At 45.0% G+C, this 144179-nt stretch overlaps 3 protein-coding genes, 2 long non-coding RNA genes and 5 pseudogenes across 11 annotated transcripts in view; 4 read left to right on the plus strand and 6 right to left on the minus strand.

Moving 5' to 3' along the window:
- LOC136546929 (probable mixed-linked glucan synthase 3) overlaps positions 1 to 2696 on the minus strand; it is a 4695-nt gene extending 1999 nt beyond the window's left edge. Inside the window, exons 1-2 of the mRNA XM_066538886.1 lie at positions 2259 to 2696; positions 1 to 572 (exon numbers count right to left, since the gene is read on the minus strand). The exon at positions 1 to 572 is cut by the window's left edge and continues 185 nt beyond it. Coding sequence (XP_066394983.1) covers positions 1 to 572; positions 2259 to 2569 — 883 coding nt within the window. The 5' untranslated portion in view covers positions 2570 to 2696. The remainder of the gene's footprint in view (positions 573 to 2258) is intronic.
- Positions 2697 to 25607: 22911 nt separating this feature from the next.
- LOC136546930 (probable mixed-linked glucan synthase 3) lies at positions 25608 to 29242 on the minus strand (annotated as a pseudogene).
- A 6823-nt stretch (positions 29243 to 36065) lies between these two features.
- On the minus strand, positions 36066 to 38168 carry LOC136546931 (uncharacterized; annotated as a pseudogene).
- An 8256-nt stretch (positions 38169 to 46424) lies between these two features.
- Positions 46425 to 65613, minus strand: LOC136544441 (uncharacterized; annotated as a pseudogene).
- Positions 65614 to 69753: 4140 nt separating this feature from the next.
- On the plus strand, positions 69754 to 79989 carry LOC136542440 (uncharacterized). The gene is made up of 3 exons (XR_010780686.1): positions 69754 to 70044; positions 77407 to 77503; positions 77711 to 79989. It is a non-coding gene; the product is annotated as an uncharacterized lncRNA (long non-coding RNA).
- On the minus strand, positions 70689 to 77291 carry LOC136542438 (G-type lectin S-receptor-like serine/threonine-protein kinase At2g19130). The gene has a single exon (XM_066534865.1). The coding sequence runs from the start codon at positions 77200 to 77202 to the stop codon at positions 74608 to 74610; it is 2595 nt and encodes an 864-aa protein (XP_066390962.1). The 5' UTR covers positions 77203 to 77291; the 3' UTR covers positions 70689 to 74607.
- A 6-nt stretch (positions 79990 to 79995) lies between the features above and the next one.
- LOC136542439 (uncharacterized) lies at positions 79996 to 83567 on the plus strand. Of its 7 annotated transcripts, none has more exons than XR_010780685.1 (5): positions 79996 to 80098; positions 80205 to 80771; positions 81263 to 81585; positions 81858 to 81929; positions 83458 to 83567. It is a non-coding gene; the product is annotated as an uncharacterized lncRNA (long non-coding RNA). The 7 variants fall into 7 exon arrangements; XR_010780683.1 differs by having other exon boundaries at positions 81295 to 81585; XR_010780681.1 differs by having other exon boundaries at positions 80205 to 80338; positions 80556 to 81585.
- Positions 83568 to 87087: 3520 nt separating this feature from the next.
- On the plus strand, positions 87088 to 88399 carry LOC136544442 (uncharacterized). Its single transcript, XM_066536603.1, has 2 exons — positions 87088 to 87197; positions 87307 to 88399. Exons 1-2 carry the CDS (start codon positions 87088 to 87090, stop codon positions 88100 to 88102), a joined length of 906 nt encoding a protein of 301 aa, XP_066392700.1. The 3' UTR covers positions 88103 to 88399.
- Positions 88400 to 93530: 5131 nt separating this feature from the next.
- On the plus strand, positions 93531 to 94723 carry LOC136546932 (uncharacterized; annotated as a pseudogene).
- Positions 94724 to 130157: 35434 nt separating this feature from the next.
- On the minus strand, positions 130158 to 138025 carry LOC136542441 (uncharacterized; annotated as a pseudogene).
- Positions 138026 to 144179: the final 6154 nt, after the last annotated feature.

A 144179-nucleotide genomic window follows, 5' to 3' on the forward strand; every position in this document is an offset into this window, starting at 1 on the left:
CCTCGTACTCCCTCTGCACATGCCTATAGTCATTCATGAACTCACCCGGCGACCTCCCGTTGTAGATCATCCCCTCCAGCTGGAAGTAGCCCTCCGGCGCTCTCGGCTCGACGGAGTGCTTCCGGCAGAAGGGCACCCACAGGGCGGCGAAGCTCGCGGCCTCGACCAGCGCCTCGTACAGGACCAGCGCGCCACTGTCGTCGGTCAGGTAGCACGTGAGCCGGTCCACGGGGTAGTCGGTGGCCAGGATGGAGAGCACGCAGTTCATGGTGTACAGCACCGGCTCGCTCACGGGGTCGGCGGTGGTGACGAAGACGTCGATGCCCGGGAGGATGGAGCCGCCGCCGCCGCCGTCGGAGAGGAGGTCGTCGTAGTGCTGCCGGAGCGCGGCGAGGTCGGGTGTCCGTTTGATGGGGCTGAACTTTGGGAGTTGGTAGAGCAGCCACGACAGGGCGAACCAGACGTCGCCGACGACGGAGGTCACCCAGAACCACATGACGTCGGAGTTGTTGTGCTTGATGCGCCAGGCGATGAATAGGATGACGGCGACGAGGCGTACCAAAATCAGTACCCTGTTTGTCACAAGTGGAAAGTGCCATGCATAAGGGTACTGGTTCCTGAAAGATGCCGCTTTCGTACAGCTATGGGTTCTTTTAGTAAGATACCATTGTCAGAAAAAAAAAAGAAAATTGTATGGACTACAATCTGCACGTTTTCGTTTAAGATAAGATGAATGCAGAATCAGATTCAACTGTAGTGCTCTGCTTTTCAGTAAAGGGATGAGGCTTTGCATACAGGATTATTTCAGCAAATTTCCATATGCCCCCCGCACCCCCACCCACAAACGACCTTGGTGATCTTGTTTTGGTTTCATTTCTTTGCCTCTGCATTTTTAACTAATGCCCAAGTTCAGTATCATCCAGACCTTTTGGTCAACTTTCACTCCTTCAAACTCTGTTTCAATGCTTTTTTATCTTTCCAAGGCATGGCAAGAGAATTGCCATGACTTTTATTAGATGAGAGAAAAGGGAAACAAAAGGAGAGCAAGATACAACACCACCAAACGGCTCGGCCACGACTACCAACGAACAAAAAGATTCAACCAAAAACAGTCCCAACCACCAACGAAATAAAACACACAACAACAAAAACTAAGAAGAGCTAGCTTCTGATCACATCACAAAGTCAAAGTTGAATTGCTTGATATCATCTTTGATAAGCTAAGACAACTATCTAGGATGGCTGTAAATCCTTATGTTTGGAATGTTCTTTGGTTTCTTTCCTTCTAAATGTTCCACGATACATAAGTTCGAACCCCGTTGACGGAAACATTTTGAGTTCTGTCAAATTTGGCTTATCACTATTTCAACGTTTTGAACATATAATCCACTACGGCAGGAGTGGAGCCTGGATTTGGACATAGAAGGGGCATTCAACTTTTTTTTGAACATAAAGGGCCATTCAAGCCGGCAACAATCATACGTGATGAAGTAGATACATGGCAATGGTAAAAAAACTGAAAATTACAAAGAAAAGGGGGGACACAATTTAATTATCCCTAAGTCTCTAACATCCACCAAATCTATTTAATTTTTAGGCAAAAAAACATGATAATAAAAAGAACAAAGGAGATGAGGAAGATAACAGGAAGACTAATCCTTAATAATATAAATAATGTCTTTGAAGATAAATACGGTGGGAGAACGAACAAGCAAAGCACTAATTACATTTACTAACTATCTGACTAGAATAGAGGACAAAAGGAATAATAAAAAATAGATAATAGAAAGACCAATCCTACGTTATATGGATACCATTAGAGACTATTACCAAGGAAGAACAAACAATGGAAACACTAATAAGCATTATTAACTAGCTAATTAAAAATTAACTAAAGAAGACCAAATAATTAAAACACTAGTTAGCATTATTAACTGGCTAATTACAAATTAACTAAGTAATTGAGGAGGGGGGGGGGGGGGGGGGGGGGGGGCACTGCAACCTTCAGCCCCCCACCCCAAAGTCCCAAAACTGAATTACGGTGCAGAAGTCGCATTATTCATTTATTCATGTTTTGCCTCCCGAACTGAATGCAAGTGAGCAAGTCATTGGTGTAGCTTAAAAACATCTGGTTGTTGTCTAGCGTTTCCCTTCATTTACACTATCATTACGATATTAATATATTACCCATCTACCATATACGTATCATCTAAGAGATCATTCAACTTTTCGTGTGCAACTGTGCAAGCACCACGCACCTGTACGGGTAGAGGAGGGCCGCCATGACCTTCTTGTTAGAGAAGAGAAGCGGACGGTCGCCGCCGCCGCTCTCCACGTCCGCCATGGCCGGTTGGTGGTGGACGTCCACCCAGTACCCGTCCTTGGCCTTCACGGCGTCCTTCTCCTTGGCCCTGCTCCCGCCGCCGTGCGCATAATTGGCCACGACCACCGCGGCCAGAGCTCCGTCGTGAAACCCGCCGTCGTTCGCGAGCAGCGGCTCTCTGAGGCCGGCGGCGGCGTCGTGCTCGCTAGCAGCACCGCCGGCGCCGGGCACCGGCAAGGACGACATGGCGCCACAAAGGTATGAGCCTCGCGATTGATTGGCCAACAAGGCTGTGTCACTAGGCACACACAGATTAATTGCTTACGTGGAGCGTGAGGACTGTGCGGCACGCACAGCCTAGAGGAGGGCCGGGATTTGTACGGTACACTGCAGCTGTGCAACAGCATGCCACGGGGGCATATATATACATACAAATTTCTACAGCTCGGCTGTCACGAGTGCAAAGAGGCAGTGGTACTTATTTAACACATATATATACAAATTTCTACAGCTCGGCTGTCATGACGACGCCTATTTATCAGCTAACCCTGCTTCTCTTTTAAAAAAAAAAAATCAGCAAAGTTAAGAATTAATCTCCAGGCATGCAGTATGAAAGAAGATTGGTGAGGAGAATTATAACACCATATAACTCATTTTTTCTAACAAATGGGCATGTCATTGAACCAATTTCATTGAACGACTAGCGCAGGCTAGCAACAAGAACAACCAATGAACCAAAACATAACTAGAGGCGAAGCAACAACGCCGGCACTGCAAAGTGACCAAAGAGATATGACCAACACTACCGGAAACCGGCGATTTGCCGAGTGCCGAGGCTTTGCCGAGTGTATTTTATCGGGCACTCGGCAAATACCGTGTTTGCCGAGTGCCAAATAAAATACACTCGGCAAACAAAAACACACGGCAAAATACGTCTTTGCCGAGTGTTTTTTTCTGGCACTCGGCAAAGAAGCTTTTTGCCGTGTGCATTTTTTTTTTGCCCTCGGCAAATCATTTTTTCGAAGCAATTTTTGAGGCCCTAAATGAATTCAAATGAAAAACTTTTCAACTACAAAGTTGTATAACTTCTCAAGATCTACAAAGTTTATTTTGGTCATTTCTTCATTTGACAAAGCGACAATAACGTTGTTCATAAAATCTACATATCTCATATCTCTCATATTAATTTCATGAAAGTAGAAGATACATATATAAGATTTGTGAACAATGTTACTACCACTACGTCGGATGAACAAATGACCAAAATAAACTTTATAGATCTTGATAAGTTATGAAATTTTGTAGTTGGCAACATTTTGATTTGAAATCATCTTGTCATGCAAAAACGACGTTTGAATTTGAAAATTTTAAAATTTGAATTTTTCAAACGACCTCGGATGAAAAAACTTCCTAAATGAAAATTGTAGATCTCCAAAAGTTATGAAACTATGTAGTTGACAACTTTTTGATTTGAAATCATCTTATCATGCAAAACTATGTTTGAATCTCTCAAATTTAAAATTCAAATTTTTCAAACGACCTCGGATGGAAAAACTTACTAAATGAAAATTGTAGATCTCAAAAAGTTATGAAACTTTGTAGTTGACCACTTTTTGATTTGAATTCATTTAGGGCCTCAAACAAGCAATTTACTCTCAGTTTGCCGAGTGCCTTTTTTCTAGCACTCGGCAAAGCCGTATTTTGCCGAGTGCCTATATTTTGGCACTCGGCAAAGAGGTATTTTGCCGTGTGCATTTTTTTGGCCCTCGGCAAATCAGTTTTTCGAATCAATTTTTGAGGCCCTAAATGAATTCAAATGAAAAACTTTTCAACTACAAAGTTGTATAACTTCTCAAGATCTACAATGTTTATTTTGGTCATTTCTTCATTTGACAAAGCGACAATAACGTTGTTCATAAAATATACATCTCTCATATTAATTTCTTGAAAATAGAAGAGAGATATATATGATTTGTGAACAATGTTACTACCACTATGTCGGATGAACAAATGACCAAAATAAACTTTGTAGATCTTGAGAAGTTATGAAATTTTGTAGTTGGCAACATTTTGATTTGAAATCATTTTTCATGCAAAAACGACGTTTGAATTTGAAAATTTTAAAATTTGAATTTTTCAAACGACCTCGGATGAAAAAACTTCCTAAATGAAAATTGTAGATCTCCAAAAGTTATGAAACTATGTAGTTGACAACTTTTTGATTTGAAATCATCTTATCATGCAAAACTACGTTTGAATCTCTCAAATTTAAAATTCAAATTTTTCAAACGACCTCGGATGGAAAAACTTACTAAATGAAAATTGTAGATCTCAAAAAGTTATGAAACTTTGTAGTTGACCACTTTTTGATTTGAATTCATTTAGGGTCTCAAATAAGCAATTTACACTTGGTTTAGTATAATATATTGGGAACTAAAACGGAATCTAGACACAAGTGACAGTGTGGTGTAGTGGTAGAGGAGGTTTGTGCGCAGCGGGAGGTCTTGGGTTCGAATCCCGTCGGCCACGTAGCCGTGAAATTTACGCGAAAAAAGCCGGAGATGGATGGGCGCCGACCGGTGGGGGCCTCCACCAATTAAAAAAAAATTTCATTTTTTTTGGGTAAAAATTCCCATTTTTTCGGCTTTTTTTCGGTTCGAACTTTGCCGAGTGTCGGCACTCGGCAAAGGCTTTGCCGAGTGCCCGACAAAAGACACTCGGCAAAGACGTCTTTGCCGACTCTTTTTTTGCCGAGTGCTCTTTGCCGAGTGCAGCACTCGGCAAAGCCTTTGCCGAGTGCAAATTGGGCTTTGCCGAGTGCCCCTGGCACTCGGCAAATTCACTGAGTCCGGTAGTGCAAGTAGCTATCCATTGCCAAAGACAAAATAAATGCACGCGCTGACTCTAGTAGACACGTAGAGAGGTACTCCAGAAAACACGTCTAGGACGACGTCTACACTGTCCGTTCAACAAATCGAACAGGGTTTTCAAATAAGAATATAAGTTATAGGTTACCACGACAATGCCTCCGGTGAGAGGAGTGGCACAAAAAACAAAGGCTTTTACCTACGACCCAAAGATCCATCCTCCACGAAGCCACAACAGAAATTTGGCCACAAAAATTCTTAGAAAGGCCAATGAAAACCAAAGAACTAATCGTGCCACACTAGCTAGGAAGAGACAGTGACAGTGAGCGACATCGCCACAAGACCGAGCCTCAGTGATGGGTTGAGGAAGGCGGAGCAGATACATGACTAGGGGTATAGCCAAAGTGATGACAATGTAGAACCAAAGTGACTACAGTGAATATAATAGAAGCGGTGGCACCAACACAATGCAAGATTGGAAAAGAAAGGCGCAAAAAATGCCACAAGCAAGGGGTGCCCGATGCACAATATTCATCGATGATGCTACAATACCTAGATGTTGGGATATGATATTGATACCAACCAACAGCTAAGATCAACTTGGTGCTTAAGTTTTTGGTCGACTTGTAAGGCACTTATATGAATTGGTTAATTGTTGCAATTGGCAGTCATCCCAAGTTAAGTAGGGTTCAGCCCCGATACCTAGGGCCTATGAATAAAGAGTTAATGCCCTTGGGCAACACCACCACATTAACCAAACCACAACAAATGATCAGTTAGTGATAGCCTCGATTATGACCGCTAGTTCAAAATCAGTGGTGGTAAACTTCATCACTGCCAGATCGGCGTTCAATTCGGTGGTGATGTCATTACCATCACCGTCGTGTCAGAGTTCGATCTAGCAGCAATCAGTTGAATACCACTGCCGTCTGGCAAATGATCCGGTGGTGATGATGGAGACATATCAACGCCAGTCTAGAAAACAATCCGGTAGTGATGATGGAGATATCAACAGCAGTTGGGCGTACCATCTGGCAGGGCAAGAGAAGGGAGCATGGAAGCACCGACCTCCGTTCACCTGGGCGACATCCACTAGAGACAAGGAACACAATCACTAGCAAAGTAACTTGGAACTAAATCAAACATGACGAGCATGAAAATTATAATATAAGTGGATTGGAGCAAAGGAGAAAAAGGTAGCCCACATGGTTTAGGTGTGGAGACCTAAGCGACCCAAGACACTTCTAACCTTGCCAGAGCTCGATCGGGGATAGGAAACCTAGTGTGGTGATCTACGCATGTTACCTACTTCTAGAACAAACCATCATATACCATTACTGAACACCATGGCAAAAACTATGACAAACATCACACCCCATCATCAAGGACCAAATCTACAATGAAATGGCTGGAATCAAGTGTTGTAGCATCGAGCAAGCAACATGTGGCTCAATGTACCAAGATCACTACCACCACACTAAGGGACTAATGTCAAGAAAGACAGAAAGTGATGAACCCAAGCTGGAGCATGTCCAACTACCCAAGGAAGTTCTTTGGTGCATAACATCACCTAGCCAAGGTGTGACGCAGGTGTCCACGATGTCGCGCATGGTGGTGACCATGTCGAACAGTCATTTCTATTGAGGTGACAACAAGGGCGAGACAGGGAGGAACGAGGTGATGTGACAACAACATCACCATCCGTGAGGGGAACCATTCGGTAGCATGCCAAGCTTCGACCTACCACCCAAACATGACCTCCGACCTACCACCCATGGTTGATGGCTCATAGATCCGCCGCCGCTGCCTGATTCAATGAGTAGGGTGCAAAGGTGGCGGAGAGGGCCGGGCTACTCTCATGCTAGAGGGGGGATCCTCACCCATCCACAGTTCTAGTGAGCTCGCCAAAGAGGAGGGAGGGGTGGACAGTGGTGGAGGCTCTCGGTGCACTAAGAGATATGGCATAAGGGGGCAAGCAACATCAACATGATTTGCTCATCAAGTTGAAAAAACCCTTGAGTTCAAATTTTCTAGGATTCAAACATCACAAGGCTTCATGACACTTTCTTGCGGGGATGCCATGCTACAAGCTTCAATAGTTGATATCCCAGTTTCAGCAATAGAAGTCCACAATCTTCTCATGTATATGTGCATCCTTATAGAACCACTTGGATTCTTCTTTACTAGCAAACGTGCCCTTGCTTTGCAACATAATATATATGCAGGGGCAAATTTAGGGGCCTTTATTGGAGTCTGTCGACCTCGATAGAATTTATAAATCTAGCAAAATACCGTTAAAGTTCAAAAAATCATATCATGTAATGAAGCTGGTCCCGATGATGTTCTTAGCTAGATTCCCCACTGCACATGCGGGAACAAGAAATGAAGCTGACCCCGGTGATGTTCTCAGCTAGATTCGTCACTGCACATGCGGGAACAAGAGTGGCGTAAGGTCATTGTAGGAAATTAAAAAAGTAAATTTGAGAGAATATTCTTTCCGTGTAATATTAGGTATATAGATAAAGATTTGACAGCAAGAATCAAATTGCATCTACCTGAGCAGAAATAAAATCGTAATCATTTATGTTGTCTTGAAGCTTCCGGTCGTGACTCATGAGGGGTTTGTGTGCGCGCCATTTGACAAGCGCATGTGGACGTGTGTGTGTCTACCGCAAAAGTTCAAAAAAAGCAGAGGTGGGCTGATGGCGAGTCTCGAACGAGATGCCAAATTTGTTGAGAAATACCATTAGGTGTCGTTTTCTCCATCGTCGAGAAGTGCTAGAATGCGAATCCATGGAGTTTTTGTGCTCGGCTTTTCGTTTGGAGGAAAAGCAGAAAAGCTGGATCCCATTTTCCTAGTGGATGGAGGCCCCTTGCTCCGATTGGGACGACGATCATGAATCACATGTGAGACAGATTGGATGGAGTCCATGTTGTTCACATATATATGAACAATAGATACGGTAAAATTTTTAATTTATAATTTTTTCTATGGGTTTAATTTCACACGTGAGAAACAGTATGTCCTATGGTTTTGCTAATTATGAGACGCTTACAAGATGATAGCCCCAGCCGAAGTGGACAAAAGCTTACTAGATATATATACCATGACCCCAGGCATCTGTGCACCTGTGCCCCTTTTTTGAGTGGATGGAAGGCATCGGTGCATGAGGACGTCCTTGTTGTGTGTTGCATACCAATCAAGCCAGACTGGGGGTTGGGTTAGGGTTGATACTTCTAGCTTGAGCTAGGTTCTTGGGACGTATTCACCCGTAGGTTTTTACTAGTAAATATGTCCATACGTTGCAACGAAGAAAAAACCTATCAATATTAAAGGAAAATGAGAATGTTACATTTCTACTTATTTTTTACACTTCCCATTAGATTAATATAAGCTATAGTTTATTTTATAATAATCATGACATCTATGCTATAAGTTAATATTGGCAATGTATAATAACGTCCTGTTAAGTCCGTTTCAAATTAAAAATATAACCTTAATAGATATTTTTTCTTTCGTCGTAAGGCATAAAAATATTTAGCCATAAATATATCATAACTTCGATTTTCATATGATCATTGTGTTGATAGACTTACATTTCTAGGTACGTGATTTTTATTGAGGACCTATAAAAATATGTAATTCTATTATATGATAAAAGTCGGTAATGGGTTCCGTGTCAAGAATTAGTCTCTCCATTCATGATGATAATAGAGATCTCTCTCAATTTCCACATAGTAGCACATGTCGAGAATTACATTGGTATGTATATACGGCTTAGAGATAGATTTATTTTGATTATATTAGACAATAAACTACATAAAAATTCAGTTCACCGATTGATTAGTTGGATCATCGGCTCTTTCAAATTCTAATAAAAATAAATTTTATTCATTATCAAAACTACATTAACATTTAGTTGTCAAAATATTTATTTATTAAAGAAAAGTTAAGGGCTCAGATATTTATTATTTTTAAAAAAAAATATTAGATACTCTAGTGTATCTAGAAAAGAAAAAAAGTACCAAACCGGAAGGAGAAAAAAGGAAGCAGATGTTTGGACGCTCGGAAAAGCGGACAGGAAATCTGAAAAAATAGGAACATGGGAATTGCAAGGGAACAAAAAAAAAAAACGGACGCGGGAATCGTACGAGAACAGAAACGAAAAAGAAACCTACATGGTTACGGATATGGGGCCCGCGTTTTAGGTTGAACAAAAATCTAATTACAGCAAAATTTTTGCCTCTTTAGTATTAGGCAGGTATAGATTGATTCTAAGCTAATGCACCTGGAGGAGGACTTGGTCTCTTGCCGGGCACTCACGCCAACCCATCGTGATAGGACTGGTCTCTATTTGATTTAGGATTCATATTTCTATTTAGTTTATTCATGCTCGAAGAGATCTATTTATTCTAACTATCTAGGCATATAAGTCTAGACGGAAGAACCTCTCGACTACCGGTAGTTAGGGGGAGATGGACGAAAAAATAGATGGACGAAAAAAATGGCTGAAAATTTTGTCTCTTTATTATTAAGTATAGATTTATTTACTTCGTTTAGCAAAGGGTGAGACGGCATACTGCATACACACTTCTAATGCTAAAAATGAAACTAATAAGTCCTACAGTAATATTTCTTTTATTAGAGCATTTTCAACAGTTTGGTAAACCCACTTAAAATCTTGTTTTTTTGACATAATGGGAAAAACACACTCCAATAACTCTTAGTCGTAACTCCCAATCTATATGTGTGTGGAAAAACGGAGGCATCCACTCTCAAAGATAGACAAACAGCTATCGATGTTGGCGTGCTTGGTGTTTTTTCCTCGACGCCCCCCCCCCCCCCCCCCCCCCCATCCAACAGTCGCCTCTGTCTAAAAGCTTACTGAAATTAGACATCTAGCCACTGTTGACGGTCCTTTCAGCATAGTTTGGATGGTCAAAACGTCAACAAACTGTCATAAATATAAGGAAATGAGCATGTTATGAGCAGATTTTATCAAATAACAAAGTTCCCATGTACATGGAGTTTTTCTATACATGAAGTGAAATGGAGCAAAGGTGGGGGCCAATGGGACCAAACCCTAGAGGGTGTCGGCCGCCCACACCAAGTGGGCTCCACTGCTCCCCACCCCCAAAAGAAAGAAAACTTGGTGAAGCCATGTTTTTGGACTCAAATTTTAGATATTGTTGGAGATGCTCTTACGAGGATTAATGTAAAGCCTCCCTCCAATTAGTAATATCCATTTATTGTTTTATGGGGTGTTTATTTTGTTTAGAGAATCGCCTCATTCTAAATGAGGTTATGCATCATCAATCCATCTCTCAAATTTGGTGAATTATTTCATTTCTCATAGTTGTTCTAATTAATAGCTTGTGATGAACCATGGTTGGTGATAGATCAACTCATTCCATTCTACAAACTAAACAAACAATTGAAGAGTGGGATACCTCATTTCACAGACCAAACATCACAATCACCCTGTTGCGTTGGTAGGTTAGATAGCACGTACTTTCTCCATTCCTTTTTAACTGTCGTTCTCACTTCCCGAGAACTCAAAAGTACTCAACTTTGACAAAATATTTACAAGATTATTAATATTTATGGTACATAATTAGTATCATTAGATGGATCATTGAATCTATTTTCATAATAAACTTATTTACAGATATAAATGTAGCTAACGTTTTTCTACAAACCTAGTCGAACAAAATAAAGTTTAACCAGAATAGATACCGTAGAGATGCTTAAAAAGAGAAAGAGGAATTACATGACTTGTAGTAGAATAGTACTATGCTAGCTAGCTGCATGCCAGCATTATTGGTCATATAAAACCCGGATCCAACTTTATATGCCTAGCAACTTATGAGTTAATAATCAATATATATAGTAGAGTACTACGCTAGCTGCATGTCAACATTATTGCACTACTATAGAAGTTAACTGTAGGGGCGGCTGCGCCAGCCGCCCTTCCCAGAGTGTTCCTACAGAGGGTGCCTCTATAGGGGCGGTTTTCTGACCACCCCTGCAGTGCCCTCTGTAGGGGCGGCTGATGTTTTAAGCCACCCCTATAGTGCCATCTGTAGGGGTGGCTGATAATATCAACCGCCCCCTGTAGTGGACTTCTGCAAGGGTGGCTGTATCACCAGCCGCCCCTGCTGTATGTATTTGTAAGGGCGGTTCAATCAAGAACCGCCCCTACAGTGGATTTTTCAGCAAAAAAATAATTCAAATTCAAATCTGACCACATATATATATTCGTGCGCCTCGGTTAATCAAATTTTAGCCGTGGTTGGCCACCCGCCTCGGTTAATCAAATAAAAAAAGAAAAAAGAAAAAAAAATCCATCCACGGGCCCACCGAGCCCATCCACGGCTACAGGATCCGCACATGCGCACCGCCGCTCGTCAGGACAACCCTCCACTAGATCCACCGCCAGGAGGGGGCGTAGATCCACCGAAGGGAGAGGGCCCGCCACCGGATCTGGGCCTCAGAACCTGCCGCCGTCGGATCTGGCCCAACGGAGGAGGTGGTGCCGCCTTCAGGGTGGTAGAGGTGGCGCCGGATCTAGGACCGCCGCTGCTGCTCCTCCACCTGCGCGAGGCCGCGCCGCCCTGTGCTTCTCGTCACCGGATCCGGGCTCCACCTCACCGGATCGAGCTCCTCCTCGCCGGATCTGGTGGTGGCCGTCGCTTGTGCTTCCTGCGGCCACCAGCAGCGCGCGGGAGGAGAGAGCTAGCATGCCCCTCTGAGCCCTGACGGGAGGCCGCGCCACCGAGCCCCGCCGCCGCAGGAGCCCACCAACTAGAGGCCACGCCACCGCGCCCTCGACGCCGCACGAGAGGAGAGCGGGTGAGGGAGAGATGGAGCCGCACACGCCGCCGCTGACGTGTGAGAGAGAGATGAGAGAGGGAGGTGAGCGGCTGAGGGAGGCTATGGAGAGAGCGGAGGTAGCGAAGGTTGGGAGGGAGCGCTCGCTCGCTCGGTCGGGAGGGAAACAGAGGAGCGAGGCGGCTAGGGAGGGAGAGGAGTGAAGGGGCCTGCTCGCTCGCTGCTAGAATGAAACCCTAACTTGTGTTTATATACTTGGTCGCACATATTGGGCCTGGTCTGGGCCTCTTGGGCCGCGGCCTTTTTTCCCCGAGGCAGGCCACTTAGGAAGTCCGCCATCAGTAGGGGCGGCTGGTGATTCAGCCGCCCCTACAGTCAAATAGCAGGGGCGGCTGGTGGCAGCCGCCCCTACAAATGAGCACTGCAGGGGCAGCTGGTGATTGAGCCGCTTCTACAGATCAACTCCAACTGTAGGGGCGGCTGGGGTCCGAAGACGCCCACTGTAGGGGCGCCCTCAACCCCAGCCGCCCCTACAGTAAAAATGCCTCTGTTCCTAGTGTGAGAATCTAGCGTAGTGTTGGCCATATAAGAACCAGGGGCTAACTGTATATATATGTGATATGTCTAGCGCGTGGCAGCTAGTGTTTTCACTCTCAACCAGATGCTCAGGGAGTGTTGCTGTTCAATCTGACTCTTGATAAGAGTACACGTCAGCTGGCTAGATGTTGGCTGATATCATCCCCAGCACGTCATTCAAAGGGACTTCATTCGGTCGACAGCAACTGGGGGCGGTAAAACCAATCCAAAGTCAATAATGATTGTTTCGGGCTGCACACAGTTCTCTGTGCTTAATGATATGTGGTTTGTTATAAAAAAAACTCATTTCACAGACAAAACACCCCATCAACTTGTTAGGACGGTAAGTAGCATATTCTCTCGGTCCCAAAATAAATACATATACCACATCTTGAAAAGTCAATCAATCTCAAGTTTAACTAGGACTTACAGAAAATAATATGAACATTTAAATCTCTAATTAGGTTTACTATAAAAATATATGACGTGAATATAATAATATTAATATTTATTTGATATCATAAATATTGATATTTTTATATATATTTAAATTTAAGATTAGTTGTCTCTAAAATATGAGATATATACTTATTTTGGGATATATATAGAGCACATGACTTATATATAGGCCTGGTTTAGTTCCTAAAAATTTTCAACCCAAACTATCACATCGAATCTTGCGGCACATACATGAAGTATTAAATATAGACGAAAAAACTAATTACACAGTTTGGTTGGAAATCGCGAGACGAATGTTTTAAGACTAATTAGTCCATGATTAGCCATAAGTGCTACAGTAACTAACACGCGCTAATGCTGGATTAATTATGCTTAATAAATTCGTCTCGCAGTTTTCAGGCGAGCTATGTAATTAGTTTTTTTTATTAGTATCCAAAAACCCCTTTCGACGTTCCCCGAAACATCCGACGTGACATCAAAAAATTTCATTTCGTGAACTAAACGTAGTAGAGTAGTATGCAGTTAGCTGCATGCCAACATTATTGGCCATATAGGTCGCGATTGGTTGCCTGCTCCTACCCTCAGCCAGACCCTCGGCATGCGAGAAAAGGTGATTGTTTGGTTCGTGCAGCTGTCAGACCTGGCTCACGTGGTGCAAAAGGAGGGCACCACAGCCTGTTTGGTTGGCTGGTTCGTATCGTTGCTGGTTTGTGAAAAAATACTGCTGGCTGGTTTGTGTGAGAGAAAAATACTATTTTGACTGGAAATTTACGATCATTTACGAAAGCCACAGCCAAACGAACACCCGGGATACGATTTCTTTCTTCGTTTTCCACGGACCAGGATCGTTGCATGCATCAGCGCGCATGCGCTGCACCAACCAAAGAGGAGCGGTGCGGAATAGGAGCAAACCAAACGATTTCTTTCTCGGTCCTGGCTCCATGCATACAACAACGTAACCAAACAGAAGGTCATTGCATCTGCGAAACCTCACCACCGTGGGCCTGCATGGTGGGCACGAGACAGGCTGCGGTTGGGGAGGAAACCAATCACGCCCATAAGAATCAGTGGTAACTATATATGTTTAGAAACTTCTGATGGGATAGATAGAGCACATGACTTATAGTAGAGTAGTACTATGCTAGCTAGCTGCATGCCAACATTATTGGCATATAAGAACTAGAGGTAACTGTATATGTTTAGAAACTTCTGAGTAATGACCAATGGGTCTGTTTAGGACTGTCCCTGTCCATGTTTTTCAGCTCTGCTTCGTGTTTTTTAGTTAAACAATTGTAGCTCTGCAAACTCCGTTTAAAAAAAAAGTGAGTTGAGAGAACATCTAAAGAGGTGTTCCAGAAACTCCATATTTTATATGAAGCTGCTTCACAGTGGAGTTTGTAGAATAGAATTAGTGGAACAACTCCAAACTTATGCTAGCTACGTGTCAGCATCCATGGCCATATAAGAACTGTATACATCTAGCAACTTTTTTTGAACGAACTAGGAGCATGTATATATCTAGCAACTTTGTGAGTAGATAATCGGTCGGTGCGGCATCACCTCACAGTGTAAGACGTACGACCCTCATGCTAGTCCAAACGTGCATGGCACCTAGTGTTTTCACTTTCAACTAGGAGTACTCCTAGATGCTCAGTGAGTGTTGCAGTGTTGTTGCTCTTCGATTTGACTCTTGATAAAAGTACGTACACGCCGGCTGGCCGGATCTTGGCTGATATCATCCCCAGCACGTCATCCAAAGGGACATCATTCGGGTGACAGCAACAGGGGACGTAAAACCAATCCAAGCAAGTCCACTCATCATTTTGAGCTCCAGATCGCAATGAACACATGCATGCGACACACACTTACGGTTACGTACTGAAGACAAACAGTGAACGAGACAGCGAAGGAAAAAGCGAAAGCCATTGGCTGCATCATTTGCGACCTGCAAGACACGGATCGGAGCTCTGTATAGTGCTAGCTCATCGGATCGGATGCTCGAATCCACTCTCCTGGCTGGACCACGATTGCGTGCATGCAGTATAAGAGCCCACGGTGGCACGGTCACGGGACCAAGACAGGGTGTCTCTGTCGTCTTTGTCCTTCAGTGCTGAGATATGTGCACTGTAGCCATGCATGAAGCGCCACATGAAAGCAGCGTATGTTCTCTCCGCCCCTCGCGATGCGCTGCGGTTCACGTCCTTCTATTCATAGCTACGGCTCTGGTTTATAAGCCGCTTGTGCTGGTTTATTGGGAGAAAAAAAATATTATACCAGATAAGTCGGCTTATAATGACAGTCGAACAGAGCCCGTTTGCCGGCTAGCTAAGCTTTTGTCTTTTAGGTCGCGACGGTGTAAAAAACATGGAGCAGCACGCTCGTTTGGCACCGCTTGGCGTATATAGTGATATAGGCCTTTGGAATCGCACCTTCCCGACTGTGGGGAAAACAATTGGCAAATGAACTATACCACCGATTTCTAGTATCGCGGCCACGGAGCTGCGGATGCATGGGAAACCGCACCGCGCGGCCACAGATCGTAGTTCCAAACAGGACCGTAGTTGTTTAGATTAGTTGACTTGGCAGGGGGGAAATCGCAAATAGTTTTGCACTGTTGGGCTGGAAGATTGTGCTACTAATTAGAAGCTTCGATAATTTGTACTGTCAACATAACGAGATTGCATGGCTCTGAAACAGAAAGCTAGGGCCTGGAGACATATATAGCTGTTTGTAAGGAAAAAAATAGACCCTAGCCCTATTTACTTTGGATTTTGGTGTTTGATGACCAACACAACTAAATTGAACTAATGAATTTGCAAGTGATTGTTTTGTAGTTCAATAGGGTGCAAGACGTGATTTGGACGAAGGCGACGTAATGATCCGATGATCAACACTTTAAGCAAGACCTTAGGAGCACAAGAGAAGACCCAATATATCAAGCAAAGTCCAAGCACGAAGATAGAAACCAACCCGCACGCAAGATCGCAAAGAAACGAGCTCACAGAGGTGACCGGACGCTGAAAGGAAGTGACCGGACGCTCCGATCAGTGGCTCGGCAACAGCAGGCGTCAGCAGCAGCGACCGGACGCTGAACAAGCAAAACAACCGGACGCACCGATGGCATTGTTCATCAGTCCGGCAACTCATTCAGCATTGACCGGACGCTGGCGGCAAATCGACCAAACGTAGGACAGCAGCGTCCGATTGAGTACAGAGAGGTTCCAGAGCAGCGAAATTGCGACCAGACGCGTCCGGTGGCAAGTGACCGAACGCTGGCAGTGTCCGATCAGTTGATCGCGGCTCTAACGGTCGGGACGACCGGACGCGTCCGGTCAGGACGTGATCAGCGTCCGGTCAGTAATAGAAAAGTGGGATTTCATCCCCAACGACTACTTTCTCAGTGGGACTTATAAATACAACCCCCAACCGGCCAAATGAGGATAGTGGAGCTGAGGAAACATACCAAGGGTGTTGATACACCATTTTAGTGATCTTCACTTGCATAGTGCTCAGTGTTTTATTAGGTGATTAGCGTAGGTGCTTTGCGAAGTTCTTAGGTTGATTAGACCATCACTTATACGTTTGCTCTAGGTTTATGTCTAGTGTTTAGTGAGGTTTGCATACCTCTTACCACTCGGTGCTTGCGAGCACCATTGGTGTACATTGGAGGAGCTTGTAGTCTTGCGAGATCACACCAACCGAGTTTATGGTGTGGCCACCACTGTGTACCGGAGGGAACAAGGCCTGCGGCATTTTGGCCGGAAGCTTGATAGTGAAGACGGCAGGGAGCATCCGGGAGAGGCTTGTCGGAAGGCACGTCGGAGACCCACTTGCGCGTGGGGAAGGCCTGATGCTATCCACGGAGTTACCCGACCGAGAGCTTGGCCCTTGCGAGGGATTCCTTACGATGAGCTCCAACAAGGACTAGGGAGAAGCTTGCGAACTTCTTGATACCTCGGTAAAAATACCAAAGTCATCGACGGGAGTTTGCATATCTCTACCTTGCTCTTTAGCTTCCGTATTTACATTGATTATATTACTCCTTTTGCGGTAGAGATAGCAACACACTAGCAAAACTATTGTTGCATATTTAGATAGTTTATCTTTTGCATATGTTTTGCTAGGGTTAGAAAAAGAGGCCATAGTTTAGAGTTAGATTTTTAAGTTGCCTAATTCACCCCGCCCCCTTCTTAGGCGTCACGGTCCCCTTTAATTGGTATCAAAGCCGGTTGGCTCATTTCGAACCTTTGGCTTAACCGTCATTGAGCCGACGCTATTTAGAGTGGTTGTGATGGATATCTCTAGGCCTCTACACTTTGACAGCACTAACTTTCCCTACTATAAAGCTAGAATGGCTTGCTACCTTGAGGCGGTCGATTTGGGTGTTTGGAGAGTCACTCGTGATGGGATGAAACCCATTAAGAATCCCGATAAACCCACAAAGAGTGAAGAAAAAGAAATACATTTCAATGCTAGAGCTAAGAATTGCTTGTTTGAATCTTTTAGCATGGATGTGTTTAACCAAGTGTTCACTTTAAATACGGCACATGAAATTTGGTTAAAACTTCAAGAGCTCCATGACGGCACAAGTAATATCCGTGAGCAAAAATATTGTCTAGCTAAACAAAATTATGATTCCTTCGAAATGAATAATGATGAGCTTGTTCGTGATATATATTCTCGTTTGAATCTAATTATCAATGAGCTCCATTCTATAGGATTAATAAAGCTAAATGATACGAACATCGTGAGGAAGATAATCTTTGTGCTACCACAAAAGAAATATGCAAGCATCATCACCATCCTTCACAACATGGAGTACTTGAGCACCATGACCCTAGCCATAGTCATTGGCAAGATAGTGGCATTTAAAATATCACGCAAGATGGGTCAAGAAGAAGCATCTTCATCAAGCAAAGGCAAAGCTCTCGCATGTGGCGAGAAAAAGAAGATGAAGGGCATGCAAGTTGAGACAAGCTCAAGCTCAAGTTCCTCAAGCGAAGATGAAGAAGAAGATGAGGATGAGGATGATGATGATTCAAGTGATGATGATCAATCTTCCTCCTCCACCTCTGATCTTGATGAAGAATCAATCAAACTAATCAACAAGGTGGAGAAGATGATCCAAAAGCTCAATGTCAAGGGTGTGCCCATCCAAATTCAAGATCTCATTTTCACAAATCAAAGAAATGAGCAAAGAAAGAGAGGATGCTATGGATGCGACGAGTTAGGGCACTTTGTGGAAGTTTGTCTAAATAAGCCCACACCCAAGATAAAGAAGAAGACATGCAAGAAACAAGCCCTTACATCAATAAGGACATGGGATGATTCTTCAAGTAAAGAAGAAGATCATCACAAGAGGCAAGGGCATAAGTATTCATCATCAAGCTCTTCTCGTATGTGCCTTATGGCACGAGGTAACAAAAGCTCATCCTCTAGTGAGAGTGATAGTGATGATGAAATGCCTTCTTATGAAGAAATTGTGCAACAAAATCTTAATTATGCTAAAGTTTGCACTAGTCAACAAAAGAAGCTCAAAAAAATAAAAGATAAGCTAGATAGTTCATAAGAAGCATATAAAACTTTGCTTGAACAATATAAAAACTTTGCTAATCTAAATGTTGAACTATCTACTAAAATTAAGCGACTTGAGGCTACTGCAACAACAAATGCATGCACAATCAATGATGAGCAACTTGCAAAGAAAAATGAAAAATTAAAAGAAAAGTTAGCTAGCTCACAAGATGCTTATAAAGTTTGCTTGCTAAAATAAAAACCATGTGCAAACATTGTGATGAGCTAACTAATAAAGTTGCTAGTCTTAAAGCCGTTAGTACAACCCCCACCAAGGCATATAAAAAGAAAAGTTCTACCTTTAACATGTCTAAAAAGGATGCCTCTACTTCTTGTAATGATTTATATTTAGACTCATCTTTGTGCAACCAAGTTTATGTTGAGAAAGTTGTTGTAGATACATACACATAGGAGGTTGCAAAGGAGAATAAGCAACTAAAGCAGAGAAGTAGCTCGCCTCACTAAGAACTTGACTCAAGTGAAAGGCAAGGTGAATCAAGCTCAACTTCATCAAGATAACACCGTCAAGAGAGTAAAGAAGCTTGATGAAGGACAAACCGTGGTTTGCTACATATGCCACAAGGAAAGTCACAAGTTCTATGAGTGCAAGGTGAAGAATATGGGAGAAGCAAAGAAGAAAGAGAAAAAGCAAACAAGCAAGCTCTCCAACACCTACACCAATAAGGTGGACAAGAAGGCCTCCATACCTTATCTCTTAAAGAAGAAGAAAAATGACAAGGTGGTGCCATCAAGGTGAACAAGCAAGCCAACAATGAGGTCAAACACTTTTGGATGCCAAAGAAAATCATCTCCAACATGAAGAGCACCAAGAAGGTTTGGATCCCGAAAGAAAAGTAACAAGTCTGATGGACTTTGGGGATTTTGGAGACTTGGCAAAGTATGGGTGTATTACATGGGGTGCATCATGATACATAAAATCATTGCCAAGTGGGTTAGTGAATACTATGGACCCAAATTCTCTTCTCCATGTTAAGTAACTAGATTTAATTTCCTTCATGTAGTATCAATTTGCAATTTCCTACAAGTTGTATTTGTTATAAATTGGTATCTTTAAGCATCTAGTTATTTTTCATGCCTAGGTTTACATTTGCATACTTACATATTTTGTTATGCATACACTAGGTATATCTTATGGTAGGCTTACTCGGTTTCATTCTTATTCCTTAGAGCAACTCTACATGGTTTAAAATTGTTTAGGAGCATGGCACATAGCTTGTTTTTTGATTGTTCATCTAATATGTGCCAAAGTACAAATTGTAGATAATTTCTCCCAAATATCATGTTCGAAAATGATTTTCACATTCATGAGATGTCATCTTTCAAGTGGTATTATTGATTCTAAAATCAGTGTGTATATCTTCAATAAGTATTCCATACTTGTGTGCACAAATTTAGGGGAAGGTTACTCTACAAGTTGGATGCCTTGAGACTAATACCTTTTCAAGCTTATCATGTGTAGTAGTCTCATTACAAGGAAAATGGAGTCCCCGGAGTTAAGCATCATACTTCAAATATCCACCACCGATTGCAAGTGGTAGAAATCAAATTGGTTTCCACATGTGGTATTTCTAAACCGATATCATCATGTTGATTTCATTTTGATATTTATATGCTTTCTCCATGCATTATATAGATTAAATTCCCTTGTGCAATACTTTGCCAATTATGCATATGCTTTTTCTTCTACCATATGTATGCATATATTTAGGGGCAGCTTAGTCTATATAATGTGAGAGTCAAATTTTGTGATCTATTCCACTTTACACACAAAGGATCATAAAGTTTGACCCTCCCTTGTGCTACTAATGTCTTTCTTTTTCGGTGTTTGATTCTAAAGGGGGAGAATTTAGAGGACCAAAAGCAAGCATTAATTTGTAATGACCAAAAGCTATATCATTTACAAGTGGTAATGGTCTACAAGTGGTGTCTACTAGTGGTAATGGTCCGAGAAAATGGAGAATAGTGGATTATGGATTAGTCTATGTAATAGGGAAAAATTTATAGGAAATAAGGCTTAAATCCATAAATAATGCCATAAGGGGACATTTGTAAGGGCAAGATAAGCTTTTATGAAGTATCTTTTAGTCTTACAAGTACTATCTTTTAGCATCATATAATCTTGCCCCTTGCATTACATCCTAACAAGTAGGTAGTTTTTAAATTTCAAAATTCTATTATTTACTTTCTTTGATCGTGTTGTCATCAATCACCAAAAAGGGGGAGATTGTAAGGAAAATAGACCATAGGCCCATTTACTTTGGATTTTGGTGTTTGATGACCAACACAACCAAATTGGACTAATAAATTCGTAAGTGATTGTTTTGTAGTGCAATAGGGTGTAAGACGTGACTTGAACGAAGGCGACGTGATGATCCGATGATTAACACTTTAAGCAAGACATTAGGAGCACAAGAGAAGACCCAAGATATCAAGTAAAATCCAAGCACGAAGATAGGAACCAAGTCACACGTAAGATCGTGAAGAAACGAGCTCACAGAGGTGACTGGATGCTGGAGGAAAGTGACCGGACGCTCCGATCAGTGGCTCGGCAATAGCAGGCGTCAGCAGCAGCGACCGGACGCTGAACAAGGCAAGCGGCCGGACGCACTGATGGCACTGTTCATCAGTTCGGCAACAAGTTCAGCATTGACCAGACGCTGGCGGCAAATCGACCAGATGCAGGACAGCAGCGTCCGATCGAGTACAGAGAGGTTCTAGAGCAGCGAAATTACGATCGGACGCATCCGGTGGCAAGTGACCAGACGCTGGTAGCGTCCGATCAGTTGATCGTGGCTCTAACGGTCGGGACGACCAGACACGTCTGGTCAGTAGCAGCTCCCCAATGGCTACTTTCTCAGTGGGGCTTATAAATACAACCCCCAACCGGCCAAATGAGGATAGTGGAGCTGAGAAAACATACCAAGGGTGTTGATACACCATTTTAGTGATCTCCACTTACATAGTGCTTAGTGTTTTATTAGGTGATTAGCGTAGGTGCTTTGCGAAGTTCTTAGGTTGATTAGACCACCGCTTATGCGCTTGCTCTAGGTTTAGGCCTAGTGTTTAGTGAGGTTTGCATACCTCTTACCACTCGGTGCTTCCGAGCACCATTGTTGTACATCGGAGGGACTTGTAGTCTTGCGAGATCACACCAACCGAGTTTGTGGTGTGGCCGCCACCGTGTTCCAGAGGGAACAAGGCTCGCGGCGTTTCGGCCGGAAGCTTGATAGTGAAGACGGCGGGGAGCATTCGGGAGAGGCTTGTCGGAAGGCACGTCGGAGACCCACTTGCGCGTGGGGAAAGCCCGAAGCTATCCACGGAGTTACCCGACCGGGAGCTTGATCCTTGTGAGGGGCTCCAACAAGGACTAGGGAGAAGCTTGCGTGCTTCTCGAAGCCTCCGTAAAAATACTGGAGTCATCGATGAAAGTTTGCATATCTCTACCTTGCTCTTTAGCTTCCGTATTTACATTGATTATATTACTCCTTTTGCGGTAGATATAGCAACACACTAGTAAAATCGTTGTTGCACATTTAGATAGTTTATCTTTATCATAGGTTTTGCTAGGGTTAGAAAAAGAGGCCATAATTTAGAGTTAGATTTTTAAATTGTCTAATTCAACCCCTTCCTTAGATGTCATGGTCTTCTTCACTGTTGACCGTTGTGGCTACTAATAGCTGGATATAATATAACCATGCAGAGAATAAGCTGTCCAGTTTCAGAATTGCACGTCCGATAGCCACATAAAAACAGAGCCAAGCGCCCAGGCCAACAAAATTGAGATCGGTTGAGTTGTCAATTCTTGTATGTAGTGGCTGGATTGCTCGAAACGTGTATGTATGACCACGAGACCAGATACCCATAAGTGTTTGCATAATTGACCCCCAACCCCATCTCCCCAAGTGGTATATGTTTCCTCCTTCGATAGTTGTAGGGCCGTGCCGATACAATCTGGGACCTTGTCCTAAACCCTAAAATAGGCACTACCGCCCTAGAAAAATAGAACGATAATAACATGTACATCATTGCGATAAATCAAGAATCTTACATATTCAACCCTTGGTTGCATAATCTTTGTTTGAACAGCAGCATTGTCTTAGTGTCTTTGAAATAAAATCATTAATGAAAACAACAATTCCAATTCATTGCGATAAATTATTAAGTCTTTCTTATATCATTGGAGAACACTAATACAATAATTCTAGTTCATATGGATTATTTAACAAAACCGACATTAATGAAAAATAAATTATTTTGTTGGCCGGTACAACAGTCCTAGATAGGCAGCGCTGAGCACTTTGCACAGCTAGCGGTTCTGCACCAACATATAGCAACTAAGTAGTAATTGTTAATCAATACAAGAAATATTTCCATCAAATAAAAGACAATTAGTCTATTAGACAATTGGTTGGTACAATTGGTAATTTTTGGGGCCCCTAAGAATCGGAGGCCCCATACGTGTTCCATTCTCTCTTGATTTCAACAATCATCACAGGGTACTCACGCTGGAGAAGAATGATAGTGAATCGTAGTCTTTCTTCCATTTTTCCTTCTCATCACAAACAATTGTTATGTTTCTGTTATATGAGTAATAGAAATGTGGTTGGCCTTGGTTCGAAAAAGAAAAAGGCGGAATAGTCAGTTTGGCAATAAAGCCCATATAAAGGTGCATTCCTAATCCATGCAAAGTTTCAAATTTTAGCAATAGAGCACATATAAAGGTGCATCTATCCATAAAATATCAAATTGTGTTTCTACCCAAGAGATGCAAAATACCGTATAAAGGTGCATACCCAGGATATGCAAACTAACATATAAGAGCATCTCCAAGAGTATTCTATTTTTTTCTCCCAAAAAACATATAGTTTTGCAACTCTTAAAAAGGTATTGAGAGGAAAAAAGAAGGTCATCTCCAAGAGTTTCCAATAATCCACTCCTAAAATATACTCCATCCGTTCCTTAATATAAGCCATATAGTTTTTAGCACCAATATTAATGCACGGCTTGGGGAAAGATGTGAGACCGAGAAAAAAAAAGGAAAATCAGGCCATCTTCTCTCTCCCAATCAGATTGCTTCCTAAATCTAAGGGATTGATTGGGGCATGTGTTATGTACGGTGGGAAGGTTTCCAAACTAATCGGCGTGGAAGCTGATATGTACCTATATTTTGGAATTTTCTTTAGAAAACTATATGGCTTATATTAAGGAACGGAGGGAGTAGTATACAATTTTACATCAGGAATCCTATACTATTCCTAAAATATCGTAACCACTTTTATATATTCCTTCTCTCTCGTATATTTGCATCATTAACCCTTTCCTACTCCTTATTTTTTTCCCACACTCTTCCACCTTTAGATTGACCGACTGATACGCACGTGAAAGTAGTATCTGCGCGACCGCGACTACGCGCAAAGTTACGCGCGACCAAGGAGGATTTTCTAAGTGCGTAAATTTTAGGAGAATGGATTAGAAGTTGTTGAAGAGTGGGTTTTTCTCATCTTGCTAAAAACCACGAATTAGGAAGAGAAATATGATACTTTTGGAGATGTTGTGCCTTCCTAATCCATGCTACTATATGTAGTGCAAACTCATTTCTCGGGACAAAAAAATTTAGGAAGCCAGTGTCAAACGTTAATATCCGGCTTAAAAATATTGATCTTAATGTTGGCTTAACAACCTATAAATCATTTTTAGTCCTCTTTCTTATTCTTTATCTCGGATAAGTGCTAATTGTCTAAACTGAAGATAAAAAAGGACATTGTTTATAAAATCAATGGTTCACGTCATATTTATTTTATCTACGCACATAGAATTATATAATTATGAGATATAACTTGAGAAAAACACAATAGAGAGATTATTTTATTCTAATTGGACCTTTATTACCTTAGTTGAAGAGATTTTTTTACCTACAATCTCTAGAATTAGGAAAACTAGTGATGAGTACTAACATATACTAAATTCGTTCTAAATTATAAGATGTTTTGGACTTTTCTAGATATATTGCTTTTACCTATGTATCTAGACATAGTGTATATCTATATGCATAGCAAATGCAACGTATCTAGAAAAGTCAAAACGTCTTATAATTTGGAACAGAGGGATTACTAAGCAAGTTTAGGGGGCTAGGCCCCTGCCTGACCCCCCTTGTCTCCACCCCTGCTCTAAGTGGAAACATGGAAACTAATTCAAAATAGGTATTCTGATCACTCGAAAAATTTGAAACGATGCACACCCATAATGCATCTATAGATGTGTTTTGCTGCAAAAAGCTGAGATGCATTCTCTATAAGAGCGTCTCCATGAGTCTCTCTTAAACTCACTTTCTAAATCATCATTTGGAGAAGCATTTAAATAAAAATCACTCTATATCTTTGCACCCTGCAACAGATTCTCTATATCTTGTGCACACTCTAGAGAACCAGCATCACTCTCTATCTTTAGCTAGCGAGAATATAATTCTGGAATAGAGGATAATAATTGTATTTGAAAAATATGATTAAATAAGCTATTGGAGGGGGTTTTTCATCAAAATCTATATTTCTATTAATTAGGAAAAATATAAAGAGGCTCTTCGAGATGCTATAGTAACCACATTCTTTTGTGAGGGCCCTTTTGCCAAAGAGACACAGATAAGCTACTGATTCAAAATCAGTACCACGTTGAATACAAGGTATAATTAAGTAACAGAGTTTCAGATGCTAACAGCAACACAATAGTAAAAAAATGTGATGAATGGACTCATTTTCATAGCAGAAGTGGCGGGACCTACCATTTATAGGTTTTATTTTAATCAAATTATCTCTTGTGAGAAGCTCGTTGTTGTTACAAAAAGATTTCGACTCTGAGTGGAATGCACAACTTCCAGATAGCGGGGGTATAAAAGAATTGAAACCTTCTAAAAAGGATACCACAGAGTATATATAAAGATTGGACGAGCAAATGTCTTTAGAATTATATTCCGAAATCACAGCGTCACAATCATCAACAAAAGTAATGGATTCTGCATTACATTTAATCTCGAACCACGAGTTCATCATTTCGTTTTCCCCTTCATATGTACATATTCCATTCTTATTATTCTTCCTTTTAGGGAGTGCAGGCGAGAACTGAAGCCTACTACAATCATGGATGCTCTATCTCTCACATCCAAACTCCGAACCTTTACATGCATCGACTAGCTAGAACGGGATGAAATTCATAAGCAGGCTATGAAGAATGATATACGCGAGGGCCACAGCTAGGAAGGCAACCGGCAACAGGACCAACAGGACAGCGGGTCTCTTCCCTCGCCGTCCCAGCACGGCCAGCGCAAACGGGTAGAGGAGGGCGACGATCCACACGTTGAACAGCAAGCCCAGCGCCGCGTGCCTCACCTGATACGACCTCCAGACTCCACTGAACACGATTACCTTGCCCAGCGCGACGCCGATGGCCCCGACGTTGGCGGCGAAGACCACGGTGGTCGGGATCAGCAGCGGCACCCACCGGAAGACGTACAGGTCGGCGAACTTGTCGCCGTCGCCGTCCGCCGCCACCGCCTGCTTGGAGGTGATCCTGAACCGTATCCCTTTCCCGGTGACGAGCTTGATCACTATGTACAGCACCGCAGTCGGGTACGCGCTGGTGGCACCGACCATGAAGAACTGCTCGTTCCGCCACCAGTCCGTCCACGTGATCCCCGCCCATTTTATCTCGAACGCTCCGATGACGTGGATCATCAGGATCACCAGCACGAGGTAGACGACGTACCTCGTGAACGGCCTCTGGATGTAGAACTCCTCGGGGAAGAGCCACATGACCGGGCACAGGCCGTAGACCACGGTGAAGACGGAGGTGACGGGGTAGATGGTCATGTTGAGGTACGCCACGCGCTGCAGCGGGTGCAGCCAGCCGCCGGCGAGGAGGGGGTTGTTGTGGGAGAAGAACATCTCCAGGGACCCGCCCGACCACCGCATGATCTGGAGGAGGCGCTCGGCGAGGTTGATCGGCGCGGTGCCGCGGAAGGCGGCAGGCTCAATGGTGCAGTGCCTGGAGAACCATCCCTGCCGGTGCACGCGGAAGCCGGTGGCCACATCCTCGGTTGCGATGTTGTAGACCCACCCGATGCCCCTGCCCCAGCTAGTCCCAGCTTCGTACGCGCACGCCATGACGTTCAGCAGCTCGGTGGTGATCGACTCATCATCCAGTGTGCACACGGCAGCAGCAGGACCGACGATCTTGTTCGCCGGCTACGGCGAGCCGTATTGATTCTAGGAAGGGTGTCGAGTTGCCGAAAGCACTAGCATCGACTGCGATGCCGCTGCCATCGTGGTTGCCGGCGGTTCTTCGCCGGCCCGGAGGTTTCCCGCCGTAGAGCGCGGAGCGACGGAACATGCACCCGGTGCCCAGGTACGACGGGCCTTGGAGGCCGTTGAGAGCGAGCATGGTGCCGTCGAAGAAGACGCGGTTGTGGTTGCAGTACCTGTCCTCCGGGTCGACGTCGTCGAACCGCTGCGGGAACTGCACGAACGCCGTGTCCTCCCCTTCCCTGGGGTCGAGCATGAAGCACATGGCGGCGCGGAACGCCCCCGAGTTGTTGATGTAGTGGTCGCAGTCGAAGTTGATGATGAAGGGCGCGTTGGAGAGCAGCGCCGACACGCGCAGCTGCACGTTCATGGCGCCAGCCTTCTTCTGGTGGTCGTAGCTGGTCGGGTGCTTCTCGCGTGCCACGTAGACAAGCATGGGCAGACGCGAGTCAGTGGCACTCAGGTCAATTGGACAGCTGTTGACGACGCCATTGGGCTGCCCAAGCTGAGGCGTATGGCCTGGCTGCTCCAACATCACCTGTCAATGTCCATGAGTGCCAAATTGATTCTAAGTAGTGTAATCTTTCGTCAGCAATGAAATTTGGTACTAACTACTCCACTTTCATCAACAAATGTATAACAATGCATAGGCATGATGATGACAGGGAAATAACAAAAGAAGTACCTTAATAATCGGTGCGTAGTGGCCTTTCATATGGTTCTCTGTTGGATCAATCCATGCACCGGGCCATTGTGTCCCATCAGCCATCCAAGTAGGCTTCACGCCTCCTCCAGATTTCCCGGCGGCGTTGTACGCGTCAGACCGCCGGCGAACCGTGTCGAAGAGCATGCCGATCCGCGCCCTGAACTCCTCGTACTCCCGGCGCACGCACCGGTGGTCCTCCGCGAAATCCTCCGGCGACCCACCGGCGTACGTCGGCGCTCTCAGCAGCTCATCATAAAAGCACCTCTCAGGCGCCCTCGGCTCGACGCAGTGCTTCCGGCAGAATGGCACCCACAGCGCGGCGAACCTCGCCGTCTCTTCCAGCGCCTCGTAGTGGACCAGCGCCCCGCCGTCGTCGGAGAGGTAGCAGGCGTGCTTCTCCACCGGGTAGTCGGTGGCGAGGATGGAGAGGACGGAGTTCATCGTGCACAGGATCGGCTCGTCCACGGGGTTCGCCGTGTTGATGAAGACGTCGACCCCCGGGAGGCTGGAGCTGCCGTCCGGGCGCGGGCGGTCGTGCTGCCGCTTGAGCGCGGCGAGGTTGGGGATGCTCTTGATGGGGTTCATCCTCGGGAGCATGTTGAGGAGCCATGAGAAGCCGAACCAGACGTCGCCGGCGACGGAGAGCGCCCACAGCCACTCGATGTCGGCGATGTTGTTCTTCACCCGCCATATGAAGAAGATGATGATTGCGATCAAACGAGCGAAGATCAAGAACCTGTGGTGTGTGAAAATGTTCTTCAGATTATCTGTTCTTGTGCGTTAATTAGTCAATTTTGTTGCTTATTAGTTATTACTAAGGATCGAAGTGACTAGACAGTGAACAAAATAAATAATATGTTTATTATTGACCGTTGGATTTATTCTTGATACTATAGCACTTCTATTTATCCAAAAAAAATGAAAAGTTCAATTTCGCAGTAGTTTCAGGGAAATGAGTAAAAGTTGAATTCCAGACAGTTAAAAGTTAAAAACATACGAAAACCTCTATACTGTAGCAAAGTAAACCCGAATGTACGTGCAGCAGTACACGCACCTGTATGGGTACAGTATGCTCCGCTTGACCTTCTTGTTCCGAAACAGCAGGGGCCGGCGGCCACCGCGGCCACTCTCCACGTCGGCCGGCTCCAGCGCCTCCGGCTGGTCGATGTCCACCCAGTACCTGTCCTCGGCGCTTCGCTTCTTCTCAGCCGCCGGTTCCGCGCCACCGTTGGCCACGGTCACCGCCGCCCCGGCGTGGACGCCGCCGCCGCCGTTCCGGAGCAGCGGCTCGCCGAGGCCGGAGTTAGCGTGACCATCGCGAGCACCACCGGCGCCGCCGGTCGCCGCCGGCGGGGACATGGCTTGCGCGAGCGCGCGTCTTGCAAGTTGCGAGTAGGTCAGGTCCGGTCTGTGCGTGTGAATATATCAATATATACGCTTGCAGCGGAGCGGAGCAGATGCGTATGACGACGCGACGATGTCGTCGGCTCGTCGCCGGTGACAAATGGGAGGGACGGGAGTCATATTTACAGACGCAGCGCAGTACGTGTGCCACGCCGACGCCGAGCGCACGGACTCCGACGCGTCCGAACAAACCCAACGGGAGACCGTACGTCGCCGTTGCTGTGCCTGCGCGCGTACAAAAGCGGCATCGAGGACTCGTGATCGCGGGGGACGACGACGATGGTTCTTGTCTCGGCCTGTTGAGTAACGTGTGCGTGCCACCTGCCACGGCCCACGGTGAGAAGGCCTCACGTCGTTGTCTGATGGAACAACCAGCATTTTGTATTGCCATGTAGGAGTACTACTGGTACTCCGCCACATTGGCACACAAGCATTGCACGTTTCACTGTCTAGTGCATGCATGGTGATGAGCCAAGCAACCCTGTCTGTCCCTGCTGGCAGTAGATGTCGTGGAGAACGTGGGCGCTGTGGGTCGTTCGTTCCTCATCTGCAAACCGGAGATTCTGATTCTCCTTCCAAAAACACCACCATTCGGGGACCAAAGTGTGGACAACCAGAAATGCTAAAGTTTCCAGAGACGAAGACGTTATAGCTAGCTCCAAGGGACACTGTCTGCTGCGGCATCAAAGAATGGCTGTGGCTTATCGTAAACGATCATAAATTTTTAGCCGAAACAGTATTTTTCTCTCACACAAACCAGCTAGCAGTACTTCTTCACGAATCAGCAACGATACGAACCAGCCAACCGAACAGGCTGTATATATCCAGTATCCCACTGCAAGTTTTTTTTCCCCAAGTAATTACACAGTACATACAACTAAGACACTCACAAGTCACAACACACAATGTCAATCTTTATTTATTTCTTAGGGTTTGTTAGGATCCACCAGCTGCTATATGTTGAATTAGTCTAACTAGTGAGATATAGTTATTAGCTACATAAGTATCCAGCTAACAATTAGCTACTTTATTAGTTGTACCTATTTTGGTCTAATACAAGTAATTGTCATAGAAGGTAACTATTACTACCTCTGTCCAAAAACAAATGTAATTCTAGGTGCATTCTCAGTTAAAGTGTCTAAAGTTTAACCAAGTATATAGGTAAAAAATATTAATGCTTATAATGTCAAAAAAGTACATTATGAAAATATATTTCATGACTAATGTGATGGTACCCATTTAGTATGATAAATATTAGTATTTTAAAATTTTTTTATCAAACTTGACATATCTAAACATTGCATCATTGTAGAATTGCATTCTTTTTGGGACGTAAGGAGTAGCTTCATGGGTCCAAACATGCCTTTACCATCATCACCTTGTGCAAACTTGCAAAAGGTAACTGAATCTGTTCTTTGAACCCCCAAGTCCCAATTAACAAAAGATGTTTAATTATACTCGACCTATTTGGTAGTTGGATGATTTTTTTTCTCGATAGTTAGTCAAACTCAAGATACATGTGCCAAGTTAAAGTATCTTGAGTTTGGCTAACTATGAATAAAAATATCGATATTTATAATATCAAATAAGTACCATTAGATTCATCATGAGATAGATTTTTATACTGTGTTAAATTGGTTAAACTCTTTTTTTAAAAGAGGTAGTAGTATTTTCACATGCTGCTGCGGGCAACACAGATCCAATGTACAGTAAGTATACTGTGACGCCCGACGTCGCAGGAGCATGCCAACAGAAACGAGATCGCTGCCAAGATTGGGATCATCTGGCAGCAGCTGGCAGTCTGGCACTAGCGCGGAACTCCGCACCAAGGGAATCGGGATCGGAATCCTGTGAGCCAGCTAGGCCATGTTTAGTTCCACTGAATTCTCAACTTTAACATTATGCAAAAAGAAAATTCTCTATCACATCAAATTTGCGATACATGTATAGAGTACTAAATGTTGACGAAATCAAAAACTAATTGCACAATTTGGTTGTACTTTGCGAGACGAACGTTTTGACCCTAATTAGTTAACGATTGGACAATTATTCCCAAATAAAAACAAAACGTCACTGTAACGCTACCATGTCCGAGAAATCCGGCGGCGCCAAATCGGTGGGCAACTAAACATGGCCAGTAGATCATCCCTTGGACCTCATGTGACTCACTTGCCGTGTGTAACACGCCCAAGAACAGGAAGCGTCGCCTTCGACGATGTGTGGTGTGGTCCGTACGCACTTCTGCGTACAGACGAGTACAGGTACAGACAGCTGCCCCACGCTCGCTGGAAAACACTTCCATTCGATGGGTGGGCCTGTGGCCTGTGCCCTGTCTGGTGCAGTATTTTAAGTGAATGAGTAGTGTTTTACTCTTATAATAAATCAGTATAAGTAGCGACATAAGCTAAATTTTAGCGAAATGAACAGAAATATATCTATTACTCCGCGCTTCTAAAATGTGTAGTATGCTCGTTTTGGTTTTGTGCCTCACTCTCATAATCAAGTTTATAGAAAATACATCAACATAATTAATCAGGAGAGGGGCAGTTGTGTTGAAAAAAAACAGCACATTACGCTACACATTCAACTTTTTCATACTCTATTCATTCTAAATTATAAGTTATTTTAGTTTTTTAATAGTTATAAAAAAATAGAACGACTTATAATTTAACAGGAGGAATACACAGCCGAGATAGCCAAATGTGTGTCGTCATCCCCAGTTTTACTGTGATTAATTGTTTTATTTACACTCCAAAACGCGATGTTCGGACTTCAGAGGGCTCACCAACTCACGATTTCGTTTTTGAAAAGGACACGGATAACGCGCGACCGGTCGCGCTGTAGGCCGAGCGCGCGACCTGCCACACGCGCGATGGCACAGGGTGCGTTCCGACCAGCAACGCTACCGCCTGCCACTTTTCCACTTCCAGCCCGCAGTCCAAGGCGTAACATGCAAATCTCCTTTACTATGTGATATCATGATGACGCAAACAAAAAAAAAGTAGATTTTTTTAAATTGCTATAACTTTTCAATGGGTAACCTTTTTCAATTCCGTCTACACTACCCTGTTCTATGGTGATGAGACGAACCTCACTTGCATATGTTTCAAAGAACTTAATTTTAGTAGCAATTTATGTGTAAATATGTACTAGGAAATTTATTAAAGGAGTTACTACCACGTAATACTAAAGATGCTAACGAAAATATACTAAAGTTGTTCCATAGTATGCACATTGATTGTTACCATGGGAATATAATAAAAATGTTATATAATACTTACATAGGAGAATAGCGGCTCAAAACAAGACAAGATCCAACTTAGAGGGGCAAATTATTAAAACAAGCATTGCATAAGTTGCCAACTAGGCGGCAAGTTATTATACAACACATTACAAAAGTAAGAAAACATGACTTGCTGCCAACTGGAGGATTTATTAAAAAACGAGGGTAGCGGAACAAAACAAGATAAGCTGCAACCTGGTGGCAAATTATTAGAACAAGCATTGCATGAGTTGTCAATTAGAGGGGCAAGTTATTATATAACCCACGAGTCGGGAAACATGACTAGTTGACAATTGAAGGGACATTTGTTGAAAATACAATCAGAAAATTGAAATGAAATTGACAAAAAGGAACTGAAAACTAAAGTAGACACAATGAAAAAAAGAACTAAAACATAAAACTGAAAACTAAAGTAGGCATAGGCATGAAAAGGAAACTAAACCACTAAAATAGCTACTGTAAACTAAAACTGAAATTGACAACCAGAAAATTGAAATAAAATTGATAAATAGAAACTGAAAACTAAAGTAGGCACAATGAAAAAAAGAACTAAAACATAAAACTGAAAACTAAAGTAGGCATTTGAAACCTAAAACAAAAACTAAAACAATGAAATAGCTACCAGAAACTAAAAATGAAATTGACAACCAGAAAATTGAACTGAAATTGACAAATAGAAACTAAAAAATAAAGTAGACACAATGAAAAACAAAGTACCGAAACATAAAAATGAAAACTAAAGGAGGCATTCGAACCTGAAGAGAAAACTAAACCACTAAAATAGCTACCAGAAACTAAAATTGAAATTGACAACTAGAAAAATTGAACTAAAATTGATAAATAGAAATTGAAAACTAAAGTAGACACAATGAAAAAATGCTGAAACATATTACTGAAACTGAAATTACCGGATACTGAACCTGAAATTGACAACCAGAAAATTTAAGTAAAATTGACAAAACTGAAAACTAAAATAGACATAATGAAAAACAAACAAGAGAAATTAAAACTACTAGAAACCGAAACTGAAAAAACTAAAGTAGACAACCAATCATAGCTACCAATAAAATCCACAAGATGCCAACTTGGAAAATATGGACAAAAAATTGTTTATATTTTCACAATCTACCTAAATTGTTATATATTAATATATAAGTAGGACCATACATACAACATAAGTTGCCACTATATATAAATATAATGTAAAATATATGCATCATAGATCTAGTTTTGTAGATTTACTGTATAAGCAGATCGGTGTACTCAACTGAAAACGAACACCTCAGTAGAAAACTATGGTATTTTTAAAATTCTGTAGAAATCTTAAATTTCACAAACGCTGCGGATCCACGTACACCACCAGCTCATAGAAGCTTTTTCTTTCATTGATCGTACTAAACGAACACCTCATTATATAGTACAGTATTTTCCATTGATCGTACTAAACCAAGGTTAAGAATCCTAGTTTTGCTCCAAGTAGCTTTGCCAAGTCCCAACCAAGCCTGACCTGCTTAGTCGCATATCATAATCTTCCTCGCATTCAAAATCAGGTAGCCCATGTGCACACAGCCGTTGAGCTTTACCAGCTTCTCACATTACTTATCCACAATATTTCCCTCTCTGATATACCACATTGCATCCACGTTCACAGCACATTCATATTTGACGTAGGAAAAGGACGATAAAATCACAAGACCCTTGCGTACACACGGGCGTCATTGGTAGTGGAGTTCGAATTATATAAAAGCAGACAAAGCACCAAGTTTCTACAAATACCTAACCAAAGGGCAACCAGACATGAGTTCAGGTGCAGGATAACTGGTTCAACTACCCAGATTACATGCCATAGTTCAACAAGTCTGTGGCATCACATCATCTAAAAACTAATCAAACTACTAGCTTGATACATATTATCAGTACAAGACTGAAGGATAACAAGCAACTAGTCGATGCAGTGTCTAGCACGACATCCAACTGGCCCGTGCACAGAAGCTAGTGTGACATCCATTTGGCAGCGGACGCAAGTAGTAGCATGACACAAAAGGAGCCAAAGCATGCAGATTAACCCCTGCGGAAGTTGAAGAGTATATGAGAAAATGTCGTTGTTCGACGCAATATGAATATTGACTTTCGTGGAGTTGCTAGATCAGTATTCAGTATGGTTTAAGTAGGGAATACAATACACATCCAATGATTAAAGCTATAATGTGCGACACTATGAAAACTGTTTCTCATCCTTAGCCCTTTAGGCATCTAACGACATCTTAAGATTGCAGAGCACAACACTGTTGATCAAGGCTGCAAACCAACCAGTATTATGCACTGTAGATTACTACTCGTACTTCCCAGCACTAGAGCAATAACTAATTAACCACAAGAACGTCCGTTAAACAAGAACTATCTATAACTCTTGTTTAAGTGCCAAGCAGTAGATCCGTGAACTTCACACTGTGAAGCAACTAATAGCGGATAGGAAGAAAAAAAAACAGTAGTGTTAACCTGCCGATAGGCGATAATGCTTAGCTCCTTGGTGAGCTTCAGCGCTAATCAGTCATTTGGTTTGTTGTTTGCTTCACAAATTGTGCCCTGGGTACTTACTTGTGATAGCATCTTTTGAGTGTGACAGGTGGTCAGATCTGACTCTTTAAAACTCTTTGAAGTGCCATTGCTAAATGGTAATGAAATTCCGGTTTCTCTTCTGTGGTGGGAAAAAAAAGGAAGAAAAAACTGCCTTTGGGTAGAAGTTCACAAGTTCAGTATAAAATCAGCACTTAAACAGCATGACAGACTTGCGAATGCGGTACAGAGGCAAGCAAAGAAGCTCAACACTTGTTTGGCAGGCTTCGGCTCCTACACTGTTCACGACTGTAGCGTGGCAGAACCGGAGCCGGGAATTGGAGCTTCACTGGCTCCATGAACAGTGACCGCGCTACAGTGAGAGGGAAAAAAAAGGTGGCGAGTGAAAAACAACTCCGTTGCTAAGTGATGCTACAGTGTTCGCCGTAGGGTGTCAACTGGAGCCGGAGCTGCCGGGGGCCCGGCCAAACAAGTCCTTAAACCACTACTCCCAAACAGGAAATAGAAAACCTTGCTTTTCTACTACACAAAGATCATCCGCAAAAAATAAAAAACCAGAATTATACCTACTTATTATGCAGCCGGTTGGAGAGCGAATCACTTACGGTAACCTATATGTGGAAACATGCCCCGACACTAAAACTTATATATAGTACTCTCTACGCTTCAAATTGTAAGACGGTTTGGCTTTTCTAAATACATAGCTTTTGCTATGCACTTAGATATGTACTATGTCTAGATATATAGTAAAAATAATGTATCTAGAAAAGGTAAAACGTCTTACAATTTAGAGGGAGTAACAAACCACAGAACACTAGAGCACAATGTTGTTGAACATTTCAAAGAAAAAAGGTACACAGTTTAAGAGGGAGGGGGATTCACGGGCTTTCCAACACCACCATCCACCAAGCAAAAACACATAAACAAACTATCTAAACAAGAATTACGTGTCAGACCACCAACAGTCAAGCAAAAGAAAGGATATATAAAAAGTCAACCATAAAGGACACAATGTTCGCATAACTACAATAAGATATCTAATAAATAGGAAATCAAAGACACGTTACAAATCTCAAATGCCTTCACATTAAGGGCCCCGATGCCTCTAAATAGCGGTGCATAAGCAAATAAAATGTGAGCAAGCTTACCGCTTCATATAGTAGGTAATGATAGTGATGGTGGGTAACCAATATATTAGGCTACCATAGGACAGCGGCCATTGTGAATAATCCCTCGAACCCTCTGAATCTGCCTAGTCTTGAAGTCCAGCGAAATACAACCATACACTTCTTCAGAATTATGTTCACGTGCTCCTTGCAATAGTAATTTCCCATCAGCAACACCTAGCATGCTGAAGCTACTCGAGCGAGACAGTAAAACTGTATTCTCTAGCACCCACTCAGTGGCACCTTCACCATTAATTTGATTGCTTGCACTAAATAGTCGGACTATACAGTCTTCATGGTGGGGATTACTTCCATTACCAATCATGAACATCCCACGTCTGCTTTCCCCTAACTCCACAATAGCAAATTGCTCAAGCTTGTGGTTGGATGGATGATTGACAGCATAGAACTCCATCCTGCCCATGTCTAGCACAATCAGCTTGCTACGGAAGGGGAATCCTGACAAATACCAGTAGAAACATCCATATGCGTAGCTGCGCCACGACAAGTGGGAGCGCTCAACGACAGGAGACATGGCAGGTTCAGATCATACCAAGTGCTAGATGCAATGGCTCGCCACTGCCCGCAAGCCGAGGAGAATATGAATGCGACTAACTTAGTTGGGCACTGGGCCATCAAAAGGATAAAGTCTACTCCACTCCCTCAATTATGGGAGGTGGTCTACATAACCCCCTCAACTATGAAACCGTCTATTTTACCCCCTGAACTTTCCAAAACCGTCTATTCTACCCCTGGGCGGTTTTCAGCGGCGGGTTTGTTACAGTAACAGCGGGTCTGCTACAGTAACAGCGGGTTTGCTACAGTACCATTGTTTTGAATTTCCTTTCTTTTTATTTATTTTCGGTGAATTTTTGAAAAATCATAGTAAATCATAGAAAAATCATAAAATGAAAAATCTAATTTTATTGGACTCCATATGAGTAGATCTACACAGTGAATATATAATACGGTATGCTTTAGTACAAATTTTTTTTTGTAGCCTTAGATTAATTGAAAAATATAATTTTGTCTGTAATTAATTAGAATTTATCTATAACTAAGTTATACATAGTCCAATGAGTACGAAATTTTTACTATAGTTCAAGCATACAATAATTAGCGTACCATAAACATTTCACCACAATTGGACCATAGAAGCTGTAGCTATGAATTATTCCAATTAATTACAGATAAAATTAGATTTACTATGATTTTTCAAAAATTCACCGAAAATAATGATTTACTATAGTTCAAGCATACAATGATTTTTCTATGATTTTTCAAAAATGCACCGAAAATAAATAAAAAAAAAGGAAATTCAGAACACAGGTACCGTAGCGAACCCGTTGTTACTGTAGCAGGCACGTTGTTACTGTAGCAAACCCGCCGCTGAAAACCGCCCAGGGGGTAGAATAGACGGTTTTGAAAAGTTTAGGGGGTAAAACAGACGATTTCATAGTTGAGGGGGTTATGTAGACCACTCCTAGTTTGGGGGTGGAGTAGACTTTTTCCGCCATCAAAATCACACTGAATGCTCCCGGCGCTCTCTCTGAGACTCTGACTCCTCGCTGCAGGGGGCAAGGAAAACATCGCACCTACGCTCACCATTCACTTGGAGCGGCTGCTCGACTGCCGCGGCCAAGTCTTCCGGGAGTGGCGGAAGAAGTTCGTAGCGGCGGAACAAGGGGTCGCAGACCGCTATGGTGGTGAATGTAGGATGAGTACCCTCGTGGCAGTCGAGGGCGAAGCGGCCGCCGCGGGCGTCCCGGACCTTCCAGAAACCCCTGGTGGGGAGGAACGAGAACTCAAAGTCAGCGGCTTCAGCGACGGGGCGGGCGGCGGACGTGGAGGGGTGTGGCGACTCCCCGGGGTGGAACAATGCGGAGAAGGAGTGGAAGCCGAGCAAGGACGGCGGCTGGAGCGCGTGCAAGCGGCGGAGGAAGGAGTGGCCGGTGATGACGCGGTGGAACGCGGGGTAGGACACGCAGGCGCGGCCCAAGTCCTCGAGGGTGGGGAGCCGGATGAAGATCTCTGCGAGGATGTCGTCGCTGAACAGCATCACCTCACCCGTCGCCGCCAGCGATGCCATCGGGAGCCGGGACCTACGCCGGTGAGGCTTTAGGGAAATGGGGTTAGGGTTTTGGCGAGAGGGGGAGGCAATTGGGGGGATTGGAGGGAATGGGGATTTGGGGGGTTTGGCGAGAGACGAGAGAGAGTGAGACAGTGAGTTCGATTTGTGTAATTGAGATTAAGAACTGTAACGGTGATTACATATTTATACCCATGAGTCCATAACCATGAAGAGATGCTTTACATATCCGTTCGTAGGAGAAACTGTCCACTTCGAGCTATCTCTGAAAGCCGAAGGATCATCGGTCTGTTCGCTGGTCGGTTTCTGGGCTGATAAGCCTTATTGGTGCTGGTTTGTTGTGAGAGAAAAATACTGTTGACTGGCTGATAAGCCCTGACTGAAACCAACGAGCGAACAGACTGCATGACGATTGATGCTCATCACATATGTTTAGCAACCAGAAATATCTAAAACATTTTAGAAATCATTTGGACCGATTTTCATTTTTTATAGTCTAGATAAACATCCGAAACCTGATTCCTCTTTATCATAGTTCTACTCTCTCCATCCCAATTTATAAGTTGTTTTGGGTTCTCAATTCTAAATTATACGACGTTTTGGATTTTATAGATATATAGTTTTTTCTATACACTTCGTTCGCGTGCCCTTAAATTCGGCTTGATCCGCTTCTTTTTTTTTCATCCGGAACAGTGTTTTTTTCTCACAAATTCCTCCAACATTCCTCAAAACCATCCAAATTCCTCCAAAATTCCTCCAAGCGAACAGGCCCTTATAGGTATATACTTAGAACTGAAGGCTATGGGACATGGACACGATCGTGTGCAGTGTGCTCCAGCAAAACTTTTCTACCGGACACTCTGGGCTCGCCGTGGGAGTGTGCAATAAGGATGAGTCACTATACAGTATTTTCCATTATATTGAAAATCATGAAAACAAGATTAAGAATCCTAGTTTTGCTGCAACAAAAAGCCCGAGTAGCTTTCCCAAGTTGAGCCTGAGCTGCTTATTCGCATATTCACAAATCACAATCTTCCTCGCATTCAAAATCAGGTAGCCCCATGTGCACAACATCCGTTGAGCTTTACCAGCTTCTCACATTTACTTACCACATTTGCATCCACAACCACAACACATTCATATTTGACGTAGGAAAAGGACGATAGCATCACAAGACCCTTTGCGTACACACAGGCGTCATCGCTAGTGGAGTTCAAATTATATGAAAGCACCAAGTTTATGCAAATACTTAACCAAATTAAAGGGTAACCAGACATCAGTTCAGGTGCGGATAACTTGTTTAACTACCCAGATTACATGCCATAGTTACTGAAGGATATTATCAGTACAAGACTGAAGGATAACCAGCTGCTAGTCGATGCAGTGTCTAGCACGACATCCATTCTGCCTGTGCACTGAACTCAGTGTGGCATCCATCTGGCAGCACACACAAGTAGTAGCATGACACAAAAGGAGCCGAAACATGCCGATTAACCCCTGCAGAAGTTGAAGAGAATATGAGAAAAGGTGGTTGTTTGATGAAATATGAACTTTCGTTGACTTGCTAGATCAGTATTCGGTATGGTTTAAGTAGGGAATAGAATACACATCCAATGATTAAAGCTATATTCGTGCGACACTATGCAAACTGTTTCTCACCCATAGCCCTTTCGGCATCTAACGGCATCTTAAGATTGCAGGGGACAGCATTGTTTATCAAGGCTGCAAACCAACCAGTATTGTGCACTCTAGGTTACTAGTTGTCAAGGGCCTCAAACCCCTGATTGGCCGGACCTCGGCTACATAGCTCGTAGCCACCGTCCGTCACGCCGGCGAGGTTATGCCCCTCGGCCGTCGGCTTAAGAGAGAAAGAGAGATTAGGGATAACTTCTTCGTTAATCTCAATTGTCCCAGCGTACATGCATATATGGCCCGTGGCCTAACAGATGGAGAAGGCTCTCCTTGATTGTAGGACTAATCCAACAAGGAAGCAACTAATCAGCTAGCTAACTTTCCTCCTAGCCACTCGCCTGCCCTTCCTGCGCCCTAGCTGCTCGCTCGGCCGTTGCTCGCTCGGCCGCCCGGCGCACGTCGCGGGCTCTCCTGCGCCTGGCGTATGTGCGACCGCACATGACATCTCTCCCGCCGTCAAAGACCAGCTCGTCCTCGAGCTGAAAAGCGGGAAAGCGAGCACGGAAGTCGTCGAAGTCCTCCCAGCTCGCAGATGCCGCCGGCTCGTCTTTCCACTGGACCAGCACCTGTCGCACTCCGCGTGCCAGCCGGGCAGCGGTGATCTTGTCAGGCGCCAGCACCACGGCGCCGTTGTGGGTTGGTGGCAGTGCCGGGGGCGTGGCTGGGGGCGTGCCGACGAACTTCTTGAGCACCCCAACGTGGAACACATCATGGAGGCGGGCCCCCTGGGGAAGCTGCAGCCGGACAGCCACGTCGTTGATGACCTCCTCGACGCGGTATGGCCCGACGAAACGTGGCTTCAGCTTGCCGGCGGTGGTACGTGGCAGGGACGCCGCTGGGCGCTGCCGGAGACGAAGGAGTACCCAGTCACCTACTTGGTACACCACCGGGCGATGATGCTGGTCGTAGACACGCTTCTGGACCGCCTGTGCCGATTCGAGGCGATAGCGGACGTCGTCGAGGAAGGCTGCGCGGTCCTCCATCTCCTGGGCAACAGCAGCCATGCGCGTCTCGCTGGGCTCATACGAGCGGATGGTCGGCGGGTCACGGCCATAGACCACGCGGAACGGTGTCTCCCGGAGCGACGATTGGAAGGCGGTGTTGTAGGTGTACTTGGCCCACGGGAGCCAACGGAGCCACTGCTGAGGACGGTCGCCGGTGAAGCAGCGGAGGTACATGACGATCACCCAGTTGGCGGCCTCCGTCTGGCCATCCGTTTGCGGATGAAATGCCGACGACATGAAGAGCTTGGTGCCGGTGAGGCGCATGAGCTCGGTCCAGAACGCGGACGTGAACACCGGGTCACGGTCCGAGACGATGGACTGCAAAACGCCATGAAGGCGAACGATGTCGGCAAAGAAAGCTTGGGCGACGGTCTCGGCGGTGTAGGGGTGCGCCAGCGGGATGAAGTGGCAGTACTTGCTGAAGCGGTCGACGACGGAGAGGATGACCGTCTTGCCCTGCACCCGTGGCAGCGCCTCAATGAAGTCGATGCCGATGTCGGCCCAAACGCTGGAAGGGATTGGCAGCGGCTGGAGCAGACCGGCCGGCCTCAAGTGGTCTGACTTGTACTTCTGGCATGTGGCGCACGCCTTCACAAATTCCTGCACCAAACGACGCATGTTGGGGAAATGAAAGTCACGCCGTAGACGGTGCAGCGTGCGGTGGACGCCTTCATGGCCGTCGTCGTGGACCACGGCCAGGATCTCCTGAAGGAGTGGTGATGTAGCTGGGATGTAGAGGCGGCCCTCCAGGGCGACCATGCCGTCGGTGATGGTCCACGGTGCGGTGCGGGTTTCCGCACGGAGCTCGTCGTGGATGGCGACCAGCGCTGGATCAGTTGCCTGGGCATGGCGGAGGCACTCGATGAAGTCAAATTGGGGCGCCGAGATGGCCAGCAGGTCACCCTCCTCGTTGTCGCGGTGGGAGAGAGCGTCGGCGACGGTGTTCATGGCGCCCGAGCGGTACTCCACCGTGAAGTCGAAGCCCAGGAGCTTGCCGACCCAGTGGTGCTGCGGTATTGTGGCGAGGCGCTGGTCGAGGAGGTATTTTAGACTGTAGTGGTCCATCTTGATGAGAAAGCGGTGCCCCCACAGGTAGGGCCTCCAGTGCCGAACCGCCTGAACGAGGCCAATGAGCTCACGCTCATAGGCGGCCAGGACGCGGTGACGTGGTGCCACTGGCCGGCTGAAGTAGGCCACCGGGTGTCCCTCCTGGACGAGAACGGCCCCAAAGCCGAACATCGACGCGTTGCACTCCACGACGAACAGCTTGGCGAAGTCGGGCATGGCGAGGACGGGGGCCGACGTGACCGCCGCCTTGAGTGCCGAGAACGCCGCGGCAGCTGCGTCGTCCCACGAGAAGCCATCCTTCTTGAGAAGCGCAGTTAGGGGCACAGCCACCGTGCCATAGTTATGCACGAACTTGCGGTAGTACCCCGCGAGCCCAAGGAAGCCACGAACAGCACGGGCGGAGCGAGGAGCCGGCCAGTCACGAATGGCCTGCACCTTGGCCGGATCCATGGCGACGCCCGCTGCGGAGATGATGTGGCCGAGGTAGGCGACGGCGGGGGCACCAAAGGAGCATTTGGTGCGCTTGACAAAGAGCTAGTGGCGGCGGAGCTCGTCGAGGACAGCACGAAGGTGGCACAGATGATCCGCCCATGTCATGCTGTAAATCAAAATATCGTCAAAAAATACCAAGACGAAGCGGCGGAGGAACGGCCGGAGTACGTCGTTCATCAAGGCTTGGAATGTGGCCGGCGCGTTGCAGAGTCCGAATGCCATGATCAAGAACTCGTACAGGCCGTCATGCGTGCGGAACGCCGTTTTGTGGACGTCCTCGGACCGCATGCGGACCTGGTGGTACCCCGACCGCAGATCCAACTTGGAGAAGAATTTGGCGCCGTTGAGCTCGTCCAGCAACTCATCCACCACCGGTATCGGGAAGGCGTCCTTGACCATCATCGCGTTTAGGGCCCGGTAGTCGACGCAGAAGCACCATGAACCATCGGGCTTCTTGACAAGGAGGACCGGCGACGAGAACGGCGAGTCACTGCGGCGGACGATCCCATGTTCAATCATGGCGGCACATTGCCGCTCCAATTCGTCCTTATGGGCAGCCGGGTACCGGTAGGGGCGTACGGCTACCGGCTGCGCGTCAGGCTTTAGCAAGATGCGGTGGTCGTGGGCGCGCTTGGGGGGCAGGCCAGTCGGTGTGGTGAAGACCCCCGCAAACGTGTCTAGGAGGGCCTCCAGAAGGGGCTCGCCAGCTGCTAGGGCGCTCAAGGCAGGGCCCGCCGCGGTGGGCACGCCAGCCCAAGAGATGGTGCGGCCCTCGCGCTGGAATGACATGCGCCGGTTGGCCAGGTCCCAGACAATGGGCCCTAGCGCTCCGAGCCACTTGGTGCCGAGGACGATGTCATACCCGGCCAGGGGCATGACGAAGAGGTTCGCCGGGAACGGGTCACCGGCGATGAGCAGTGGCGCGTCGCGGATGACGTCGACGCAGGTGATCCTCTCACCATTGGCGACCATGGCCGTGAGGTAGGGCCGCTGATGGAGAGGCAGTCTGGACCGCCGCGCTGCCTCCTCGGAGATGAAATTGTGGGTGCTGCCGGAGTCGAGGAGGGCGACGAGCGAGGCAGCCCCCAGCGCCACCGCGAGCTGCATGGTGTCTGCCATGGACACGCCGGCCACGGCCTGCAGCGAGAAGCAGGGAGCCTCCTTGTCCCCCGCTTCAGCGGCGTCGTCGGTGTCATCGATCTCCACACTGTCGACGAAGAAGATCCGCTTGCAAAACCTGTTATGGCCACGAGAGTACTTTTCATCACAGTTAAAACATAGGCCAAGGCGACGATGTTCCGCCTGCTCCGCCGTGGAGAGGCGCCGCTGGTTGCCCTTGCGGCGTCCCTGGTCGGCACCCGCCGGTGGCGCGAGCAGCGCCAGCTGCTGGGGCAGCGCGGGAAGAGCCGGGCGAGGCGGCAGCAACGGCAGCAGACCGCGCGCGGCGGGCCGAGCCGGGGCCTAGGCCTGCCTGTCGATCTCCATGAGCTCCACCTGGCGCGCCAAACTCATCGCGTTGGTGAGTGTCTCGGGGTTGTGGATGCGCACCGCGTGACTCAGAGGCGGAAGGAGGCCATCGGTGTAGAGCTGGACCCGTTGGATCTCGTCAAGCCGGCCGGCGCGGGGAAGGAGTGCTTGGAACCGATTGGAGTACTCCTCCACCGTCCCGGTACGCCGGCACTCCGAGAGCTCGAACAGGGGGGCCGATCGGAGAGGAGGGCCAAACCGCAAATGGAGGAGTTCCTTGAATCGACCCCAGCGCGGCGTGCCTTCATCCTCCTGGAGCTGGATGTACCACAGCTGGGCCACGTCTTCGAGATTGAACGAGGCCATCCAGACCTTCTCTTCTGGCATGGTTCTCTGTTGGTGAAAGTAGGACTCACATCGGTTGATGAAGATCAGCGGATCGGATTTGCCGTCGAAGCGTGGGAAGTCCATCTTCTGGAACTGCGGCGGTCGGTCGTTGTGATGGCTGCCGTCGGTGGGCCCGGCACCCGCCGAGGAAGAGCTCGACTTGTCCTTTAGGGACGCCAGGTCGGCCTTCATGGTCGCCATATCCGCGGATAGGTCCTGGAGCATCTTGGTGAGGTCGGCGATGGCTTGTTCCCCCATGATCGGCTGGGCAGCGGTGGATGCGGTGGAGGAAGACAGGGATGGCGGTGGTGAGGATGGTGGTGCGGCGGCGGTGGATAGGCTGGTGGAGCGGGAGCGAGGCGGCGAAGTTCCCCGGACTCGTGATACCAGGTTGTCAAGGGCCTCAAACCCCTGACTGGCCGGACCTCAGCTACGTAGCTCGTAGCCGCCGTCCGTCACGCCGGCGAGGTTATGCCCCTCGGCCGTCGGCTTAAGAGAGAAAGAGAGATTAGGGATAACTTCTTCGTTAATCTCAATTGTCCCAGCGTACATGCATATATGGCCCGTGGCCTAACAGATGGAGAAGGCTCTCCTTGATTGTAGGACTAATCCAACAAGGAAGCAACTAATCAGCTAGCTAACTTTCCTCCTAGCCACTCGCCTGCCCTTCCTGCGCCCTGGCTGCTCGCTCGGCCGTTGCTCGCTCGGCCGCCCGGCGCACGTCGCGGGCTCTCCTGCGCCTGGCGTATGTGCGACCGCACATGACACTAGTACTTCCCAGCACCAGAGCAATAACTAATTAACTACAAGAACGCCCGTTAAACAAGAACTACCTATAACTCTAGTTTAAGTGCCAAGCAGTAGATCCATTAACTTCACAGTGTTAAACAACCAATAGTAGAATAGGAAGAAAAAAACGCACTATTAACCTGCCGATAGTGCTTAGCTCCTTGGTGAGCTTCAGCTCTAATCATAGTCATTTGGTTTGTTGTTTGCTTCACAAATTGAGCCATGCATGGATGCTTAGTTGTGATAGCATCGTTTGTGTGTGATAGGTGGTTGGATCTGACTCTTTAAAACTCTTTGTAATGCCATTGCTAAATGGTAATGAAATTCAGGTTTCTCTTCAGTGGTGGAAAGAAAAGGGAAAAAAAACTGTCTTTGGGTAGAAGTTCACAAGTTCAGTATAAAATCAGCACTTAAACAGCATGACGGACTTGTGAATGCGATAAATGCAAGATAGAAGCTCATCACTACTTAAACCATTGCTCCAAATGGAAAATAGAAAACCTTGTTGTTCTACTACACAAAATCCGTACAATTTTTTTTTTAAAAAAAAATCAGAACTGTACCTACTTATGCAGTCGGTTGGAGAGTGAATCACTTACAGTAACCTATAGGTGGAAACATGCGTCAACACTAAAACTTATATATACTCCCTCAGTTTGTTTTTACACGTCACATTAGCTTTGTTCTAAGTCAAACATTACTATCTTTGACCATCTATTTCAAAAAAAATCATTAATAGTTTCACAACATATAAATTATTATATATTATGGAAGTATTTCTCATGGTGAATCTAAAAATATAAATTTTATGTCATGAACCTATATAATTTTTTTGAAATCGATAGTCCAAGATACATTATTTGATTTAGGACAAAACTAATTTGACATCTAAAAAACAGAGGGAGTAGTACTCTCTTTGTTCCAAATTGTAAGATGTTTTGCCAAAGCATTCTATCTAGAAAAGGCAAAACATCTAACAATTTAGAACGGATGGAGTAACAAACCGCATAACCCTAGAGCACAATGCTGTTGAACAACATTTTATAGAAAAAAAGGTACACAGTTCAAGAGAGGGGGGATTCACAGGCTTTCCAACACCACCATCCACCAAGCAAAATACAAGTAAAGAAACTATCTAAACAAGAATTACCTGTCAGACCACCTAACAATCAAGCAAAAGAAAGGATATATAAAAAGTCAATCATAAAGGACACATTGTTGACGTAACTACAATAAGATATATCTAATAAATGGGAAAGCAAGACACATTACAAATCTAAAATGCCTTCATTAAGGGCCCCAATGCCTCTAAACAGCAGTGCATCCAAGGAAATAAAATGTGAGCAAGCTTACCATTTCATATAGTAGGTAGTGATAGTGATGGTGGGTAACCAATATATTGGACTACCATAGGACAGAAGCCACTGTGAATAATCCCTCTAACCCTCTGAACCTGCCTAGTCTTGAAGTCCAGCGAAATACAAACAGACCCTTCCTCAGAATTATGTTCACGTGCTCCTTGCAATAGTAATTACCCATCAGCAACACCTAGCATGTTGAAGCTACACGAGCGATACAGTGAGACTGTATTCTCCAGCACCCACTCGCTGGCACCTTTACCATGAATTTGGTTGCTTGCACTAAATAGTCGGACTATAGGTATTCATCGCAGGTATTATCACCAAGCATGAACATCCCCAGTCTGATTTCCCCTAACTCCACAACAGCAAATTCCCCAAGCCTGTGGCTGGATGGATGAGTGACAGGATACAACTCCATCCTACCCACGTCTAGCACAATCAGCTGGCTGCGGAAGGGGAATTCTGACAAACTCCAGTAGAAACAGCCATATGCATAGCTGCGACACAGCAAGAGGGAGTGCTTAAGCTTAATGACGAGGCATGTGTTGATCCTGGCTGCCCTGTACAGGTAAGCAACTAGCTTACCAGTACACACTCACTCACTATGGCTAGAGATAAAACAAGAGATTGAGAACAACGCGCATACACTTAACACAAGCACCAGCATTGGTCGAAACCGTTGCCTTTTGGTTTGTGGCTATTCCATTGCCCTTTGGATGGAATATATACAACTTTAGTTGTACCTTTATCAGGTACATAGTTGTTGACCAACCACCTACTCCCGAGTACAAGAGTACACCAACTCCCTACTCTTAAGGTACAGGGTACACCAACTACCTACTCCTAAAGTACAGAGTATACCAACTATTCCTAGCAGTACAAAGCTTACCTCAGCCCACTACCAAGTCATGGTTGATGTAATAGTTACCAACTATTGTACTAGAGGTGGCCTATTGTAATACTGCTACAGCTACAGGAACTGGTCGACAGAGCCGATCAGTCCCCAACTCCCAATAGGGAGTGGTCGGCCGAGCCGACCAGTCTCCAACCAAGGAGAAATGGGGAGCAGCAAATTATGTCTAACAATTCTTCCACTAATCCTGTTGCTAGCCCGATGCCCTGATCTCATCCATGTCAATCATCTTCCTCAGCTCCATGAACCGTAGGCGTCCGAGTGACTTAGTGAGGATGTTAGCGAGCTGTCTGCCGACCTCGACAAACTCGATGACGATCTGTCCTCCATCGATGCAGTCCCGGAGGAAGTGGAACTTGCTATCGATGTGCTTGCTCCGGTCATGGAGGACAGGGTTCTTGGCGAGGGCGATGACGGGCTGGTTGTCCACCATCAGAGCTAGCGGGTGAGCTTCCTCGCCGGTCAGCTCACCCAGCAGCCGGCGTAGCCAGACAGCCTAGCACGCTATCGTGGCCGCTGCGACGTACTCCACCTCACACATTGATAGCGTCATGATCTTTTGCTTCAGCGACTGCCAAGTAATGGGGGCAGCTCCAAAAAAGACGAGCACGTCGGAGGTGCTCCGTCGCCCATCAATGTCACCCGCTATGTCCGCATCGCTGAAAACAGTGAGCTCCGGCTCACCTTTCTTTGCCTTGGGGTGCCTCACTGAACACCGTGAGCCGCAACCCTCCCTTGCTGCCACTCTTGGGGAAGATGGTCGCTTGATCGAGTGTCCCCTTGATGTAGAGCATCAGCCTTTTCATTGCCGACCAGTGATCTTCACGCGGGTCCTCCATGAAACGACTAACGTACCCAACCGCGAACATAATGTCCGGTCAGGTATGAGTGAGGTAGCGCAGCCCACCGACGATACTCCGATAGCGTGTCGCGTCCACCTTTGTAGCAGTGCTATGCTTGCTCAGCTTCAGTCACTCCTCTATCGGAGTCACGCACGGCTTGCACTCCGCCATGCCACCGCGCTCCAGCAGCTTCTCCGCATAGGCGCGCTGACCTAGGGAGATGCTCTGCTTTCCCTGCCTCACCTCGATGCTGAGGTAGTAGAAGAGCGCGCCAAAATCGTTCATCTTGAAACGCGCCATCTCATGCTTGAAACCATCGATGTCCTCTGCTCGCGCTCCGATGACGATTAAGTCATCCACGTACACGCCGACGATGAGCTCCTCCTTCCCCCATCATCGCGTGTAGAGCGCGTGCTCTGTAATGCAGCGAGTGAACCTAAGCTCACCCAAGGTGGCATCGAGCTTGGCGTTCCACGCCCGAGGGGCCTGCCGTAGCTTGAGCACCATGTGCTCAGTGCCCTTGACGGCGAAGCCCAGAGCTTGCTTGACGAAGACTGTCTCCGTGAGCTCATCGTTGAGGAACGTAGACTTTGATGTCGAGGTGGTGGACATGCCAATCCTTCACTGCTGCCATGGTCAACATCAAGTGAACAGACTCCATTCGTGCCACCAGAGCAAATACTTCCTCGAAGTCGATGCCCTCACGCTGTATGAAGCCACGGGTGATGAGCCGAGCCTTGTACTTGACAATGGCGCCGCGCTCGTCCCGTTTCACCTTGTAGACCCACTTCAAGCCGATCGGCCTACAGCCCATCGATGGATCTACTAGCTCCCATATGCCATTGTCCTCGATGGCCTTCATCTCTTCCAACATCACCCGTCGCCAATTAGCGTCGCGTTCAGCCACTGCGAACGTCGGTGGCTCCTCAACACTAACAAGGAGCAGCTTTGGATCGTTGAGCAGCCAACTCGCTAGGCCTGTGGCCCCTGCATTGCTGACGATGTTGTCCAGCCTGCGGAACCGGACCACCTTGCCATCGTGGAAGGCATCCACGAACTTGCTGATGTCGCTCAGAGGGGAGGTGAACTCAATCGGTGGTCCCTGGCTTCCTTGTTCTGTCAGAGTGGTCGGCATCGCTGCTAGACCGCTCGGCACCACTGCCGGAGTGGTCGGATCCACTGCTGGAGCGGTTGGCACCACTCCTAGAGTGGTCGACTCTACTGCTGGAGCACTTTGCACTGCTGCTAAAGTGCTTGGCACCCCCTCTGCAGTGCTTGGCACTGCCCTAGGAGTGCTCAGCTCTGTTGTTGGAGTGGTCGACACCTCCTCTCCAGCGTCTCCACCACCGTAAATAACCATGCGCTCGACGACGAAGGTGCTGGTGAAGCCGCTAGCTTCCCCTGTGCCCAGACTATCCTAGTCCCAGGCCACCTTCTCATCAAACACCACATCCCTAGAGATCACCACCTTGCCTCTCTTGAGATCATAAAGCCGATAGGCCTTGCTGCCCTCCTCATAGCCCAGGAGCACCATCAGCGTGCTCCTGTCTTCCAGCTTGCCGAGGTGAGGCTTGATGTTCTTCACATGGCCGACACAGCCAAATGTCCTGAGGAAGGACACATTTAGCTTGCGTCCATACCAAGCCTTGAATAGCGTCTTGCCCTTTAGGGCCTTGGTGGGTGCGCAGTTGAGGATAAACACCGTCGTGGTCACCGCCTCTCCCCAGAACTCTGTCGGCATCTTTTTAGCCTTCATCATGGATCGAGCCATGCTGACCACCGTCTAGTTTTGATGCTCCACCACGCCATTCTGCTATGGCGAGTATGACGTGGTGTGGTGTCACACCATGCCTTGATCCGCGTAGTACGCAGCGAATTCCACCAAAGTGAATTTGTCGCCGCGATCAGCCCGCAGCACGTGCAACTTCTTACCGCTCTCTGCCTCCACGCGTGCCTTGAACTTTTTGACCACTTCGGCCACCTCAGTCTTGCTAGTCAGAAGTTGTAGCCACATGTACCGGCTATAGTCATCCACCAGCAAGATGAAGTACTTGCGCCTGCTAGGTGTCGCCGGCGTGATTGGCTCGTACAGGTCACCATGGACTAGCTCAAGGGTCTCTGTCGTGCGGTACTTTGCCATCTTTGAGAATGGTAGCCTTCTTTGCTTTCTGGCCAGGTAGTGTGGCAGAACCTCCTAAGTTATAGGGCCCACATGCACCTGTCACTGTCCGACGACCTTTGACATTTATGCATATGTTTCCAATAACTTAAAAAGACTGTCGGGTGTCCTCGGGGAACCCCGAATCATCCATGATTTCCGAGCAGGATCACGTTATAGAGTCATTGCAGTATTACAACATTTATTCAAATATTAAAACCAGAGTAAAAACAGCGGAAGTCTTACGATAACATAGTTTACAAACCAGTTATTTCAAACCTTACAAACTAAGTTCTTTAATTATTACAAACCATAGTAGTAGTGGAGTGGCATAATTAACATATACTTAACATACAAAATAAACATCCTGCCCAAGGATCACACATTTACTTCTTGTCGTCAGAACGAACGATAGTCATGCAGCATGATCCAAAACAGATCTGCTCATGAGGCTCACCTACAATCAAGGGGTCAACGAACCCTGAGTACAAAAGTACTCAACAAGACTTATCCGAAATAATAACTGATAAACTCAGTAATGCAGGCTCAGAGATTCAAGGTATAGCTTTAACAATGATCAAAGTTCTTTTGCGTAAAAGCTCTTTTAACAACATTCTTTATATAGAAAACTTCTCAAGAATTATATACAAAGCTGACACAATCCGCACTGAGATCATGAAACTTCATATCCAACACCTTCACAAGCCTTATTCAAGTTCTGGTTATTAATTCTACGATGATGAACAGTGAGTTGAGTCTCCTTAACCGAGGAGCAATGATGATTCGAACCGATTAAGCCTAGCTGGGGATTCCAGACCACACGACATATGTAGGTCCCTGACCTCCATATACCAACCTACCCTCGGATCCTCTAAAACAAGAACGGGTCCACGCCACCCGAGAACACAGTACACCTCAAATCCGGCCACATTCCAGCCACGAGGGTACACGCTATTCCCGCCATCTCTCCACTCCCAGTGCGCGAGTAGCCATTTTCGTAATAGAATTGCCAAGTTCAGGCTTACCGGAGTATGTGGTTAGTACTACAAATTCTCACCTCATGCAATTCAACAACGGACGTGCCTTAATCGACACAGGCGGAAAGAACCCGCTCACAAGACCTCCATGTCTTGTGGCTCACACACACCGAGTCCGCCCGGTCTAGATTTATTACTCCACATTCCCATATCACATGCTAACAAAATTGACCAATGTTCCATTTAAAACTTGCAGGTGGCAGGTAGTCACTCGACTTTCATCGTTCTACGCATAGCTAAGCAAAACTAGGCATATACGAGTTTAAAACTGATAAAATGGTAAATATGGAATAACAAGGGTGGTAATGCACCAATTAGGCTTTTACTTAACCCTTAATCACTTAATGCAGTAACGGAAAGCAAAAGCGAAATTAATTTGTAAAACACAAGGTAGGGTTGTATGCATCCGGGGCTTGCCTTCGTTGACGGAAAAGTCCGGTTCCTGCGATGTTTCACAAGTATTCGATCCGACCTCAACAGACGGATAAACTTCTTCCACGACTTGATTAACTACCACGTTTACACCTTCGTTCACTACACGTAATAACAATGCCATGTTTAACATGATGTGGAATATGAAACATGATGCTCGATGATGGATACAAAATTAACAATTTGAATACAACTTTCCTTCACGGTACAGTTGCAAGTCAAACAAACTAAATCTTTTTCATAACACATATATCAACTACCAAGGATCATCATCAACTAATGACCCGAGGTCATCACTCAATCCAAAATTACAAACAAAACCTAAATCACTAAAGGTTACTATTTGCTTTTATGAATTAATTATTTAATTCAAAATTATGAAATAAATCAACTTATTCTAATTGAGCTCAAAATTTTAGTACATGTTCATTACATGTTAACTAAGTGACAAAACAAATTTCATAATTTTTGGATAAATAAATAAGCCTGGAAAAATCATGGAAATCCATTTATTAATAAATTGAGCAATTTTTATCACATTCAAAAAGTACTGAAAACATTATTTCATATTTTTATTAAATACTATACATCACAGAGAGGTCACACAAAAAATTTTATAATTTTTGGAGCTCTAAATAAATCTACACAAAAATAACAAAAACAGACACTATTCATTCAAACCTGAAAATAGAAAAATCCATTTTTGAACTACACAGTCACTGACATGGTGACCCCACCTGTCATCTTCTACCTCACGCTTTGACTACGGCGACGATGGCGCTGACCGGCGATATCTCGCCGTCGGTGAGTCCAACGACGACGGCCAAGGTACCTACTCCCTCCCCGAGACTAGGCGCATCCATTTTGAGCACAAACCTGACTTACTACGGACTGGACCGAGCACTACGTCGGTCATGGCGGCCACGACGGCGCGGCTACGCTATGCCGGTGAAATGGAGCCAAAAACGGTGAAACAGAGGGCATGGGAAGGTCCAGTAGCTCACCACGAACACGTTGGAGCAAAGAACGGGACCGGACAAGCTTCGGTGACACGGGTCGACGTTGACAGCGGTCACGGCGGAGTGATCTTCGACGACGGCGATGCTCCGGTAGCTGTGGTGGTCAAAATGAGAATTCAAAGGTTCACAAAGCACTACATCATTGAGGCGAAGCCGAAGCAAGACTCAGTAAGGGCAGAGGCTCACCGTAGCGCGCTAGCCACGGAGACGCGCACTCCACGGTGGTGTTGCCGGCCGTGAGGAAGAAAAGCGCCGAACGGCATTTCCCAATGATGGCAAGCATCTAGGGCTAGTTATTTAGGTGCGCAAGGATGATACGAAGCTGGGACAAGCTTATCAGCGACGGTGAGGAACTACGGCATCAACACGGGCTCGCCGGAGTTTTGGCCGTGGCGTCGGAAAAACAGAGCAAGAGAGCGAAGGCAAACGGCGACGGCCAAGGCTAAGTAGAGCGGCTCAGAAGCTCAAGGAAGACACGCAGGAGACGTCTCCGCGCCAGCGCGAAGCCGAGGACATCCACGCGCGCGCCTGGAACGCCGAAGAAGGTCGCCGGCGGTGTAGCCTCGGCGGTGGACACTGTTCATAGTATTTACAAGTTTGCCATTTGCCAAAATTCTCAAATTACTCCCAAATTTTCATAACAACTCAAAAATCTCCAAAAATAAAAGTTGTTCAAAATCAAGAGTTCTACAACTTTGCTTTTATAACCATCTCCTAATTCGGTCTAGATTTTGAAATGAACTTTTGAATTTGAATAGAGAAATTTAACGAATTACGCCTTTTTGAATTACTCAAAATTTTCCTAAATAACTTGAAAAACTCCAAAAACAAACTTTGTATAACTTGCCAAGCTCTACACTTTTGCTTTTGGGCCCAACCCCAAAATATGCTTAGATTTTGAAATGAATTTTCAGGGTAGGATTTAAATGTGGAAAAGCAAGGTTTTCTCGAAAAATTCAAAATCCAAACAAACATTGAACTTGAGTCAAACAATACATTGCAACACATACCACATAAATATAAACTTGTATTAGTGTATGCATATCAAAGTTTTCACCAAATGCCAAATGCTTTGCAATGCATATGATGACATGTCAGATTTTAATATTTAAACACCCGAGGTGTTACAATCCTTCCCCCTAAAAGAAATCTCGCCCCGAGATTCAAAGCCATAGGGTAAGTAATGGAAAAGGAAATGTGTCGCGAGAACACATACAAACTCTGTCCATAAAACAGCCGAGGTCCCTTTACAAAACACAATTTGTACTACCGAACTCAACTAACATTACTCTATTCTATATTGACGCTAGAAATTCTGGAAACTTTTCTAACAAGTAGTCTTCTGATTCCCAAGTAGCTTCCTCTTCTGAATGTTGATTCCATTGTATTTTATAGAACTTGATTGTCCGTCTTCGAGTAACACGATCTTTCTGATCTAACACTCGGATAGGATATTCGGAATAGGTTAAATCCGATTCTAGTTCCACTCCTTCAACTTCAACATTTTGTTCAGGCACTCGGAGACACTTCTTCAATTGAGAAACATGGAATACATCATGCACAGTTGCGAGATGTTCAGGTAATTGCAAGAGATATGCCACTTTTCCATACCTCTCCAAAATTTGATATGGTCCAATATATCGAGGCGCCAACTTTTCTTTAACACCAAAACGGGTAACTCCCTTCATTGGTGATACTTTCAGATATACAAAATCTCCTTTGGTAAATACCAATGGTCTCCGTCGTCTATCCGCATAACTCTTTTGTCGGGATTGAGCTATCTTCAAATTTCTCTGTATTTGCTTAACCTTGTCTTCTGTTTCTTTCATAAGGTCAACTCCAAAGAATCTTCTTTCTCCAGGTTCAGACCAACTCAACGATGTTCTGCACCTACGACCATAGAGTGCTTTAAATGGAGCCATTCTAATGCTTTCCTGATAACTATTATTGTATGAGAACTCGGCCAAAGGTAAGCATTCATCCCATTTATTGGAATAGTTAAGGACACAACACCTTAATATATCTTCAAGTACTTGATTAACCCTTTCAGTCTGTCCATCAGTCTGCGGATGATAAGTTGTACTATACAGAAGTTTAGTACCCAATGAAGAATGCAATTGTTTCCAAAAGTTGGAGACAAACTGGGTACCTCTATCTAACACAATAGTCTTGGGTACTCCATGCAAACTCATGATTCTTGCTAAGTACATTTTGGCATATTGGATCATAGGATATATTGTCTTGATCGGAAGGAAATGTGCCGACTTAGTGAGTCGATCAACAATAACCCATACTGAGTCAAATCCCTTTGATGTCTTGGGTAGACCAACAATAAAGTCCATACTTATGTCCTCCCACTTCCAAGATGGAATAGGTAATGGTTGTAATTCACCAGCAGACCTCAAATGTATAGCTTTCACCTTTTGACAAGTATCACACTTTGCTATGTATCTAGCAATCTCTATTTTCATTTTAGTCCACCAGAATCTTTGCTTCAAATCATGGTACATCTTGTTGCTTCCTGGATGGATTGATAACCTAGTAGCATGTGCCTCATCTAGAATTGACTGCCGCAACTCAGGAACTTTTGGTACCACCAGGCGATCCTTGAACCACAACACATCTTCATTGTCAATACTAAAGCATTCCGCTTTTCCATTCTTGACTCTTTCCTTGATATGGGCTATACCCTTGTTTTCCTTCTGAGCAGCAATAACTTGATCTCGAATAGTGGCTTTAATAATTATGTTGGTCAAACTTCCTTGTTGAATTACTTCTACATTCAACTTTTCCATTTCTTGACATAAATTCAAATCCATTGTCCTCACTGTCAGACAATTGCAATAACCTTTGCGACTGAGGGCATCTACAACTACATTTGCTTTACCAGGGTGATAATGTACTTCCAAGTCATAATCCTTAATCAGTTCTAACCATCTTCTCTGTCGCATGTTCAACTCTGACTGAGTAAAGATGTACTTTAAGCTTTTGTGGTCTGTATACATATGACACGTATTACTAAGTAGGTAATGCCGCCAAATCTTCAGAGCATGAACCACAGCTGCTAACTCCAAGTCATGGGTCGGATAGTGTTCTTCATGTTGCTTAAGTTGCCTAGATGCATAGGCAATGACTCGGCCTTCTTGCATCAACACACATCCAATACCAATACCTGAAGCATCACAATAAACATCAAACGGTTTCTCGATGTCAGGTTGGGCTAATACTGGTGCAGTGGTTAACAGTCTCTTCAAAGTCTGGAAAGCCTCCTCACAATCTGATGACCAGACAAACTTAACTTGGTTCTTCAACAATTCAGTTATGGACTTTGATATTTTTGAGAAATCTAGAATAAACCGACGGTAATACCCTGCCAGACCCAGAAAACTCCGAACTTGATGAACTGTGGCTGGCGGTTTCCAATCAAGCACATCTTTCACTTTGCTTGGATCAACTGCAACTCCTTCGGCTGACAAGACATGTCCAAGAAATTGCACTTCCTTAAGCCAAAAATCACACTTGCTGAACTTGGCATATAGTTGATGTTCTCTCAAATGGGTCAGAACAATTCTGAGATGTTCCGCATGTTCTTTCTTATTCTTGGAATATACTAAAATGTCGTCAATAAACACCACTACAAACTTGTCTAGCTCAGGCATGAATACTGAGTTCATTAGATACATGAAATGAGCTGGAGCATTTGTCAAACCAAAAGACATTACCAAGTATTCATATAATCCATATCTTGTGGTAAATGCCATTTTGGGAATATCTTCAGGCTTTATCTTGATTTGGTGATATCCTGATCTCAAATCTATCTTGGAGAAAACTTTGGCTCCGGCCAATTGATCAAAAAGCAGATCTATCCGAGGTAATGGATATTTATTCTTGATGGTCACTTCATTCAACGGACGATAGTCGACACATAACCTCAAAGTCTCATCTTTCTTTTTCACAAAAATTGCCGGACATCCCCAAGGTGAAGAACTAGGTTGGATAAACCCTTTCTCAATCAATTCTTATAACTGAGTTTTCAGCTCGGCCAATTCCTTAGGTGGCATCCTATAAGCTCTCTTAGAAATCGGAGCTGTTCCAGGTTGTAACTCTATATTGAACTGTACATCCCTATCAGGTGGTAGACCGGGTAAATCTTTAGGAAACACATCCGAAAATTCACACACTACCAGAATATCTCTAATCTCTTTGACAGCAGTTGCACAAATCTTGCCCACTGATCTTCTTAGGGTTGGAAGTTGGATAAGAAGTTGAGAATTACTATCAGGCAAACTCACTCTTAAGGTCCTATTCAAAGCATCTATAACAGCCTTATGCTGATACATCCAATTCATTGCCAAGATTACATCTATATCCTGATCCTTAAGGATAATCATGGTAGTGGGAAAAATATGCCCACCCAGGTTTATGGGTACCTGGTATACCATTTCCTTAGTACACAAACATCCCCCGGGCGACTGTATAAAGAAACTTTCCTTTGTTGCCCCAATTGAAATTTCATGCTTCACGACAAATGTTCTATTGATGAATGAATGCGATGCGCCGGAATCAAAAAGTATAACTGCAGGGTGATTGGCAACAGGAAACATACCCATCATCACTGGCTCCCCTTCCAGAATTTCTTCAGCTTGAATATAGAACACCCATCCTGTCTTCCTCTCATCTTTGCCCTTCTGAGCATTCTGACTGGGGTTCTTGTTTGGTGCCTAACCCTGTTGTTGATTGGCAGGAGCCTTCTGATAATTTTGATTAGCCTGCCTAGGATATGAACATTCCCTAGAGAAATGACCAGTCCTTCCACAATTGTAGCATGGATAGTTATGACCCTGGGATGTTGGAGCATTGCCACCAGAAGCATTGGTTGACTGTGAACTCGGATAGTTATAGCAGGACGGACATTTGACTGTTGCCCGGCTTGGAACTGCGGCGGACAATAAGGAGGACGATTATGATGTACTGGATGATAAATCACCCTCTGCCTCTTCTAGTTTCCCCCAAAAGATCCAGACGACACACTCTTTTTCTTTTTGAGCTCCTTATGCTGCCGATACTTTGATTCTGAAGCAATTGCAATATTTACTACCTCATGATAAGTAACATTGGTGCAAGTGGTCATCATAGTCTGTAACTTGGTATTCAGGCCTCTCATAAACCACTTCTTCTTCTTGGCATCAGTATTGACATGTTCGGATGCATATTGGGACAGATGATTAAATCTTCCCACATACTGCATCACGCTTTGATCTCCTTGATTCAAAGCAAGGAATTCCTCTAGCTTCATAGCCATCACTCCTTCAGGGATATAGTGGGCTCTGAAGGCTGTACGGAACTCAGCCCAAGTTATCGGAATGCCAACTGGTTGCATAGCCACTAAGTTTGCCCACCAAGCACTTGCTGTTCCTCTAAGTTGTTGGGCGGTAAACGTAGGTTTTTGATACTCCGTGCATGGGATAAGGTCAAATTTCTGCTCCATGGTTCGAAGCCAGTCATCAGCCTCCAATGGTTCATCTACCTTGGTGAACACCGGGGGTCTTGTGTCTGTAAAATCAACATATGTAGCCTCCTGTCGATTATGATGGCGTCCACGGTTTCCATACATCTGATTCTGATTACTCTGGGCCATCTCATGAAGCAAACGAGAATTTTCAGTCGTCACATTGACAAGTGCAGTTATAGCATCAGCTAAATTGGTTGGAACTGGTGGCGGATCTGGAATACCGTCCTCATCTTGTGAAGTTCCCGAAATAAACGAACCCCGTGTACGACGCATCTGCTCATAACAAACCAAACTTTATTCACATGTCTTTATTGAATTGTACCAAAGCTTACTCTAGACACCTTACATAGAGTTTACTAATGTACAAACAACCTACGAGTACGAAAATAGAACTACATAACTTAAACTAGAGCTACTATTATACAACTCTACTCTTTTCCTCAATTTCTTCAAACTTCAGGTTCGGTATCCATTCCGGAATTATTACCGCCTTCATCATCACTTTCATCGATCATTACTAATTCTTCAGGATCTTCTTCTTCTTCCTCTCCCGATTCATCATCATCGGCAAGGATGACACCAGGGTCCATGACATCAGCTTGAGGCTCATGATTTGGATTTAGTAGATTGCTAAGCCTATGAACTTCCTCATGTAGATAAGTATTATGTTCTTCTAAATCTTCTACATAGAATTCTAGCTCATGAGTTCTAGCTCTAGCTACATTTTCCCTGTGCCAAGCTTCATTTCTTCCTTCCGCCGTACGAACTAGCATACTTTCACAGTTCCTGTGTGCGGTGGTGAGACGCCTCAATTGATCCTGTAATTCTCCCACCTGTATAGCATCCAAAGCCCTATCTCTAGTAGCTTGTGCTAACTCTGCGGAAATCCTCTGTATCTCTGCCTTAGGATCAGGCCTAGAACTGCTACTACTAGCACCATCGTTTCTAGGGGCAAGTTGGTGACGAGGAACTCCTTTGGGTCCGGTGGACTTACGGGGCGTCATCTTGGCACGAGCCATACTGTAGGTAGCCAATTTAATCCAAGTAAGACCATTGATCAAAATCCAGAAAGTAGCTAAGATGGTTTACATTCCTCAAACCAGACTCACTACTTAACTCCAGACTAAGAGGTGAAGGAAGTAACGAGTGAATTATTCATGATGCATGCATCATTCTTACGAACAAAAACATCAAAGTTTATAATGCACATAAACAACATTTATTTTTATATAGGGTATAGTATAATTACTACTCCACCACACAAAAACCTTTTTATTTAAATAGAGAATGGTGAGAAAGAAATAAGATAAGTCAGAAGCAATTTGGACCAAATTATCAAGTTAAATTTAGTCATCCAAATCATTTTGTAGTTTTTGTAAAACAACACAACAAAAACCTTGTAACGATCGCTCTGATACCATTCTGTGGCAGAACCTCCTAAGTTATAGGGCCCACATGCACCTGTCACTGTCCGACGACCTTTGATATTTATGCATATGTTTCCAATAACTTAAAAAGACTGTCGGGTGTCCTCGGGGAACCCCGAATCATCCACGATTTCCGAGCAGGATCACATTACAGAGTCATTGCAGTATTACAACATATTCAAATATCAAAACTAGAGTAAAAACAGCGAAAGTCTTACGATAACATAGTTTACAAACCAGTTATTTCAAACCTTACAAACTAAGTTCTTTAATTATTACAAACCATAGTAGTAGTGGAGTGGCATAATTAACATATACTTAACACACAAAATAAACATCCTGCCCAAGGATCACACATTTACTTCTCGTTGTCAGAACGAACGATAGTCATGCAGCACGATCCAAAACAGATCTGCTCATGAGGCTCACCTGCAATCAAGGGGTCAATGAACCCTGAGTACAAAAGTACTCAACAAGACTTATCCGAAATAATAACTGATAAACTCAGTAATGCAGGCTCAGGGATTCAAGGTATAGCTTTAACAATGATCAAAGTTCTTTTGCGTAAAAGCTTTTTTAACAACATTCTTTATATAGAAAACTTCTCAAGAATTATATACAAAGCTGACACGATCCGCACTGAGATCATGAAACTTCATATCCAACACCTTCATAAGCCTTATTCAAGTTCTGGTTATTAATTCTACGATGATGAACAGTGAGTTGAGTCTCCTTAACCGAGGAGCAACGACGATTCGAACCGATTAAGCCTAGCTGGGGATTCCAGACCACACGACATATGTAGGTCCCTGACCTCCATATACCAACCTACCCTCGGATCCTCTAAAACAAGAACGGGTCCGCGCCACCCGAGAACACAGTACACCTCAAATCCGGCCACATTCCAGCCACGAGGGTACACGCTATTCCTGCCATCTCTCCACTCCCAGTGCGCGAGTAGCCATTCTTGTAATAGAATTGCCAAGTTCAGGCTTACCGGAGTATGTGGTTAGTACTACAAATTCTCACCTCATGCAATTCAACAACGGACGTGCCTTAATCGACACAGGCGGAAAGAACCCGCTCACAAGACCTCCATGTCTTGTGGCTCACACACACCGAGTCCGCCCGGTCTAGATTTATTACTCCACATTCCCATATCACATGCTAACAAAATTGACCAATGTTCCATTTAAAACTTGCAGGTGGCAGGTAGTCACTCGACTTTCATCGTTCTACGCATAGCTAAGCAAAACTAGGCATATACGAGTTTAAAACTGATAAAATGGTAAATATGGAATAACAAGGGTGGTAATGCACCAATTAGGCTTTTACTTAACCCTTAATCACTTAATGCAGTAACGGAAAGCAAAAGCGAAATTAATTTGTAAAACACAAGGTAGGGTTGTATGCATCCGGGGCTTGCCTTCGTTGACGGAAAAGTCCGGTTCCTGCGATGTTTCACAAGTATTCGATCCGACCTCAACAGATGGATAAACTTCTTCCACGACTTGATTAACTACCACGTTTACACCTTCGTTCACTACACGTAATAACAATGCCATGTTTAACATAATGTGGAATATGAAACATGATGCTCGATGATGGATACAAAATTAACAATTTGAATACAACTTTCCTTCGCGGTACAGTTGCAAGTCAAACAAACTAAATCTTTTTTGTAACACATATATCAACTACCAAGGATCATCATCAACTAATGACCCGAGGTCATCACTCAATCCAAAATTACAAACAAAACCTAAATCACTAAAGGTTACTATTTGCTTTTATGAATTAATTATTTAATTCAAAATTATGAAATAAATCAACTTATTCTAATTGAGCTCAAAATTTTAGTACATGTTCATTACATGTTAACTAAGTGACAAAACAAATTTCATAATTTTTGGATAAATAAATAAGCCTGGAAAAATCATGGAAATCCATTTATTAATAAATTGAGCAATTTTTATCACATTCAAAAAGTACTGAAAACATTATTTCATATTTTTATTAAATACTATACATCACAGAGAGGTCACACAAAAATTTTTATAATTTTTGGAGCTCTAAATAAATCTACACAAAAATAACAAAAACAGACACTATTCATTCAAACCTAAAAATAGAAAAATCCATTTTTGAACTACACAGTCACTGACATGGTGACCCCACCTATCATCTTCTACCTCACGCTTTGACTACGGCGACGATGGCGCTGACCGGCGATATCTCGCCGCCGGTGAGTCCAACGACGATGGCCAAGGTACCTACTCCCTCCCCGAGACTAGGCGCATCCATTTTGAGCACAAACCTGACTTACTACGGACTAGACCGAGCACTACGTCGGTCATGGCGGCCACGACGGCGCGGCTACGCTACGCCAGCGAAATGGAGCCAAAAATGGTGAAACAGAGGGCATGGGAAGGTCCAGTAGCTCACCACGAACACGTTGGAGCAAAGAACGGGACCGGACAAGCTTCGGTGACACGGGTCGACGTTGACAGCGGTCACGGCGGAGCGATCTTCGACGACGGCGATGCTCCGGTAGCTGTGGTGGTCAAAATGAGAATTCAAAGGTTCACAGAGCACTACATCATTGAGGCAAAGCCGAAGCAAGACTCAGTAAGGGCAGAGGCTCACCGTAGCGCGCTAGCCACAGAGAGCGGAGGCAAACGGCGACGGCCAAGGCTAAGTAGAGCGGCTCAGAAGCTCAAGGAAGACACGCAGGAGACGTCTCCGCGCCAGCGCGAAGCCGAGGACGTCCACGCGCGCGCCTGGAACGCCGAAGAAGGTCGCCGGCGGTGTAGCCTCGGCGGTGGACACTGTTCACAGTATTTACAAGTTTGCCATTTGCCAAAATTCTCAAATTACTCCCAAATTTTCATAACAACTCAAAAATATCCAAATATAAAAGTTGTTCAAAATCAAGAGTTCTACAACTTTGCTTTTATAACCATCTCCTAATTCGGTCTAGATTTTGAAATGAACTTTTGAATTTGAATAGGGAAATTTAACGAATTACGCCTTTTTGAATTACTCAAAATTTTCCTAAATAACTTGAAAAACTCCAAAAACAAACTTTATATAACTTGCCAAGCTCTACACTTTTGCTTTTGGGCCCAACCCCAAAATATGCTTAGATTTTGAAATGAATTTTCAGGGTAGGATTTAAATGTGGAAAAGCAGGGTTTTCTCGAAAAATTCAAAATCCAAACAAACATTGAACTTGAGTCAAACAATATATTGCAACACATACCACATAAATATAAACTTGTATTAGTGTATGCATATCAAAGTTTCACCAAATGCCAAATGCTTTGCAATGCATATGATGACATGTCAGATTTTAATATTTAAACACCCGAGGTGTTACAGGTAGCTGTCACACAGCTCGCCTACGTGCTCAATGTGTGGCAGCCCAGTCACCATCTTCTCTAGCCGACCAAGAGCGTCGAAGCTGAGATGTCCATACCGGGCATGTCACAGTCGTGGCTCCTCCGTGCGCCGTGTAGCCAAGCAGATGGGCTACTCCACCTTGAGGTCGAGCAGGTACAGCCGATTCTGGGACCTCTTCACCTTGGCAAGAAGCCACTGCTCCCGGTCCCTGATCCTGAGGACGCCTCCTTGATTAGTACCTCGCTGCCACGCTCATCTAGCTGGCCAATATTGATGATGCTTGAACGCAGCTGCAGGATGTAATATACATCCGTTAGTGCATGGTGCTCACCGTTCTGGCACTTAAAGATGATGGTGCCGTGCCCTTGGATCGCCACCCTTGAGCCGTCATCGAACTTCACCATGCCGATCACGTCGTCGTCGAGCTCGGAGAAGGTTGCCTTAGAGCCCGTCATATGATTGCTGGTGCCGGAGTCTAGGTACCATTGCTACTCCTGCTCGCTGCCCACACGTCCGAGGTTGACAGCCTTTAGAGCCTTCCTGGGCCCTTCCATCGCCATCCCCTCTTCCTTCTCCTTAGCCTCAATGTCGTGCAGTGCACAGAACATTGCCATCAGGAGAGTGGCCTCATCATCATCATCAGTCTGCGCTAGATGAGCCTTAGCCTTCTTCTTCTACTTGCTATTTGGGCACTCCTTTACCCAATAGCCTATCTTCCTGCAGCGCCGATAGGCGTTGGGGTTGACCTTCTTCTTCTTCTTCTCTAAAGAAGCCTTGCCACGACGCTTGCCATCGCCACCGTGGCTAGAGGAGGCTTCCCCGGACTTCTTCTCCTTCATCCAGGTAGCCCACTCCTCTTCTGTCAGAAGTAGCTTATCGTTGTCCGTCGTTGCTATGGCCTGCTCCATGCGCTCATCCATCGCCCGTAGACAACCTATCACATCCTCAATGGTGAGGATGGACAAGTCCAGCATCGTCTCTATGGAGAGAGCAATTTGGATGTACTTCATCGGCATGGAGTGGAGGTACTTGGAGATTGCCTCTTCTTCGTCAATGGTGATGCCATGGCTCCTCAGCTTGCTGATGAGCATCTACAAGCGGAGGGAGAAGTCCTCTGCCGATTCACCATCCTTAAACTTGAGGTTGGTGTACTCCTGCTTCAGCAGTTGGGCCGTTGCCTTCTTTGCATGGTCGAAACCAATGTGCATCGCCGCAATGGCCTCCCACGCCTCCTTAGCAGAGCTCTTTGCCCCCAACGGCTCCCTATACTCCACTACCACAGCAGCGAGGATGGCTTCCAACACTGACATATCGTCCTTTTCATTGCCAGTGCCCTTGCCAATGGCATTCTAGAGCCGTCGGGCTCTAAACTTGACCTTCATGGTCACCGCCCATTCACCATAGTTGGTGCGAGTCAGCGTCGGCCAACTGGTGCCACTGATCTCCCACACTGTGTGCACAACGACCTCCTGTTGTGGCTAGGCAGCCATAGCAGCGCTACTGCTGTCACCCATCTCTAAACCGTCCGTCATCGCTAGTGGTTAGTACGGCGACGGTGCTTGTACAGATCTGATACCACTTATTGATCCCTGGCTGCCCTGCATAGGTAAGCAACTAGCTTACCAGCACACACACTCACTCAATATGGCTAGAGGTAGAAGAAGAGATTAAGAACAGCGCACGCACACTCAGCACAAGCACCAGCGTTGGCCGAAGCCCTGCCCTTTGGTTTGTGGTAACTGAATTGAGCATTCCATTGCCTTTTGGATGGAATATATACAACTCTAGCTGTACCTTTATCAGGTACATAGTTGTTGGCCAACCACCTACTCCTAAGTATAAGAGTACACCAACTACCTACTCCTAAGGTACAGGGTACACCAACTACCTACTCCTAAGGTACAGAGTATACCAACTACTCCTAGTTGTACAAAGCTTACCTCAGCCAACTACCAAGTCATGACTGATGTAATAGCTACTAACTATTATACTATAGATGGCCTATTGTAACACTGCTACAGCTACAGAAACTGGTCGGCAGAGTCGATCAGTCCCCAACTCCCAATAGAGAGTGGTCATCCAAGCCGACCAGTCTCCAACCAAGGAGAAATGGGGAGCAACAGATTATGTCTAACAGCATGGCAGGGTTTAGATTAGGCCAACTACTAGATGCAAGGGCTCGCCACTGCCAACTAGCCGAGGAGAACATGAATGCCACTAACTTAGTCAGGCACAGGGCCATCCAAATCACACTGAACGCTTCCAGCTGTGCCTCTGCCTCTTCCTCACTGCAGGAAGCAAGGAAACCATCGCACCTATGCTCACCATTCACTTCGAGCGACTGCTCGACTACCGTGACCAAGTCTTGGGGGAGTGGCGAAAGAAGTACGTGGCTACAGAACAGGGGGTCGCACACCGCTATGGTGGTGAATGTAGCACCCATACCGCCGGCGTGATTGGCCCGCAGAGGTCACCATGGACCAGCTCGAGGGTCTCTAAATTTTTTGCCTATGCTTGTTAGGGATAAATGCATATATGTTGTTATGTTGATCCTTTTGCTATGAAATTTTTATAGTAAGTTGCTCTCAATGTGTGTGTGCTCTGGTAAAAATTTCAGGTCCAGTGCATGCATATTTACTGAGCTATTAAATTATCCTGTGCCACATGCTTTTATTACCATTAAGTCTTAATTAAATGCTAGTAAATAATCTGCTTATCCAGAAACTATGAAATTTATGCAGTAGTTATATTTCTTTAAGATGTATCACCCATAAATTTTTCATGTCCAAAAGAGATGTTTGGTACGCCACCTTTTTATTCCTTAGTTATAATTATTTAAGCTTTTATATATGTTAGGTGTTTAGATTAGGATTAATATACGTTTGTCTATACTACTTGTTTTACATGATGACTAGGCAAAGTGTGTTTAGTAAGTAGAAGTGTGATTGGCATGTTATGATAAGCTTTCACTTGTATGTTTAAAAATGCAAATGGTTGTTTTGCTCACTTGTGTTAGGTTGATAATAGTAACTCGCAAGTAAATCGCTAGGAGAGGATGAGAGTCGAACCTCCAACGTTTAGTTACCCTTCACCGTGATGATGTGTTGCTTGTTCTTTAAGCTTTGTAATGCTTGTATGGATGCTTGTTTAACTTAAGCATGTGTTGCATTTATGCATATCATTTTGGAACGATGATGGATTGATGGGTCAACACAAGAATGTTGGCGTCAAGCGGGGAGATGATGAATGATGACTCAAGTCTTGAAGATGATGGTTGAATCATGTCCTGAAGATGGAGCCAACTAACTTAGTGTTAATAAGTTATCCAGGCAAGCCCTAGTGCATAACCCCTATTTTTCAAGCACTTATTATTATGTTGTTTGTGCATTAAGTTTCAGGAGTGCTTGAAACCCACCTGCATAAAAATATTCTATCCTGAGTCCTACTAGTATGACATGAATCGTGTAGTATGCCATGCTATAGGGCTATGATAGAAGTCGAGTGATGGACGGTCACTCGCGAGAAATAGGTGATGATTATAATATTACTACTATCACATGGATTCAGTGATGGATAATAATTGGAGACCGGACAAGAAGTGGGAAAATGGATTTTTTATTGGAGGATTGGTGGGTGCAACAGGGCATGGCTTTGGATGCGCGTTTCCCGCCTGTGTCGGTTAAGGACCGCACCGTTAGTAGCGATGTGGCAAGTTTGAAGGTACCGAACACATAATAGGGGCCTCAGTTATAGTTGACCATGAAGCTAAGTAATTTCCTATGACTCAGGGTCTCTAAAAAGTTTTTTGGAGTGTTACACTAACTATTCGAGGAGTTGTTAGGAGGCGAGGAATGTCCATGGACCAAACTTATGAGGGGGCTCGTCGCCGCTCGGCGGGACAGGCCTCATAGGGTGGGTTCCCCGGGATGGTCTGGTCGCTTTCAGACCTGGGTCGTACGAGAGGAAAGGTAGCCTTGTACTTGCTCCTTCGAGAAGTACGGGCGTGTGTTTAGGATTGTCCAGCTGGATATACATCGATTGCAATCGCCGCCCTCCTCGGATATGGATACCACTTGTCGCACTACTACTATCGTAGTTAATGTAACTGGAACATGGAGATGATGAGGATACTGTTGGATCAAAAAATATAATCTGATTGCTTACCACATGTTTGAAAGTAGATCATGTGCTTATCTAGAATGGTTAAGTAATGAACTTGATGTGACTGCTAAAACTTTGAATATAAGGGTGCACTATTAGTAATGCTTCTCTACAAAAACAAAGAAACAACTAGCTAAATAGCCCCCTATATATCCTTGAGAGTCGGGAGACTACTCCTACCTAGTTGGATAAGTCTTGTGGAGTACATTGTGTACTTAGGGTTTTATTTCCCCTGTTGTAGATAACAAGTGGATGCTGGAGCTAACAGTTGTTGTGTGTGGATACCTCCTGATGGGCTCAGCGAGGCTTCCTTTATCGTCGCGATTGTAGAAGTTTTATTCTTATATTCCTACTTCTGCATCAGCACTCAAAATTGTTAACTTTTGCTGCTTTTGTAAAATGATCTTTCTTCCGCTGTTTTTACAAAATCTATTTTAACTCTGATTTTATGTAATCTTGTGATGTATGAAATGGTTAATAAATGATGTAAGCTTTATTCACTTGTTTATGATCCTGATGAAAACATGGATTTTGAGTTCTCCCATGGGGTGTGCTCGACAGACTACTGGGTTTAACTTGGTCTCTTGTGTACTTAGTGTCAAATGGCTGACAAGTACACTCAGGATTAGGTTAAATTGGACGGTTCTGCCATAATCCTAGTGATTGGGAGTCAACTAAATCATGAGAAAAAGAGATAATATCCATAAGCTTGGACATGGCGACTTAACTTTGAGATTTGGATGACCCTTGGGCCACCAAGGTCATGTTTGGGCCTTGATCTTCCTTGCTTCTTAGTGAAAAAGATGGATTTGGCCTTCTCATGATTTTTCTTGCAAAAATCAAAATCATAGAAACTCCATGAGAGAGAAATTGAAGAGATGCATGAGATGATTGAACAAGAGATGGCTTTAGAGTTACACTTGAGATGATGGAGCATCTAGGAATCTTCATAAAAAATGTAGATGTGGATGAAGATCTCCACCTTCATCTTGAGATGGTGATGCATGAGCACTTCTTGATCTTCTTCCTCTTCTTTTTCTTTTTCTTTCTCTCCCTTCTCTTTTTCATTTCCTTTCTCTCTAGATCATCTTGTTCTTTCACTTTGAGAAGAGAGAGGGAGAGTGGGGAATGAATGGGTGTGTGAGAGAGTGAGTGGGAGTGAGCTAGTTATGCTGGTTTTACTCTCTAGCTTGTGCTGACAAGTGGGGCCAAGAAGGACGAGAGGAAGACAACTCATCCAAACTGAATCGATCTGCTGAATAAGTGATCCTGCAGACGGTCCGTCGGATCACCGGATGGTTCGAGAGATTAGTGAATTTGAGAAATTCAATTTACAGAGAAGGGTTTGATCTTCGAATGGTGATGAGAGTTCCTTGGCTAAGAGGGCCTGTGCAAGGTCATCAAGCAACTTGAGATAAATTGGGTCAAAGCTATGGGCCGAGATTCAGAGAGAGGCCGGTGAGAGTCTCAGGGTATTAAGGATGGTTTTTGAAAAAGTTTTATTTGGAATGGTTGTTGGGTCGTGACACGGTAGGCCTGACAGGATGTGCTTGGGCACGACGACAACCTCAGTAGACTCACGCGCGAGCAACACTACGCCAGGCCTAGGAGAAGATGAGGCACCATGCATGGACCGCCCGATAAGTGCCCAGGTGCTAGAGGTAGTATTGGAGGATGGATTAGGTAGATGATGCTCAAGGTCCATAGGACCGTGATAGTACATTGTGAGAAAGGAAAACAAGCAAGGGCAATTGAGTCTTTTCACATGTCTCTTCGACCGCATTTGGTAGACCTCCCATGCTAGCAGCCTGACATGATGTTCTAACTCAACAAAAATAATTATAAGGTCAGTCTCAATGGGAGTTTTATCAAAGTTTTATAGTCATTAAGGGTTTGTTTGGATGGTGCCTCCCCGGCAACCATTTGGACTGCAGGCAAATAAAATCCTACGCATGGGACTGCACGCATGTGGCAGGCAAGTTTCCAGGGTACTAAGCAAATATATGCCCTAAATATGTTGATGCGACACCATATTGATGAAAAAAGAGATAATAAAAGTTTTATGGGAGCTGAAAGAGTTTCATGGAAACGAAACCCTTCTGCACTATTTCCAAAATGTGTTGGAAACTGGGACAGAAAATTCCCGCTGAGACTAGCCTAAAAAAAGTGGTAATATATAAATTAAAATATCTTGTTAGTTTCTTCTCCCTCTCTCCCATTGTATAATTATGCAAAGGACGTGTTCTAGTAGTGTTTTTTTCAGCTAATTAATTGCAGTTAAATGTTATTTTAATTTATTCTCTCTTTATTTAAATTACGTGAAATGTCATTGTAGCTTCTCTGAGCAAATTTGATTCAGCAAATTTTTGGATCCGAGCCCAAAGTAATTGGAACTTGGCAGCCTGGGCCCGGGCTGCGGCATGCGGCCCTGCGGGGGATCATCTCGCCAGAGTCATCTCCGACTCGCCTCCCGCCGGCCGGACGCTCGAACCCCATGCCGTCCGCCGGCCTGCGGAGTTTACGCCTCCCACGGGGCACGGACGCTCTCTCGGTGCGTCCGATGCGCCGTTCTCTCTCTCGTGCCTGCTCACCCGTCGCCTGGAACTTGCAGCAATGAGTCAGTGACTGCATCCGCCGCCACTCGCGCCAGCATCCGCCGCCGTCTTATCAATCACCCCGCTCGAGTAGTCGAGTTGGCTCCCTCCAATCCCAGGTTTGCCTCTCATATCCATATCCCCCACTATTTCCAATATGCGCTTCCAATCCTTCCAGACTGCTGGTAAATTTGGCGTCCAACAGGTGGCGCATTGTTTGTTGCGCTGCCATAGAAACCAGGGATAATTTCGTTGCAAAGAGGTATTTGGACAGTTACGGTAGCGCTACACACTTAATCCACCCCTTTTGCGAGTCTATATGGCTTCACACATTGGAGCTAGGATGGATCTCCACCGGATGTATCCTGTTCGTCTGAAATATGTTCCATGTTCCGCTGCTATTCTCATGGCACTTTTCTGTGCTGAAATAATGAAATTGCAGTGGCTTAACTGTTATAGGATTATAATTTCTATTGGTAAAATTGTAAAAGTCAAATAATAGAAGTTTGTAGTTAGGCCCCGTTTAGATCCAAAAATTTTTGGGTTTTGGGTATTGTAGCACTTTCGTTTTTATTTGGTAATTAGTGTATAATTATAGACTAATTAGGTTTAAAAGTTTCGTCTCGCGATTTCTCGTCCAATTGTGCAATTAGTTTTTTTTTCGTCTACATTTAGTACTACATGCATGTGCCGCAAGATTCGATGTGACGGGTACTGCGCAAAAATTTTTGGTTTTTGGGGTGAACTAAACGGGGCCTTAATTACACTGTGGTAGATGAGCAATCGAGCATAATGATTGCTGAGCATTGCTCTGTAGACTGTACTCACCCAGCCTGAACTCTGAAACATTGTAATGGAGTTTTACTATGAATGCTATAGCTAATTTGCAGGACTATGAGTTAATGAATTCTCCCTCCAGAAGTTGTTTTAGAAATACCAGTTCTAGGGCTACGCTGGCATCTTGAATGCCCTGCAAGATTTGAAGTATTTGCCGCATGGTTGGCCTGTGAGCCTCATTGTTCTGAATGCACCAGCATGCAACCTTGCATGTTCTCTCTAGCTCTTGAAAATTCACGTCATTTAGTTTGTGATCCAAAATTTCAGAAATGTCACCGTCACATATCCTTTTGTGGCTCACACTGGAAAGTACCTTATGGTTCCATTCTCCATCAAGTCTGAATTCCTTCTGCCTGGAATTATCTCAAATAGCATCATTCCATAGCTGTAGACATCTGCTTTTGGCGTTACGGGAAGACCTCCAATCCATTCTGGTGCAAGATACCATATTGTTCTCTCTCTCTCTCTCTCTCACACACACACATGCAGGAGAGCTGTCTATTGTTATATTAAGAAGAAAAAATGGGCAAGAACCCTTACAAAACACACCCACACCCACACAACCAAGAAACTAGGTAGACATACGCACCTGTTACCTCTCATAGTTGTCAAGGCCCTGCTAAATTGTCGATCCATAAGCTTTGCCAAACCAAAGTCAGCCAGTTTTGGACTGAAGTCTGCATCAAGAAGTACAGTTTCAGGCTTTATGCCACAAATGTATAATGTACTCCTGGCATTCATCATGTTGATAAGTAATCCCTTTGCAACACCTAGACTAGGAATCTTGTGTTCCAATACAATATCTTCTGATCGTTGAAATGATGAGCATCTAGAGATTCATTCACCATAAAAGTCATACACCAACAGAGAACAGACTTTCGTCTCCTCTCAAGCAGAACCCACTGAGGAGGACTAGATTATTATGGTAAATTATCCCTAAAGCCCTCATCTCAGTGTGAATATTGTTTTCTCCTTTTTTCATGCTTTGAAGCTTCTTAACAGCTATTAGTTTGTAGTCTGGGAGCAATCCTTTGAATACTGAACCAAAGCTATGTTGCCCCAGATTATCTGTGCAGCGCTGTAAAAAAAGAATAATCATAGACGATGAGAGAGTCATTATCTGAGAAAGTCTTTTTAGATGAAGTATTTTGAAACATCTTAACTGTTATGCTGAGACCACATAGTGCCGTAAAAATACTACCCAGCACTGCAATCAACACAATAAGCCTCACACGGTGTGCCTTCTTTTCACTATCTTGAATTAGAGGATCAGATGCTGCAAGACATATATAAATATCTAAACCATCAGTATTACCATTGTATAATTGTTTGAAATCACATAGTTCACTATTCCAGATATTGCACTCTTGTTTGTGCGCATATGCAATGCAAGGCTCAGGCATATATATCTGCATATTCCATGCTTTGGACTTTTAGTTTTACTGGGTTCCGTGAAAATTTGATGTTGGTGATCTTGAAAAATGAATCACTCTCTTTCATGTCAGTTGATTTATTTGAGTCAGCACATTGGTATTTGTTTGCGTGAAACATACTTGACTCCATGCTCGAAGATCCAAACTTCTTGAGGAAGCGGGTCTAAAACCTGGCAAGCAGAAGCATTGTTTATCAGAACCTGTCCTGCAGACTCCACAAGGCCCACATACATAATATACATCACATAGAGCTGCAGGAAAACACCATTCTAATACCCATTCCTCTGAATCATTGGACCATGTTTGACGTTGTAGTTGACCATCAATGCTTAGAATTATTCTTGTGATTATTGACACATTCTTCATGGCCCACCTAAACTTAAGCTCGCGACTGTTGTTAATGAAATCATATCTGTAGTCACTCTTACTGGCATTCCAGGGATGGATGCCTGTCCAGTTCCCAGATTGCCAGTAAACTTCTGAGTGATTCCATATTGAGACATATTGGTTCATTGTGATTAGATCTGCATGAAAGGAGAAAGGGCCTCTCCGCTCACTACCGTGTCTACTGGATGATCAAAGCTTTGCCAGAAAATATCAGAAGAGTTGTATTGATCTCTCAGGATAAGATTTCCAGTATCAAGGAAACTGCAATGGTAGATCTGCTGAGCTTCCTTGTGCTATTTCATGACCATATGGGTGCTCCTAGAGAGCTGAGGACTAGATTTCCATCCATAGATATTGTAAGTTCTGGAAATGAAGCATTTGAGACAGCTATATCCCAATTGGCCACCCAAACAATAGTCATCTTTGAAATAGTTCTGAACCAGATACCAGCATAAAAGTTTCCATTATTACCTGGAGAGAAGAATCCCAGCTCAAAACTCTCTTATTTTGACACTACAGTTATATCATGCTAAAGAGGTTGGGTCCTGGAGATTGTATCAGTCGCACCAAATGTAATTGCGCAAAGATGGAGAAGAAAATGGGAAAAAGCAAAGGAAGGATGTGTCCTTCTGGGGAAAGCCATCACTTTGTACGAAAGTGGTGGATGTCTGGTGTTCAGGTTTATGCACCAGGAAGTTATATGCTGGAGAAGCAAAGTGTGCTTTGATGTCACTCGCAGCGTAGTTATTTTATTTTGGTGAAAATAGCATTTCCTTTCCAACTATGATGTCTTATGCACATTGGTAAAAGTGACATGAGTTCACCTTTTTTTAATAAGAAAAGCATGTTTTTGTAATCTGACTATTCTAAGGTGTGACTGCCATACCTGATCAGATAGTAGTATATCTTCCTTTAAGTTGCAATATTGTCTATGCCTCCAATAAGCTAGAAGATGTTAATAGTACCAACGTGATTAGTATAAACAAGAAGCCTGTTAATGTTATAGATACATGGGACTAGATTCCTGTCATTTCAGTGATGGTCTTTCACTTATTATGCTACTACGACTTTATTGGATGGAGTCACATGGGATTCTTAATGCATTAAACTTCTAATTACTGTATCATATCTTTGGGTACTCCATCTAATTAGTTAGTGGAAAAGCTAAAAATCTGAAGTGTGCATAACCATAATCATGGATAAGATAATTAATCAGTAACTAGTTCCTTGTTTATTTAGTTGAGTAGAAACTGCTTTGTACCGTGCTCTGGTTTAGACTGCATTTTTTTTCCATATCTCCTAATATTTTGTCCTGGTCCCCATGGTATCGATAGTTAGAGACAGTCGGAAACCATTGTCTGTCAAACTCAAGGAAGTTTTCTTTGAGCATGTTCTTTACCAATGTCTAAGAGATCTTGGAAGCAGTGGTTTGTTGTGTCCACCGCTGTATTCAGAAAAGGGTTTTGGGTGTTTCTCTCATTGTTCCATGCCTGCAACCTACTAGCTCTTGATCTGAAGTCCAGAATAACTTGACCAAATCTTCGTCTCTCTCTGAATGATCCCATGACTCTACATACATCTTGAAACTACTCGATATGCAATACTTTAAAGCATTAGCATAGTAACACCGGAACCATTGTGAGTAGTGCAAGAGTGATTTTGTCATTTATGGACACCACCCTTATAATGATGACAGGCTATGACTATTCAGCCCCTGTTGGAAATAGAAAATCTTCAGTTAACAGATACATGTCCAAGTTACAGATGTAGTCTTTTTTTTTTTTGCCCTCACTTAGCTGGCTATCAACTTGATATTTTACATTTAGTAAGAGAAAATGGGGAATCTTGCATGTGTAATGTAAATGCAACAATAGTACCTTTCTTGTATTGGTTATGACATTCTGCACTAAATTTACAGTACTGAAGCATAGCGCGATACAAAAGCTGAGCATATTAGGTTCTAATCATGTACAGCTTTACTCGTACTCTTCAAGTATTGCCCTAACAAATTCCTGGTCACTTGATTTATGGACTTTGGAGATGTGAACTGCCTGAAGTAGCACTGCGCGTCTGGGAAGTTGTCATGCTGTTCTGTGTCTGGGAAGTCTGACTTGAAGATATATCTGAAAAGAAGTTTATAGCATCAGGGCTTTCGCCAAGAACTCTCAATGACCTTGGAACAGGAGGCATGTTAACGTCAAGGAATCCCTCGAGGATTTGAACAATCTGACCAGTCGTAGGTCTAGCAGTTTCGTCATCTTGGATGCACCAACAGGCAACCTTACAAGCTCTTGTGAGTTCATCAACATTTGCTTCTCCATTCAGCTTGGGGTCCAACAAGGTCCGCACATCTCCTTCATGAAGCTTGCTTGCAGCCAAGGTTGGGAAAAAGGTGGATCCATGCTGTTCTCCGTGACCAGCATTTCTCCTGCCTGATATGAGTTCGAAGAGCATCATGCCATAGCTAAAGACATCTGCCTTTGCTGTTATTGCCACACCACTGATCCATTCAGGTGCAAGGTAACCCCTTGTTCCTCTCATTGTTGTCAATACACGGCTGAAGTCTCTGCCTAAGAGCTTTGCTAGACCAAAATCAGCCACTTTAGGCACAAAGGACTCATCCAAGAGTATGTTTTCTGGCTTGACATCACAGTGTATAATGCAATCCCTACATTTTTCATGCAGGTAATTTAAGCCCCTTGCTGTTCCAAGTGCTATTTGGTACCTGGTAGCCCAGCTCAGTGCTGTTGTCTCACCAGAGAATAGCTGCAGGTCCAGGGAGCCCTTTGGCATGAACTCATACACAAGCAGCCTCCGCGATCCTTCTGAGCAAAATCCAAGGAGGCGGACCAAATTAACATGCTGTATTGTGCCAATGGTGCTCACCTCAGCACGAAATTGCTTCTCCCCTTGCTGAACTCCATCGAGCCTCTTCACAGCAATGGCTGTTGAATCTGGGAGCTTCCCTTTGAACACTGAGCCAAAGGCACCTCCACCCAGCCTCTCTGAGAAGTTGTTAGTGACATGCTGCAGATCACTATACCTAAAGGCAATCATTGTGCCCCCAGCAGTCTTGGATATCCTGAGAGTCCTTTCTCGGCGGTATTTCTGAAATAGAAAGTATGACACAATAGAAAGGACTATTAAAACTGCAGCAACTCCACCAACTACTGCACCAATGATCACTGTCTTGCTCTTTTTGGCGTCTGGCAGCTCAGAAGCTGCAAGCCTGAGGAAGAGTGTGCCTCCTCCATTTCCGCTGTATTGATCCTGAAGGTTAATCAGATCCCCATGCCAAACAAAGCAGCCACTACTGTTATAAGTATATGCATTACAAGAGCAATTGTTCAGACAAGCCACTTGACAGTCTTGAGAGCTCGCCGCCACAGCAGTCTGAGCATTATCAGGTAGCCTCACACTTTCCATGGTATAGAACTTATCAGGCCGAGCCTGTGCAGAGCTTGAATTGGTCTGGCACTGCAGTGGTACTCTCCTTTTGCACCCGCCACTGTAATCCTGGAGGTCCCAATCACTCTGAACCTTCTGGCCGAACCCTCTGATGCAGTTGCAGAATGGCAGTGCATTGAGGTTGCAGCTACCATAGGCCCCACAAAGCGCGTACACCTCACACTGTGTCCTTGGCTGGGACCAGAACAAGATCCATGACTGGGAGGCAGCCACCCATGTCAGCTGCTTTATCTGCCCATCCACATCGATGATGAACCTCGAGATGATGTTGTTGTCCTTCATTGAGTAGATGAAGTAGCTCTCGGTGGCATTGTTGATGAACTGGAAGTCATAGTTGTAACCAGAGGTCATCTCTGGCACAAGGCTAAAGATGTTTCCATTCCATGGACCACTGGTCCAGTATGTTATGGAATCATTCCACTGAATGAAGTATTGCGTTGTGCCTCTTGGATCCAACTCCAGTGAGAACGGCCCAGGAAAGGGGTTGGCAGTGTTACTCCATGGAACAAGCCGCTGGCTCACACCAGTGGTCTTGTTCAGTCCAAGCTTGCCCCCAGGAAGCCAGGTGTTTGTGGGATGATCTATGCTTCGCCAGTAAACCATGGATGAATTGGTGGCATCTGTGAGGTCGAGGCTACCGCTGTCCTGGAGGACAGCGATGGTGGAATTGGAGCTAATACTTATGTTCGTCGACCACAGCTGCTGATTCTTGGATTGGAGGACGAGGTTGCCGTCGCTGCCGATGGTCAAGGCAGCAGTGGTTGGGTCAGCCACCGGCACATCGGGGTTGACCATCCACACTGTCGTCTGCAGTGGTATGTTGCTGTACCATATGGCGATGTAGTAGTTGCTGGGATTGGAGGAGGTGGTGGTACCTTGGGGTGGGGTGTAGAAGCCCAAGGTGAACTTGTTGCCCTTGGACACAATCTTCTGCGCGCCGGACAAGGGTGTGGAGGAGTCGATGGTGTCGATGGCTGCACAGAGAAGGATCTGGCCGAGTAGGAGCGGTAGAAGGAAGAAGACAGGAGCCATGGATGGGAGCTCGGTGGAGCAGCCAGGGCTGGGACTCGGGGGAGAGGAGTCTGGACTTCTGGAGTAATTGGTTGCGGTGGTAGTTGGATACAGAGGTTTTGATAAACAGCAAGGCGCCATGTTGCGGTGGTAGTTGGATACAGAGGTTTTAATAAACAGCAAGGCGCCATGTTCGCTTGGCTTATAAGCCGTACTTTTTCAGCCAACAAACAGTATTTTTCTCTCACAACAAATCTGCCAACAGTACTTTCATCCATGGCTTATCAGCCAAGTGAACAGGGCAAAAAGGTGCCGTATTTGACCTGGTGCTATGCTTTTTGACAGGTACACTCCCAATGCCCTTCTGGTGTGGGGAATATAGATCGATTAACATAATTCCAATCTCGCGCTGAAAATGATTACACAAGAAGATGAATTCTAGGTAAGAAAGGTGTTCTTCGATTTTTATGTCTGCTGAAAACTCGCCGGTCATTTTAATTGATTTTTGCAGCCTATTCAGCTGGTTTGTTGTGCAGTGGAACACGGCACACATTATTCTCATGATAGTATTTTTCTTGATTCATACCTGTGAACAGAAACGCTAGTATCTGTTATGTGATGCTGACCGTTGGTTGAAATTATTTTTTAGGAAAGAAAAGAGCAAATGGTGTAAAGGCAGAGGAGAACGTGTTGCTGATTTGTTGTGGCGGCTGGCGGCTAAAGAGCCAGAGCGCAGGGTTGACTTGGACTAGTTTAACAGGACGGTCGTTCGCGGCCAATCATTCAGGACTTCGTCATCGTGTCCTGCTAATACTTTGCTAAGGTCAGGTGTTCACTGCTGATTATTCAATCTTTGATCTGGTCACCTCCTTACTGTTGAACAATCTTGGTGTAAGGGTTTTCCTGCTTTCTCTGATGAGGTCTTCTAGAATGGCACGGTCGGACAAGCCCAGAGAACACGTTGAGTACCAGTACCAGGGCTTTGGCCTTTGGGTGCCTGTCTCTGTGCAATGCTAATGCTGTCATTTGTCACATGATACCGGTGTCGTTCATTGCCATCGATTAAGAGATGCTGTTTGTGAGACTGAGGCACTGACGAATGTGTTACGTTCTAGTTTTTGGCCGTGGTCTGGGCTCTTTTGTCCTTCAACCGAGGAGATATTTTGGTGGTGTATATATATAGGAATACATGTACAGAGATGAGATGGTTTCGCGGGCCCAAACGAGTTTGGCGATTATTGACAGTCTGGTCGCAATTAACCCCTAGAATACCCGTAGGGCTCCTCCAGAGAACCACCGTCCACGTCACTCCCATTTCCATCCTTCGTGAAGCCGGTTCCGCCGGGAGCGGCTTCTCAAACTTCTCGTGTGATTCTCCGGCTACTCTGCTGCATCTCCCGCTTCTCATCTGAATCCAGAGAAAGAAATATATATGCCGGCTTCTGCTTCTCTTCCCCACGCTTCTGCTTCTGAATCCTCATCCTCTTCTCTCTCCCTCTCCCTCTCTCCTGCGACACAGGCGGCCGCGACGGCGCCGTTGCCCCCCCCCCCCCCCTGCGGCGCACGGCACGGCGGCCACCCTCATTCTCCTCCACGCCCCTTCCTCCTCGTGCCGCAAGGGCGGGGTGACGGCAGGCCTCCTCGGGTGTTGCGCTGGTGCAGCGGCTCGTCGTCCCCAGCCACGACGAGCCCCCACGGCGACAGTCCTTGGGCACGACGCCGCGGCCAGGCCCTGCCGATGCTCTCCAGCGTGGCTCCCCCCTGATGTGGCATCGTCTCGCCAGGCGCCGCGTCTTCTTCTGTGCTCCATGAAACCCTAGGTGCCTGTCTCTTCCTCTCTCTCCCTCTCCCTCGCCCTGCAGTGATTTTGGCTGATAGTTTCACTGAGTTACTGTCTGAATCCATCAATTGCATGCTATTCTGGTCATCTGCAATTTAGACGCTATTCTGAGTTATAGGCAACACTGAATTTCTGTTAGTAAATACTAACCATGTACCAATTGGCACTGACTGTGTGTTTGCTTCATTGATTTGTGATATTGAGGTGCCTGATGTAGGACGATAGTTGAAGTGTTAATGGATCCAGAGATCAGGCTCTACACGTAATCACATTTACAAGGAATTGCAATATGTTAATCGGCTTGCTCAAACGAGTTACAAATTACACGTCATGTGCTGCTGCTTGCTTCCTTACTATGAAAAGTAAAACAGGAAGTGTTCGTAGCATTCTTAATTTCTTGCTCCACAAACCTGGTGTTACTACTTCACACTCTATTTATTGTGCCTTCAATTGAGCGCTTATGGTACTGATTCTAAAATTTTCAACCAACTTTGAGCTTGTGTGTCTCTGAAACATTGTTTTATTAATTGCCAACTGTTGCCATAACTGCAAACACATACATTTTTACATCCATAGTAGTTCAAATGAATTCTCCAGAAGCCTAGAGAGAAAATAATCATTATTTTGCGGTTGTTTATCATCTCTTAACACTCCCTTTGCAATCATAGATTTTAGCAGCTTGGTTTAGCTGCCCCTCTTGGTTTTCAGCTGGAGCCAAAAACCTGATTAGCAGAATTCTTAATCCCAATCGTACAGCTGTAGGTCTTTTAATCTATTTCCCTAATACTTTCTTTGTCCGGTCACTTCACCTAACAACAAGTGTACATGAAAGATAAGTTGCAGATTTATTGATATAATCTGTGGCGTAAGAGGAACCGCAATTCCTCATAGTATTTTTCTTTTTAAAAAATCAAACATAGATAATGGCTGTATGAATCTTACATCTTGTACTGTTACTTTTTCTGCCATTTCAGATCGTGTGTTGTTCTTAATTATTTTTCAACCTATAAATTAAACTTGCGTTCTCTGATGATGAAACCTATATTATGTTTAATCTATATATATTTGCCTATCGTTCTTTGTTTTAATTTTGCAAGGTGGGAGCTAATAACTAGATGAATTTTCTTCCTCTATTGAACTGAAGGTATGGATCTACAGCCTATAAAGATAGATTTACAGATTATTATTGAACTCAAGGTATTGGCATCATTCCTTTCTAAGCATCTCTTGTTGCTTTGTCTTTGCCTAAATTTCAAATATATATCAATACCAGAACTGCTTCTTAGTGTGTTAGTGCTTGCAGTTATAGGCTTCTGAACAAAACTAGGAGTACCCTGCCATGGTGAGCTACTGCCTTCACAACTCTTCCATTGACAATCAAAAAATATAGTCCTTTCACATGGGTGCAGGCTAGGAAGACACGAATACGCAAATAAGGTAAATGCCATTTCCTTACTTCTTTCAGTTTGTAATTCGTATACGACTTTAGAGAAAAAACATTAATACTCAAGGTTGACAATCTGGTTGGCACGAAGAAAACAAAGAAACTTTACAGCATTGCTCATGTACTGTCCAAACCTGAAATAGTTTTTTACATTGGCTATTTGGCTTCTTTGTTTTTTTGCTAAGAAACATGATATATCATATTAAGCAGTACATTGGTGAAAGAGCTACAAGCCTTGGGGTTCGGCCAAAAGGTCGACACTTGCGTGAAAAAACTACTTACACCATCCGATCTAAGTTTATGATCAGTGTTCACCAACATTTCGTCCAGTCATTACGACTATGATGTTTCTGGGTCTGACTACTCTGAAATGATCGGTGCTGACCAACATTTCGTCCAGTCATTATGACTCTACGATGTTTCTGGGTATGACTATGATTTTTCAATGAACCGAGCTCTCTTTCTATTTCTGAATGAAGTTGGACATGTTGTTCTTTCTATTTCTATCTGATCATATTTGGTCTTACCACTAATTTTGAATAGTTATGTCACTATTTTGAAAAAGATGCCCATTGTTAGTTATTGGCTTCCTGATTAGTCTAATCAGCATCAGCATAGACCTGGAAACATGGGTTCTGATTATTTTGATAGTTCCTCTTTTTTCTGCAAGATTTGTTGTTTCATATTTCTCTCATATAATCCGTTTCACGGTCCTCATCATTACTAAGAATATGTTGCTCTTTGATATAAGTAGTAAGACCTAATGGTGAAAAATATCTTAAATGTACATATGCTGTAATCCAATGTTTCTTGACCTATGACATTAATTCCCCAGCCATGTTGCTTTAGCACAGTTGTTGCATAGTATAATGCTTCGGATCTATGGCTACTTTCTGCTGAAAGCACACTGATGACAGCTTTGGTGTTTGAATTCCCCGAGGGCATCTAGGCTTGGTATGTGACTTGATTGCCGGCAGCCCTGGCACCTGCGCCGCACGGCCGCGGTAACTCAGGCGCAGCGGCACCTGCACGGGCGCACCCCGACGCGGCTGACTGGGCAGGTCCCGGCGGTCACAGTGGTTCCACTGCTGCCCGCTGGCGGCTATCCCCTCCCCCTCCGTGAAACAGTGGAGACAGACACGCGTGCACGCAGGGGATATAGGCAACCAAGGACCAGCGACCCAAATGCAGGCCGACAGCAAGGTATGGGAGCAACGCTCCGATCCAGGTCGATAGCAAGGTATGGGGTTTCCCCTTTGGACTATTTGTCATAGGTATTGTTTGTTGATGAAATAATCTAGCTACGAAATCTAATCTATCACATTAGTATCAGTTCCTATCTTTCACAGTGCGCTAGGTGTGCTAAGACATGTGCTGCCACTTTGTTGGTTTTTGTAATACTAAATTCTGCAACATTGTCTTACAGTCCATCAAATGATATCTTCTAGCACTAAAGTTTTACAACCATGAACATTCCTCGCATTTAAATATCTTTTTCCTTTTGCTTTATAGGCACGTAGATTTATTGCGGTCATCAAGGAATTGTTGAGGGACGACAACCAGCTACGCCCAAAAGGATAAATGGTGAGACCGTACTAAACTCTGGCACTTCCATTGTGTGATTCAATTGTGCCCCTAATGCTCAAACGTGATGTGGCAGGTTCTAATATTTTTGTAATTCAGTGTGCCATGCCGGAACAAAATTGAGCGATAAGTTCTCGGATTTGTTCTAAAACTAGAGACAAATTGTAGTGCCACAGTATCATGTCGAGGCTGGGTTTAGTTCTTCTCTAAGGAATACTCAGCCTCCAGCAATCGGCATGTAGCTTTTTGTGATATCATTGCCATCACACTCGCTTACCAAAGCACTCATAATTTTTTGGGTTAAGTCCAATTTACACCCTCCAACTTACAACAAAGTTCGGATTTCAATCTCGAACTTCAAAACCGGACAACTTTGGCCCTCCAACTCTCGAAAAAGTTCAACTTTCAACCTTCTGGGCGGTTTTGTGGCTGAACAGTAACTTTTGATATTTTCGGGAGCGTCGAAATTTTATATTATTTTTTCGAGCATTTAACGTCCTCAAATGAAAAAACTCAAAACTACAAAGTTGTAGATCTCATCGAGGTCTACAATTTACATATAAAAATTATCTTCATCCGATATCGTATTGAAGGGTTTTCTATTTTTTGAAATTTGAGTCTCATCACGCGATAAAATATGGTGCTGAAATTTTATATTATTTTTTGAGCATCTTACTGTCCTCAAATGAAAAAACTCAAAACTACAAAGTTGTAGATCTCATCGACGTCTACAATTTACATATAAAAATTATCTTTATCTGACATCGTATTGAAGAGTTTTCTATTTTTTGAAATTTGAGTCTCATCACGCGTGAAACAATTTTGTCGCGTGATGAGACTCAAATTTCAAAAAATAGAAAACCCTTCAATACGATGTCGGATGAAGATAATTTTTATATATAAATTGTAGACCTCGATGAGATCTACAACTTTGTAGTTTTGAGTTTTTTCATTTGAGGACAGTAAGATGCTCGAAAAAATAATATAAAATTTCAGCATCATATTTTATCGCGTGATGAGACTCAAATTTCAAAAAATAGAAAACCCTTCAATACGATGTCGGATGAAGATAATTTTTATATGTAAATTGTAGACCTCGATGAGATCTACAACTTTGTAGTTTTGAGTTTTTTTATTTGATGACGTTAAGATGCTCGAAAAAATAATATAAAATTTCGGTGCTCCCGAAAATATCAAAAGTTACTGTTCACCCGCAAAACCGCTCGGAAGGTTGAAAGTTGAACTTTTTCGAGAGTTGGAGGGCCAAAGTTGTCCGGTTTTGAAGTTCGAGGTTGAAATCCGAACTTTGCTGCAAGTTGGAGGGTGTAAATTAGACTTAACCCAGGCCTTACAAAATCACAGTTAATCTTTGTGTATTTGTCTCCTTATTGGTGGGGTGGGGTTGGGGGGGGGGGGGGGGGGGGGGGGGTGGGGGGGGTGTTCTTTTTGTGCATTCAATTCAAGAACCATTAGTTATGGGGAGACCCGGCATTAGTTAGCATTAACTGGAGGTTGATGAAATCCACAGGGGGTGAGGACTGCTGGACAGGTCTGCCCTGACCCTTTGCAATCAGGCATTCATGAAGGCTTGGAAGAGGTAACCAAGTCTACGTGGATTCCACAAGGAAGGGAACCTGAATTGATAAGGACCGGCTTGGTTGTGGTCCGTCGTCTCCTCCAGATGGAACGAGATACGCTAGTTACTGAGAGCTGAAGCCACGTATACGTAGGGTCCCTTCGAAAGGGTTTCTGTTGACTTAGCTCGAGTATCACTGAACTTTGGTTCGACGTTGGTTCAATGGTCCACGCTACAGAATCCAGAAGAGCCCGAGCTCTTCATTTTTTTGAAAAGGAAGAAAAAAGCTGCTATTCATTCTAGAAAGAAAAAGAAAAGCGAATTCCTACAACGGTCTACAATATTTTTAAGAAGGATTTTTCTATGTTTAAGAAAAAAAAAAGAATTACTCGAATGAGTCGCCTGATGGTTTGCAAATCCATCAGGCGATTGCCTCCCCTGTCCGATTCATTGGAGCTCGATCCCGCACCCACGTCCACCGTAGACAGAGAAGAAGAGGTCGCCGCCGTAGACAGAGAAGAAGAGGCGGCGGCCATAGCTAGGGTTAGTAAATCTCCAACTTCGATGGACTTAGAAGAAGGGGCTTGGGAGGAGGCAGGGCGGCCAGTGGTGAGGATGATAGCCGAGCGGTTAGGGCCCCTGGCGGTGGTGGAGGCGCCCCGGCCATGGACGGGCGAGGGTGTCGCGACAAGCTCATCGGCGCGCTTCCCTAGGGTTAGGGTGGGTGGGGTCTAGGGGCGGGGGCAAGTTGTGGGTGACGCGACGAGGCGGTTCGTCGCCGGTGGCCGGGGCGGGGACGAGGAAGATGGTGGAGCTTCAGCGAACCTCCTTCTCTTTAGGAGAGAGCGGGGTCGCGGAGGTGGGGGCGGACAATGGGTGAGCCGACTGGTGGCGAGGCAGCGTGTAACATCCCAAAATTTTAAATCCTTAAAATCACCGGCTCAAAAATATTTTCAAAATCTAATTTTAAAAACTATAAATCAGTTGAGCGCTATTACCTCTTTTCAACTCTTATCCACTACTCTATATATTTCCCAAACTTATATCCTATACCCCGTAACACCAACATCAGCCGCTCCTCCCCACCTCTCTCTCTCTTGCTTCGCTCGCCCTCGCCCGACAACGGCGCATGAGCCGGCCCCACCACGCGCGCGACATCATCTGCATTGTGCGTGCCCGGACCCCCCCCCCTCGCCGACCGCGGTGCTCGCGCACCACCGCGACACGTGGGCCCCACCACCTCGCCTCGCCGTTTGTGCTGTGGGGCCCATCCTCCACTCCCTCTCCTCTTCCTTCTGTTGAATCAGCAGAAGCACCAACACACAACGCAAATACACATGCATTCAAGCAGGCACCATGCACCATGCAGCGTGCGAATTCATTGCACTCGCACAGGCAGCTGAGTTCTCCACCGCGTGCTCACGACCAGTCTCACCTCCCCCCGCTACGCGCCGCACAGCCCTGCTCGCCTCGTCCCGTCGCCCTGTGCCACGCCAGAGCTAGTTGGCTACACCATCGCCGCCACCAGCTGCAGCACCTCCAAAGAATGCCGCCCTGCTCTACTCACCTCTGCCGCACCATCACTCCGCCTGCACGCTCAGTCGCCTCAGCGCCACCGTCGTCGCGAGCAAGCGACGCTTGCAAGTTGACACTCGCCTGCAGTGCCGCCATTGAAGGCGAGTTGCTGTGCTCACCGGCCAACCACCCTCCTCTGGCCTATAAAAGCCGACGCCGAGCAGCACTCCATCACCACTCGAGCTCGCCGAGCCATCCCGTGACGTTGCTCACCTTCCACCCCCTCAAATCGAGCTCCCTCTGTTTTCCTGAGCTTCAGCTCGCTCCATCGATCTCCCTCTCTGATAAGGATGGCAACGGGGATGTACCCGTCGGGTATCGCCGGAACGTTCTCTTCCCCACTACGGAGAATTCATCCCGTCCCCGTCCCCGTTAACTATCTCGGGTATAGATTCTTGCCCATCCCCGTACCCGTCGGGCATCGGTCGGGTAACAGATACCCGATGGGTACTGCATACTCGATAAATAAGGACACTTGGGGTCGCAGCTTTGCAATCGGAGACGTTTCTTCTTCACCTGGGTATAAGTGTCGGAGTCTCGGAGATGCCGAGGAGAAGGAGCGAGGTTGCGAGGAGGACGAGCAAAGGTGGCAGAGAGACCGAACTGAGGAAGCGAGGGGCACGAGCGCTCGTGAGGCAGATGTGCTTGTGCTGCTGACGGAGATGGTGAGGAAAAATTTAGGGCCATTTAAGTACATCTCTGTTGCACTAGTGGAGTAGTTTTTTCATGGATTCCTTTTCCTTGAGTAGCTTCACTGGTTAAGTTAAAAGCTATTTTGGTGGAACGTTTGGTAAAATAGCTCCCCTAGTAGATAAAAAATAAAAAATCCATAACACCCTTATCTTTATCTTTTTTTTTCATTTTCCACCCCCATCTTTTTTCTTCTCTCTTATTTATTCGCTAGTGTTGCCTCTCCGTGCGGGTGCGGCTTCTTACGCTCGTGACACCTCTCTATATGGCTTCCTCCGACCACCCTAGTGTGCCTCGACAGCCTTGCGCGTCCGCGCCCTTTGGCCTCGCCTCGGCTCCCCGGCAGCCTTGTGCATCCATGCCCTGGCGCCCCGGCTCCTCGGCAACTCCGCGCTCGCTCCCATGGCTCGGCCCCAGGCCCCAACTGTTCGACAGTCTCATGCCCTAACGAGTCCACGTTGAGTGATGGCGTCGCTCTGACCCGACGACACGCTAGCCTTCGCCTGTCCCTAATTGCTGACGACGCCAAGGTAATTTCGCCATAGGCCCATCGATGTGAGGATGAAGCGGGAGGAAGCCACAATTTTTAGCTCCTCATCCCACCTGCGTCTCCTCTAAGTGTGATTCACAGGGATTCACAAGTGGAGCTAGAGCCTCCTGACCTATTTGGTTGGCGAAGAGGTGAAGGTATCCATGAAATTGCTAAGAGCATTACCAAATGCACCCTTAAAACTTAAAAGCAACTGCTGGGAGAGTGATGTCTTAATTTTTGAGGTCGAATCTAGAATAAACAGAAAAGCCATAAGCGGAACTTGGAAGCCACGGACCAATAGGGATCAAGTATCTAGCTAAGTAGCTATACAAAGTCCCTATTTGTTTGAACTTATCAGTCTGGCTTATCAGACATGGTACAATAACTTTGTCTCACAACAAAAACAACTTCAATCGGTTTACCAGCCGCAAAATCCATTAGTCGAACAGCTTTACTAGTGTTGTTTGTTCTTTCGAATCAAATCGTCACGCGCAGTGGCAACCGTAAAACACGAAACGACCGTGCTAGGTCGTTCCTCTCGTCCTTTGTCCTGTAAGTATCTTTCTTTTTTTTTTTAAAAAAAAAAGACCTTTCGAATCCTAGCTTCGTGTAGTCTCTAGCATGTTAAATTTTGACCACAAGTCATCCCACAACGTTGTTTAGATGCTGAAGGCGCCCCTCCCCCTCTCTCTCTCGCAAATCATATACTCTCTGCCGCGTCTTTTGAATTTAGAACAAGTGGTCTCCCACGCAAGTCTAAAAGCTTACCCAGATGCTGTACATATATGATTTTTGGAAAGAAAGAAAATAAGGGAGCCTGCGTCCCCTTCCCCTTCCCCGTCCCCGTCCCCTTCCCCGTCCTCGTCCCCTGTGGAATCTCGGACAGGGACGTGAGGTAGCCGTACCGGAAACCGAGTAACGAAAGCGAGAGTGCGAGTCCACAAGCACACAGTGCCCGAGCCGAGCCCGTAGCGACAGGGGCAACACAGGGTCCGAATTCGCAGGTGTGGTTTTGCCGCGGCCGAGTCAAATAAAGCCAGTCAACCCGACGAGCACCCGCCGAGCCACACGACTCTCCTTAAAACTGCAGCCCACGCCACAGCAGCAGGGCCGCATCACTCCGATCCGGTCCCAACACGGGGCCATGAAGCTCTTCATGTGCTTCGGCGGCGCGGCGCCCGTGGCCGACGACTAAGCGGCTGCGGAGCAGGCGTCTCGCCGCCGGGCAAGCGTGCCGGCCGGAGGAGGCTGCCGTCGTTCCGGTGGAAGTGCTTCTTTCCCGGGAAGCTGTTTGGCAAGAAGAAGGGGCCGTCATCGCCACCACTGCCGGAGCCGCCGGCGGCGGCCGAGGCCAAGACGAAGCGGGGGACGATGGACATGGACGACTCGGGCGGCGGCGTGTTCGGCGCGTTCACGGCGTCGTCGTCGTCCTCATCGCGGCTGACCTCCGCGTCGTCCTTGTATTTGTATTCGTACTCGTACTCTTCCTCCCCCTCCACGCCCGCTCGCTCCTCCGCCGTCTCGTGCTCGCTGTCGCTGACGGCCTCGGGGGCGCTATCTCCGGCGCCGCCGCCGGTGAGGCGGCACGCGAAGGGGTCGTCGTCGACGACGTCGCCGGCGGCCGGTGCGGCGGCCGTGGTGATGTGCCTTCTCTTGGTGGTGTTGTGCGGCCGGGTCGGGGCCACGCTGTTCACGCCCACGGCGCTCTACCTCTTCCCGCGGCGGTGGCCGGCGAAAGCTCATAGGGACGACAACCTGGACTCTCGCTCGAGTGCGACGCGGAGGAGGAGACGGCCATGAGGACACCGCAACCGCGACTGATCGCCTTCGTTTTTTTTTTTTCTTCCCATCCTTTTTTTCGTTCGGAGGATGATGGAGGGAAGTTTGCACTACTTGATTTTTTTTGTCGACAAGAGTTATGTAATTATTATATATTTCGCGGATGTACATAGTGTAATTAAAATGATATAAAAAGAGAGATGACAAGATATATAGTTTTGTAGCATGCTAGCTATTTTGTTTACTTATAAAACAAATCGTAGAGTTCGATCAGTGTAAGCAAATTTAAGCAAAGATGCTACTACTAGTTTGTGCTGACATTTTTTGCAAGGTGGTCAAAGGCTAAAGCCATGTGTGTTGTAAATTAAACGTGGAACTTTATTTCCACCTAATTGCGATAGAATGTGTTTGAGGAAAGACAAGGTTGAACAGTGATGGCCCTAACAAATTCCAAAATGTTTACGTGTTGCATCCACGCGAATAGGTAGAGGAAATGGAAACTTGGCGACCTTTGCCAATATGAAAGTATACCTGCACTCTATAACCATAACTTTGCACTCTATGGCCATTACTTTTGACAAACTCTGGAATGATTGACACTTTGCGCTCCTGTTTCTTATGCGTCTTTCTTTTACATGTGCGCTAATTATAATAAAATACTCTTTCCTTTGCAAAAAATAAAATAAAATAAAATACTCTTATACTTCATAAATATCAGATCGCCAATGTTTATAGGGAGAAAAAGGTTATCACGTGACCTCTCCTTTGCATCTAGTGGCATCGCCCCTTCTCCTCCGTCACCCTCCTGGCCTCCCACACCCCATCGACCACCATCAGCTTGCCATAGTGCCTGTCGTGGTAGCAGTCCCTCTCAACCTCGGTGCCATGAGGATGAAGTCTCTCCCAACTCCACCCGTTGCCACACCCTCGACACTAATTAGGGTCGTGAAGCCATAACTCATAATAACCATAATCGGGTGACATATCTCATCTGGTAATGACACAGTGGGATCATGCAATATGACACGACGAATCACCCAACGGTGTTCCTTCTTATAAGCCCATCATGTAGATTGTAGACCGGATAATAACACTTGTGCGTGCTAATTAGAACTAACGAATTATCGAAATATGTTAAGTTGGTGTTGTTATTAAGAATGTAGGTAGAATTTAATTATAAACCCATTTGTAAGTGCAACATTACTCAACTAAGTGAGTTTTCTTCCTACATTTTGAATTTTGGAAGTATGTTATGTGCTACGGAAAGAACTTTTTAAGCTCGTTGTCATATCTCCAATAGAATAAGTCCGGGAAGCACTAAAAGAGTACACTTTTAGATCTATAGCCAAAGTAAAAAAAATTGTTTTAAATTTGACTAAATTTATTTAAAAATGATATCAACATTTAGTATTCTAAATAAACATACTATGAAAATACATTTCATGATGAATCTAATGATATTTATTCGATATCATAAATATTAGTCTTTTTTTTTTGTAAAATTTGGTTAAATTGAAGATAGTTTAACTTAGAACTCTAGCTGGAATTGTGTATTCTTTTAAGACAGAGGGAGTAGTTAGCAGTTGTTGTCTAGCCATTATTATTGCTGTATGATAAATTAGTATATTGCGCTCAGGGAAAGTAGTAAAACGACAGGCTGATAAAAGCATTGCTCATTATCTCAATCTCAGGCTTTTATGTTAATTAATGGGGCGTCCACTGTCCTAATGTGATGTAAACAGCCTCATGGAGACATGATTTGGCTTAGCTTCATCCTTCAGGTGTGCATTGATCCTATCTGCATGCAACACGTCTGCAGAAGAGGTTCTTGACAGTCCTACACGTACCTAGCCACCTAGCCCAAAGAAAGTGCGGTACTACAAGCCTAGCTAAGGCCGTCGTTCCTACTGGCAGCCTGGCATGCCTTGAATCTGTGGGGATTCAGAGAGACAGTGAGCATCGCTATCCAGCACTTGTAAAGAAAAGGCGCTTTAGATGAAGCTCGGGTAATGATGCCAAGAGGCAAGAGGCCTAACCATGCATAGCTTCGGTACTAAGAAATGGAGCTGCTGGGGCCCATCTTGACACACTATAATTAAAAGCATTATATAAGAGCAAGTATAATAAGAGGCTCCAAACAGACTTAATGGTAAGGTGGAGAAGGGAGGGAAGAAGAAAAAGAAGAAGCGGGCTATAAGCTTAGAGCAAGTATAACAAGGGGCTGCATATAAATTAAACGCTGAGGTGCAAGAGAGAGAGAAGAAGAGAGAGGAGAAGCGGGCTGTAAATTTACAACTGGCTGGACACAAGAACAAAGAAACTCTGTGACACAGAGACAAGTGGGCCACGTATTAATAGTGAAGATGCAACTATTAGTGAGTGTTTGGATCCAGGTACTAAAATTTAAGATGTGTGTTTGGGAGGATGTTGCATGGGATGTTCGGATACTAATAAAAAAACAAATTACATAATCCGTCAGTACTCCACGAGACGAATTTTTTAAGCCTAATTAATCCATCATTAGCACATGTTTACTGTAACAAAACATTGTCAAATCATGGACTAATTAGGCTAAAAAGGATTCGTCTCGCAAATTAATTGCAAACTATGTAATTAGTTTCGTAATTGGTCTATATTTAATACTCCATTCATGTGTCCAAACATCTGATGGGACAACGACTAAAATTTAGGAGGGGCAACCAAACACCCCCTTATATGGGTGGGCTGAGAGGTAGGCTGCAAGGATTCATACAGCCAGCAGCCGGCTGTATTATTAGCCTTGCTCTTACAGCCGGCTTGGACACATGAACAAAAAAAACTCTGTGAAAGAGGCAAGTGTATCATGTATTAATAGTGAAGATGTAACTAAGATATGGATGGACTGAGAGGTAGGCTGTAAGAATTCGTACAATCAGCAACCGGCTGTATTATTAACCTTGCTCTAAGAAGAAAAAAACGTGTTAAAGCCCTGGGCATTATCTCCTTTAGTGAGTACTAACTACTAAGCTATGAGCCTGTTCGCTGGTTGGTTTCTGGGTTGATAAGTCCAACTAATAATGGTTTGTTGTGAGAGAAAAATACTATTAACTGATTGAAACCAACGATCGACCAGCGTGTATATTGAAAAAGACGCCTCACATTAGGTTTCTAAGCTAGCTTTAATGTAGCTATTCGTCCGTCTCGTGGTCTACCGTATATGATTGATTACATAATTTATGTATAAAAATTATTCTAAAAATAATAATTTATACATAGCATCGTTCATGAACTTATTATTGTTATTATTTTTCTGACACAACCGTTTCTCAGTGCGCATTTTTTATCAAGAAGAGAGAAGTATAGAGTACGACTACTCGACGGACCGAGCGGCAGCCGGGAACAAATTAAAGCAGGAAGTTAAAGAAAAAAGATGGTCTTTTTTGTCCAATCGAAAGATTAGAGTTTGGTCCTAAAACTCTATTTATATATGGTTGTTATTATTGTTGTGGGCTTGTGAGTGCATCATGCACGACGCGCTAAACACGATCGACGTAGCTTATAGAAATAGAAAAACACACGGACGCGGCTTTAAGTCACGAGCGTCAATACTAATAATCGAGTTTCAAAAAAAAAAAATACTACTCATCGGGTGATCCTTGCCTTGTGTATGATTGTGTCGTCGTTGCTCGATCGTTTTTCCTAGCTAACCTAATACTAATAACCTGTGCAGGTAGAGTAAAGCGGCTGCATGCATGATGCACGTCGCTAATCACAATAATTGGGCGCCATGACCATGAGGTCTCAAAGCCGCCTCTCTATACATGCGAAGCGAGCTAGTGTAATTACGTAGAGATTTCAAAGGCGTCGGACTCTTAGACGAAACATAAAAGCCATGGACGGGAACTTGGAACGCACAGACTCAGATCTCTGTATGAGTTCTTCTGAATATAATAGTCGTGGAGTCGTCGTACCCGTCAAACACGAAACTGCTACACGACCGTTCCGATCCATTCCATACCAATGCAAATCTTGAGGTACAATTCGACCTCATAATCTTCACCTCAAGGTTTTCTCAAAGAAAAGATGCATTTATAAATTGTCATTATCGCGGCGCGTGCCGGACACGTTGCGCGGCAGCAGCAGCTGCTTTATTAGAATTGAATAAGTAAACGAAGTCTGAAAAGCTTGGCCTTCAGATGCTGTATGCTGCTTTTGAATTATTATTAGAGAGTTGAGAGTAGTGAGCCTGTCACTGTCCCCAAAGGGCGAAGGTCCAGACCCAGTGGATTCCACCACGTGATATTGGTGATACTGACAAAGACCTCAGTCGCGACTCACGAGCTAAAACGAAACCGAGCAGCGGAGCGAAGCGAATAAGCGATCATGGGAGAGTGAGCCTGCGATACCATGTGTGGCCGTGTGGGACGTGCAGTTTGACCGGCCGGGTTAATTGTATTGCTTTTTGTAATATAATTCTCGTTCAAGGAACGGCTTAAATATTAATCAATCTATATAAATATTGATAAGATCCGAATAAGTATTATTAGACTAATTATAAAATATATTTTCACTGTAACTTAATTTGGAGATATAAATATAATAATTATTTTTTATAAATTTAGTTAAATTTAATAAATTGATTTTTTTAGGACAGAGGGGTAGCTCATATAGACTTCGATTACCTCTGTTGCTCTACAACCTGCTGCAGGCTCTCACTCACATGACACATTCGGTAGAGCTTTGGTGGCTTCATGTCTTCCGCTCTGACTTAAACGTTTTATCTTCTTTTTTCTTAGAATGAACTATGAGCTCCACTGGCTGGTAGCGCCAGTTTTTCCCCCCTTCGTGCACCGTAGCAAAGAGCCAGATGAAACCGTACTAAACCGTCCAAGACTTTTACTCCCTCCGGTGTAACAAAAAAAGTTTTTCAGATGGTTATCATTTGGCAGTACATAAGTGCAGTTGGATACTGTCCTTCTCAAATAATTGTACATATCTCTTTTGGAAGAGTTAAATATTTTAAAATAATATATGTAAAAATACTAATATTTACGATACATACTAAGAGTCATTAGACTAATATTCGAATATATTTTTACAACAAATATATTTGGAAATACAAATGTTATAATATTTTTCACGTTTCCTCAGCTTCAGTCGCCTGAGCTCTCGGGCGACGTGTAGAGAGCACCGTCTGCTGCTTTGCTGCCTGAGCTGATGGAAGGAGGCACAGAGCGGATGACCACTGCTCACCACATGTCGCCTAATTTTTTTTTTTTTTGGAAAAAACAGGCGCCTGTGCAATAGCAACTCCCAATATTTTTATAAATCTAGTCAAATTTGACAAAAGCAACTCCTCGAAAAATAGAGATCAGCAGCTATTTTGTGATTGTGTACAAGACCGGAGTCAAAGTCAGTCAGTTACCGTGTGGCCCCCCTCTCGCATCAAACACAAACAGTGTCCACACACGCTGACGCGCGCCTATATATTCAGCGGCGCGCGGCTTTCGCTCCGATCTGAAGCAGACACGGCCGGGCGGACGCTCGAGTCTCGACACGCCGCGACCGCGATCCTGCTATATATCCGTCGATCCATATCATCCACCCACTGCACACGAGCGGAAACCCCTGCAGCGAGTTACTACACCAATCCGACCGATCGAGACCTTCCGATCCATTCGTCTCCTCTCCCGTGAGCGCGCTATGAAGCTCTTCATGTGCTTCGGCGGTGCGGCGGCGGCAGCGGCCGTGATCGACGACGAAGCGGCCGAGGTGGCATCCAGACACCTGCAGGGCCAGCGTCGTGGCCGCCAGAGCCTGTCGTTCCGGAGGAAGTTCCTGCCCGGTTACAAGGGCGGCAACGAGAAGAAACCGTCGGCGGCGCAACCGCTGGCCGAGTCAAAGAAGCGGGGGATGGACGCAGACGCCGACGTCGTCTACGGCGTGTCCAGGGCGTCGTCGGTGGCGTCCTCGGCGCTGCTGAGCTCCGCGTCGTCGCTGGACTCGGACACATCATCGGCATCGTCGGCGTCGTCTCGCTCCTCCACCGCCTCGTCCTCGCCGTCGGTCTCGGGGGTGCTTTATCCGCCGCCGGTCAAGCGGCAGGCGGATATTAATAAGATGCCCGCGTCGTCGTCCCCGGCGGCGGGCGCGGCGGCCGTGGTGCTGTGCCTCCTCATGGTGGTGTTCTGCGGCCGGGTCGGGGCCACGCTGCTCACGTCCACGGCGCTCTACCTCTTCCCCCGGCGGTGGCCCGCCAGGACGACGCGTAAGGAGAAGAGAGGAGAAGAGGGGTGCCGTCGACTCGCTGGAGTGTGACGCCGCCGCTTCGGCAAGCGAGGACGAGGGAGTGGAGACGGCGAAGAGGAAGGTGGTTATGGAGGGGTCCTTGGTGAGGAACCGCAACAAGTGAAGTGACGATGGTACCGTCGTTTCGTTTTTTGTTTGAGGAATCGCTAATCCTTTTTGTTTGGATGAGAAGGAATAGTTTTGCAGTACTCAGTAATTATTTTTTTCCCAAGGGTTTATGTAATTGTAAATCAGTCACAAATGTGACCAAACTTATTGTACACAAAGATGCTAAGATAGTATGTATAGTATAGTATAGTATCTTGTTGTCTATGGAACAACTGAATGATCAAAGGCCAATTATCGCTTGATTTTCTAACCCTTAGATTTGTAATGAAGGACTTTGATCAAATCTCTGTCTTATCTTATTTTCCTTTTTTCCTCTATCCACACCTGCCCAACCCCCCTTATCGTCGTACCGCGCGCCCTTGCCACCCTGCCTCCTCAGCACCGCCACCTACGGCCGCTCTCACCGTTAATCCGGCTCTATTGGAGTTTCATGGTGACGCCTCTACCCAACCGCCACCCTCCTCCACCCGGTTGGCGGTGCCACCCGCCTCGCCTTCGACCCTGCGCCTGCCACCAGCACTGGGTCGGTGACCTTCTCGGTATGGTGATCCCTCTAAACCCAACCTAACGGACTCAACTAAGACCTCCTAACCCCACACCTTAATCTTGGCGGCGTGAGGGGATTGAGCAGAAAAATTCTGAGTGTTAGATTGCTCCAAAATAACCAAGTCTCAGTTAGTAGTTTTCTTTGTTTATATAATTATAGAGATGCAAAGATAGTTTATAATAACATGATATTTGTGCTAATGCCAAACAAAGTTGAAAAAGTAAAAGTCACGTGTTAACTTTATTTACTGCCATCCAATTACTGCAATGAAACTTGGCTTTCAGAAAAGAAAGTAAGCTTCAAAAGGCTCAGCGATTATAATATGTAACATCAAAATTGCGGGCGCCAACAAATCCCATGATGCATAATTACGTACTCGAGTATACGTGTAGCATCCAGCCACCCAGCATGAAAAGCTAGTGGCGGCAATGAAACTTTGGTGAGCTTTGCACAATATGAAAGTATATCTGCCCTTGAGAACGAGCTACTTTCGAGGAACTCATGAATGGTTATTGGTGCTTTGCACTCCTATATTTTCCCTATTGCGTGGTCTGCTTTATATACTTCACATGGAAATGTTGAGTGAAAGTATATGTGATGTTGAACGAAGGAAATCGCCCTGAAATTGGGTTGAAAGTCCATCGACCACACTCAATACAAACCAGATAAAAAACCCGGAACGCCAAAACTTTGTAATCTCACAATAACCTACGTACCAATCTATTTTCTACGACGTTAAGTGTACATATATATGTAACATTTGTGATTTTTTTGCGTTGCCATTTTTCCACATACCGAGACATGGTACACATACATGGTTCTGGCTAGTTGTGTCACATAGTAGGGACCATTTTTTGATTTAAGATTCCCAGGCAACAGCAGCTCCAAATAGATATCAGTCCCAGGCGTCTACAATCAGACGTTAGGAGAGCTCAAGCCTTGTTTGATGCACATCAATCCACATATCTTAGTGGATTTGAGTGGAAATTAGTTTAAATTCCACTCCAATTCACTTCAACACATGTGGATTGAGACAATACCTTATGCAATTTTGCCTGGAATGTAAGCAAACAAACCCTTTGTGTTTCATATTTGGGGAGCAATTTCCATTCAATAATTAAAACAGGTTAATACATCTGTCCCAAAATAAATGTCGCTATCGTATTCGTGCCAGTCAAACTTCTTTTAAGTTTGACTAGATTTGTAGAAAATTTTAGCAACATTTGTATCTCCAAATAAGTTTATGATATAAATAGATTCAACGATCTATCCAATGATACTAATTATGTACCGTAAACATTAATATTTTCTTATATATATTTAACCAATTAAAAGTGTTTGACTCCTCGGAAGTGAGAACGACCTTACGTTCTCTAGTTTAATTTACTATGCTTTTTTATAAGGGTTTTTTTTGATAATTTTATAAGGTAATTTACTATGTTGAACTTGGGAAATGCAGTCCGTGCCAGAAATATATCACTACAATTATTGCTTGGAAAGCCTCTTAATTATGATAACGCCTGTATAAATCATAGCCAGGAACTTAGGACATGGTGTCCAACCATCATTGGTGCATAGAGTAGAAGTGATATGTGTGTGATGTGCTGTAAACAGCTTCATCACATATTCACATGAGTTGCTTTTCGTGCTTGTTTCGGCACACTAAGATAGAACGGAGTGGCTGAGTGACACACAGACCTGTCCAAATTGAAGTTGAAGGTCGATGGGAGCCTGCTCCTACACGTAGCAGCTAGCTAGAAGCCTAATAATGAAAGTTTTGGAGGCCTACGTACAGATTTCTGCTGCTAGGTATGATGCAGCTAACTAGTATATGTATTCTTAATATTCTCCGTATGTGCCAAATTTTACATATACTCCGAATTAAGGTTCACTTGATGTTCTCAAAAAAGATAATGATGCAGATTTGTTAACTTCACCTACATCACAAATCAAAACTTAAAAACTGAAGTCCAAACAAAGAGCTCCATAGCTAGAAACATTACTGAATTGTTTAATGTGATGCAGATGAATAACAATCCACGATGCACTAGAAGATAACAAAAAGAATTGCAAAATTAAATATGGATCTTGACCTCCTAAACCACAACCCAGGGTTACAGGTTAGAGAAAAGGAGGTGGATGAAAGCATCTAGGCCCCTAGTTGGGTTTCGGTGATTAATGACAATACAAGATTACTATGACTAACGTGTGTTTTGCAGATGCAATTAAGTTAGGTCATGGTAATGGCAATTGATTAGGCAATCATGGTTGTCATGCCCCTACGATGGAAATCATTTCGGTTTTCAAATGATGGACGGCAAAGTTAAGGATAGACTAGTTCTAAGTGTCATTTGGTGTTGAAGAGACACTTATAGTAGTTTAGGACTTTGTTTTTTCTTTGGCCATACTATTAAGGGGGTATAGACGGGTAGCTTGACCTAGGTGAGTCTAGTGGGTTAGGTGTGGTGCACACTTGTTAAATCTAGCACTAGGTAGCTTCTAAGTAGCTCTAAGATCAATTGGAGCGAACTTCATTCACATATGATTTCGAGTTGGAAGTGAATGGAGGGTCAAATATTGATCGGACGCTGGCGCAGAGTCCGGCTAGTTCATTTGATCAAGGTGAAGTCGTCTGGATGCGACCGGACGCTGAGTGAAATGTGACCGGACGTTGGGTGCCAGAGTCCGGTCAACTCCAGTAAGGTTTGAGAGAGGGAGAATCCTGATCGGACGCGTCCGGTCAATGCTGGTCGGACGCTGGTCAGGTTCCGGCTACTGACCGGACGCTGAGCAGCAAAGTGACTGGACGCTGGCTGCCAGATTCCGGTCAACATCAGTAAGGTTCTAGAGAGCAGTTTTCGTGACCGGACGTGTCCGGTCAGTGCTGATCGGACGCTGGTCAGTGTCCGGTCACAACTTAACTGCTCGGTGGCAGGGAGAACTGACTGGAGCGTCTGGTCACCCTGCAGAGGCACATAACGATTCGTTTTGAATGAGGGGTTATAAATACTTCCTCTATTCACTCAAGAGATCACTTTTGCTCATTTCAACAGCTGAGAAACACCCTTGAGAGTGCCAAGGAGACCAAGATCCTAGTAAGGTGATTGAGATTTGAGAATCCAAGAGAGAGGCCTCATTAGTGAAAAGAGAGTAGCAAGTGTATATCCACCCTTCTCATTAGGCTTGTTATGATCAAGTTAGAGTTCTTGCTTGTTACTCTTGGTGATCGCCATCACCTAGATGGCTTGGTGGTGATTAAGAGTTTGTTGATCATCCGGTGGAGCTTGTGGATGACCCAACTCAAGTTGTGAGTGGTTGTGGGTGATTCACCGCGATGGAGTGTCGAAGAATCAACCCGTAGAGAGCACTTGATCCTTGCGCAGATCAAGGGGGAGCTACACCCTTGCACGGGTGCTCCAACGGGGACTAGTGGGAAGTGGCGACTCTCCGATACCTCGATAAAACATCACCGCGTTCCTCCTTCTCTCTTTACTTCAAGCATTTACTTTGAGCAATTCAATTCTTGTCTTTACATTCATAGAATTGCCATTCTAGAGTAGGATTGGAACTTAGTTTACAAAACTTTTATGTGGTAGAACATTAGAAACAGTTTCTAGGTACAAGGGGTGAAGTGGGCTAAGTGTAGGGTTTAATTATTGCAAAGAATTTTAGAATTAGCCCAATTCACCCTCCTCTTGGGCATCTTGATACTTTCAATTAGTATCAGAGCCTCGTGCTCACGTATTTAGGCTTAATTGCCTAGAGAAAGATGTCTCACGGGGATGGACCTCCTCCTATCTTTGAGGGAGATGATTTTCCTTATTGAAAAATCTGCATGGAGGCATATTTAGAAGCTCTAGATATTGGAATACTTAGAGCCGCCTCACAAGGATTCCCAAAACCTCAGGGTCCCACGCACCTTCAAGGCGATAAAGTGAACTATGAAAAATGGAATGCAAAGGCTAGAAACACCATCTTTAGAGGCATTTGCAAAAATGTGTTTAACTGGGTGAGGAACCACAAGGACGCCCATGCACTATGGTCGGATATTTGTACGCTCCATGAGGGAACAAAGAGCGAGTGTGAGGAACGCTATCATCTTGTGATGAAAAAGCTTAATTCTTTTGAGATGCTTTCGAAAGAAAGCGCTAATGAAATATACTCACGTTTGAATGTTCTTGTAGAGGAAGTCAATGGGCTTGGACTTACTCAAATGCAACCATCCAATGTTGTAAGAAAAATCTTGAGTGTCCTCCCCATTGACAAATATGGGCACATTGTGACAGTGCTTTATCAAGGTGATCTTTCCACCGTTACACCAACTCAAATCTTGGGAAAGATCAACGCCCATGAGATGTACATGCACATCACACCACAAGATGGCTCATCCTCTAACAAGAAGAAAGACAAAGACTTAGCATTCAAGGTTAGCCAAGAGAAGGGCAAAGCAAGAATTAAGTATGAGAGCTCAAGTGATGATGAAGTTGATGATGCAAGTCTTACTCTCATGGTGAGAAGAACCGTCAAGATGCTAAAGAAGCCCAACAAGAATGGCATCATGTTTGATGGCAAGAAAAAGAAGTTCTTCACTAGCACTAGAAGGAAGCCAATCTCTGAGATGGATTGCTATAATTGTGGAGAACTTGGTCATCTAGCACATCAATGCACTAAGCCTAAGAAAGACAAGTACAAGAAGAAGAACAAGGGCAAGAAAGATGACTCAAGTGATGAAGATGAAGATGAGAAGAAGAAAAACAAGTCATACAAGAAGAAGGATGGCAAGGACTTTCACAAGAAGAAGAAAAATGGTAAGGCATACATCGTCAGTGATTGGCTCACGGATATTGATTCATCTAGTTGCTCATCCGATAATGATAGTGACAATGAGAAGGTGGCCGCCATTGTGATTGACTCTTCATCACCTTCACTGACACCACCACCACCATCCTCTACACACCTATGCCTTATGGCCAAGGGTGAATGAAAGGTATCAAATGATGATGATAGTAGTGGTGATGATCATCCTAATAATGATGATAGTGATAGTGATGATGATAAATATGAATCACCTTCATATGATGATCTTGTTAAATTGCTAAATCAATATACTAAGATCATTAGAAAGTCAAGAGGTAAGAATGAAAATCTTGAAATTAAGAATGACTCTCTTTTATCTAAATATGACATAGCGGAAAATGCTAGTGTTGAGCTTAGAGAAGCAAATGATGCTATGTCATCCAAACTCAAGGAGCTCAAATCTTCTAAGAAAGAGTTTAAAGATAAACATGATAAACTTGAGGGGATGCATAAAGAGCTCATCACTAGCTACAACATGCTAAAAGAAGAATATACAAACCTCAATGTTAATCATGATAATCTTGTTATCTCTCATGAGTTTTTATCCAATGAGCCACATGATGCTACTAACAATGTTGTTAAGATTAATATAGCTACATCGTGTGATGATTTGATCATTGAGAGCATTGAGCAAGGTTCTAGTAGCAAAGGCAAGCAAGTGGTTGGGTCCGATGACTATGATGAGTATGTCAAGATCAAAAATGAGAATGAGAAGCTAAAGAAAGATCTTGAGAAGCTATCAACCACCAACACCATTGTGTTAGAGAACCTTGATCATGATTATGATGTAGAGCTCAAGGAAGAAAATGAGAAACTCAAAGAAGAAAACAAGAAACTAAAGATGGAGAAAAATCATGATGAGCTAAAAGAAGAGAACAAGAAGCTCAAGTTGGAGAAAGAACATCTCAAGATTAGCTTGAGCAAGTTTACAAGAGGCAAGCATCTTCAAAGTGAGTTACTCATGAACACCGTCATGAAGATGGATAGAAGTGGAATTGGATATTTGGCAAATCAAGAGAAGAAGGCTCAAGCTCAACAATAACAACACAAGTCAAAGCCAAAGCTAAAGAGGTGTTTTGAGTGTGGACAAGAAGGCCACTTTGCCCATGAGTGTCAAACTCCACCACCACAACCCTTGCCCAAGCATGCTAGACCCTTTGCTTTCAATGCTCATTACATGCTTAGAAAGAATTCTAATGGAAAGATGAAAGATATGTTCTTAGGACCTCCCAACAAGAATAGGCCTAAGAAAATTTAGGTTGCAAAGTCACTTGTTGAGAAAGTCAAGGGCCCTCAACAAGTTTGGGTTCCTAAAGCTTGATCTCTTATGTGTAGGTGAACTACAAGACCGATGGAAGTCATTGGGTAATTGATAGTGGTTGCACACAACATATGACCGATGATTCTCGTATGTTCACCTCACTAGATGAAGAAGTTGATGGCCAAGAAAGAATTACATTTGGAGATAATTCAAAGGGCAAAGTCAAAGGATTAGGTAAAGTAGCAATATCAAATGATCATTCTATCTCAAATGTGCTATATGTTGCTTCTTTGAGTTTCTACTTGCTATCCGTTGGACAATTATGTGATCTTGGCTTCCAATACTTGTTTACCAAGAAGGAAGTTGTTGTATCTAAGAAGGATGATGATCAAGTGATATTCAAGGGATTTAGATACAATAACCTATATCTAGTGGATTTCACCTTCGAAGATGCTAACTTGAAGACATGTCTATTCACCAAAACATCACTTGGGTGGCTATGGCATAGAAGACTTGCTCATGTTGGGATGAGCTCACTCAAAAAGCTTATGAAGAATGAATTGGTGAGAGGGTTGAAGGATGTGAAATTTAAGAAGGACAAGCTTTGTAGTGCATGTCAAGCCGGTAAGCAAGTTGTAAACACTCATCCTACAAAAGTTTTCATGTCAATCACAAGAGTGCTAGAGCTTCTTCACATAGACTTATTTGGACCAACAATATATAAGAGTTTGGGAGGAAATCTTTATTGTCTTATGATTGTTGATGACTACTCTAGATATATATGGGTGTTCTTCCTTCAGGACAAATCCAAAGTTGCATCATGCTTCAAGAAGTTTGCCAAGAGAACATAAAATGAGTTTGAAGTGAAGCTCAAGAAGATTAGGAGTGATAATGGAAAAGAGTTTGACAACACAAATATTGAAGCCTATTGTGATGAAGTTGGAATCAAGCAAAAGGTCTCCGCAACATACACTCAACAAAATAGTGTAGTAGAGAGAAAGAACCGAACACTCATTACACTTGCAAGAACAATGCTTGATGAGTACAACACACCCAAAGCTCTATGGACGGAAGCTATCAACACCGCATGCTATGCATCAAACTGCCTATTCCTTCAAAAGTTTCTTGACAAGGCACCTTATGAGTTGTTTAATGGGAACAAGCCAGATGTCTCCTTCTTTAGGGTGTTTGGTTATAAATGCTACATCTACAAGAAGCGGCAACACCTAGGGATGTTTTAAAGATATTGTGATATTAGTTTTCTTGTTAGTTACTCATCAAAGTCCAAAGCATATAGAGTATTTAATCATGCTACTGGCTTGGTTGAAGAAACATATGATGTGGAATTTGATGAATCTAATAGCTCCCAAGGAGCACATGAGAATCTTGATGATGTAGGTGATGAACCATTGAGGGAGGCCATGAAGAATATTCTAGTTGGAGACATGAAGCCACAAGATGATGAAGATGATGTACAAGTGATTAATCTATCTTCTTTATCAAATGTGCCACAAGATGGTAATAAAGATGAGAGAGTAGAAAATGAAGACAATCATGTCTCCCATGATCAAATGGTGGCACAAGCACAAGATGTTGATGCTCCACAACCTCCCCCTCAAGTGGTTGATAGAAGAAATTCACCTCTACTATAAGCTCATCCATAAGATCTCATCATAGGGAGTCCATCAAAGGGTGTATTAACTCGATCTCAAAAACTTGCTTCTTTTATTAAACATCACTCTTTTGACTCTTGTGTTGAACCTAAGAATGTAGAAGAAGCTCTTCAAGATTCTGATTGGATAAATGCCATGCATGAAGAGTTGAACAACTTCGCCCACAATGAAGTTTGGACTCTTGAAGAGCGACCACAAGATGCAAGAGTCATTGGAACAAAGTGGGTGTTCCGCAACAAACAAGATGATCAAGGCGTTGTTGTGAGGAACAAGGCAAGACTAGTTGCAAAGGGGTTCTCTTAAGTTGAAGGATTAGATTTTGGAGAGACCTTTGCACCGGTTGCAAGACTTGAAGCCATTCGTATTCTCCTTGCATATGCATCGCATCATGAAATGAAATTATATCAAATAGATGTAAAAAGTGCATTTTTAAATGGCTTTATTAATGAACTAGTCTATGTTGATCAACTTCCCAGGTTTGAAGACCCTAGATATCCTAATCATGTTTATATGTTGTCTAAGGCGATATATGGGCATAAGCAAGCCCCAAGAGCATGGTATGAACGCCTTCAGGATTTCCTTATTGAGAAGGGCTTCACCATTGGAAAGGTCGACACCACACTATTCACCAAGAAGCTTGATGGAGAGATCTTCATTTGTCAAGTATATGTTGATGATATCATCTTTGGATCATCAAATGAAGATTCTTGCAAAGAGTTTGGTGAATTGATGTTGAAGGAGTTCGAGATATCAATAATTGGAGAGCTTACATTATTTCTTGGTTTTCAAGTCAAGCAAATAAGAGAAGGGATTTTTATCTCTCAAGAAAAGTACACCAAGGATCTTCTCAAGAGGTTCAATATGGATGAATGTAAGCCAATCAAGACACCAATGCCATCTAATGGACATCTCGACCTAGATGAGGGAGGTAAAATGGTTGATCAAACTCTCTACCGCTCTATGATTGGTAGCTTGTTATATTTAACCGTATCTAGGCCCGACATCATGTTTAGTATGTGTATGTGTGCTAGATTTCAAGCTAATCCTAAGGAAGCTCATTTGATTACCATTAAAAGAATTCTTAGGTATCCTAAGCACACACCAAGCATTGCCCTTTGGTATCCCAAAGGAGCTAGATTTAAATTAGTTGGCTATTCTGATTTGGATTATGCTGGTTGCAAAGTTGATAGAAAAAGCACATCCAGAGGGTGACATTTATTTGGTAGATCACTTATGTCTTAGTCCTCCAAGAAGCAAAATAGTGTGGCTTTGTCCATCGCCGAAGCGGAATACATTGCCGCGGGTGCTTGTTGTGCACAAATACTTTACATGAAGCAAACTTTGCTAGACTATGGTGTAGTTCTAGAAAAGGTATCACTTTTATGTGACAATGAGAGTGTGGTAAAGCTTGCTAATAATCTGGTTCAACACTCTCGCACCAAGCACATAGATATCCGCCATCACTTTCTTAGAGATCATGTTGCTAAGAATGATATTTCACTAGAAGGTGTAAGGACCAAAGGTCAATTGGCGGATATCTTCACTAAACCGCTAGATGAGTTAACTTTTTGTCGATTCAGGAATGAGCTCAATGTGCTTGATTTTAGCAACTTCATTAGAAAATGAGCTTGTGTTATCCTTTGCATTGCATTGTAATATATAACATGTTTACTTCTTGGTAATGTATTTAGGGCTTGTCTAACATGGTTAAGATAACCGCCGAAAAGCATGTGAAGAAGCTTAACATTGGATCAAACTTAGCAAGCAACTAGAATTACTTACAAGTATTGTATTGCATATGCATGAATATTGTTTTGTCGTTTCTCTTCAATCACCCTTTTATTGCCTATTTTCTTAAAAAGAATTATAGTCTAAGGCAAAATACTTTGAAAATTTTGAGGGTTTGAGAGAGGTCACTCATATCAATCCTAATTGGTGTTTATTTGGATCTTATTAAAGTTGAGACTTGATTGGGAATAGGCAGCGTGAAGGAACTTTGAAGATTTGCTAAAAAAGAGTGACCGAACACTGCACCGGACTCTGAAGTCTAGCGTCCCGTCAGTTCACAGGAGGTGAACCATTGCTATGAAGGGTGACCGGACGCTGAAACAGTTCTTTCCCTGCGTCTGGTAAGATGGCATTTCTGTGTTTGGTCAAGCGAAGAAGAAGATCTAAGGATTGACTGGACTCTGGATACGTCTGGTCGCTGGTGATCGGACGTGTCTGGTCGTGACACAAGGGGATTTAGACCTCTCTGGAGTCAACCAGACTCTAGGTGGCAGCGTCCGATCATTGCCACTGGAGCATCCAGTCAGTAGAAGTCATGCGGTTTTAGGTATCTTCCCCATATAACCATAGCACCGCCTTGACCTAATCCCCATCTCAAAATCAGCTGCACTGACTTCGCTGTTTCCCATGCCACCGCGCGTGCACCCTGCTTCCACACAGCATTGCTCTGCCACATCTTGCCAGCGCCGCCAGCCATAATTACGCCACAGTGCCACGTCGACCTGGCTAGTGCCCACCTCGTGCCTCGCACCAGAGCCGCCACGCCCACACTATAGCAGCGCCACGCGCCGCCCTTCACCGCGTGCCGTGCCCTAGCACCAGAGCCGCCGTCGCACCAGCAACAGCACCGCTGGTGCCCTAGCCACCTACAACAGCACCTTCATTAATGCGCCAGCATCTCCAGGCCCCATCCAGCGTCGCATTGCATTGCCAAAATCCTAACCCTAATTGTCGATTCGGTGGTGCCCGTGATCCGTTCCTTTTCTCTTCAGATGTCGATTCATCAGGTAGCATGCCCTTGATTCCAATTTCGTATCTAATGCTTGTTTCTTAGGATTTCGTATCTCTAGATGTATATTGAAATTATTCATATATCGAATCTATTCTATCATGCAGTGAGTCAGTGTTGTTAAGGTCACTTTGGTAGTTATCAGTCAACTCGGGGCCAAGCTTGCGAGTACGAATCAAGGCCAAGCCTCTAAAGTGTCAGTGATAGTTGGTTCTTATCTGTGATTGTAGTTTGTTTTAGCTTTAGCAATGGCTCATGTCAAGAACGCCGAAGGTGGTCTAGGTGATGAGGATCTGAGGCCTCTACCTCGCTTGCCTGCTAATGTGAAAGCCAAGGCAATGAAGAAGATCACATTGAAGAAGTGAAAGTATGCAGATGCTAATATAGTGAGAGCAGCAGCAGTGGCAGCCGCCACAGAGCGTGCAGAGAGAGGAGGTGCTTGGAGTGGAGTTCAGATTACAGATCAGCTTTCACCAGCATAGAGGAAAGTCATTGAGTAGGTTGAGTGTCGTCAAGGTAGTCCAGCTAGGACTGTCATCCTTGAGGGACAATGTGTTGCTTTGGAGGAGACTCAGCATTAAGGGGAGCCACAACAGCAGACAAAGTAGACACAGGAGATAGAGCAGACCATGGAGATAGAGCAGACACCTTAGCTACAGTTATGTTGCTCTGGTTGTACTCGTACCCAGGTGACATCGAGGGCAGAGACTTAGCGAAGGGGTTCTTGTCCACCTCCCAGACCACAGGGTCTGCCTCCAGTGACTCATCTGGACTTGAGGGCCACCATGGCCAAATAGGTATAGCAGCTCAGGTTCGTACAGTTCGTGGACTAGTTCCCACCATGGAGGGATGAGCCTACTTCAGAGGGGTTCTATACACTACTACAGGAGGACTTCTATAATGCATATCTTAATAGTGGGGTGGCCTTCAAATCTTAGCGAGTTTGTTCTATTAAGGCCATTGTAGCAGCAGTTGGAGAGCAGATCCGCCCTCATCTCTCTTACTTGCTAGGGTAGACAGATCTACTTGGACGAATAGGTAGATATGTTCCATCATGGGTCCATGAGTTCTATGCTTCACTCTATATTGACCTAGGCCATAGGTTTATTCACTTTGCATTCAGAGGCCAAGACTACAGACTGATGAGCTTTAGGGTCAGAGAGATCCTTAGATTATAGGAGTCACCCATCCACATTCATGAGGTTTGCTATGGACACATAGAGCCTCCTAGACACCCTCATAGCGGTCTTGTGCCTCCCACAGATCTCATCTGACCTTGCTTCATAGAGCCATTTGGCGAGGGGTTGAGCAGGACACCTAGGGATCTTACTCCTACTGCCAGACTGCTTGATGTTATTATGAGGAGGACCCTACTACCGAGGATGGGATATCGCGAGGGATTGACTTGCATTTAGTTGTCTACTGAATGCCCTAATGCAGCAGACAGTCTTTGATGTATGGGATGTCATTCTTTCTGAGATGGAGGATACCCTTGTAGAGGGATTCAAAGGTCACAGGCAGCTACCGTATGCTCACTAGATTACATTTCTGATTCACAGGGCAGTCACAGTGTGGCCTCCTGAGATGGTGGCAGAGTATTCAGGAGCTACTATAGAGTTTCCAGCTTATAACATGACTCAGATGCTCTACCATAGTGCAGTGATGACACCTAGCCAGCCGAGCCATCACCTAGAGGTGCCAGAGTCTGTAGTCTAGTAGGATGAGACTATCAAGGGCATTGCAGCGATAGAGGAGGAGCAGCTAGATGCTCAGTAGGAGGGTATGGTCGAGAGTGACCCCAGCGATAGTACATATGATGATTATCAGGATATTCCTCGGATGCCTCCTTGATGACATGATGGTGAGGCCAGTGGTTCTAGCTCAGCTCCACTGACATAGCAGACAGACCCCGCACTACTTGCTATACTTGAGCGAATAAGGTAGGATTAGGCTCGCCAGAGCTAGGAGACCATAGCTACATTTGTACAGTTCCAGGCTAGACAGGACGAGTTCCAGTGATAGGAGCAGGCTATCCAGTAGCAGCAGCAGACCATGCAGCAGCAGTAGCTCCTCATGCAGCAACAGTTACTTGGATTCATGCAGCATGTTGTGACTGCTATTGGGGCTCCACCGCCACAGCTTACACCTCAGCTCGGCTAGCCTGCTACCACTTCATAGACTCTAGTTGTATAGCCCAGTGGGCTTCAGAGTCAGGGACAGACTGCTACTTAGTTTGCTTCACCTACAGAGCAGGTGTCCCAGTAGTTTGCTTCACCAGTGATAGCCTAGGGTCCGCAGTTCACATCGTTTTGCACAGGCTTCATATCGGCTCAGACTTCCTCGCTGCTTGTGCTAGATACCCTAGTTTTATGGAGCCTTGGTGCTACTTTTAGTGAGTTGATAGAGCAGCCTACACCGCTAGATCTACATGCCCCTAGTCCTTCCATAGTTGCTCCTATTACTGGGACTATAGAGATGTTCCCTTCATCAGTTGCATCATCAGAGCCGCCTGCTTCAGTGATACCTACAAAGTCATAGGCCGCACCAGTACTAGATGTGACCCAGACCACTTTAGCATCACTTCTAGTGATAGAGGGTCATACAGCTCAGAGCTCATGATCAAATGATGATGCTACCTAGTTCTAGATCGCTCATCGCACCTCAGCGCCTGACTCGTCCGCTGCAGCCCCACCGACTGACCCTTAGGTTTTGGTGTTTGACGCCAAAGGGGGAGAGGGATTGAGTATAATAGACTTAGGGGGAGCGATACATCTAGGGGGAGCTTATCTATTACATTTGGCTTTTTATGTGTGATACTCTATTATGCATTCATGTTTACTTTCATGCATTGAACTGCATAAGTGTGATCGTGATATTTATGTGATATGTGACATGTGTGCTCTCTAGTTTGAATTATTTATATGTCATGTCACTTGGTTATGCTCATTTGCTTTGCTTCCGCATTTTACTCTGATGCAAATGAGCTTTATTTCTTATACTCATGCTTATTTCATATCTATTGAGTACATCATGTTGACTTGGGTCATACAAGTTTGCCTAACTCTTTTGTTCTTATGATCAAAAGCTTATATGAACCAAGCATGTTGAAAACCTCATCTCTTTTACATACTCGAGGTTGTATTGTCATCAATCACCAAAAATGGGGAGATTAAAACCATCTAGGCCCTAGTTGGGTTTTCATGACTAATGACAATACGAGATTACAGTGACTAACGTGTGTTTTGCAGATGCAATTAAGTTAGGTCATGGTAATGGCAATTGATTGGGCAATCATGGTTGTCATGCCCCTATGATGGAAATCGTTTCAGTTTTCAAAGGATGGACGGCAAGGTTAAGGATGGACTAGTTCTAAGTGTCGTTTGGTGTTGAAGAGACACTTAGAGTAGTTTAGGACTTTGTTTTTTCTTTGGCCGTACTATTAAGGGGGGTATGGATGGGTAGCTTGACCTAGGTGAGTCTAGTGGGTTAGGTGTGGTGCACACTTATCAAATCTAGCACTAGGTAGCTCCTAAGTAGCCCTAAGATCAATTGGAGCGAACTTCATTCACATATGATTTCGAGTTGGAAGTGAATGGAGGGTCAAATGTTGACTGAATGCTGGCGTAGAGTCCATTTAGTTCATTTGATCAAGGTGAAGTCATCTGGATGCGACCGGACGCTGAGTGAAATGTGACCGGACGCTGGGTGCCAGAGTCCAGTCAACTCTAGTAAGGTTCCAGAGAGGGAGAATACTGATTGGACATGTTCGATCAATGCTGATCGGACGCTGGTCAGGTTCCGGCTACTGACCAGACGCTGAGCAGCAAAGTGACCAGACGCTGGCTGTCAGATTTCGGTCAACATCAGTAAGGTTCTAGAGAGTAGTTTTTGTGACCAGACGCGTCCGGTCAGTGCTGATCAGACGCTGGTCAGTGTCTAGTCACAACTTAACTGCTCGGTGGTGGGGAGAACTGATTGGAGCGTCCGGTCACCCCGCAGAGACACATAACGATTCATTTTGAATGAGGGGTTATAAATACTTCCTCTATTTACTCAAGGGATCACTTTTGCTCATTTTAATAGCTGAGAAACACCCTTGAGAGTGCCAAGGAGAGCAAGGTCCTAGTGAGGTGATTGAGATTTGAAAATCCAAGAGAGGGCTCATTAGTGAAAAGAGAGTAGCAAGTGTGCATCCACCCTTCTCATTAGGCTTGTTATGGTCAAGTGAGAGTTCTTGCTTGTTACTCTTGGTGATCGCCATCACCTAGATAGCTTGGTGGTGATTGAGAGTTTGGTGATCATCCGGTGGAGCTTATGGATGACCCAACTCAAGTTGTGAGCAGTTGTGGGTGATTCACCGCGACAGAGTATCGAAGAATCAACCCATAGAGAGCACTTGATCCTTGCACGGATCAAGGGGGAGCTACACCCTTGCACGGGTGCTTCAACAAGTGGGGAGTGGCGACTCTTTGATACCTCGGTAAAATATCATCGTGTTCCTCCTTCTCTCTTTACTTCAAGCATTTACTTTGAGCAATTCAATTCTTGTCTTTACATTCATAGAATTGCCATGCTAGAGTAGGATTGGAACTTAGGTTGCAAAACTTTTGTGCGGTACAACATTAGAAACCCTTTCTAGGCACAAGGGGTGAAGTGGGCTAAGTGTAGGGTTTAATTATTGCAAAGAATTTTAGAATTAGCCTAATTCACCCCCCCCCCACTCTTGGGCATCTTGATCCTTTCAGTGGACAAGTTAACAAAACATCTAGACGAGCATTCTGAAAACAAGATATATGTACAAATTAAGTAACAACTAACAAACCAGATGCTAGATAGACCAATTCACATATTATAAGCTATCAAAACAAGATACATAGAAAGGAAGGAGACTGCCACTATGGCAAAAGTATTACCTTTGCCAGCATCTCCTTGCTGCAGTATGTAGTACGGTGGAAGCATAAATTCCAAAATATTTCTGCCGCGATGACTTTGTGTGTTGTCTTGTTATGCAGACAGAATTCTTGATGAAGTTGAGGAGAAAGATTTTCTTCCACTAACAACATAGCCTGACAAATGTCTTGGCTTTTGTCGATGCAGGACCCACAGGATACACTGCAAGGAAGAGAGGAGATCTAGTTTGATTAGGATTCCTCCCATGTAATCCTAGTAGTAATACTACCTTGTAATTCTACTATGACTCTACATTGTAAATCAACTAGGACTATGGCCTCTTGACTATATAAAGGAGGGCAGGGCTCCTTAGATGGGAGGTCCAAGGGACTTTTGACAACACAACACTTTACAATCAATCCAACGCAAAGGCTAATGCCTACTAGACATAGGGCTATTACTCGATCATCGATCGAGGGTTTGAACTAGGATAAATCGACTATCTCTTGCATTAACCATCGAGTTCCGCATACACCAAAGCCCGAACATACTACCTCGGGGACCCCCATGGCAGGCCATCGATGGTGAAACATCGATAGCTGGCGCGCTAGGTAGGGGACTTTCGGCGACCTTGCATCCGAGAGCTCGATGGACCTTGACAACATGATCTTCTCGATGGGATCAACCTTCATCTTTGGTTCATGGATCTACGAGGCAAGCGATGATGGCAAGCTCCAAAGCCATCTCCTCGAAGATTCGGATCACCATGAAGACCTTTCTATTTCGGTGACTATGACAGATCAACTCACTAGAAGATTTGCGTGGCTCATAATATCCGATCCAACTCAGATTTCGTGGCTTTGCGCATCTGACTCAAACTCAGGCTCTGCATCCAAGATGGAGTCTTACCTGAGTTCTTTCGAGAAACCAAGTTCTTTTCCGATGGGGCTCCAGAACATGGCCTCGGCCTATCAAGAATACAACTCAGAGTATACTCAAAGTTCTTTCAAGAAGTCAGATCCTTTTTCGTTTGGACTCCACAACATGGCAAAATCTTATCAAGCACAGCCCGAAGGATCCCTCGATCCGGTGCTTAGAATGCCACTAAAAGGAGCTCAGGAAGGTCTCGTACTAACTATAATATCTCAAGACTGCATCGTCCATTGGCTAGGTTTTGTTCCTGAGGACAGCGGTACCCAACTAGTCAGCACGACGACGACAGCAATGCTACCCTACCAAGAAGGAGACTCGATCTGCGACCTTGAAGCCTCTACTAAAGTTATCAACAACTCTGACAGTATGGAAACCAACGCCGATGGCAGAACAACTCATGCTCAAGAAGTATTCATGATTCGCCGTCCTCGATCACCATTGGTCCCCCTAGAAGCGCTCGATGTTAGGTCTTTAGATGAATCTGAGTCCAACATATCACTATTTACCTAGGGGCATGATGGTGAGACCGAGGGTTAGAGGCAAGCCAGAGAGAGAAAGAACAAATTGAAACAAGGACACCAATGCCATGCTAGGTAGTGCAAGGAAGCTTGGATCAAATATGAGTCAGATCTGGCTGAGTACAATAGAAGAAAATCAGAACAAGAAGTCAAAGAAAGACGCGCGGTGAATACACCCTACAATAGGATCTGAGAAGCGCTAGAAGAACTTGGAGCAACCTCACTTCTCGATGAGAAACAGGAATGGCTCTAGGACCTTCTCTGGTCAATAGCCCTAAGGGTACACGACGGAGAGACCCGCTCAAGACTACCTGTCAGGTCAACGTCTCATAGACAGGAAGATCAAAACCAAAGAAAGTCTGCTTTCAAGAAACTCTGACCAAGTGAAAGTCACAACAGAGAAAGTAGAAGGGCCATAGTCAAAACTACCGAGTCGAACAACCCAGAATAACCAAAAGCAAAGTACCAATTCAGACAGCCCCGTAGAACTACTGTCACCAAGACGATAGTTGGCTAGAGGAGGAGCTGAATCAGAATACACAGAAGCCGAAACACATGATAGATTCCCCTGTTTTGTTAACAGACTTGCTTTAATATGGCTACCTCACAAGTTCAAACCATCCAACCACTCTAAATATGATGGCAAGACCGAACCAAGGCAGTGGCTCAGGATCTACTCGCAGTCGATTGAATTAGCCGAAGGAAACGATGATATCAAGACTTTATTTTTTCCCATGGCACTGGAGACCATGCCCCTCCAATGGTTCGACAAATTAAATCCAGGGTCAATCAGGAATTGGGAGGACTTGCAAAGAGTTTTCTGTGAAAATTTCGCAGGTATCATTACGCACCCCATCACCCATGTAGAATTAAAAGGACTCAAGCAGAAAGGGGGCGAAAGTCTCAGAGATTACTATCGATGATTTGGCGAACTACATGCTCAAGTATATGACATCACCAAACGAGAAGTAATCGAAGCTTTCTCTCATGGAATCATGGCTAGGTGGCAATTTCAGGACTTCTGCAAAGAAAATCCGAGAAACAATGAAGAATTTAGACGCACAGTAGAAAAGATGATTACTACAGAGGAGAAGACATGAGAAAGGTTCTCGGATAGAAACAACCGAGATAACCCGGACAAGCAAAATCATCGAAACATCGACAGCTAGCGCGTACAAGTTGATAACTGAAGATGGAAAAGAAGTCAACAATACATGGCACATCAGCCAACTAAGAAGATTCTACGCATGAAAACAACTCAAGGAAGAATATATATACAAGCCACAAGAGATCAACGTTCATGATCAGTAAAGATGGTGTTCCTCGACAACATATGTCTTATTGTGGCTTTCCCCCAGTTGTTTTTACTGAGCATACCGGCCGAGAGCAAAAGAGTTGAAAACATGCTTGAGCCCACCGATGAGGGTAGCTAATAAGCTAACATGCGAACTAAAAAACAAAATGGCTAAAAATACGCCTGAGCATACCGGCCAAGAGCAAAAGAGCCGAAAAGATGCTTGAGCCCGCCGATGAGGGTAGCTAATAAGCTAACACCCGAACCAAAAAAGCAAAATGGCTAAAAAGACGCCTGAGCATACCGATCGAGAGCAAAAGAGCTGAAAACATGCTTGAGCTCACCGATGAGGGTAGCTAATAAGCTAACACCCGAACAAAAAAGCAAAATGGCTGAAAAGACGCCTGAGCATACCGGCCGAGAGCAAAAGAGCTAAAAACATGCTTGAGCCCGCCGATGAGGGTAGCTAATAAGCTAACACCCGAACCAAAAAGCAAAATAGCTGAAAAGACGCCTGAGCATACCGGCCGATAGCAAAAGAGCTAAAAACATGCTTGAGCCTACCGATGAGGGTAGCTAATAAGCTAACACCCGAACAAAAAAGCAAAATGGCTGAAAATATGCCTGAGCATACCGGCCGAGAGCAAAAGAGCTGAAAACATGCTTGAGCCCGCCGATGAGGGTAGCTAATAAGCTAACACCCGAACCAAAAAGCAAAATGGCTGAAAATACGCCTGAGCATACCGACCGAGAGCAAAAGAGCTAAAAAGATGCTTGAGCCTACCGATGAGGGTAGCTAATAAGCTAACACCCGAACCAAAAAGCAAAACAACTGAAACTAAGCCTGAGCATAAATCAGAGCAATTTCAAGACAAGACCCTCCAGCTCCTTGTTCCAAATAGCAAGAGGCTCAAGGGCTACACTTAGAAGATCCCAAGAAGCACTACACGGTTTCACTTAGGAAAGCACTCAGACGATGCTTGTACCTACTCGGCAGGACATGAAGGAACAAGACAAGGCTTCCAGAACTCAACCATGAAGTACTCGGGGGCTTGTCGATCCTAGGATGTTTTTGAAACCAGGGAAAGGACCATATGCTGACCACATTCCGAGTTTAGCCAAAAAGAAGAAGCTGAAGATGTCCTAAGTCTTTTTAGTACTAACAAGAACACAAAGTTTGTTGAGACAACGACATATACTAAGTTGTTTACACAGCACAAACGAAAGCTAGAAAAGCACTCGACAGATCAAGAAAGTTTGTCAAGACAACAATCTACCTAAACCGAGTTGTTTATAAGACAAAGACATCCAGGCAAGGAAGACATCAACAAAAAATAAAGGATCTTTACCAGAGAATATGCCAAGACCCTGCATCTAAGTTCTTTTTTAGTAAAAGAACCTGGATATAGGCTCGGGGGCTGCAACAGGAGAGGTTTTCAGTTCTTTGAACAACTTAGATTCAAGACCCACCAACTCCTTGTTCCAAATAGCAAGAGGCTCTCGGCCATGGTGATCGACTACTCAGTTGGGGTGATCAACTACTCGATAGCTAAAGTCGACCTTGTTGCGGTGATTTGGAAATTCTAAGGTGGGGGTGATACGGGGTCTCCGGTGAGGGGACTGCCCACCCGAAGCCTTTTAATGGATTATCTAGGTTGCCTTACTTGGATCGGATCATGGTTGAACGAAAAGATTTTGCGTCAGCAAGATGAGCATGAATATGAGGATGCATGTGCATATTTATATGTACTTTCATTACTCAAGCGAAACAAAGGAAGAGGCATGACATGCAGCAGCATGCAAGAAGACATCAAGCACGCAAGCTAATTATGGAAAGTACTTGGTGGCGCAGCTGTGTTGACTTGCAACGGTATATGGATAGCCTGCTGCTATTCGTGGGTTACTTAGATACACCCTTGAGAATATCTACAAGATCCTACATATCCTTAGAAGAGGTTTTCAGTTTCTCAAACAACATAAGATTCAAGACCCTCCAACTTTTTATTCCAAATAGCAAGAGGCTCGGGGGCTACACTCAGTGAGTGCACTTTTTTCTTCGAAAAAGCGCATGTCACCAAGAAGACTTCTTCAAGATAGACCACTTCAAGGCCTCACGACAAAAAGAACTCAGACCGATCTATATCCGAGTTCTTTTTGATAAAGAACCCGGGTATATGCCCGGGAGCCCTTCGATGAAGAATCAGAGTAATTTCAAGACAAGACCCTCTAGCTCCTTATTCCAAACAGCAAGAGGCTCGGGGCCTACATGATGGGAGTACTTTTTCTTCCAAAAAGCACACACCACTTGAAGATCCCAAGAAGCGCTACATGGTTTCACTCAAGAAAGCACTCTGGCAACGCTTGTTCTTGCTCGGCAAGACCTGGAGGAACAAAACAAGGCTTTTGGAGTTCAACCATGAAGTGATTAGGGGCTTGTCGATGCGGGACTCATGGGATACACCACAAGAAAGAGAGGAGATCTAGTTTTATTAGGATTCCTCCCATGTAATCCTAGTAGTAATACTACCTTTTAATCCTACTAGGACTCTACATTGTAAATCAACTAGGACTCTAGCCTCCTGACTATATAAAAGAGGGCAGGGCTCCTTAGATGGGAGGTCCAAGGGACTTTTGACAACACAACACTTTACAATCAATCCAACGCAAAGGCTAACACCGACTGGACATAGGGCTATTACTCGATCATCGATCGAGGGTCCGAACTAGGATAAATCGACTATCTCTTGCGTTAACCATCGAATTCTGCATACACCGAAGACCGAACATACTGCCATGGGGACCCCCGTGGCAGGCTATCGGTGGTGAAACATCGACAGCTTTCCATGGACATCATTGCAAGTGCCTTTCTGGCTTTTACCTGGAACTCCGGCTTTACCACCAAGGAGCTTGTTTTTGCATCTTGGCTTAACTCTTTACATGAGAGAAAGAGAGGCAGAGTTGCCATGGCATGTATTGTACTTGGATCCACCTTTGTGCCCAATAGGAACACCTATGTAAAATTTACTGCTACCAACTACATCTCTAGGAAATAAGAATAGCTCGTTATCATTGTAGCATCCAATTTAGAAGTGATTTTTTGACACAGTTGTACAGAAGACTCTCCAAGAAAACCAATGATCCATAGCACTAGCGGAACCAAGGGGGCCCATGCCCCCCCTTACAATACAAATTATTTTTATATATAATAATATATAGTAAATAGTATATGTTTATATTAAAAGAGTGTAATAAAGAAAATCTTGTTATAATGTTTATTGATATCTTCTAGACAACAAAATCACATAGAATATAATTAGAATAAATAATTTAATTTATCTAAATTTGTTTGCCTATCATATTAGGATATACTCTCTCTGTCCCCAAATAAATCAATTCCTAGAATCCATGTCAGTTAAATTTTTCTAAGTTTGACTAACTTTATAGAAAAAAGTAACAACATCTATAACAAAAAATAAGCATATTATGAAAATATATTCTATGGTACATGTAATGATACTAGTTTGATATCATAAATCTTGATGTTTTTTCTACAAATTCGGTCAAAGTTTAATTTTTTTACTTAAGACAACTCCAGGAATCTATTTATTTAGGGACAGATGGAGTATCTATTAATTTTTTTGGTTTACTAAAATACTTATGCTTCATTATACTCCATAGTTTACTGAACGTGTATTTTTTATTGGAATTGAACATGTATTTAACTAGCAATAACAATTTGGTGACCCATCCCTTTTTTATTGTGAATCACGGTCTAAATGTAGACGCTCACATACATGCACATACGCACACACTTCTATGATCAAACACACATCCTACTCCGTTATGAACACTTTTGAAATACTAAGCTATTAGATTTTAATATTCATTAGTAATCACATGTGCCCCGTTGTGACAGACACGGTAACCTACCATGGGAATGGGCACTTTCGAAATACTAAACTGGTAGATTTCAATATTCATGAGTAATCACATTGTCGGTGTTTTCGGACCACCGACGAGTAAATTTGTATTTGCGCGTCTGGCTCGGATGGTGTGCTCGGAGGACACAAGGGTTTATACTAGTTCGGGCAGAACGTCCCTACGTCTAGTTCGCTGCTGCTCGTGTTACCGGTACTTGGTTTGCAGTAGGGGTTACAAACAAGAGAGAGAGTTAGAGGATCCCAGGTCTCTGGTGGAAGGAGTGAACGGGTGCTAAGAGCTTGCTTGCCGCTCAGCCGTGTGCTCGTGTTGTGCTCTTGTGTTGAGATCTCTCCTTTTATGGGGTGCCCTGCTTCCCCTTTTATAGGCGAAGGGAAAGCATGGGTTACAGAGGAGGAAAAGGAGAAGAATGAGAGAGACAAGAAGGCTTCCAGGGTTGCCGGGTCCTTCTTCTCCTTCATGCGGGTCCTGTTGATCCTATAGATGCCAACAGGGATGGCTCCATGTCATGGCCTAGTTCGTCACTAGCACCATGCGCAGGTGCCATTTACCGGTCATGGCGTTCCACTCTGTCCCGACAGACGTCATGGTGAACTGACACGCCTGTCAGTGTCCGTACGAGGATTAGGCAGAACAGCACTGGCATGCCCGACACTGTGCTTGATGTTAATCCCTAGGTATGGCCCGTCATGGCCATGGGTTACATCGAGGTGTGCTAGCCTCTTTCCTGGCATCAGAGTTTTGACTCGAGCCCATACGCTTGGACCTGGAGTGGTTGGCGACGGTATGGGTCCCCATCGGATAAGACAGAACCCATGTCCTTGAGGTCGAGCAAGACGGAGCCCACGACCTTGGGTGAGACGGAAACCACGTCCTTGGGGTCGGTCGAGATAGAGCCCGCACCCAAGGGGTCGAGTGCGATAGAGCTCGCGACCTTGGGGTCGGGCGAGACCTTTTAATATGTCTCTAGCCATTTAGGGAAGTCAGTGTGGGCGCTAACTTCCTTGCTTTGGGTATCCCTAATATCGATACCCGACAGTAGCCCTGAGCCTACGGAGGAATAGAATACTCCTTTGGAGTCTTTTCTGGACAGGAGGACTCTAAGGGCCTTGGGCTTTTTTAGCCCGTGGCGTTTCCTGGTAGGATGGTGATTCCCTTTTGTCATGATTCTTCTTGGGGGCATGTAACCGTAGAATTTGGGAGATCAGAAAGATTTTTCTTGGTTCTGATCCCCTAGGATCTGATAGGTCCGCCGTCGTACTACGACCACGTGCTTGGTCTCCTTGCGAGTCCAACTTCCCTCGAGCCCCCACGAGTAGTAGGGGTCCGGTCGAGGGTCAGCTCATCTTTGTGATTGTCATCCCTTAAGCGTTTTTTATAAAACAGAGGAGCTGAGCCGTGCCATGTTTTTTCTCGATGGACGAAACATGGTGCTCGGTGAGCTATTAACGGTCTAGTTCGAGTGGGGCCCTAGCTTCCCATTCATGGGGGTCCAGCATGGGTTAGCTAGTGACCAACTCTAGACTCTTGACAGCCAATCCATATAGTTCTTGGGTCCGTTCGGCCGGTCCTAAGGGCTCGTTGCCTTTCTTCGAGGAAAAACCATGGACTAGGAACTGATCAAGACTCGAACATGTACCGAGATGCCCGCAACGCTTGTGCGCCTGGGTACTAGCCACTTGTGGGCCCATCCCTTTCCACCCCTCACTTTAAGGGTGCCCCGAAGCGGCTATGAACCAGTCGGCGGGCCAGCCTTTGAACTCCTAGGTCTAAATGGGCCATAGGAGCATTTTCAGCTCCATATCCCACCTTACCTGTGATGGTTCTCACGCCTATCTTCACCGATGCCAAGCTAGACGACATCGAGAAGGAGGTGGCCCCTCTAGCATAGGACTTACTTACCGAGATAGAGGATGAGATCATCCCCCAAGAAATTAGTTAGGTATATAAGCCAGACGGTGAACTTGTAATAAGTGGACAAGCTCTTAAATTTCGTTATGGCCAAATAGATTTTTGGCACTTCTCCACTTTTTGTATAAAATGGTTAATGCGTTCTGACCCTTTCCATCGTTAAGGCTATAAAGCTCGGGGTATGGGTGAAAAAACTTTGATCACGCTGGTTAGCAAAAACACCGTAGCCGCTGGGGCATAGGTTTATTGCAATCCGACTAGTTTTATTCAGCGTTTGTTTTTGCAACCCTTGCTTCTAGATCTTAATGTGAGAAAGGGTCGGGCATAGAGAATGTCTACCGAATAGATATACTCTTTAATACATCCGACTCTTTCCTTAGTTAAGGCTAAAAAGCTCGTGGTGTGGGCAAAAAACTCTGATCACGCTGGTGAGCAAAAACGCCATAGCCGCTGGGGCGTAGGTTTCTTGCGGTCTGACCAGTTTTACTCAGCATTTGTTTTCGCAAACCTTGCTTCTAGATCTTAACATGAGAAAGAGTCAGGTATAGAGAATATCTATCGGATAGATATGCTCTTATCAGCCCCCGAGTGAGGCCCAACCCCTTGCTGTTGCTGAGGTCGAGTGTCACTAAAGATCGACGAGTCGATAGCGAAACCAATAAGAGAAAGCGTGCGTAGATTAAGGGTAAAAGCGACGTAGTTGTTTGATGTTTTAGGCGTTGACAAAGACTTCACCATCGATGGTCTTGAGCTTATAGGTGCCTAGTTGGAGGACCTCCGCGACGACGTACGGTCCCTCCCACGGCTAAGAGAGCTTGTGGCGATTCTTGTTGCTCTAGACGAGGTGGAGCACCAGGTCCCCGACGTTGAAGGCCCGACCCCACACTCGACGGCTGTAGTACTGGTGCAACGCTTGCTGGTACTTGGCCGAGCGGAGGAGGGCAACGTCGTGCGCTTCATCTAGTTGGTTCATGGCATCCTCAAGGGACGCCTTGGCTCCCTATTCATCGTACGCCCTAACCCTCAGCGCTCCATAATCGAGGTCCATCAGGAGGATAGTCTCAGAACCATAGACCATGAAGAATGGCATGTAGCCGGTGGCTTGGCTGGGGGTCATCCTTAGGATCTAGAGCACCATAGGAAGCTCTGCGACCCATCGTCTGCTAAACTTGTTCAACTAGTTGAAGATCCTAGGCTTGAGGCCTTGTAGGACCATGACGTTAGCGCACTCGACCTGCTCGTTCGTGCGGGGGTGCACCACGGTGGCCCAATCGACGTGGATGTGGTATTCATCATAGAATCGGAGGAACTTTTTCCTGGTGAACTGCGTGCCATTATCCATGATAATGGAGTTTAGGACTTTAAAGCGATGGATGATGTCAAATAAGAACAACAAGGCTTGCTCAGACTTGATTGTGGAGATCAGTCGAGCCTCTATCCACTTTGTAAACTTATCTAGGGAGACAAGCAAGTGCATATAGCCTCTAGGTGCCATCTTGAGAGGTCCGACTAGATCAAGCCCCTAGAATGCAAATGGCCATGTGATGGGTATCATTTGGAGTGCTTGGGCCGGCAGGTGGGTCTACCGAGCATAGTATTGGCACCGTTCATAGGTGCGCACAATCTGTTCAGTGTTGGCTACTACGGTCGGCCAGTAGAAGCCTTGTCGAAACATGTTTCTGACTAGGGTCCTAGGTGCGGCATGGTGCCCATAGACCCCACCATGGATATCACTCAGCAATTACTTCCCTTGTTCGATGGGGATGCAGCACAAGCACTATAGGATCCTGGTGTGGCTTCACCTATAGAGGTCGCCCTCAATAACGACAAAGGACTTGGCGCGATACGTGAGCCGTTGAGCCTCCATTTTGTCTATAGGCAGCGCCTCATAGAGGTGGTAGTCGAGGTAAGGCGTCCTCCAGTCGGCCAAAGGTGCTGGATCCTCATCAAGCTCCATGACTTTGGGGTCGGATGGAGCCACTGGCTGGTTAGCCCCCGAGCTTAGGGCAGGCGGCCCTTCACCAGTCTATTTCGGCTCCTCATAGCGGACTGAGGGCTTGTACTAATCGCTGGCAAAGACGCCAAACGGCACTGGCTCTTAGCCAGACGCCATTTTTGCTAGCGTGTCAATCGCCTCGTTGAGATGCCTCGGGATGTGATTGAGCTCGAGACCGTCAAACTTGTCCTCCAGCTGGTGGACTTCTCGACAATAGGCAGCCATAGTGGTGTTGTGGCAGCTTGATTCCTTCATGACTTGGTCGATGACTAGCTAGGAGTCACCCCGGACGTCAAGTCATCGGATACCCAACTCGATGGCGATGCGCAGGTCATTGATGAGTGCCTCATACTCGACCACATTGTTGGAGGAGGGGAAATGGATGCGAACCATGTACCTCATGCGTACCTCAAGGGGCGAAACAAAGACTAGCCCTGCGCTAATGCCTTTCTTCATTAGTGATCCATCGAAGTACATCATCCAGTACTCTTGGTCGATGACTGCTGGTGGCATTTGAATCTCTATCCACTCTATAATGAAATCAGCCAACACTTGGTACTTGATGGCCGTCCAAGGGGCATATGAAATGCCTTGACCCATCAGCTCGAGTGCCCACTTCATGATTCTTCCTATGGCATCTCGATTTTGGACGACCACACTGAGAGAGAAGGACATCATGACCATCACCAGATGCGACTCGAAGTAGTGATGCAACTTCCTCTTGGCGATAAGGATGGCGTATAGGAGTTTCTAGATTTGGGGTAGCGAGTCTTGGAATCAAACAAGACCTTGCTAATGAAGTATATGGGGCACTGCACTTTGAAGGCATGTCCCTCTTCTTCTCTCTCTACCACCAGGGCTGCGCTGACCACTTGTGGGGTGGTTGTAATGTAGAGTAGAAGCAGTTCCCCATTGGTTGGGGGACTAGGATTAGGGCCTTTATCAAGAGCTACTTGACCTTGTCAAGTGCCTCCGAGGCCTCAGGCATCCATTTGAAGTAGTCAGCCTTCTTTAGAAATCGATAGAGGGGGAGACCTCATTCGTTGAGGCGTGAGATAAAGCGGCTAAGCGTGGTGAGGCACCCTATAACTCGATGTACCCCCTTTATGTTCTAGATTGGGCCCATCCTCGTGATGGCTGAGATCTTCTCTAGGTTGGCTTTGATGCCACGCTCAGAGATGATAAAACCTAGTAGCATACCCCTCGGGACCCCAAAAACACATTTCTTGGGGTTGAGTTTGATGTCGTTTGCTCAGAGTTTTACGAAGGTCTACTCTAGGTTGGCTATGAGCTAGTCAAACCATTTGGATTTGACCATGATGTCATCCACATAGGCCTCAATGGTTTTCCCAATGAGGTCCTCAAAACACTTGAGCATGCAGTGTTGGTATGTAGCTCCCGCGTTCTTTAGGCTGAACGGCATTGTGACGTAGCAGAATGATCTGAATGGGGTGATAAAAGATGTCGCAAGTTGGTCAGACTCTTTCATCATGATTTTATGGTACCTGGAGTACGCATTAAGGAAGCAAAGAGTTTCGCACCCTGAGGTTGAGTCAACTACTTGGTCTATGCGTGGCAAAGAAAACAGATCCTCTGCACTCACTTTATTGAGACCTGTGTAGTCAACACATATTCTCCATTTCCAACTCTTTTTTCATATAAGAATGGGATTGGCTAACCACTTAGGGTGGTATACTTCCTTGATAAACCAGGCCGCCAAAAGCTTCACAATCTCCTCATCGATGGACCTACGTTTCTCCTCGTCGAAGCGACGCAGGCGCTGCTTCACCGGCTTGGAGCCTAGCCTGATCTTCAAGGCATGCTCAGTGATTTCTCTCAGAATTCCTAGCATGTCCGAGGGTCTCCACACAAAGATGTCTCTGTTGGCACGGAGGAAGTCAGCGAGCGCGCTTTCCTATTTGGAGGAAAGCATGGTGCCGATGTACACCACTTTGCCCTTAGAGCCGCTATGGTCTATGAGGACCTCCTTGGCGCCCTCTATAGGCTCGAAAGACTCGGCCAACCACTTGGTGTTGGGCCCTTCTTCGATGACCTCCTCCCTGATGGCTGCAAGCTCTTTGAAGGCAACAATTGTCATGGTGTGTTCGCAGTAGTCAACCTCACACTCGTATGCATGCACCTAGCATCTTCAACTTCAGATAGGTGTAGTTGGGGATGACCATGAACTTCGCGTAGCATGGACATCCTAGGATGGCATGGTTGATCCCATGGAACTTGACCACCTCTAAGGTAAGGGTCTCCATCCTATAATAGAATGGATTCCTGTGATGGGTAGATCGATCTACCCAACTAGCACGGCCTACTTTCTAGGCATGATGCCATGGAAAGGCGACTCAGTTGGCTGAATGCGTGATCGGTCGATGCCCATGGCATCGAGTGTTTCAGCATACATGATGTTGAGGCTGCTGCCTCTATCCATCAACACCTTGGTGAGCCGCTTCATGCCAATGATTGGGTCAACCATGAGCAGGTATCTTTCCGACTACAGGATGCTTTTTAGGTGGTCGGTCCGATCAAAGGTTATGGTGGACTCCGACCATCGGAGGAAGGAAGGCATGGCTGGCTCGGCCGTATAGATCTGGTGGCGTGCAAGCTTATGGCAGTGGTTGGAGTCATAGGCCGATGACCCTTCGAAGATCATGAGGCAGTCATCCAATGTTGGAAATCTACCGTCCTTCCCCTTGGCGTCGTCTACGGCTGGCTTGGGCTCCTTCCTATGCTCCCCCTTGTTGGAACCTCCAGACAAGAACTGCTTCATGAGGATGCAATCCTTGTATAGGTGCTTGATAGGGAAAGCATGGTTCAGGCATGGCCCTTCGAGCAGCTTCTCAAAGTGGTTTGGGGTACCCTCGATGGGCTTCTGACCCCCTTTGCAGTCGACAATGGCCACGAGCAAGCCCTCGCTCTACTGCTTGTTCTTCTTCTTGTTGGGGCGGTTGGAGGCGCCTTCGCCGGCTTCCTCGTCTCGCTTTGCCTTGCCCTTGGGGTGGTCAAAAATTGCCCCGACCGCCTCCTCACCCGTGGCATGGCTGGTGGCAATGTTAAGGAGCTCCTTGGTGGTTCGTGGGCCCTTACATCCTAGCTTGTGTACTAGGGACTCATAGGTGGTCTCGGACAGGAAAGCTCCTATGACGTCCGTGTCGGCGACGTCGGGCAGCTTGTTGCACTACTAGGAGAAGCACCGGATGTATCCATGAAGAGTTTTCTTAGACTTCTGTCATTAGTTTTTGAGATCTCATGGGTTCCTAGGATGCGTGTATGTGCCCTGAAAGTTTGACATGAAGATCTTTTTTAGGTCCGCCCAACTTTGAATTCGGTTGGGTAGAAGGTTTTCCAACCACGTTCACATCGAATTGGCTAGGATCAATGGAAGGTTGCTGATAATAAAATTGTCACTATCCACTCCACCAGCTTGGCAAGCAAGCCGATAATCCTCGAGCCATAGTCTAGGTTTTGTTTCCTTGGAGTATTTCAGGATGTTGGTCGGCGGTCAGTACCACGGTGGGAAGACGGCGTTGAGGATGTGTCAGCCAAAGGCCTAAGGTCCCGGTAAGTCAGGGCTTGGGCTTCGGTCCATGCCACTATCATAGTGTCCACCACGATGAGGGTGGTAGCCATGGCTAGCCTCCTCCCTCTCATTGCCGCGGGCACGCCTATGGGCATCCAGGGTGTTACGCACGTCAAGGTGGAGGCCGAGACGTTCATGCACCAGGGCTGTGGTGCGTGGCCTACCACCTCGCTACACCTAGTGGACTGACATGTCCCTATCGGGTTGCTCTAAGGGCGCATGCTGGCTGGCATTGAGCTCACGTTGTTGGGACAGCAAGCTCTCGGCCTACTACACCGCCGCACGCTTGATTAGCATGTGAATCTCATGATGGACCCAACGATCCTCGGGTGTCATGGGCTCAGAAAGCCCCTGGAGCAAGGCCACCACGGCAGCGATGTTCTAGCTTGCCTAGGTGAAGTGTGGGAGGGCTTTGTCGTCCTTGATGATCCTCCGATTCGCATCGTGGGCCATGGCATGTGCATGCCCACCATCTCCATGGCGCTCGATCTCTCGCTCGAGCTCCATGCGTTCCTACTTGAGCTAGAGTCATGCTTCTTCGAGCTCTTGGTGTCGCACCCTCAGCTACTCTACCCACAGGCGAGGTGGGGCCCCTGCATCCCCCTCGACCTCGTCGTCAAGATCATCTGTTGGGGTAGCTCCTCCCTCATGGATGCTTTCGATGTATCCCTTAGGGGTACCTGCCATGAAGCATTCTCATGAGGGGTGATGGCTTCCCCTGCTGGAGTCAGAGTTAGAGGATGACTCTGATTCTCCCACGAGAAGGTTGTGAAAAGATTCCATGATGTATTCGGTCATCCCCACGAACTCGTCGTTCGTAGGGGATGAGGGCGTGCGCTGCGCCACAAGGTGGCTAACGGTCTCTGTGGTGTTGCGCAAACCGAACAGGAGCACTGTCGAGGCGCTCTGGATGATATATTTTGGGGAGAGCGGCTCTCCTCCGGCAAGCTGCGTCATGACATCAGTGAACGAGAATGAGAGGGGGCGTAGGTCCTCCTAGGAAGGCGTCGAGCAAATGCTCTAGCCTCCCGTAATCGAAGCCGAGGAGCTGGTCGCTCCTGGGGGCGCGGGCCTCTAGTGCGTGCAGCTGCAGCTCCTCAAACGCCTTGGCGATCACATCGAGGCCAGCGGAGTGGAGAGGCAGGACGGTGGCGAGAACCTGCGCCAACTCTCCCTCCATTGTAATGATGAAGTCTAGGTTCCCAAAGCGCGCGTGCGTGCCCGGGACCCAGCTGATGCCGTGACTAGCCATTCGAGGCCTGATGTGGACGTCGAGACGCGCAAAAAGCCCCTTCCTGGCGTGCCATCTGTCGTTGTTTTCGAACCACCAACGAATAAATTTGTATTTGCGCGTCTGACTCGGATAGTCTATGTTTATATTAAACAAGTGTAATAAAGAAAATCTTGTTATAATGTTTATTGATATCTTCTAGACAACAAAATCACATAGAATATAATTAGAATAAATATTTTAATTTAACTAAATTTGTTTCCTATCATATTAGGATATACTCTCTCTGTCCCCAAATAAATCAATTCCTAGAATCCATGTCAGTTAAACTTTTCTAAGTTTGACTAACTTTATAGAAAAAAGTAACAACATCTATAACAAAAAATAAGCACATTATGAAAATATATTCTATAGTACATATAATGATACTAGTTTGATATCATAAATCTTGATGTTTTTTCTACAAATTCGATCAAAATTTAAATTTTTTGACTTAAGACAACTCCAGAAATCTATTTATTTAGGGACAGAGGGAGTATCTATTAAATTTTTTGGTTTACTAAAATACTTATGCTTCATTATACTCCATATTTTACTGAACGTGTATTTTTTTATCGGAATTTAACATGTATTTAACTAGCAATAACAATTTGGTGACCCATCCCTTTTTATTGTGAATCGCGGTCTAAATGTAGACACTCACATACATGCACGTACGCACACACTTCTATGATCAAACACACATCCTACTCCATTATGAACACTTTTTAAATACTAAGCTATTAGATTTTAATATTCATTAGTAATCACATGTGCCCTGTTGTGATATACACGGTAACCTACCATGGGCATGGGCACTTTCGAAATACTAAGCCGGTAGATTTCAACATTCATGGGTAATCACATTGTCGGTGTTTTCGGACCACCGACAAGTAAATTTGTATTTACGTGTCTGGCTCGGATGGTGTGCTCGGAGGACACAAGGGTTTATACTGGTTTGTGCGGAATGTCCCTACGTTCAGTTTGCTGCTACTCGTGTTATCGGCACTTGGTTTGTAGTAGTGGTTACAAACAAGCGAGAGTGGGAGAGGATCTCAGGTCTCTGGTGGAAGGAGTGAACGGATGCTGAGAGCTCGCTTGCCGCTCAACCGTGTGCTTGTGTTGAGATCTCCCCTTTTAGGGGGCGCCCTGCTTCTCCTTTTATAGGCGAAGGGAAATCGCATGTTACAGAGGAGAAAAATGAGAAGAACGAGACAGACAAGAAGGCTTCTAGGGTTGTCAGGTCCTTCTTCTCCTTCATACGGGCCCCGCCGATCCTGTAGATGTCAACAGGGACGGCTCCATGTCGCGGCCCTATTCATCATTAGCGTCATGCGCATGCGTCATCTGTCGGTCATGGCGTTCCACTCCGTCCCGCACGGACGTCGTGGTGAACTGACGCGCCTGTCAGCGTACGTACAAGGATTAGGCAGAACAGCACCGGCACGCCCGACACTGTTCTTGATGTAAATCCTCAGGTATGGCCCATTATGGCCACGGGTTACATCGAAGCGTGCTAGCCTCTTTTCTGGCGTCAGAGTTTTGACCCGGGCCCATACGCTTGGACCTGGAGTGGTTGGCGATGGTATGGGTCCCCGTTGGACGAGATGGAACCCACATCCTCGAGGTCCGGCGAGACGGAGCCCGCGACCTTGGGCGAGACGAAAACCACGTCCTTGGGGTCGGGCGAGACGGAGCCTGCACCCAAGGGGTCGGGCAAGACGGAGCCCGCGGCCTCAAGGTCAGACAAGACGTTGCCCGCGGCCTCGAGGTCGAGCGAGACGGAGCCCGCGGCCTTGGGCGAGACAGAACCCGCGTCCTTAGGGTCGGGCGAGACGGAGCCCGCACCCAAGGGGTCAGGCGAGACGGAGCCCGCGTCCTCGAGGTCGGGCGAGATGGAACCCGCGGTCTTGGGTTCGAGCGAGACCTTTTAATACATCTCAAGCCATCCGGAAAAGTCAGCGTGGGCGCTAACTTCCTTTCTTTGGGTATCCCTAATATCGATACCCGACACACATGCTCGCCATTGTTGATAGACACGGTCGTTACTACGTGAAGAATAGCGAGCATGGTTAAATCGTCAAATACTACAATAAATCCAGAAGAATAGGAGCCTAACCCTAGGACAAAAATATAAACAAATAGAGTTTTACTTAAATGCAGTTGCCTGATATTTTGTTTTCTTGTCAGTCAAATTTCACTGAACATCACATGTATACTGCCGGAACATCATAAAATACATCCCAGAACATTCTAAAATATATTATAGAACATCACATGTATTTTAGCAGCCACCTGAGAACATCACGGAACATTAAAATACATCACCTAACATAACGGAACATCACGTGTGTATCACTTGAACATCGCAAAAAATAACATAGAGCATCATATGTATACTACGTGAACATCACGACATTATAGAACAACATGTACTACGTGAACATTACATGTATATTACGTAAACATCACAAAATACATCACAGAACATGACTAGTGGTTAAGCAAATCATCAGTCACATGCTACAAAAACATATCCAAACAAATAAGCTACACTCGATTCTCATATTTTAAAACTCTTCGACGGCCCCCCTCCCCCTGCATAATTCCTAGCTCTGCCACTAGTTATTCATGAATTATGAATATGCGTGGGGTACGGTTCAGAGACAGCAGTGTGCATCTATCGCCTTCCAGTGCACATTCACAAAAGGCGCTTTATTTGGAAGCTCTCTAGTGATGCCAAGAGCGAGGCCTATATGCATAGCTAGCTTCGTTGCTAAGAAATGGAACCGGGTCTGGGCAGGGGCCGATCTCGGGAAACCCTAAAAGTACCCGCCTCTTGGGATTAAACTATGATAGATAGATAAACAATAGTACAAGACGCATGGCTTTTCTCCTTTCTACTATCATCCGTCCACTAAGATCGACAATCTGGCGGGAAGGATTTACCAAAGCTGGAACATGCACGACGACAGAGCATGATTGATTGATTAGCCTAATCAACTAACATGATTATGTGTGGCCTCGTGGAGTGCATGCATGCACACGGGACGCGCTAAACGTGGCTTAATAAGAACACATGCATGATTGAATTTTTTTGTATTTGAAAGATTCTAGGGGCATGATCTTCACATGCATGCTGCGTGCTCAAAGTCAACATGCACCTGAACGTTTTAAAGGGTCTCTTTGCATCAGAATATAAGCATGGAGCCATGAACGAAGCATCAGGTGGACTTTTGGTTCATCAGCGAAGACCTTGTCTTGTGCGTCAGAATATATACGAAATGCAAACGGATGGCCTGGGTCAGTTTTGTCCTAACTCCGTCGTCTCATTCAGCCTATTGGCTTGGTGATAGGCTTGGTGATTTCAGCCAGGGCTTATTAGCCGTGATATAGTGTTTTTCCTCTCACAACAAACCAGCATCAGCCGGACTTATCAGCTTAGAAACCAACCAACGAACAGGCTGATTGTCTGAAGCAAATGACCAATTTATCAGCTACTAGTATGTTTTATCTGCGTTCCAAAGGAGGATCACATAGTGAATCTTAAAATTGATCTACAGTACTCTCTGTATATTTTCTTTTGAATTTGGCAAGATAACTGTTCGACTGAATTTTAATATCTATACTTTCCATTTTCTTTTTGAACTTGGCAAGGTAACCGCTCACGATGTTCTATCTCGGAGTGGCACTAGTTTATTCAAATCATCGGTGTCAGTCCAGTAAAGGAAAAGCTAGAGTGGAAAATTCCAAAATAGGTTGGTCATGACAAAAGCAGACATGACGATTGATCTGGAGACAAAAGATAATTCAAATTCAAAAAAGCACCCCACATGAACTAAAGATGTCAATAGTCCGTGGACACGCGCACACGCAGACGTATTCTTTCTAACGTGGGAGTGAGACGCTCAACCAGTTCGATTGTTGCTTTCAACCAGGCTTATCAGCCGTCAACTTCAGATCCAGAGCCCGGATCCCCCACACAGCGACTGAGCTGACCCACATTCCACGTCCCGCAGAATTATTAACAACTCAAAAGGCCATCCCGCACTGAGAAAAAAAAAGAAAGGCAGAGAGAGACACCCACCAAGCTGGCCTGCAACTTTGCAAGGCTTTTGTCAGGATAATCCCTTTCAATAATTGTACTTAGGCCTCTGCTTATCCTGACAAAAAAAAAGCCACAAGTTTCAGAGATCTCCAGCAAATGCCTTCTGAAATTTACAGTTGGATTCAGGCAAAAGGCCTGAGCACGTGTCGGTGACATTATGCAGATACGGTCTTGGACCTAAATAATTCGACTGCACGAAAAAAGCTATCACTGAATTTTACAACAGCGCCGATTGCGCCCATCATCACCCATGTATGGTTGCTGCAAAGTCAGTTTTTGGGATCAATGGATGCAGGCACCTAAATAAGCCGGCAGAGAATTGAAGTACAAATCATTTTTTTTTTCTCAGTGCTGTCCAAGCCCTTCTGGGAAAGTGCAGAGGTTGTGGCGACAGGCCCCGTTCGACTTACCCAGAAATCGGCTTATTCGGCTTCTTTTTTCAGCCGGAACAGTGTTTTTTTCTCACAATAATTCAGCCAGAACCGTGTTTTTCAGCTAGTTTCAGCCAAAATTCAGCAGGCCGAATGGGTCCAGAATACCTAAACCTGCTCCAGTTGGTCTGGTGGGGCAAGTGGCTCGTGCTCGTCAGCTGCATTTGACGTTCTATCCATGCCACACAACCCTGGGGACGCCCTGTTCGCTTGGGCTTATTTGGCTGATAAGTTATGGATGAAATTATTATCGGTTGATTTGGTGTGAGAAAAAAATACTGTTCATTGGCTGAAAAAATATAGTTTATAAGTCAAATAAGCCCGAGCGAACATAGAGGCCTGTTCAGGGCAGCGAAAGCCTTGTTTCCTTCACCGTTGCTCCCTAAACAAATGGTATCACGTCGTCCATGCCAGACACCACACTGGACATTGTTCATCACCAAAGTTCTAGCCTCCTGAATTCAGAAGACATTACATGTGAGTTTACAAATAGTCAAAAATAAGAAGATAGCAATATTGGGATGCAGATGGGCATTTGTAGATATAACCTGGCACAGTGTACAGCAAGGACATATGAGATGGAGAACACAATCGTCCAGACTGGTCCCAGTACCCTGTAATAAGTACAAAAGGGTGAATCATCAGCTTGATCGGTAGGGCTCGATATCCTCGGCACGGTCCAGCTGGCTCGTTAGGCCTCAGCTCGGCTCGTTAATATTATTAGCTAGAGAGGCAGCTCAACTCGGCTTATTTAGCTCGCGAGCTAAAAGAGGGGTAAATCCAGTGCCAGTGGCTCCCACATGAGTAGGGTCTGGGAAAGAAAAAAACCGAGGCAAACCTTCACCCGTAAAATCATACATATGCAACACATGTTTATAATGTTTATGCTACATTAATTTCAGAAGGTGGCGTCCACCATTATGCAGCCATACATGACTAATACATATCAGGTTCATCAAAAGTATCAACCATGCAACATAGCTGGTCCATCCATGATCATACAGTTCCAGCATACTAGCTAATTGCTTGCCACCACAAACTTAGAAAAGTCCACAGATTCAATGTCAGCATCATCATCTTCTCCCTAGAAAACAATCCATAAAATCAACATTTAAGTACCACAACAAATATAAAATTAAAATTCATATGAAACAGCTGAAAATAAGAATTACATACCGATAGAATAGGTGTACGCTTCTAGGTCAGCATCATCATCTTCTGGATTCATAGTCGTGAGCTGATAGGCCTTAACTCGTTTCAGCTCGTGAGCAGCTCGCGAGCTGCCTCGAGCTGGCTCGTTAAAATAGCGAGCTAGACTTCCAGCTCAACTCGTGAAAAAGTTAAAACGAGCCGAGCTGAGCCAGCCACGAGTCGAGCGAGTCCACGAGTATTTTGTCCAACCCTATTCATCAGAATGAAGACTCCCTGTCAATGTGAATGCATCTCCCTAGAATTTTATGTTTGCAGTTCTAGAATTAAACTACATATGCTAACATTACTCAGATGTTGACAGCATATTTATGTCTACAGCCTTGATTATACCTAACCATCAATATACTTCCAAGTTTCAGTTACTTTCATTTTATGCTTTTAGCGTTGCCAAATGGTACAGCAATTGCACAAGGACATCAAGGATGGTACAATTTTAGAAAAGATGAGCACTGAAGCAACTGCAATAATTGCTACATCTTGGCTCTTGCAGTAAGCAGGAAACTTTCTGAATACTATATCTGAAAATAGCTATCCCAAGAAATACTTGCCCGGATACTGAATTGCTTCCTGATTCTTCTCCGGAAATAACCAGTATAGATCGCTATCAAGAGGACAGAGCTAAGTTATATAAATATATATGATGCCTTGTTACAGAAAAGGCAATTAGGCTGATCAGGACAGCAGCTAACAGAATGCAGTAAACCATTCCCTGAAAGAAAATTCATCTAGCATCAACAAGGTGAATAAGAGTAAGACATTAAAATTAACAGCATAAGAGGGAGCTAGACTCAAATAAACTTGTAATAAACAAGGATAACTTAAAATTGGTGGCAAGAAGATTGTCACAACACCACAACTATGGATGTATATAGCAGACAGAGAGGTTAGAGCCACCCAGTTTAGGCGAGAATCATCAGCACCCTTAATATATATACAAGGAGATATGTTGAAGAAGAGGATAATCTCCTTTCATCACTTTGTTAAGGATAACAAACTGACCATATAATTCAATATAGTATTGCACATAATTGATGCTGAATAATATGAGATGAGAAACCCCAACAACACGTTTGTGAAAGCACTGACTGAGCTAAAGATAAAAACAAGTTGGTCTTTCAAGGCTGACAGAGGCCTTGTTTAGTGCTAAAAAGTTTTCCCAAAAAATGCTACAGGAGCCATCACATCAAATCTTGCGATACGTACAGAGAGCGTTAAATGTAGACGAAAAAAAAAACTAATTGCACAGTTTGGTTGGAAATCGCGAGACGAACATTTTGAGCCTAATTAGTCCATGATTGAATACTAATTGCCAAATAAAAACGAAAGTGCTACAGTAGCCAAAATCCTAAATTTTGCCCAACTAAACAAGGCCAGAGTGGTTAAAATAAGTAAAATATACTGGCACCAATCTGTCAGGCAAGTCCAACGTGCAGTCTGATTCCCTCCAACATAGAATATTTAGAATGAGAGGCGCACATTTTACTGGAGCATAGTGCAGAGTCAAATAAAAAAGACAGGCTATTAAGGGGGTGTTTGGTTTCTACGGGCCCTCCTAAAATTTCTGTCACATCAAATATTTAGACACATGCATGAAGTATTAAATATAAACTAATTACGAAACTAATTACACAACTTGCGACTAATTTGCGAGACGAATCTTTTAAACCTAATTAGTCCATAATTTGACAACGTGGTGCTACAGTAAACATGTGCTAATGACAGATTAATTAGGCTTAAAAAATCGTCTCGCAAATTAACCTCTATCTATGTAATTGGTTTTGTAATTAATCTATATTTAATGCTCTTTATTAATATCTAAACATTCGATGTGACATGAATTTTAGTAGCGACTAAAGAACCAAACACCCCCTAAGCTAGACCAGGTCTAAGACATGACACAGGAATAAGAGATTATCCAAAATGCTGTTCACATCGCCAAGTCAATTCAAACGAGCTACACATCAGCCACTACATTGTATAAGCACAAGGCTGAGAAAATGGCAGTTTTCCTATGGTTGTCCAGATAGCATGGTGGCGGCTTGCATTTCACGCCTTATCAAGAACACAACAAGAAACATAGTCGCTTGCAGCTTACATAACATACCTGTACAGCAATATGACTACACTTTTTGGACACGAAAGTAACAGCAGAAAATAGACGAAATATGCTCATTCTCTGGTGAATGGGTTATCTGTACCTGAAGGAAGCAAGATCCGAGATTGGCTCTCCGCATGTTCTTACCAAACCGATAGCATGGGCAGCTGCAAACAGTTGCAGGCAAACAACAACTTTAAAACGTATCACAACAAAGTTTAATCATAGTTGACGAAGAAAAATGTTGTATAACAAAGAAAGGTGGAATATTTTGGCACAAACACTAGAATAGTATCAAAGCAGAGGCTACGACACCATTTTGGGGAATGTTCCCTATCCCTGTTGTCGACAATTCATTTTAAAATATTATTATTATTATTATTTGTATTGACGACTGCAGCAATAGAATTGTCATAAGTCCAATTCATCACTAAATTCTGGCAGATGCCATTTGAAGAGAAAGCTTAAAATTTGAGCAAAAAATTCTGACAAATCTCAGTGGAGGAGCTGCCTCCTCTGCATGAAAACCTCGCTCAAATTACTAAGCAAGGTTGCCATTTCAAATAGTATCTCTCCATTTGTAACTCTGGACGAAGAACAATCTCCTTCGTTCCTAAATCCGCACCGAAACCAGTCCATCCGTTACGGGAAAAAAGGAATCCGCCTTCAATGAAACACCCAACAACCGAGCTCTGCTCCCTCGACCAACACGACAAGATCCTCCCAACTAGAACCATTACCGTTACAGCTGTATGAAACAACGGGGAAGAAGAGGTTAGTTCCACCTACCAGGACGCCTCGAGCGCGATTCGCCGGTCCTCCAGACAATCCAGCACGACGTCGCCCTCCCACATCCTCTGCACCCCTCTGCCGCCGCCGCCGCAGTCGCCGGCCGCCCCCTCGCTCTCGCTCTCGCCCCGCCGCTCCCCCTCCTCCGCCGCCGGGCTGCTGCCAGTCCTCGCCGCCGTCGACACCTTCTCCTCCGCCGCCGCCGCCGCGGCCATTTCCTCCACCTCCTCTCTGGCTCAGCCTCTCCCTCCCTTTGAAGCTTTCCGCTTAGTTGCGGGGTTCCGTATCGCGTCGGGTTTTTTAACGTCCAATGAATCGCCTTCGATTACGAGAGGGAGGGAAGCGCACATTTGGATCGGTAAATCTTGGGGGGCACTTCGACATACAAGACGCACCAGCTTCCATTACGACCTCACCCACCGATGGGTGGGTCCATGGCGACGACCAGGTACGCGGTTTGTTTTCCGGGCCCATGTATCAGTTATGTATTGGTAAAGCGGGTAGGGACGGGGGGTGCTGGTTAAAACGGGAGATTACCCGTGGGAACGCCGGTGGCAATAATCACGCGCGCGCGCGTGATTGGAGTAGTTTAGAGGTGGTTGGGACGGCCCGCCAGACTGGTGGGCGGGTCCGGTGGGGGCCATGTGTCAGCGGGAGTAGGTGGCTGCGTTCCTATCCACTGCTGCGGACACGCCTCCGCGGCCCACGCCCCACGATGGACAGGCGGAGGCGGCAGCCGACCAGCCGACGCTTCGGGGGCACCAAACCTGTACCTGAAACTTGCATCAGCTAAAATTCGGCCGGTTTTGGTTTCTTTCTGTGGTGACGCTAAATTCGGCCGGCGCTCATGCTTTGCATTTTAGGCAAGCCAAAAAATAATAGTCAGCCGGCTGAAGCTGGTTTATTACGAGAGAAAAATACTGTATTCTAACCGATAAGCCGGCTGATAAATTTAAGCGAACAGCCCATAATAGAATGTACAGCATGTAGGTCCTAGTCTATATACTCCCTCCTTATTCAAATTTTACTGCACTTTAACTTTGATGGAAGTCCTTTTTCACCAAGTCTGTAACATCAAATCAGTTAACTAATTTTTCTATGAGATCAGATAATGCGCTTTTTGAACATGTAGAATTGATATATTTTTACTAAAATTTTGATCAAAGTTAGAGAAATTTGACTTACAATGAATATAAAGTGACTTATAACTAGCAGAAACCCCCGCGCAGTTGCACGGGCTAGAGTGTGGTAATTTAAAACTGTAGAATAATTATACATATTAGAATTCTTGAATACTGGCGCCTGGACTGAATCAAACTGTACAATCTTTTCATAATAAAATACAAAGCGATTGTTCCGAATGGGGAAAAAATCTTGAATTGTTGCCTTTGTTTAGGTGTCTCTAACATATTCTAAGCAAAACATCTGAGAAACTGAAGTCGCCTAGAAAAAAAGGCAAAAGATGATTTTGCTCATGTGCAAAATAATAGGAAACGTATCAGCTCTAGAGAGAAAAATCACCTAGAACTTAAACATGATTTTCCTCGGAATCTATCAGCTCTAAACGTGTAAGCATACTCAGAAATGGAGGACGCCGCAGCATAGAAGCATCTGCAGACCGTAGATATGAGGCTTCAATGCAGATTTGATTCCTTGGACGTAGGTAGGCTTGTGCTCTGCATGATGACAAACATGGTAGAAATTAATGGACTTTTGTGCACATTTCTGTACCCTAAAATTGCTCTCTCTAGTGTTTATCGTACTGAAGAAAAGCACCTTCATTTACAAACCTGTGAATGCATCTGGCCCGTAGCAAAGTGCAACCATCAGGACTGCGTTTCTCATAGGGGAATGCTCTTCAACAGGCAAGTTTCAGGTATCTTTATTTGGTGGACAGGAACTTGTAGCAGAATCTGTAATCCAAGAAGGTACTCATCCTGCGCCAGTATTGATTCGTAGTAGGCGGTTGATCCTAGATACAGGAACCAAAAAGAACATTAGTTCTTTTAAGGCGACAAAATTTCATAATTTATAAATAACAAATAAAGCAAAAAATATCTGGGAAGGAACATGAGTTCATTAAAACCTTTTGCAACAGATGTAATAGGTCGACAACATTCAGGACACTGTCCTCCCCCACCAGTCAGCTGAAATTAATTAAAAAAAAAAGTTAAGTTGCAGCAGCTTACAAAGGACATGATCACTATCAGGCAATTTATTACAGAGGTATTAGCTGCACACTGACAGGAGTAACAACATATCAATACCTGAGCTGGTTTTGTCATTTAGTGCTGACCATCGAGCTTCTGGATCTCCAAATAACCCTCTCATTTGAATGAACCGAGAAAATTGATCAATTGCACCTGAAGCTAACTTTGCAGCCTTCTTGATTGCCATGGCTAAAGCAAATTGGGAACTTGACTTTTTTGCAAGGCTTGACCTGTATAATTCCGGAGGATCGATTGCAGCAGCTACAATGGTAAATGAATCACCAATATTAGAAAGATAAGAACTGGAAGCAACATTACAAATTTAGGATGGATGCAAAGAGGCATTAATCGAACAAAATTTCAGATCAGTACATAGCTGTTCGGGAGGCCGTATCGTATCGTGGATTATTTACTGCTGGCTGGTTTGGTGTGAGAGAAAAACACTGTTCATGGCTGGAAATTTACGATCTTTTACTGACTACTTCAGGTATCTTCTTATGAAAATCTCGTTTACCATTTTTTTTAATTTGCCACTTATCTCATTATACGCCTGTGTCATGTTTTGATCGAAGCCAGATACAATACCATTCTTTTGTTGATCAACATAGCGAAGAACACAGAAAAGTTCAACTGTAGACATGTCCATTGCCATCCTTCTTGCTGCAGAAACCTGGGCACGGTTATTTGGTTAGTAACAAAAAATGTTGTAGAGGCAAATCACCGACAACTATCATGAAGTAGGAACATCCAAGGCAAGCCAAAATCCAAACTTACTCGCTAATCGCATCATACACTGAACATGATGATGCTGGATGCAGAGGGCATGACGATGGGCCTGGACACAGCACGGATGGAGGGGCAGACGACGCAAGGCGATTTCGCTGGAGGAAGCTCTCGTGCTGGCATGACACATCGTCGGGTCGCCAGCTTCGAGAAGAGGGAAGGGTGGAACGCAAGACGCTGGGAGAGGCGGAGGACGGCGTGAATCCGAGCCGGCGAGGGCGGAGCGGCGGCCCAGTGGCACCGGCAGCGTCGCAACGTCGAGGGGAGGCAGGGGAGGGGCGGACGGCGCCGGGCAGCGTGCCCTCGGCGGGGAGCGGCGCCGGGACGCCGGTGGTCCGGTGGACACCGAGGGAGGCGTGAGGAGAAGCGGAGCTGCGTAGGGGATCGGGTCTGCCTCGCGTTTGCAGGAGCTGCAGCAGCACCCTAGAATCGCGGGGGCCGCAGGGTTGGGAAGGGCGTGGACGGTTCCGGAGATACTGATCTGCTGCGGTTGATTCGGAATCGGACGTGCAGGAAAAGCAGATGACGTGGCTCACTGAGGGATCAGTAGATGTAGTATAGGAATAAGGGTAAAGGTACATTCAGAGTGAAAAATAACTTTGTTTGAAGTTATTTTTACTAAACTTTATATTGTTTTTTCTTTGCCAACACAAAGAAACTATAATAGGATATTTCTGCATGAAACCTCGTCTTAAAGATTATATGTTACATACCTATCTACTATTAACGGGTATCCTTCTTAGATGAGGTGGTGTATCCTCAACACGATTTATAACCTTTTACAAAAGTGAAAGTATTTTTTCTTTTATTGCAAAATGATATTCCATTGGTTTTGCAATGTTTGTCTAACACATGATGTGACCTAACCAAAAGAACATATTTTCCCAAGAAAAGATTAAGGGGGTGTTTGGCACGACTCCTTCTGAGGGGCTCCTCCGGAGGAGCCACAATTTGTGGCTTATCCAAAATGGCTCCGCCTCCTCTACTTTTTACTGAAAAACGACTTCTCAAAAAAAACGTTTGGCTGGGCTCCTATGGAGGAGCCGGAGAGGAGCCCTGCCAAACTATACCTTTAATAGATACAACCACTTCTATTGTTCTCTTTCTTCTCTTATTTCAAATCATTTAATCAGGGTTAGAGGTGGAACATCAATAGCCACACTCTTGATATTGTCGATGGACATGCATTGTGGAATATATTTTTCCTGGCGTAATGGGCAAAAATTAGTAGAATAGAGGAACTAGCATTTTTCTTAGCCTGATTAACTTAGTGCCTGCATTTTGAGTGGCAAGATGTATAGCTACAAGTACCCATAGCAATGGTTAAAAACAAGCAAGCAATCACGGTGCTGTTGCTCGCGTTTTCTTTTAACTCGTGACGTTGTTTGCTTTCACACGGTAATGGTGGGCAAGTGAGTATAGTACACGAAGCAAGGGATGTCGTGCCTCCCCAAGGAAGTGCGGGCGGAAAGGGACAGCAATCCCAGCCGTGCACCGTGCACCGTGCACCGTGCGTGGTGCTGTCTCTGCCTGTGTGCATTATTGCGATCCGTTGCGGGGTTTCCTTCCAATAATCTTACGCGTACACATGCATGACGCACCGTTCAAGCAAATCATTTGCAGCCTGAAAGCTCAAATATAAAGTAAACCCCCACACTAACACGCATTAACAATCAGTAATTCTCTGATCCGAGCGTCCGACTTTTACTCGGGTATCAGACGGACGCTGGGGTGTGGGACCACGTGACACAACCTTTGTTTATTAATATCCAGTCAATTCATCATCACTTGTCCATCTCCCACTCCATGGCCGGCCCCGCTCTTCCTGTCATTGGCTCCATTCGGTTTGCTGAATTTTGGCTGAAACTAACTGAAAAATACTGTTCTGACTGAATTGTTGTGAGAAAAAAAATATTGTTTCGGCTGAAAAAAGAAGCCGAACAAGTCGGCTTCTGAGTAAGTCGAACGGGGCCATTGTTCCTGCCGATGCTCTACGCGCCCACCCCGCTCCCCCTGCCACCGTTCCTACCGTTGCTCGATGAGCCCGCTGTAGGGTCAAGATGACGGACTAGAGGAAGATGAATAGTCCTTTCTAAGATTAAACGCACCGACTAACCAAAATAAATATGGAATTAAAACTATTAATTTAGCCAAGACTACACCCATCTATCTAAGTTCACAAGCACCTTATAAAGATCCTAATTAGGCAACAAAGGTACCGGGCTAGTTAGAGCACACCTAAGCAATTCTAGAGTAAGGCCACATAAATCTATACACTAGTACTTTGGCAACCGAGAGAGCTCCTATATAGCTAGTGAAACAAAAGCACAAAACCACCTAAGCTCACTAGCAATGCTCAATAACAAGGCTACACAAGCTAATTTATAGAGCATAAATTACTTAGCTACACAAACTAAGCAATATGACTAACAAGATTACTAAAACTAAATTAGCCACGCAAGGGAGTTACTTCTATGCCACACAAGTAAGAAGGCAACTCACTAGTCATAAGAGCAACTACACAAGCACAATGTAAATGAAAGTAATACAAACTTGTATTGCACGGAATGTAAACCACCGTGAAGATGATGAAGGCAATATTGACATGGTGATTTTTTCTTGAGGTTCACTTGTTGCCACCAAGCTACGTCCTCATTGTGTCGACCACTCACTTAGTGGTTCGGCGGCTAATTGGCATCACCCGTCAAGCCCGCACGTCGGGCACCACAACAACCTATCCCGAAAGTGAGGGTAGCTCAATGACACGCTCAACTAGAGTTGCTCTTTGCGATCCCCGCGGAGTGAACACAATCCCCCCACACAAATCATCCTCCGAAGCACCGCACAATCTTTTTGCGTGCTTCAACGGAGTCGTAAGCTACCAAGCCATCTAGAAGGTGGCAACCTCCAAGAGTAACAAGCATCATCAGCTTGCAACATGATCATCTAGTGCCACTCGATGCAACCTCACGATGCAATCACACTAGAATCGTTCACTTACTCGATCGGATGAACACTATCAAGTTTAAGTGAGTTAGAGGGCTCTCAAGCACCACTACATAAGCCACCAAGGCTCTAGTGTGCTCAGCAACTGGCCTAAGACCGGCTAACACTTCTATTTATAGTCTCATGGGCAAAACTAGTTGTTACCCCTTCACTGGGCTTCATACGACACGATCGTACGCGCAGATCACCTTGACCAGACGCACCCGGCTAGCATCCGGTCACAGTCCACTGTCCATGTGTCGCTCTGTGTTTAATTGGAGTCATCTGATCTCAACGGTAACTTCACTTGCCAACGGTCAAGACGATTGGATGCGCCAAGCCCGCGACCTGACGCACCCGAGCCACACTAGATCACCCCCCGCGCGCACGAAACCAACACTTGATCGGGCGCGCCTCTGCTCCATGACCTGACGCGCCACCGTCTGAGTCCAATCATTTCCAGAGACCTCACCAAGCCTCTGTATTGTGACCGAACACATCAGGTGAGTCATGATCGGACACAGCACCTAAGTCTGGTCCTTCACCGCTTGCCACGTGTCAAAGCTATGCCCGCGCCATTACGTCAGCGTACGTCAGAGATGAACAGACGTGGCTGAAAGGTCCTTATGTGGTTTTGGTAATTGAGTAATAACCTAGGTGGACTAATTGTATTTTTATGTGAGATACACAGGTGATTAGTCCATAGGTACATATGTGTGAGCAACATATGCCGTGAAGGTGAAAATGGCTTGGAAATATTGCAAAGCTCACACATGTGATGATGAAGGAGCTCATTGCATATGAGATATGACATTGAGTCATGTGATCAAGGTGGAGAAGATCAAGACAAGACTTGGCTTGATGGACCGGTTGTAAGCATGAAGGGCAAGTCAGAGGCTTTGGAGCAATAGACCACGTGGCGGTGAAGCTTGAGCAAGACTTGGCGCCGATGGATGAAGGCAACGGTAAAAAGCAAGTGATGTCAAGATCGATGAACCAATATGATCACGTGATGATACGAAGTGGATCATATCATTGTTGGTCATGTTGGTGCATGTGTTGCATCAATATTAGAGGAGATGGAATGGAATGCGCAAGGCAAAGGTATAACCTAGGGCATTTCATTTCACCGGTCATAGGTGTATAGAGAAGTTTGTGACCAGGTTTAGGATAGATGGCCGTACTATCAAGAGGGGCAAACTTATTTGCATATCGGTCATCTAGTGCCACTCGAGTGATCTAACTTTGCATCGTCGCTAGGATTGAGTGGCGTGGCAAGTTGAGTGGCTAATCCTTTGAAAAATGATTGTAAAAATACTAACACACATACACATAGCAGTGTACACTTGGTGGTGTTGGCACATTTCCAAAGGAGATGAAGTTGGAGTTGATGTGGATCAACTCGGCGATGGAACGGAGGTGAGAAGGGTTTGTAACTCCACCGGTGGAGTATCCGCCCATAGAGTGCGGACAGTCCGACGGTGCCACCGATATCTTGTTCTGAAAAAATAGGGTCTCACAGAGTGGACCGGACACTGGTCACGTAGTGACCGGACGCTAGGTTCCAGCGTCCGGTCAGTAGTGGCAGTTAGCGGGCAGGCGTCTGTCATCGACTGAACGCTGGCCGTATGCATCCGGTCAAGGTGACGTGTGATGACGCAGGCTAAGCAGTGTTGCTGGAGGTGACCGGACGCTAGTGCTACATCCGATCGTGATCGACCGGACGCGTCCGGTCATGTCTGGTACCTTACTGGAAACGACCGGACGCTGGGGTTGCTGAGTCCGGCCAGTTCAAGCTGCTGCGTCCGATCGACAGATGGCCATTGAGATCGAGCGAACAGTATTTGACACAGGGACACGTGGCATGCATCGCACGACCGGACGCTGAGGTCCAGCGTCCGGTCACTCGGACCGGAGCGTCTGGTCATCTCGACTTTTGCCCAGTGAAGGGGTAACGGCTCTATTTGTTCGTGTGGTTATAATAGAAGCCATGGTCAGCCTTGGACTGGTAGTTGAGCACACTAGAGCCTTGGTGGCTTGTGTAGTAGTGCTTGGGAGCCCTCCATCTCATATACACTTGATAGTGATCATTCAATTGTGTGAGAGAGTGATTCTAGTGCGATTGAATTATGATGTTGCATCGAGTGGCACTAGGTGATCGAGTTGCAAGCTGGTGGTGCTTGTTACTCTTGGAGGTTGCCACCTCCTAGATGGCTTGGTGGTGGTCTCCATTGAAGCCCGCAAGAAGCTTGTGCGGTGCTCCAAAGAAGAGCTTTGTGAGGGGCATTGTGCTCGCCCCACGGGAGCCACGAAGAGCAACTCTAGTTCAGCGTGTCATTGAGCTATCCTCACTTTCGGGGTAGGTTCTTGCGGTGCCCGACATGCGGGCTTGGCGGGTGATGTCGATTAGCCACCGAACCACCAAGTGAGCGGTCAACACAACAGGGACGTAGCGTGTTGGCAAACACGTGAACCTCGAGAGAAAAATCATCGTGTCAACCTTGTTCTTCCCGTTGATTTACATCCTCGTTACATAAGCTTGTAATTACTTTTATATACATTGTGCTTGCATAGAAGTAGCTCCTTTGCGTGGCTAATTAGGTTTGTGTAACCTTGTTAGTCACTTTGCTTAGTTTGTGTAGCTAAGTATTTGCGCTCTCTAATTTGGCATTGGTTGTCTTGTTATTGAGTATTGCTAGTGAGCTTAGTTAGCTTTGTGCTTTTGCTTATTAGCATGTGTAGGAGCTTCCTTGTTGCTTAAAGTACTAGTAGCATAGGTTTGTGTGACCCTACTTCTAGAATTGGTTAGGTGAGCTCTAACTAGCTCGGCACCTTTATTACTTAATTAGTATCTTTGGAAGGTGCTAGAGAATATAGATAGAGGGGTGTAGTCTTGGCTAGATCGATAGTTCTAATTCCGTACTTGTTTTAGTTAGCCGACGCGATTAATTTTAGAAAGGACTATTCACCCCCCTCTAGTCCGCCATCTCGACCCTACAGTGATCCCTGCGCGTCAGGTCACTCTTTGCGCTAGCGTCCGGTCACAAGACCGAGAACACGTGCTCTCTGCTACCACTTGATCGGACACGCATGTCCTACCGAGGTCAGCATCTGGTCACTCAAAGTGATGGACTTAATTTGATGAGTAATCTTGAATCCTTCTTTAAATTCTTTTCTTTTTACTTATTTAGGTCCATTTCTTTCTACTGAATGATCGTCAATGATCACTAGAACTTAAACTTTATTTTCATCTTGAGCTTGGTCTTAATCTTCAATTTGAGTATCAAATATGTGTCAAGTATACTCCACAATCAAATGATCTTATACTTTTTGCTTGTCATGTTTCTAGATCAATCCAAAATCAAACTTAGGTACCTTAAACACTTGTAAACATGATTTCAACTTGAGGACCTTTCAATCAAAGTGACTATTGATCAATCCAATAATTATCATTTTTTAATAGATTCTGTACTCTTCAGAGAAAAATACATATATCCCAATGTACAGACCCAAATGCTACAAAATTTGATGAAGATGTGCTTCACTAAGTCATCTAGCAGCTGTAAAAATTTGAGCTTCATTTAATCTCATATTAACTACCAGAAATCAAATCT

This window comes from Miscanthus floridulus, chromosome 3 (assembly GCF_019320115.1).
Source record: "Miscanthus floridulus cultivar M001 chromosome 3, ASM1932011v1, whole genome shotgun sequence".
NCBI classification, from domain to species: domain Eukaryota; kingdom Viridiplantae; phylum Streptophyta; class Magnoliopsida; order Poales; family Poaceae; genus Miscanthus; species Miscanthus floridulus.

Coding starts and splice junctions, on each gene's coding strand:
- LOC136544442 (XM_066536603.1), top strand. CDS start 87,088: ATGATTTTTGGAAAGAAAGAAAATAAGGGAGCCTGCGTCCCCTTCCCC. Junction 87,198..87,306: donor ATCTCGGACAGGGACGTGAG/GTAGCCGTACCG, acceptor CCGAATTCGCAG/GTGTGGTTTTGCCGCGGCCG.
- LOC136542438 (XM_066534865.1), bottom strand. CDS start 77,202: ATGGCGCCTTGCTGTTTATCAAAACCTCTGTATCCAACTACCACCGCA.